This window comes from Scyliorhinus canicula, unplaced genomic scaffold (genome assembly GCF_902713615.1).
Source record: "Scyliorhinus canicula unplaced genomic scaffold, sScyCan1.1, whole genome shotgun sequence".
Taxonomy (NCBI): Eukaryota; Metazoa; Chordata; class Chondrichthyes; order Carcharhiniformes; family Scyliorhinidae; genus Scyliorhinus; species Scyliorhinus canicula.
The window spans coordinates 1-137536 of NW_024055500.1; the positions used below are offsets into that span (position 1 = coordinate 1).

The window sequence follows — 137536 nt, forward strand, 5'->3', positions numbered from 1 at the left end:
ACCTGGATTGAACTATATCAGATCCTGAAGGGTCTTGACAGGGTGGATGTGGAGAGGACTGTTTCCTCTTGTTGGAGAATCGACAAATAGGGCATCACTGTTGCAAAATAAGGAGTCACCATTTCAGATGGAGATGAGGATTTTCATTCTCTTGAGGGTTGCAGGACTTTGGAAATCACGTCCTTAAAAGGCAGTGGAAGCAGTCCTTCAATATTTTTAAGGCAGAGCTGGATACATTCTTCATGAGCAAGGGAAAGGTTATCATGGGTAGGCAGGAATGCTGAGCAGGTTCGAGGGGCCGAGTGGCCTGTTCCTAGTTTGTATGTAAATGGTACAGGAGATATGAGGTGATATGAGATATATGTTTTTACACAGCGAGCGGCAATGACAGTGATACTTGCTGCCCATGAGGGAGTTTGAAAATAGATACATGAATCATTTGATTTCAAAAGGAACTGGATAGACATCTGAGGGAAATAAACCTGCGAGGATACAGGGATAGAGCTAGAGAATGGGACTGACTGGATTGCTCCAGAGAGCAAGCATGGATTCAATGGGCCGAATGACATTCTCTGTGTCATCATATCTCTGACTCTCTTGTATAATCTAGTTTTGTAATTTAACCCTGGCGGGTTCAGATATCACTCAGGTAAATCTGTGCTGCACTCCCTCCGAGGCCATTCTATCCTTCCTCAGGTTTGTTGTCCAGAACTGAACACAGTTCTCCAGGTTTGGTCTAACCAGGGTTTGTGAATCTCGGGGCTTTTCCAGTCACACTGAGACCTGAAATCTTCCCTCACAGACAGAACAGACAAACCTTTTACCTTCCACACCCAGATGCTGCTGAAATTCAGGTTCTGATGAACCGAGTGACTCTGTCAGATTGCGATGTGATGTTTGGTTTGTGTTTCCCGTCTGTTAAACCTCCTCTTCCAGTATCCTGTAAATTTACAGAAACCTCACTGTCAGTTTAGGATAGAAATTCACAACATTCTCTCCTCGCCAACTTTGATTAAATGTATTCCTGGAGGTTTGATCACATGACCTGCTCCCATCCTCCAGCCTTTAATCGGCCAACACATCCATCCTTGTGACACACTGCCTTCCTCGGCCAATTGGGAAGCAAAGTGACTGATTATCTTTCAGGACAGTGATTGACTGTCAGCCAATCAACCTTTATCCCATCTTCAATATTTTTATATCCACTGAAGAGAAATGTTCAAAGAAAATTACATTAAAATCTTTACTGTCCTAATGATTTCCCAGACACGAATCTCACCAAGACAGAAGGTTAAATTTGAATTAATTTAAAGTCTACTGAAGACCCTGAAACCATTGTTGGTTGTTGCAAAGACCCATCTGGTTCACTCATGTCCTTCAGTGAGGAAATCTTCCATCCTTACCTGGTCTGGCCGAATATCCAAAGGCCAAAGACGTGCAGGTTAGGTGGATTCAAATGAAATGAAATTAAATGAAAATGAATAAAAAATTGGCCATGACAAATTGCCCTTAGTGACCAAAAACGGTTCGGAGGGGTTATTGTGTTACGGGAGATAGGGTGGAAGTGAGGGCTTAAATGGGTTGGCGCAGACTCGATGGGCCGAATGGCCTCCTTCTGCACTATGTGTTCTATGCACATGTGACTCTAAATGCACAGTCAGCTTGTTGACTCTTAAAATGCTCTCTGCAGATGCACTCAGTTCAAGGGCAATTAGAGCTGGGCAGTGAATGCTGGCCCAGCCAGCGACACCCACATCCCGTGAATGAATAGAAAAGAAAATCTGCCATCCTTACCTGGTCCTGACCGACACGATTCCAAACCACAGCAATGTGGTTGACTCTTTAAATGCCCTCGAAGATGGCCGAGCCAGCCACTCGGTTTAAGGGAAATTAGGGATGGGCAATAAATGTTGGCCCAGCCAGTGACTCCCACAATGATAAATAAAATCCTGGAGACTCCAGTCAGTCAATCTGGGAGAAGTTGGCAACCGGTCCAGGCTCACAGCGCATGCGCCATGTGGCACCTTGTCCTCTGTAAAGATGGCGGCCGGTAACCCGGGCCTGTTACCGCTCAGCTCTCACGCTGTTCGATGCTGTTTAAGACGGGACCGTTAACATTTTACTCGGGAGTTGAAGCCTCCACAGGGTATTTATGAAGCCTCCCGGCTCACTCCGCAGCTTCTATTGCTCCCTGGCCACCCACCGGCTCCAATCCTGAAAGTTGCTCGATTGTTTCTATCCCGCTCCTCGCACCGTCAGCGACAACCTGAACTGCATGTGTGCCGGACACAGCCCAAACGGTGCATGCCCCATTCACAGCCGGACTCTGCGCATGTGCGCGGAGCTTCTGTAATGTGGATAGAGCACATTCTCGGCCACAATTCATGTTGGGTACTAATTCCACCATTGAAATAGATATCGTTGATAGAAATTATTTTTGCCAACCGATTACAATTGGTACCGTTGGACCAAGGGAACAAATGTATTAAATAAATTAATACAGCAACTAAAGAGCACAGGCCCTTCCACCAGAGTCTGTCCTGGGTGTGATTGACAACAGACCAAACACGGACAGTGATTTGTTAACGGGTTGGGGTCTGAGCAGGTTCAGGTGAACAGTGATTTTTGTCTTCCTGGACAGAACAGTTAAACTGCCCCTCGTCCATAACAATGTGCTGCAATTGGATCAAATTGTCTGGGCTTTTAAAGTTGGAGTGTTAACCAGTGGGAAAACTGAGGAAATCCCTTTGCACACTGTGAAGTGTGTGAGTGATCTCCCTCTGAACTGCACATTAGATTAATCAATCACTAACTCATATTTATTCTTATCCAGTGGAAACATCTTCCACTTGTCTATCATATCAAACCTGTTCATAGTCTTACAGGATCAGGTCATCCTTCATTCCCTTTTCCAGAGAAAATATTACGCCGTATCCAATCTTTCTTACTGGATGTAACCTGCCAGTCCAAGCATAATTCAAATATCTTTTCCTGCATCTTCTCCAGTCCTTCTAGATCCTATTTTCCAATATGGAGACTTTAACTAATCTGAGCAGCAATCTCACCAGTTGTCCCCAAATGCCTGTATGTTGCAGTATTTTAGTCATTTTACTGTCAGCTGAATTTAAGATGGGACAGAATAAGATCCAATGAGCCCGTTTGTAACACTGTAGAACATCTACAAACCTGCCTCTTCCCCCGTACTGCTAACAGTTGACTTTTTCACTCTTAACCTGTCAGCTATGTCATTAAGAATAATGTGTCAGAGAAAGACTGGATTTCAGCTTGGTGACACCAGGCCAGACTAAATTTTAGTTCATAGAATGGTTGAGCTAATTTCTCCATATCATAAGATGCCACTGATGATTCCTGAACTGTCAAACCTAATTTATATTTACCCTCTGTTCAGTCTGAAAAGTGTTGATTCTGCTGTTACTGCCACTGATAATCACACACAGAACTGAACCATCTTCAATCTGACAATTGGGGTTTATTTCGATTCCCTGTAACTGAGCTGGGCTAGTGTTTAATATCTTGTTGTTTGTGAAATAAATCAGCTTTGTCTCAAACACACTGTGTCAAGTCCTTGATTTCTCTTGGGGGAAAGGAAATTAATTGATGGCCAGTGGCACCAGGCCATGCCCGTCAGTCTTTTTAAGACAGAGATATATTGGTTCTTGATTAATAAGAGGCTCAGGTGTTATGGGGAGAAGGCAGGAGAATGGTGATGAGAAACATAATAGCCATGATCGAATGGCAGAGCAAACTCGATGGGCCGAATGGCCGAATTCTGCTTCTCTATCTCTTTTTTAAGTGAGAAGATCTCAAAGAAACGTATAAAATTCTAACTGGAATGAACAGAGTAGATTCATAAAGAATGTTCCCAATGGTGGGAAGTCCAGAACTAGGGGGTCATAGCTTGGGATATGGGTAAAACTTTAAGACTGAGGTGAGGAAGAAATGTTTTCACCCAGAGAGTGAAGAGCCTGTGGAATTCATTACCACAGAAAGTCATTGAGGACAAACATTGTACAATTTGAAAGGAGTTCGATACAGCTCTTGGGGCTAAAGGGATTAAAGGATATGTATGACTCTGTAGCACAATGGATAGTGTGTTGGACTTCTACTTAATGGCAAGTAAGGGATTCAAAGGTTGTGGGTTCAAATCTCACCAGAGTCAACTGTTAGCGTGGCACAATGGTTACCACTGTTGTCTCACAGTGCCAGGGACTCAGACTCAGGTTCAATTTCAACCTTGGGTGGCTGTCGGTGTGGAGATTACACCTTCTCCCCATGTCTACGTGGGGACGCAGACATGGGGAGAAAGTGCAGAATCCGCACAGACAGTGACCCAAGCCTGGAATCGATAAGAATGGGTGATAAATGCTGGCACAGCCTGCGACGCCAATGTCCAATGAATAAAAAAAAAGTTTCATTAATTGTCACTCAATTAAGGATCACTACTTATTTAATCATGTTACAAACTAATTAATACACTAATTTTTAATTAAACATTTGGTTAATACAAGATACACTGGTTCTTTTCTGAGTAGTACTATAATCCATACGCTTCACCCCGCTGTCTGTGTCTATGTATTTACATTGTATATTTATTGTATGTCCTATGTATTTTCATGTATGGAGCAATCTGTCTGGAAATGTAGAACAATATTTTTCACTGTACCTCGATACACGTGACAATTAATCAAATCCAATAAAAGAGACAGTTTCTTACTAGTCTTCAGATTGAACAATGAGCCTTCTTAAAAATTATTCATTAATGGGAGGTGGGTGTCACTGGCTGGACCAGCATTTACTGCTCATTCCAATGCCCTTGACCTGCGTGTCTTGTGAGGCTATTTAAGGAGACTTACAAATCAACCACAACATTGCTGTGGATCTGGAGTCACGTGCAGGACAGGCCACAAAAGGAGAGCAGATTTCATAAAGGACATTAGTGAACCAGACGGGTTTTTACAACGATCAACAATGTCAACATTAGACTTTGAATTTGAGACTTTTAGAACATAGAACATAGAACAGTACAGCACAGAACAGGCCCTTCGGCCCACGATGTTGTGCCGAGCAATGATCACCCTACTCAAACCCACGTATCCACCCTATACCCGTAACCCAACAACCCCCCCCTTAACCTTACTTTTTATTTAGGACACTACGGGCAACTTAGCATGGTCAATCCACCTAACCCGCACATCTTTGGACTGTGGGAGGAAACCGGAGCACCCGGAGGAAACCCACGCACACACGGGGAGGACATGCAGGCTCCGCACAGACAGTGACCCAGCCGGGAATCGAACCTGGGACCCTGGAGCTGTGAAGCATTTTATGCTAACCACCATGCTACCGTGCTGCCCCTGTCATAGGCAGATTTGATCCTAGATCCCTAGAGCATTAACCTGGGTCTCTGGATTACTAGCCCATTAACAATGCCATTACACCTCTGCCCAGCCCACATAGTCTTGGCAGAATATGATGTCTTGTAACTTCTCAAAATTATAAAGTAATTTATTTTTTCAAACTAATTCTGATAGCTCTGCAGTTTCTGGAAACATTTTGGTTGGAAGTGTTACTTTTTAAAATAAAGAACTAGTCTTTACAAGATAACTACCTCACACACCAATTCATGTATGATAATCTATGTTCACTACTGAATAATCATGAATTTAATTATTGCTTTTTGCTGTGAAATCAATGTGGTTAATACAGAAAAGGTACAGAAGGTGAAATGGCTGCAGGAAGCTGCATGTTAGAGGTATAAAAGGGCTTCCTTGACCGTGTTACTAATGACAGGGAATACACTATGAAAATAACAATTTCAAAACTAAATGTAATTACACATACGTACTTACAGCTTCCACATTACAACAGTGAATACGTTTCAATTCAAAAGTACTCCATTGGCTTTAAAACACTTTAGGAGGTTCAGTGGTCGAGAGGTTTTATAGAAATGTACATTTATTCCAATTGTCCGCATATATTACACTCGGTGTCCTCACCAGAATCATTGATAAAGATTGAGTCTTAATTTTGTGTAATATCCACGTCATTGACACCATTTTGAATACTCTGTGAAAATCCACACACACCATATGCACAATTATTTGTTGTAAAACACAGCGAGTTTTTGTGATTTGGAATGCACTGTCGATAAATGGTGCTGGAATCTCATTGGAATGCAATTTCCAAAAGGGAATTTGATGCATTCTGAAAAAGAAAATAAAATAGCCGAACTCTGGGATTAAATGGGTCGCTGTACAAAGTGCTGGCATAGGAAAAATGGGCCAAATAGACTCCTCTGTGCTCGAACAGCCTTGTGTACATGTAAAGGGAGTGGTAACAACCTGGAACCTATCGCCTATGAGGGTGGGAGATGCAGAGATGATGGAATAATTTCAATAGGAAATTGGACAGGCATTGAGAGAAATAAACTCACAGGGATTTGGGGATAGAACGGGGCAATGGACAGACTGGCTTCCTCCATAGGGAGCCGACACGGTCCCAAAGGGCTGAATGGCCCCATTCCTCACCCTCCAGATGCTGTGATCTCAGGAGTGAAATTTAGTTGCTCCAGTCACTCCAACTAATTGGAGTCCCTCATCTCTGGTACCATTCTCGTAAATGTTCTCGACACCGTCTCTGAGAACTTCACATCTTTCCCAAAGTGTGGGGCAATTATATATAGGGTTCCATTCTAGAGAGATAGAATTGAAAAGCACGGAGGAAATGTTCAGCTTGTTTAGAACCGGGGTTAGACTACACTGGGAACACTGTCAACATTGGTGATCTCCATTTCGATAAAGGAAATAGAGGCACTGGATAAGGTGCAACAAAGATTCATAATATACAGAACTGAGAGCATTTAACACCCAGGAAAGGCTGGGGCTGCTTTTTTCTGGAAAGGAGAAGACTGATGGGTGACCTGGAGGAAGTCTTTCAGATTATGAAGGAATTCAATAATCCAATAGGAATTTCAGCAGAAACCTCTTTACCAGCGAGTGGTGAGAATGTGCAACTCACTCCCACAGCGAGTGGTTGAGGTGAACAGCATTAATCCATTGAACGTAAAGCTAGATACATACATGAGAGAGAAAGGAATAGAGGGAGATGCTGATGGGGGGGAGGGGGTATGGGGGTGGGGGGGATATAGAGGGGTGGGTGGAGGGTCATGTGGAGCATAAATAGTGACACACACCATGGCTAACCTCAGCCAGTGTGGGAATTTAACCTGTGCTGTTGGTGTCACTCAGCACAAACCAGCCATGCAGCCAACTGAGCGAACCGATCCCTGTGTAAATCTGTAATAATTCCATAAATATTAGTGAGTGCCTGTCACCCACCATACTATGTAATGTAGTTTCCCAGTGCACCTCAGACAACTTCCCCTCATACCCTGATAGTTTTCTTCTGTGAGAAGCACCAAGACAAATTAAACAAAAGATCCATGTAACCACCATAGTCCATCTTCATGGCAATGTGGCATGATTTGGGGGATTTCAAAACAGAAATGGTAATGAAATATCTTCTAACCTGAACAGCATGGTAGCATAGTGGTTAGCACAGCTGCTTCTCAGCTCCAGGGTACCAGGTTCGATTCCCGGTTTGGGTCACTGTCTGTGTGGAGTCTGCACGATCTCCCCGAGTGTGCGTGGGTTTTCCTCCTGGTGCTCCAGTTTCCTCCCACAGTCCAATGATGTGCGGGTTAGGTGGATTGGCCATGCTAAATTGCCCTTAGTGTCCAAAAAAGATTAAGTGGGGTTACTGGGATAGGGTGGAGGTGCGGGCTTGGTTGGGATGCTCTTTCCAAGGGCCGGTGCAGACTCGATGGGCTGAATGGACTTCTTCAGCACTGTAAATTCCATGATCTATGAACCTCCAAACTCCCTTTCACTCTTTGATCCATGTGAAATGTGCAACCAGATATTTGCAAGAAGGCTCAGAGAGAATCAGCCCACTGGGGGAGAAGCCATGAGACCGGCCAGTCCAGCAGAAAGAAACCCTCTGACCATCCCCATTGACCAACAGAATGAACAAAATGCAGTCCTGGATGTAATTGAGAACAGAAACAATAACAGCAGAATCCAATCCCTGGATCAGTTGTGAACTTGTTGGTGTCTCAGGAAGTGCGATGAATCCCTTTGCACATTGACAGCAGGTGAATGGCCTCTCCCCAGTGTGAATTCCCTGGTGTGACTGCAGACGGCATAACCGAGTGAATTGTGTAAATAGATGTAAACGGGTGTGAGATAATCAGGATTATGGAGACATGGCTGCAGGATGACCAGGGATGGGAACTGAATATCTTCAGTATTTAGGAAGGACAGACAAAAAGGAAAAGGCAGTGGAGTGGCAGTGCTGGTTAAAGAGGAAATTAATGCAATAGTGAGGAAGGATATTAGCTCCGATAATGTGGAGTCTGTATGGGTAGAGCTGAGAAACACCAAGGGGCAAAAAACATTAGTGGGCATCGTATAAAGACCCCCAAACTGCAGTGGTGATGTTGGGAATGGCACAAAACAGGAAATTAGGCCGATTATATAAGTTTCTGTCGGTATGTGAAGAGAAAAAGATCGGTGAAGACAAATGTAGGTTCCTTTCAGTCAGAAACAGGGGAATGTATAATAGGGGACAAAGAAATGGGTGAGCAAATAAATACATACTTTGCTTCTGGCTTCACAAATTAGATGCTAGAAATGTTGGGGAACGCAGGATTTAGTGAGAGGAAGGAACTGAAGGAGATCAATATTCGAGAAATTGTGTTGGGGAAATTGATGGGATTGGAGGCTGATAAATCCCCAGGGCCTGATAATCTGTATCCCAAAGTACTTAAGGAAGTGGTTCTAGAAATAATGGATGCATTGGTGGTCATCTTCCAGGATTCTATAGACTCTGGAACAATTCCTGAACATTGGAGGGTGGCTTATGTAACTCCACTATTTAAATAGGGACCTCGAGACAAAACAGGGAATTATAGACCAGAAAGCCTGACATCGGCAGTGGGGCAAATTTTAGAATCCATTATCAAAGATTTTAAAGAAAAGCACTTAGAAACCAGTGGCAGGATCGGACAGAATCAGCATGCATTTATTAAGGGGAAATCATGCTTGACAAATCTACTGGAATTCTTCAAGGGTGTAACTGGTAGAGTTGACGAGGGAGAGCCAGTGGATGTGGTATATTTGGACTTTCAGATGGCTTTCGACTTATTCCTGCATAAGATATTAGTGTGCAAAATGAAAGCACATGGAATTAGGGGTCGTCTCTTGAGATGGATAAAAAACTGACTGGCAGACAGGAAACAAAGAGGAGGAATTAATGGATCTTTTCAAATTGGCAGGCAGTGGCTAGTGGGGTACCGCTGGGATCAGTGCCTGGGCCCAGATATTCACAAGATATATAAATGATTTTTCTTTTCAAATTTAAAGTACTCAATTCTATTTTTGCAATGAAGTGGTAATTTAGCATGGCCAGTTCCCCTCCACTGCACATCTTTGGGGTTATGGGGGTGAGACCCATGCAAAGTCGAGAACTTGACTGCACACAGACAGTGACCCAGGCATGACTGAACCCTGATCCTCAGCACCATGAGGCAGCTGCGCCACTTATATATTAACAACTTAGATGAGGGAACAAAATGCAATATCTCCAAATTTACAGATCACACAAGTTGCTTGGGAGGGTGAGCCGTGAGGAGGATGCAGAGATCCTTCAGTGTGATTTGGACAAGTTGAGTGAGTGGGCAAATGAATGGCAGATGCAGTATAATTTGGAGAAATGCGAGGTTATCCACATTGGTACCAAAAATGAGAAGGCAGACTATTATCTGAACGGCCATAGATTAGGAGAGGTGGGGAATGTGCAACGAGACCTGGGTATCCTTGTACACCAGTCACTGAAGGTAAGCATGCAGCTACAGCAGGCGGTAAAGAAGGCAAATGGTATGCTAGCCTTCATTGCGAGCGGATTCGAGTACAGGAGCAGGAATATCTTGCTATTATTACACAGGGCCGTGGCGAGGCCATATCTGGAATATTGTGTGCAATTTTGGTCTCCTTATCTGAGGAAGGATGTTCTTGCTCTAGAGGGAGTGCAGCGAGCGTTTACCAGACTGATTCCTGGGATGGTGGGACTGACGTATGAGAGATTGAATCAGTTAGGTTTGTATTCGCTGGAGTTCAGAAGAATGAGGGGGATCTCATAGAAACCTATAATATTCGAACAGGACTTAACAAGGTAGATGCAGGAAAGATTTTCCCGATGGTGGGAGTGTACAGAACCAGAGGTCGCAATCTGAGGATACGGGGGAGACCATTTAGACAGAGATGAGGAGAAATTTCTTCAACCAGAGAGTGGTGAGCCCGTGGAATTTGTTACCACAGGGAAACTTTAAGGCCAATACATTATTTGTTTGCAAGAAGCAGTTAGATATCGCACTGAAGGCGAAGGGGGTCAAAGGATGTAGAGGGAAAAGCGGAATTAAGCTATTGAGTTGGATGATAAGCCATGATCATAATGAATGGCAGAGCAGGTGCGAAGGGCCAAATGGCCTCTTCCTGCTCTCCCTTTTCATGTTTCTATATAATCCCTTCCCACACTAAGAGCAGATGAATTGCCTCTCTCCAGTGTGAACTCGCCGGTGTTTCTGAAGGTTGGACGAATTACTGAATCCCTTCCCACACTGAGAGCAGGTGAATGGCCTCTCCCCAGTGTGAATTCGCTGATGTTTCCGCAGGGTGGATAAATCACTGAATCCTTTCCCACACTGAGAGCAGGTGAATGGCCTCTCCCCAGTGTGAATTCGCTTATGTCTCTTCATGGTGGATGAACTAACAAATCCCTTCCCACACTGAGAGCAGGTGAACGGCCTCTCCCCAGTGTGAACTCGCTGATGGTTCCGAAGGTTGGACGAGTTATTGAATCCCTTCCCACACTGAGAGCACGTGAATGGCCTCTCCCCAGTGTGAATTCGCTGGTGTGTCTGCAGACTGGATAAATGTGTAAATCCATTCCCACACTGAGAGCAGATGAATGGCCTCTCCCCAGTGTGAATTCGCTGGTGTGTCTGCAGGGTGGATAAATCACTGAATCCCTTCTCACAGAGGGAGCAGGTGAATGGCCTCTCCCCAGTGTGAACTTGCTGATGTCTCCGTAGGTTGGATGAAGAACTGAATCCCGTCCCACACTGGGAGCAGGTGAATGGCTTCTCCCCAGTGTGAACTCGCTGGTGTGTATGCAGACTGGATAACTGAGTGAATTCCTTCCTACACTGAGAGCAGGTGAATGGTCTCTCCCCAGTGTGAACTCGCTGGTGTGACTGCAGGTTAAAGAAGTGAGTGAATCCTTTCCCACACTGAGAGCAGGTGAATGGCCTCTGCCCAGTGTGACTGCGGCGATGAATCTCCAGCACAGATGGGGCTCTAAATCCCTTCCCACAGTCAGCACATTTCCACGGTTTCTCCATGTTTTGGGTCTCCTCGTGTCTCTCCAGATTGGACAATCAGTTGAAGCCTTGTCTACACACAGAACATGTGCACTGTCTCTCCTCAGTGTGAATGGTGTGATGTTTTTTCAGGCCGTGTGTCTGGTTGAAGCTCTTTTCACAGTGAGTTCACTGGAACTCTCTCACTCGGATGTGTTGTGTGGGTCTCGGTGCTTTTCCAGTCACATTGATATTTCAAATCTTTTGACGCCGAAAGATCGGACAAACATTTCTCCTTCTCGTCGATGATGTTCAGAGCCCGTTGTTTTCAGATCAGAAGGAATCGAGTGAGTTTGTCACATCGAGACGTGATGTTTGAGATTTCTGTCTATAATTCCTCCTCTTCTAATATCCTTTAAAAACAATTTATGAAAGTCATCACTGTTATTACAGGATAGGAATTCAGAATAGACAATTCTACTTCCTATGGAATATAATTTCCTCTCTCCTTTTCCAAAATCTGTAAATCTCCATCCGATACAATCTCCCTCCATTCTCACTCTGCTGTATCTAATATTCACCCTCCCAATTCTCCTGAAGGTGCTGGTTCATGTTGATTGACAGATCCAAGCTCAGCTCACTGCTTCCTGACCAGGACGCAGAGATTATAATAGGATCAAGAGTTGGCCATTCGGCCCACCGAGTCTGCTCAGCCATTCAATGAGATCCTTGGCCGATCTACCTCAGCACCATTTTCCCACACGATTCCCATATCCCTCGATATCTTCAACATCTAGAAACCTGTCAATATTTGTCTTGAACATACCTAATGGCTGAGGCTCCATATTCCTCTGGGGAATTCCAAAGCTTCACCACATCCTCGAGTGAAGAAATCCCTCCTCATCTCAGCTTTCACTCTATTTTCCTACATGTTCTCCATAACCCTTAACTCCATTGTCAATAAAATATCTGTCTAACTTGTGGTTCAATATATTCAATGACCCCCCAGATACAACTGGTCCCTGTGGAAGAGAAATCCAGCACAACCCTCTGAGGGAAGAGATAGCTGGAAATCTATAACATAGCTACAGTCTTATGGTACATGGCGAGAAATAATTATGAATTTTATTACGGAACTGTAATTAATATATCTAATCTGTACCAGATAAGAACATGAGACGGATACCTGTCCATTTACTGTCCCTGAAATGTAGCCCTCTCCTGGGATACCCACACCTTTCATTGTAAACATTAGGAAAGAGTTTTTTAAAATATATTTGGAGTAACCAACTTTTTATTCCAATTAAGGTGCAAAATTAGCTTGTTCAAATCACCTACCCTGCACATCTTTGGGTTGTGAAAGTGAGACACACGCAGAGACGGGGAGAATGTGTAAACTCCACATGGATAGTGACCCGGGGCCAGGATCGAATCAGGATTCTCAGCGCCATTAGGCAGCAGTGCTAACCACAGCACTACCATGGCCCCAGAGACCACCCTTTCAGTAAGAAAAATAATTGCATCCACCTGTTAACGGGGTGGGAGGCAGAGGTTGGAAACACTTTGTGGAGCCACGAAATTTCATTTAATTTTGTTTCCCAATTAAATGGAAATTTAACGTGATTCGAGATTGGGCTCAAATCATCAGAGGACTCTGGTCACGATTCTCCGACCCCCTGCCGGGCCGGAGAATCGGCAGGGGACTGCGCGTATTGCGCCACGCCACCTCAACGCCATTCTCCCACCCATAAAAAAAATCGGGCAGGCGCGCATGGTGCTGGGCCGCACGGAGAATCGCCGCAAACGGCCATAGCGGCGATTCTCCGGCGGTGCCGCGATTCTCCAGCCCGAATGGACCGACCGGCCGACTGAAAAGATCCTAGTCCCGCCGGCGCTGTTCTAACATGCTCTGGGCCCGGCTGGACCTCGGGGTTGAACGGTCCGGGGGCGGCCTGTGGGGGATGGGCCACTTCAGCGCTGTGCTGGCCCCCCCAGGACCCGGGAATCGGGTCTCGGAACCTGCGCCGGAGTAAAGTACTCCTGTTTTGGCGCCGGCACTCTGACGCCGGACCAGAGAATCGCGGCCCTGGTCTGTGGGGAGGAAGGAAACCCAGGGAGGTGGACAGGGAGTATTCACAAACACCCACTGGAGGCCCCAAATCCCAATGAGACCCATTGATTTTATTGTCAGTCTGCAGACAGAAGCTGGAGAACTGAACCCAGGCAGAGGAGAGGGAGGGAGAAAACTGGGAGTGGAGGAAAGAAATGGTGCAGATGGTGAGATGGGTTTGGATTTCAGCCCAGGGAGGAGGGAGAGTGTGTGGGACGGGGATTTACAGCTTTGGGGGAACAAGAGAGGGAAAAATGTTCCAGAGAAACTAGAATTGTCTGTTCAGAATTTCTATCCTGGACTGAGTGCTGACTATTGTTTTTTTTATTAAATATAGATTACAAAATTGTATTTTGTCCTAATTAAGGGGTAATTTTATCCATCACATCTTTTTGGATTGTGGGTTTTAAACCCATACTGACAAGGGGAGAATGTGCAAAGTCCATATGGACAGAGACCCGGGATCAAACCCGGGTTCTCGGCTAAACACTGAGCCACCGTGCCTGCCCCTAATGACTTTTATAAACTCCTCTTACAGGATATTACAAGGGGAGGATTTACAGATGGAAACTCAAATCAAACTTCACAGCAAAATTTAACAGAGTCACTCCATTCATCAGGACCTGAATATCATTGGCCTGTGAATGTAGACGAAGAAATGTTTGTCTGCTCTGTCTGTAAGAAAAGATTTTCAAGATCAGTGTGACTAGGACTGCTGCCTCACGGTGCCGAGGTCCCAGGTTCGATCTCGGCCCTGGGTCACTGTCCGTGTGGAGTTTGCACATTCTCCCGTGTTTGCATGGGTTTCAGCCCCACAACCCAAAGATGTGCAGGGTAGGTGGATTGGACATGCTAAATTGCCCCTTAATTGGAAACAAAATGGATACTCTAAATTTATTTTTTAAAAAGATCAGCGTTACTGAAAAAAGACCCGATACACACACACTTGAGTTCAACTGATCGTCAAACTTGGAGAGGGACAAGGACACCAGCAGCATGCTGTAACCATGGAAATGTGGGGACTGTGGGAAGGGATTCAGGTCTCCATGTGAGTTGGAAATTCATCATCACCGTCACACCCGCGACAGACCATTCGCCTGTTCTGAGTGTGGGAAGGGATTCACTCAGTTATCCTAGTGAGGATTTACCAGGATGTGGGAGCCGAGCTGGTGAGGAAGCGAGCGGCCTTTAATAAGGTTCAGGCTGCTCTATCGAAGAAAGGAGTTCCATTCGGGGTGGTTTACCCAGCAAAGCTATGAGTTGCAGATGAGTCCAAAGACTTTGATTTTGAGACTCCAGAGGAGGCGACTGCCTTCATTGAGGGGCTCATTGGTCTGGGAGTATGATTCTCACTTCGGGTGTTTTGGTTTCGAAATTTGCGGGAGGCCCCGGGTTCAAATCCCGGACAAGCCCTTTGATAATGTTTTCTGTTGGCCAAGCAACATGTTTTAAGGGGTAGTAACTGTAGCACAGTGGGTAACACTGTTGCTTCACAGCTCCAGGATCCCAAGTGTGATTCCTGGCTTGGGTCACTGTCTGTGTGGAGTCTGCATGTTCTCCCTGTGTCTATGTGGGTTTCCTCCGGGTGCTCTGGTTTAATGCTGTTAAGTCATTTGGACATTCTGAATTCTCCCTCTGTGTACCCAAACAGGCACCGGAATGTGGCGACCAGGGGCTTTTCACAGGAACTTCATTGCAGTGTTAATGTTTTTTTAAAATATGAATTTAGAGTGCCCAATTCATTTTTTCCGATTGAGGGGCAATTTAGCGTGGCCAATCGACCTACCCTGGACATCTTTGGGTTGTGGAGCCGAAACCAAGGCAAACACGGGGAGAATGTGCAAACTCCACACAGACAGTGACCCGAACCTGGGATCCCGGCGCCTGAGGCAGCAGTGTAACCACGGTGGTCAGTGGGTGGTTGGCGGGTACATTGGTGGTGCTGGTGAATGGCTATGCCCCTAACTAGGACAATGTGGCATTTGTAAAAAGAATTGTTCCCCCATACATGGATACACATCAACTAATTCTTGGAGGAGATTTCAACTGTTTTCTGGATCTTAAATGAACTGGTCCAAGCCCATTCAACCGCTACAAAAACAGGAAAAGGGAATGAAACCGGACAGACCTCCCGGCAGCGACCCAGGCACCGGAAACGACAATGGCAAACCCAGCAAAAGATAAAGAAAAGCTGTTCAATAGCAGATTGTAAAAGGATTATGGGACACAGATTTAAGATTGTGAGCAAGATCTACAGGGGAGATATGAGGAAGAAAATTTACAGTGTGGTAATGATTTGAACTCAATGCTTTCACACAAAGGTCGATAATCTCCAGGTCCTGATCACCAGAAAAGTGCTGTCAGAATTTGATGTGAGGATTGGTTGTGAGTTTCCTGTCCCTTTCTAAGTCCCTGTGAAAGAAGTTTACAAAGGCATCACTGTCAGTCCAGAAATAAAATTCAGGAAAGATAAACATTTCTCCTGGTTTGAGTTTGCTGTGTGTAAATCCTCACCGACTAATCCCCTATAAAAGGAGTTTCCAAAATCAATTAGTCAGTTCAGTATAGAAATTCACAATGGCCTCTCTTCCTGCTCCCTGGTCCAGGATCACCGCTCATACCGCCTCGCCCCCCCGCCCCGCTGCACACTGACCCTCGTCATCAGCAGTCCCCTGATTTGAGGGTGATGTTGACTCAGGGTTGTGAGTTTCTGCCCTGGGTCTTCATGTGGCTGAACAGGGCCACAGAGCTTTGGACACATCGGGCAGGATGGACAATGAGACAGTGAAATCCGGAGAGCTGGATTGGCTTCCTTTTCTTTCCATCTCTGCCACCGCTTTGCATCATCAATAAGACATTGGGACTGAAAGACTAATCCAGTTTGATGGACAAGTTGTCTCCATTCAGAACAATGGGGAACAAGCTCCTCCCACTCATTGAAACATCGGCCCCGACAAAGATGATAAACGCGCATGCGCCCTGATGCACATCCAATAAAGATGGCGGCCGTTAACCCGAGCCGAAGATGAGGAGCTGCAGCTCTGCTCCGTACAAACTGGGTCCCATAAACATTTCAGAGTTTTGCGATTGCAAAAACTTTAACCAACGTTTCCGCCCGCCCCCGCGATCTCTCGCTCCCTCCGTATTGTTAAACGCCTCATACCGATTTCCGATCTGAAAAACACATCCTTCTACATCGCCATTACACACACTGCGCATGCTTCAATCACAGCGGTGCCCCGCCCCTCATTCACTCCGATTGGTTGGAGGACCAGCCGGTCCCGTTCTGCCCTCCAGTACCGCCCCTCCTCTTCCTATTGGTCCGGAGCTGCCATCAATCACCCGGGCATTGTGAGGCAGATTTCAGGCTGACTCGCTGATTGTTCAATACATTTTTTTTGGTAAATGTTTTTTGTTGGGTTTTTGAACAAAGTATATTTACCGTTATGTACACAGGATAAGAAACATATATATATATAAACACACACACACATGTATAGAAGAGAAGGACACACCCCAACATACCAAAGAAAAGAAAATAGTGAATAATTTTTAACAATACAATAAAAAATAAAATAGAATAACTGGTAGGGTATTGTGCACCAGCTCAACAGCAGCAACTCTGTACACCTGGCAAAATTATTTACAACACATAAGTAAGCGACTGTTTGCGGGCGGGCGGGGGGGGGGGGGGGAGGGGAGTGGGGAGAGATTGGGGAGGTAAATATACATTCGGGTGCCGGAGAAACAATTGCAGTGAGCAATACTTGAATGGGTTTGGTGTTGGTGTTGTTGCTTGCTTCTCCCGGATGGATCTCACTGCCGTCTTGCGCTCACCTCTGCTTCTGCCGTTGCTCCTGTATTTCGTCTTTATTCTCCTCGTTCCCTACTCCTGGAGATACCATGTTCGTTAATGTAACCCGCGCCTTCCTTCCGGCTCTCATTTCCCTGCCTCCCTCCCACCTCCCTGGATTGTTCAATACATAGAGATACAATTATAGAATTTATAGTGCAGAAGGAGGCCATTCGGCCCATCGAGTCTGCACCGGCTCTTGGAAAGAGCATCCTACTTAAGACCACACCTCCACCCCATCCCTGTAACATAGCAATCCCATCTAACATAAGAGCAATTTAGCATGGCCACATCTGACCTGCACATCTTTGGACTGTGGGAGGAAACCGGAGCACCCGGAGGAAACCCACGCAGACACGGTGGGAACAGGCAGACTCCGCACAGGCAGTCACACTTTTGTTGTGGTTTCTAGCTGATTTTGGTCTTTTATTTTGACTGGACCACATGCTTGGGGAAAGCAAGAGAGGAAAGAAGGTTTGATAGAAACTAAAATGATCTGTTGTGAATTTCTACCCTGTTCTTCTGGTGATCATTTTTGTAAACTTCTTTTTCAGGCATTAGAACGGGAGGATTGGCAGCTGGGCAACTCGAACCAAATATAATATCAAGATCTGACAGTCACTCAATTCATTAGCATCTAAATATCACAAACTGTCAATGTGTTTGTCTGTTCTGACTGTGGGAAGAGATTTCAAACATCAGTGTGATTGGAAACGCCCCAAGACCCACACACATCTGAGTGAGAGTGTTCCAGTGAACTGACTGTGGAAAGAGCTTTAACCAGTTACACAGCCTGAAAAATCATCTTGTTTCCTCTTGTGGGAGAGTCTAGGGCCAGAGGTATAATCTCAGAGGAAGCGGTTCAAATTTAGGACAGAGATGAGAAGACATTTCTTCCATCAGAGGGTAGTGAATCTGTGGAATTCTTCAGCTGTGAAATCATTCTGCCTCTCGAGTTTACCATAAAAAGGCAAAGGTAAAGGTGTCTTAACTCGGATGGGCCGCTTGGTGGCGCAGTGGCTCTTTCACTGAGGGGCCTTGAGTTCAGACACATCCCAGACAGGCCTGGTGAGAAATATCTGTCTGGGAGAGGGGAGACAACTGTATAATCGGGGAAATGGAGCGGTGCCGATGGACCTTAGAGAAAGGAGTTCAGATTAGTCTTATTTTCTTCATTTTTCATTCAATATTTATTAAAATTTCGGAGAAAATATTACACAAAAGTTTATTTTGATGTTTACAAAAGGGAATTTAACGATTGAGGGTCACAGTGAGAACAGAACACATGCCCTCTGAGCTGCCAAATGTATGTACAACTGTAACAGACACAAGAGAGAACAGGAGCTCAACATAAAGGGAAGGTAACTGTTGTAAATAAGGTACGAGATAAGTTACTTATTTAGACATGACATTGAAAGAAATTACTAGCTACAATTGCAATACAGCCAAAATTATCGCGTACATTTCAAACTGAAAAGCAGAAATACTGTCCATGATTGTCTCAGTTACAGATGCAGAATAATAAACTGAGAGAATTTTACTGTTCGAGTCACCAAGAGGAGATATTGTATTTCTGTCACACACAGATCATAATAAACAGCTGAGGGAAATCTACAGCGTCCGAACGTCAACCCATCACTTGATCTGTAAAAGAGAGAGAAAATGATGAAGCAGATGTTTATGATCTGTGATATTGATGTTAGAGTTTTTAATCAATCAAACATTTAGAGATGTTTTAAACGGCCTTCTGTCAGTTTGAAGTGTGAGTGGATTGAATCTTCTCACCTTCACCAGAGTGACTGCAGCGCTGTAGGAAATGCTCAGGAAGAACAGGGTGATGAATGTGGAAGCGGTTGTCCAGATGTTGCCGTTATCATCCTCATTTTCTTCAGTCCAGGTGTTGTCTGTGGTATCTACGAGGATCGAGCCAAATATAATTAGTTTGTTTATTAATCCAGGATATGTTTTTTAATATTCTCGTTTCATTTTCTCCCGCTGCTAATTTAACATATTTGTCATTGCATATCTACTGTTGAGTTCATGACACTCGGAAATCGATTTCTGTAACTTTTTTCTTCCAATTAAGGGGCAATTTAACATGGCCAATCCACCTACCCTGCACATCTTTGGGTTGTCGGCGTGAGACCCACGGGTCCCTGGGAAAGTCCACTGGGACACAGACCCAGGAGCGGGATCAACCCCAGGTCCATGGTGGCGTGAGGCAGCAGTGCTAACCACTATGCCACCGTGCCGCCCTTGCCTGACGTTTGTGTTTGTTCTTTAGCTTTTGTGTCTGTGTGGATGCGAAATTCGTATTTCTTTACTCTTCTTTTGTGTGTCCCGATGTCTTTATAAGTGTCATTGTGTGTGTTCATGTGTCAATGAGTATTGATCTGTGTATTTGTGTGTCAGCGCCTGTGTGAACTTTGTTTATCTTCTGTTAATGTGTACATATGAGTGTTTTATTGTGTGTGTTTGTGTGTTGAAGTCTATGTTTATATATTAATGCCTGTGTCAATATAAGTTCATACTTCCCTGTCCAGTAATGAAAGTGTTAATGTGTCTTTATACGTTCAACATGCATGTCAGTGTCTTAATGTTTGTGTCTGGATAAGTGCGTTTGTGTGTGTGTGTGTTTGTTGATGCGTGTATTTCTTCATAGAATCATCATTAAATATAATCCCTACTGTGCCGGACGAGGCCATTCGGCCCATTGTGTCTGCACCGACCCTCCGAAAGAGCACTCTGCCTGGACGCATGCCCCTGCCCTTTGCCGAGAACCCCGTAATCCCAACTAACGTTGTGGGCACTAAGGGGTAATATCGCCTGGCCAATCCACCGAACCTGCACATCTTTGGACTGTGGGAGGAAACTAGAGCAGGCGGAGGAAACAGAAACAGACCCGGCAGAACGTGGGAACTCCACACAGACAATCACCCAAGGCTGGAATTGAACCCGGGATTATGGCGCTGTGCGGCAGAGGTGCTAGTTATGCGTTGATGTTTGATATAACTATCTATTGATGTGTGTTGATGACTCTATGTGTATTCATATGTGTTCGTGTTAGCGTGTGTACGAGTCAGCTAATATGTATCTACGTGTGTCCGTTAGTGTGGATTATTGTCTCTGTTTGAATGGAAATATTTCTGTCATCGTGAAATTCTGCTAATTTACATGTTATTGGTTACATTTCTGTTTCATATTCTTCTGTCAGCCTGCTTGTCTGGTTGTATATATCTGTGTATCTGTGTGGACATGTGGTTGTATATGTCTGTGTACATGCGTGTACCCACTTGTGTGTGTGGAATTGTGTTTGTATGTGTGGATGTGCACGTGAGTCTGTGTGTTTCTAAACATGTGCTTTTTGTGTTTATGTGCATGCTTGTGAATTTTTGTGCACATTTGCGTGTGTTTTTGTGTCAAAATATGTGTGGTCCGTTGTGCCTGGGTGTATGTTTGTGCATGTGTTTCTATGTGTGTGTCCATGTGTGTGTTTGTGTCTACTTGTGAGCGTGTGTGTGTTTCTGGGTCTGTGTGCATGTGTGTGTAGTGTCTGTGTCTGTTTATCTGTCTGTGTATTTGTATCAGCTGCCTGTAGCTTTGCCAGTTGTGGGTATTATTGATACCGATGTAGAATATGTTGTACTTTCTGCATATAAATGTGTTTTCCGTGAGTTGCAAGCTGACATCAGGTGACCTAATGCAAAAAAACAAGGAGGCTCCTCGGGAGAGAACAGTGAAAACCCAGAGAGAATTCAATCACCAGTCTGGATTTGGATTATGGGGAATCGGTCTTAGCATACGGATAAGAGGAACAAGGGTGCTAAAAAAATTATGTTGCATAAATAGATATTTTAAGAACATCTTTATAATGTTTCAGCCTGTAAACTACATGGCGTCTTGTAATGTCAGTAACTGAGTTCTTAGTCCAGACAACCGTTTACTTCCAAACTCCCTGCTTGGGGACTGGGAAGATATTGAGTTAATAATCTCCCTCTCTCTGGTCAGCTCAGCAAATTGCCTTTGGGTTCTCCCTGTTGGAGGTGGAGATACAGAGAGTTCACTCATCACCTTCCTTCTCTTTTGGTTGGGAAAGTGGAGGTAAAATGTGTTGGTATTGCCCCTTTGCTCTCTTTGTTGGGGAAGTGGGGAGGCAGTGGATTAAATAATGTCCTTCCACTCATTGTTGGAAGCGGGTGTCCAGTGGATTAACTAATGTACACCCCCCCCCCCTCATTGTTGGAAGCGGGTGTCCAGTGGATTAACTAATGTACACCACCCCCCCCCTCATTGTTGGAAGCGGATGTACAGTGGATTAACTCAGCCCACCACCGTCTCTTTGTTGGGGAAGTGGGGGCACAATGTGTTAACTAAAGCTCCTCCCCTCGCTTTGCTGGGGAAGTGGGGGCACAGTGTGTTAACTAATGCTCCTCCCCTCGCTTTGCTGGGGAAGTGGGGGTACAGTGTGTTAAGTAATGCCCCAACTCCTCTCTTTGTTGGGGACGTGGGGAGACAATGGATTAACTAATGCCCCTCTCTTTGTTGGTGAAGTGGGGGTACAGTGTATTAACTAAAGCTCCTCCCACTCTCTATGTTGGGGAAGTGGGGGTACAGTGAATTAACTAAAGACCCTCTCTCTATTGGGGAAGTGGGGGTACAGTGGATTAACTAATACCCCTCCCCTCCCTCTATTGGGGAAGTGGGGGTACAGTGGATTAACGAATGCCCTTCCCCCTCTCTCTGTGTGGGAGGTGGGTGGGTGGGTGGGGAGACAGTGGAATAACTAATACCCCTCCCGCTCTCTCTGTTGGGGAGGTGGGGGTACAGTGGATTAACAATTTCACTTTCCCCTCTCTTTGACTGGAGATTGTTGGTCCATGTTTCTGTGTGACCCTCAAATCAGTTCCCAGTGGGTCTCATGCAGCAACTTAAAGCTGACATTAATTTTAAAGGGATGGACAATGAGAGAAGCAGGAACACCGAGATCTAAATGTGATGGGTTTGTTTGTCTGAAATGGGAAATTGTCCGATTTCTCCTCATCTGGAGGAAAGTCAATGAAGATATTTTGCTGAATCCTGGAATGAATGAGTTTTACTCTGTCTCTAACCCAGGGTGTTTCTGAGCTGAGAGCTCTGGTTGTATCAGACTTGGGGCTGAGACCTGTAGAAATCCGGGTCTCATTGACCAGGGACTGGTTTAAAATCGCTGGATTTTAAAGCAGACCAAGACAGGCCAGCAGCACGGTTCAATTCCCGTACCAGCCTCCCCGAACAGGTGCCGGAATGTGGCGCTGAGGGGCTTTTCACAATAACTTGACTGAAGCCTACTTGTGACAATAAGTGATTTTCATTTCATTTTCAGATCTAACATCAGTAAAGTGGAAATACCATTAATCAAGCGGCTGTATGTTTAAATCACAATTAGAGGAAACGTTTTTATTATTTTTATTTTAGTTCGAAATATAACCAATCGATTCTCATTGACATGAATTAACGGTGTCCATCAGAGCGAGGGAAATGTTCACAAAACTGGGTTTACCGCTGGATTTATCAACCGTTCTGTTGATGATCTTCAAGGGGATGGCTTCATGTCCCACCACACAGGAGTAAGAAGCGCCGCTGGCCCACTCCTCCGCTGCAATGGATAACAGGCTGTACATGAAGAAGGAGCTATTGCCGTTCTCCGCCATCACCTCGGTGTTCTTGTAGTTGCCGGGATTCACCGGCTTGTCATTGACGGTCCACTTGACGAAGATCTCTCGGGGGGAGAAACCTCTCACTAAGCAGCTGAGGGAGACGAATCTCTGAGCGGAGACGTCTTCAGCCGAGGGCAGGAGGACAGAGACGGACGGTTCCCGCGGATTGGGATCTGCAGAAAATGTACAATAAATGTCAATAAAATGGGGAATTCCGGAGACAATGGAACCGCGGGTTAGATGTGAGAGAAATGTGTTTTGTGTTGGATTTTAAAGGTTTCCATTTTCCACTTTGGGATCTGTACGGTTTCCCAGCTCGGAGCAGAGGTGGGCACAATCCTTTTCCCTGAGGATTTACGGATTATGGATTCGAAAGTTTCAGAAAGTGTACAGCAGGGAAACAGGCCATTCGGCCCAACTGTTCTGTGCTGGTGTATAAACTCCACACCAGGCTCCTCCCACCTTACCCCAAGAAGATTGGACAACTGCCAATGTAACACCCTTATTCAAAAGGGGAGGGAGTCAAAAACAGGTAGCTATAGGCCAGGGACCTTAACATCTGTCAGTGGAAAACGGTTCGAGCCCATTATAATGGATCCAATAGCTGAGCATTTAGAAATACTCAATATAATCAGAGTCAGCACGGCTTCGGGAAGGGTAAATCATGCCTGACAAATTTAGTGCCCTTATTTGAGGTGATGACGAGAAGGCGAGAGAGGGAGGGGGAGGGGGTGGGGCAATAGATGTAAAATACATGAATTTCAAAACGGTGTTTGATAAATGAATGTACTATTCCCATGTTTGCAGATGACAAAAAATAGGTAGAAAGGCAAGTGGTGAGGATTACAGGAAATCCACAGAGGGACAGAGAATGTGAGGTTAGACACTTTGGTAGGAGGAAGAACATAAAGAATTATTATTTAGATGGAGAAAGACTGAAGAAAGCTGAAGTAACGGGGGAATTGGGGGCCCTCGTGCAGAAACCACAAAAAGTAAGTTCTGCAGGTAATATGGAGACAAATTGCATGCTGATCTTTATTTTAAAAGGAGTAGAATATAACAATGGGGAAGCCTAGCTAAAACTGGGGAATTAGTTAGACAACACCTGATATACTTTGAATAGCTTTGGTGCCCTTATCTAAGGAAGACAGATTGGTTTTGAAGGCAGTCCAGAGAAGGATCACAAGGTTGATCCCGAGTATGGAGGGATTTTCTTACAGGGAGAGGTTAAGTAGGCTGGGCTGTACTTATTGGAGTTTAGAAGAATGAAGGCGACCTCAGATTCTGGGTCGGTCAGTACGTTCAAGGTTGAGGGACACATATTTTAAATCAGTAAAACCGTCAAGAGATATGGGGATAAGGTGGGAAAGAGGAGTTGAAGGTTATCACATCAGATCAGGCTTGAACTCACTGAAGGCTGGACCGGTGTTGATGGGCCCAATGGGTTACATCTGCTCCTATGTCTTGCGGTCTATGGTCTCGCTTGATCTACACCCAATATCACTGGATTTAATTCATTGTTCATTCATCTACATATCAATTTCCCCCTGAAACTCTAAACGCCCAGAGTATTTAGTTAGTGGAATTACCAATCAGAATGGACCATAAATACACTGAATGCTAAATACTGACCGCTGCACTGACACTGGAAATAGACACAATGGCTCAATTATTGCTTCAGTCTCACCGCTCACCTATTTTTTTGTGAATTGAAATTCTTAAAGGAGTTGGCAGGTCCTGATGGCTCGCCACACAGTCAAACACAGCCCCACTCAGCCAGGCTTGTGTCGAGATGTTTAATTTGCTGAGCACGCTCTCAGTATCTGCCCCAGGCTTGTCGGCGATCTCTGATTTCAGCGGCTTCTTCGCTTCACTCCAGGACACGTTGACTCCATAAGGAGCATTCGAAATGACACAGGTTAAGGTTACAGTCGCCTCCAGTAAGACCTGTTCTATTGGTGGTGGCACTATTGTTACTGAGGCATCAGTGCAAATGGAAGGATCTGTGAATGAAAAAAGTGAAAATCAACCCAAGTTTGATCTTCAGAATCAGGTCAGCAGGATTCAGCCTGAACTCTAAATGGGAATAAATCAACTTCGAAACATCAACCTCGAAATAATCAACTTCGAAGCATCAACCTTTAAAGATCTCCTTTAATCTTCGATACGCATTGGAAAACCAGTTTGGTTTCTGAAAACTATTCTCATTGTGAAATACAGTCAGCCCCGATGCCATTCTAACGAATAGCATTGCAGCATTCCCAATACAAATATTCCAGTCCTGATCTCAGGGACGAAGTACTGGAGGCTGATCCATAAATAGGTTGGATGAACTTTCCAACACTTCCCCCGGAGCTGTTATCAGTTAAGGGTTCCAGACACCCACTGACTCTCAAATATAATCAGCTGTCTGAGGATAAAGCTGATATCAAGTCCACCAGGGGCTGGTTTAGCACAGGGCTAAATAGCTGACTTTTAAAGTAGACCAAGTAAGGCCAGCAGCGCGGGTTCAATTCCCATACCAGCCTCCCCGAACAGGCGCCGGAATGTGGCGACGAGGGGTTTTTCACAGTAACTTCATTTGAAGCCTACTTGTGACTATAAGCGATTTTCATTTCATTGATTCACCTCACTCACTAAATTACTTCAAATTATAGGAATACATTTATTTCTATATTCATAAAATCGTGAATGGTCAGCAATCCTAATGCAGCTCTTCCATCAGAATGAAACACAAACTAATGGCAGTAAATTAGAAGTTATTCTGTGTTTTGCACTAACTTCAGTAAATTCCTGATTTGGATTAACATCAGAGTGCAGGATGATTTATTGTTTCCTCTGTTTGTGTCTCTTACCAGACGCGGTGATGTTGTGACTTTGGGTGACCTCTTGATGAGTGACCTGGCAGGTATAGACCGCTTTGCTGAACCATTCCCCAGCGGAGACTGCCAGCCGACTGCTCGCCGAGAAGTTCCCGTTAACTTCACAGGCGGGGGAGGTGACAATTCCTGAACCCATGGGTTGTCCATTCTTCAGCCACTTCACCGTGATTGAATTTGGCTGGAAATCGTAAATTGAACAGACGATCGTTGCAAATTTCTGTCTTGTGATTTCTTCACTGGAACTCACGGTGAGGAGAACATTTGGAGCATAAATTCTGGGACCTTCAAGAAACACAATAAGATATTTCTTGCAGAAAAAATTGATGAAAAAAATAAGTTCATATGCTTTAAAACATGTTTGTGGTCAATAGACACATAGCTGGATTTTCCAGGGATCAGAAATATGCAGAGTATTAAAATTAGTTATATCCAAGATCCTATACAAGGTTTCTGATTCTCACAGATTCCACAACACTTACATGTCATTCCAATGCTCTTGTCTGAGCCGCTGTGTCGAACCTCACAGCTGATTTTGCTGCATGCCCCCTCTGACTCGGTGATGGTTAACTGGCTGCTCAGGGTGTAGGTTCCCTTCTTGTTTCTCACTGAAGGGTATTTCTTAACTCCAGTGATGATCGGCTGCCCATCTTTCTTCCAGGTAAGGCTGGTGATTTCTGGGGAGTAGTCCATCGCCAAACAGCCAAAGGTGACGGAGCTGTCGGTGTTGTGTTGCTGACAGGAGGAGACCAGGCTGTAGAGAGTGGGCGGAGACGGTGTCGCTGGGAGAGAATGGCCCATTCAACAAGTTAGACTCTGGGATTGTATTTATTCAGTAACCAAACATTTCTAAATTTGACGAGAACTATGTGTTTATTCCAACATTTTCCTAATAAATGCTACATCCACATTTCAGCTTTTATTAGTTCTATCATTTGAGAACCAACACCTGTTTGCGCCTCATTAGAAACTTACATCTTTCTGCGTCTCTATCACCTGCCATAAAACAACATTTTGATGTAATCTGAATGATGTAATTTGCATTGGATTGAAAGCGAAGAGCGGATGATTTTCCCCATTATGTCAGCCATCATGTAAAACAAAATGTAATGTCCCATAGTCTGCCCTCTCCTTTTGAGAGCTGACTGGTGGTGATTTAACCTGAGGGTCACCACACCTCAGGCCATGGGCAAGGTTGAGAATGGGAGTCTTTATGAATAACCTCAGCCGGTGCAGCAATTGAACCCGCGCTGCTGGGATTGATCTTCATTACGAACCAGCCGCCCAGCTGACTGAGCTGTGTACGTCACAATCCAGCCAACTGAGCTGTGTACGTCTAAGTCCAGCTAAATGAGCTGTGTACGTCACAGTCCAGCTGACTGAGCTGTGTACGTCACAATCCAGCTGACTGAGTTGTGTACGTCACAATCCAGTTGACTGCGCTGTGTACGTCACAATCCAGTTAACTGAGCTGTGTACGTCAAAGTCCAGCTAAATTAGCTGTGTACGTCACAGTCCAGCTGACTGAGTTGTGTACGTCACAATCCAGTTGACTGCGCTGTGTACGTCACAATCCAGCTAACTGAGCTGTGTACGTCACAATCCATCTAACTGAGCTGTGTACGTCACAATCCAGGTAACTGAGCTGTGTACGTCACAATCCAGCTAACTGAGCTGTGTACGTCACAATCATTCTAACTGAGCTGTATACGTCACAATCATTCTAACTGAGCTGTATACGTCACAATCCAGCTAACTGAGCTGTGTACATCACAATCCAGCTAACTGAGCTGTGTACGTCACAATCCAGCTAACTGAGCTGTGTACGTCACAATCCAGCTCACTGAGCTGTGTACGTCACAATCCAGCTAACTGAATGCAGATTTGTATAATTACAATAAAACTCTGTAGTTGCAACATTCTCTAATTTTAGGATCATGCACATTAACAGCAGGAGTCGGCCATTCGGTCTGTCGAGTCTCCTCCCCCATCCCCCTGCCTGTGTTGATTGGGCAGTTAATTTCACATTCCGCCTGTCACTGAGACCGGGCTGTCTGCACCCCCCCCCCCTCCCTCCCCCCGCCCCGCGCTCCCTGTGCGTCCCCCATCTCTCTGCGGTTCCCGCTGGATTTCTGTACCTTTCTCCTGGTCCCTTCACTTTCTTTTAGCTCTCTGCTCTTTTTCACGGCGCTCTGCGCTTTCTTCCGCATCTCTGCACTTTTTCTCGACTCTGCATTGTCTTCCTGCTCTTTGTGTTTTGCCCATGTGTGCTGCACTTTTCCCAATTCTTTGTGCTTTTCCCGGTTCCTGGCAGTTCCCACCAGCACGGTTCGCTTTACCCCGATTCTTATCGCTCATGACCAACTGCATGGATTTTCTTCCTGCTCTCTGCTCCTTCCCCCTGTTCTCTTTACCTTCCCCAGCTCTCTGAACCTTCCCTCGGCTTTCTGCCCCTTCCCCCCGGCTCTCTGCCCCTTCCCCCGGCTCTCGGCTCCTTCCCCCGGCTCTCGGCTCCTTCCCCCGGCTCTCTGCTCCATCCCCCGCCTCTCTGCGCCTTCCCCCGGCTCTCTGCCCCTTCCCCCGGCTTTCTGCACTTTCCTCCGCCTCCCGACAATCCCGTGTCATGCAGCCACATTCGCGCCACTCGTCATCAGTTTCGCTCCAGTTCTCTATTCCTCCCCCGTTGCAGACGCTCCCTTGCCCATTTCCTGAGCATCAGTGAGAGAGGGTGAGTGAGTAACTGAGTGAGGGTAGGAGAGTGAGTGTGGGTGAGTGAGTAACTGAGTGAGGGTAGGAGAGTGAGTGTGGGTGAGTGAGTAACTGAGTGAGGGTAGGAGAGTGAGTGTGGGTGAGTGAGTAACTGAGTGAGGGTCGGAGGGTGAGTACGGGTGAGTGAGGAACTGAGTGAGGGTAGGAGAGTGAGTGTGGGTGAGTGAGTAACTGAGTGAGGGTAGGAGCGTGAGTGTGGGTGAGTGAGTAACTGAGTGAGGGTAAGAGGGTGAGTGCGATGAATGAGTAACTGAGTGACGGTAGGAGAGTGAGTGCGGGTGAGTGAGTAAATGAGTGAGGGTAGCAGGGTGAGTGTGGGTGAGTGAGTAACTGAATGAAGGTAGGAGAGTGAGTGCGGGTGAGTGAGTAACTGAGTGAGGGTAAGAGGGTGAGTGCGATGAGTGAGTAACTGAGTGATGGTAGGAGAGTGAGTGTATGTGAGTGAGTAACTGAGTGAGGATAGGAGAGTGAGGGTGTGTGAGTGACTAACTGAGTGAGGGTAGGAGAGTGAGTACGGGTGAGTGAGTAACTGAGTGAGGGTAGAAGAGTGAGTGTGGGTGAGTGAATCACTGAGTGAGGGTAGGAGAGTCAGTACGGGTGAGTGAGTAACTGAGTGAGGGTAGGAGCGTGAGTGTGGGTGAGTGAGTAACTGAGTGAGGGTAAGAGGGTGAGTGCGATGAGTGAGTAACTGAGTGACGGTAGGAGAGTGAGTGCGGGTGAGTGAGTAAATGAGTGAGGGTAGGAGGGTGAGTGTGGGTGAGTGAGTAACTGAATGAGGGTAGGAGAGTGAGTGTGGGTGAGTGAGTAACTGAGTGAGGGTTGGAGAGTGAGTGCGGGTGAGTAACTGAGTGAGGGTAGGAGAGTGAGTGCGGGTGAGTGAGTAACTGAGTGACAGTAGGAGAGTGAGTGTATGTGAGTGAGTAACTGAGTGAGGGTAGGAGAGTGAGTAACTGAGTGAGGGTAGGAGAGTGAGTGTGGGCCAGTGAGTAACTGAGTGAGGGTAGGAGAGTGAGTGCAGGTGAGTGATTAACTGAGTGAGGGTAGGAGAGTGAGTGCGGGTGAGTGAGTAACTGAGTGAGGGTAGGAGAGTGAGTGCGGGTGAGTGAGTAACTGAGTGAGGGTAGGAGAGTGAGTGCGGGTGAGTGGATAACTGAGTGAGGGTAGGAGAGTGAGTGTGGGTGAGTGAGTAACTGAGTGAGGGTAAGAGAGTGAGTGCGGGTGAGTGGATAACTGAGTGAGGGTAGGAGAGTGAGTGTGGGTGAGTGAGTAACTGATTGAGGGTAGGAGAGTGAGTGTGGGTGAGTGAGTAACTGAGTGAGGGTAAGAGGCTGAGTGTGATGAGTGAGTAACTGAGTGACGGTAGGAGAGTGAGTGTATGTGAGTGAGTAACTGTGAGGGTAGGAGAGTGAGTGCGGGTGAGTGAGTAACTGAGTGAAGGTAGGAGAGTGAGTGCGGGTGAGTGAGTAACTTAGTGAGGGTAGGAGAATGAGTGCGGGTGAGTGAGTACCTGAGTGAGGGTTGGAGTTTGGATGAGTGGGAGAGAATGGGTGGTTGCTGGAGTGAGGGTAAATGGGCTGAGGGTATGTCACTGAGCGTGGATGGGTCTGTATGGTTGAGGGGCAGTGAGTGAGAGGTGGTGAATAAGCGAGGCTGGCTGAGGAGGCTGTGAGGGTGAGTTTGTGAGTGAAGGTGTGCCGTGAACGTGAGATCAAAGGTGATTGAGTGAGGGTGGGTGAGGGAGGGTGATTGAGTGAGGGTGATTGAGTGGGGGTGATTGAGTGACAGTGATTGAGTGAGGGTGATTGGGTGAGGGTGATTGAGTGGGGGTGATTGAGTGAGGGTGACTGAGTGAGGGGGAATGAGTGAGGGTGAGTGAGCCAGGAGTGTACCTGACAGTTAGCGGGTGAGTGAGGGTGTGTGAGTGAATGAGAGTGGGTGCATGAGTGAGTGAACATTAGATAATGAGGGTAATTGAATGAGGTTGGGTGAGTGAGTTAATGAGGGTGAGTGTGAGGGTAAGTGAGTGTGAGGAAGTGAGGGTGAGTGAGTGAAGGTAAGTGAATGAGTGTGGCTGAGGGTGTGAGGGTGAGTGAGAGTGGGTGAAAGAGGGTGGGTGCATGAGTGTGTGTGAGGGTGGCTGATGGAGGCTGTATGAGGGAACATGGGTGAGGGTGTGTGAATGAGGATGGGTGAGATTGTGAGTGAAGACGCTTGGGGAATGGTGGGTGAGAGACGCCTTGTGAGTGAGGCTGTGTGAGTGAGGGTAGTAAGTCAGGGTGGGTGAATGCGAGTGAATGGGCGAGTGATGGTGTGTGGGGTTGAATTAGGGTAGTTTACTGAGGGTGGCTGAGTGAGTGAGAGAGTGAGTGAGGTGAGTGATTGAGGGTGTCAGTGAGGTTGAGTGCATGAGAGTGGGAGAGGGTGAGTGGGTGAGTTAGTGTGTTAGTGAGGGTGGGTGACTGAGTGAGGGTAAGTTACTGAATTAAGGTAATCGAGGGTGGGTGGGTGAGTGAACGAGGGTGAGTACGTGAGGGCAGTGTGAATGAGGGTGAGTGAACATGGGTGGATGAGGGTAAGTAAATGAGGGTGAGTGTGTGAAGGTGTGTGACTGAGCGTGAGTAAGTGAGGGTGGGTGGGTGTGGGTGAGTGTGGGTGAGCGTGTGAAGGTGTGTGACTGAGCATGCATAAGTGAGGGTAGGTGGGTGAGTGAGTGAGGGTGAGTGAGTGAGGATGGGTGGGTGAGTGAGTGAGGGTGAGTGAGTGAGGATGGGTGGGTGAGTGAGTGAGAGTGAGTGAGTGAGGATGGGTGATTGATTGAGCTGAGAGACTGAAGGAGGATGAGTGAGGGTGGGCGAGTGAGGTGGAGTGAGGGTGGGTGCGTGTGCGGGTTACTGAATAAAGGTGAGTGAGGGTTGGTAGGTGAGTGAATGAGGCTGAGAGAGTGAGGATGGGTGAATGAATAAGGTTGGGCGAGCGAGGAAGTGTGAGTGAGGGTGTGTGAGTGAGTGAGGATGAATGAGGGTGGGTGATGAGGGTAGTGTGAAGGTGTATGGCTGAGGGTGAATGAGGTGAATGAGTGAGGGTGGGTGAGTGAGGTTCTTTGACTGAGGGTTAGTGAGAATGCGTGAGGGTGGGCATGTGAGGCTGAGTGAGTGAGGGTGGGTGAGTGAATCAGTGTGAGTGACTAAGGTGGAGTGAGGGTGTGTGAATGAGTGCGGGTGAATGAGGGGGAGCAATTTAGGTTGGGCTAGCAAATGTGAGAAAGTGATGCTGAGTGAGGGTGTTATAGTGAATGAGGCTGTTTGAGTGAGTGAGGTTGTGAGTGTGAGGGGAGCGAGTGAGTGAGGGTGTGTGAGTGAGTGAGGGTGTGTGAGTAAGTGTGTTAGGGTGGGTGAATCAGGGTGTGTGAGTGAGGGTGTGTGTTTGAGGGAGTCTGAGTGAAGGTCAGTGAGGGTGGGTGACTGAGGGTGGGTGAGTGAGGGTGTGTGAGTGAGAGTGTGTGTGAGGGTGTGTGAGTGAGGGTAAGTGAGGGAGAGTAGGTGAGTGAGGGAGATGCGGGGAGTGTCGTGAGTGTGTGTGAGTGAGTGTGTGTGAGGGTGTGTGTATCAGGGTGTGTGAGTGAGTGTGTGTGACGGTGTGTGTGAGGGTTTGTGTATGAGAGCTTGTGTGTGTGTGCGAGGGTGTGTGTGTGTGAGGGTGTGTGTGAGGGTGTTTGTGTGAGGGTGTGTGTGGGTGTGTATGTGAGGGTGTCTGTGTGTGTGTCAGGGTGTGTGTGAGGGGGTGTGTGTGAGGGGGTGTGTGAGGGAGTGAGTGTGAGTGAGTGAATGTGTGTGAGTGAGTGTGTGTGAGTGAGTGACTGTGAGGGTGTTTGTGTGAGGGTGCGTAAGTGAGGGTGTATGGGTGAGGATGTGTGAGTGAGGGTGGGAATGTGAGGCTGGGTGAGTGAGGGTGGGTGAGTGAATCAGTGTGAGTGACTAAGGTGGAGTGAGGGTGTGTGAATGAGTGCGGGTGAATGAGGGGGAGCAATTTAGGTTGGGCTAGCAAATGTGAGAAAGTGATGTTGAGTGAGGGTGTTATAGTGAGTGAGGCTGTTTGAGTGAGTGAGGTTGTGAGTGTGAGGGGAGTGAGTGAGTGAGGGTGTGTGAGTGAGTGAGGGTGTGTGAGTGAGTGTGTTAGGGTGGGTGAATCAGGTTGTGTGAGTGAGGGTGTGTGTTTGAGGGAGTGTCTGTGAGGGTGTTTGTGTGAGGGTGCGTAAGTGAGGGTGTGTGGGTGAGGATGTGTGAGTGAGTGTATGTAATTGAGTGTGTGTGAGTGAGTGTGTGTGAGTGAGTGTGTGTGAAGGAGTGCGTCTCAGGATGTGTGAGTGAGGGTGTGTGAGTGAGGCTGTGTGAGTGAGGACGTGTGAGTGAGGACGTGTGAGTGAGGCTGTGTGAGTGAGGGTGTGTGAGTGAGGGTGTGTGAGTGAGTGTGTGTGAGTGAGTGTGTGAGAGTGAGTGTGTGTGAGTGTGTGTGTGTGTGAGGGTGTGTGAGTGAGGGTGGGTGAGTTAGTGAGGGTGTGTGAGTGAGGCTGTGTGAGTGAGTGTGTGTGAGGGTGTTTGTGTGAGGGTGCGTAAGTGAGGGTGTGTGGGTGAGGATGTGTGAGTGAGGGTATGTGATTGAGTGTGTGTGATTGAGTGTGTGTGAGTGAGTGTGTGTGAGGGTGTGTGTGAGGGTGTGTGAGTGAGGCTGTGTGCGTGAGGACGTGTGAGTGAGGGTGGATGAGTGAGGGTGGGTGAGTTAGTGAGGGTGTGTGAGTGAGGCTGTGTGAGTGAGTGTGTGAGGGTGTGTGTATGAGGGTGTGTGAGTGAGTGTGTGTGAGTGAGTGTGTGTGAGTGAGTGTGTGTGAGGGGGGTGTGAGTGTGTGTAAGTGAGGCTGTGTGAGTGAGGCTGTGTGAGTGAGGGTGTGTGAGTGAGTGTGTGTGAGTGAGTGTGTGAGTGAGGCTGTGTGAGGGTGTGTGTGAGGGTGTGTGAGTGAGGCTGTGTGCGTGAGGACGTGTGAGTGAGGGTGGATGAGTGAGGGTGGATGAGTGAGGGTGGGTGAGTTAGTGAGGGTGTGTGCGTGAGGCTGTGTGAGTGAGTGTGTGAGGGTGTGTGTATGAGGGTGTGTGAGTGAGGGTGTGTGAGTGATGCTGTGAGAGTGAGGCTGTGTGAGTGAGGGTGTGTGAGTGAGGCTGTGTGAGTGAGTGTGTGAGGGTGTGTGTATGAGGGTGTGTGAGTGAGTGTGTGTGAGTGAGTGTGTGTGAGTGAGTGTGTGTGAGTGAGTGTGAGTGAGTGTGTGTGAGGGGGTGTGTGAGTGTGTGTGAGTGAGGCTGTGTGAGTGAGGCTGTGTGAGTGAGGGTGTGTGAGTGAGTGTGTGTGAGTGAGTGTGTGTGAGTGAGGCTGTGTGAGGGTGTGTGTGAGGGTGTGTGAGTGAGGCTGTGTGCGTGAGGACGTGTGAGTGAGGGTGGATGAGGGAAGGTGGGTGAGTTAGTGAGGGTGTGTGCGTGAGGCTGTGTGAGTGAGTGTGTGAGGGTGTGTGTATGAGGGTGTGTGAGTAAGGGTGTGTGAGTGAGGCTGTGAGAGTGAGGCTGTGTGAGTGAGTGTGTGTGAGGGTGTGTGTATGAGGGTGTGTGAGTGAGGGTGTGTGAGTGAGGGTGTGTGAGTGAGTGTGTGGGAGTGAGTGTGTGTGAGTGAGTGTGAGTGAGTGTGTGTGAGTGAGTGTGTGTGAGTGAGGATGTGTGAGTGAGTGTTTGTGATTGAGTGTGTGTGAGTGAGTGTGTGTGAGTGAGTGTGTGTGAGGGTGTGTGTGTGAGGGTGTGTGTGAGGGTGTGTGAGTGAGGCTGTGTGAGTGATGGTGGATGAGTGAGGGTGGGTGAGTTAGTGAGGGTGTGTGAGTGAGGCTGTGTGAGTGAGTGTGTGAGGGTGTGTGAGTGAGTGTGTGTGAGTGAGTGTGTGTGAGTGAGTGTGTGTGAGTGAGTTTGTGTGAGTGAGTGTGTGTGAGGTTGTGTGTGTGATGGTGTGTGAGTGAGGCTGTGTGCGTGAGGATGTGTGAGTGAGGCAGTGTGAGTGAGGCTGTGTGACTGAGGCTGTGTGAGTGAGGCTATGTGAGGGAGTGAGGCTGTGTGAGTGAGGCTGTGTGAGTGAGGCTGTGTGAGTGAGGCTGTGTGAGTGAGGCTGTGTGTGTGAGGCTGTGTGAGTGAGGGTGTGTGAGTGAGGGTGTGTGAGTGAGGCTGTGTGAGTGAGGGTGTGTGAGTGAGTGTGTGTGAGTGAGTGTGTGAGTGAGTGTGTGTGAGTGAGTGTGTGTGAGTGAGGATGTGAGTGAGTGTGATTGAGTGTGTGTGAGTGTGGGTGTGTGAGTGAGTGTGTGTGAGTGAGTGTGTGTGAGTCAGGGTGTGTGAGTGAGGATGTGTGAGTGAGTGTGAGTGAGTGTGTGTGAGTGAGTGTGTGTGAGTGAGTGTGTGTGAGGGTGTGTGTGTGAGGGTGTGTGAGTGAGGCTGTGTGAGTGAGTGTGTGTGAGTGAGGATGTGTGAGTGAGTGTGTGTGAGTGAGGGTGTGTGTATGAGGGTGTGTGAGTGAGGATGTGTGAGTGAGTGTGAGTGAGTGTGTGTGACTGAGTGTGTGTGAGTGAATGTGTGTGAGTGAATGTGTGTGAGTGAGGGTGTGTGACTGAGTGTGTGTGAGTGAGTGTGTGTGTGAGTGTGTGTGAGTGAGTGTGTGTGACTGAATGTGTGTGAGTCAGTGTGTGTGAGGGTGTTTGTGTGAGGGTGTGTGAGTGATGGTGGGTGAGTTAGTGAGGGTGGGTGAGTTAGTAAGCGTGGGTGAGTGAGGGTGGGTGAGTGAGTGTGTGTGAGTGAGTGTGAGTGAGGGTGTGTGAGTGAGGCTGTGTGAGTGAGGATGTGTGAATGAGGCTGTGTGTGTGAGGGTGTGTGTGAGGGTGTGTGAGTGATGGTGGGTGAGTTAGTGAGGGTGGGTGAGTTAGTAAGCGTGGGTGAGTGAGGGTGGGTGAGTGAGTGTGTGTGAGTGAGTGTGAGTGAGGGTGTGTGAGTGAGGCTGTGTGAGTGAGGATGTGTGAGTGAGGCTGTGTGAGTGAGGATGTGTGAGTGAGGATGTGTGAGTGAGGGTGGATGAGTGAGGGTGTGAGAGTGAGGATGTGTGAGTGAGGATGTGTGAGTGAGGGTGGATGAGTGAGGCTGTGTGAGTGAGGCTGTGTGAGTGAGGATGTGTGAGTGAGGATGTGTGAGTGAGGATGTGTGAGTGAGGCTGTGTGAGTGAGGATGTGTGAGTGAGGATGTGTGAGTGATGGTGGATGAGTGAGGGTGTGAGAGTTAGTGAGGGTGGGTGTGTGAGAGTGGGTGAGGGAGGGTGGGTGAGGGAGAGTAGATGAGTGAGGGAGATTCAGGAATTGGTGAGTTTGTGTGAGTGAGGATGTGAGTGAGGGTGGATGAGTGATGGTGGTTGAGTGAGTGTGTTGGAGTGAGTCAAAGGGCAGCACGGGGGCGCAGTGGTTAGCACAGCTGCCTCACAGCGTCGAGGTTCCAGGTTCAATCCGCCTCTGGTTCACTGTCTGTGTGGAGTTAACACGTTCTCCCCGTGTTTGCGTGGGTTTCATCCCCACAACCCAAAGATGTGCAGGGTAGGTGGATTGGCTAGGCTAAATTGCCCCTTGATTGGAAAAAATGAATTGGGTACTCTAAATTTATTTTAAAAAGGAGTGAGTGAGGATGTGTGCGTGAGGGTGTAGTAGTGAGGGTGAGTGAGTGAGTGAGGGTGAGTGGCCGTGATGATCATTCCCAGGTTCTCCAAGTCCATTAGGACGATGTTTCTCTGGATGACGTTCCGCTCAGGCTCAGCTTCCTGTTGTCTCTTGTCCACAGCCAAGCTGGGGGCTCTTCCATTCGGGTCCACCACCCCCGCCTCCTCCTCTTCCTCTCCATCCATCCTGTCCTGATTCTCCACATTGATCAGCTTTCAGTAACACGGGCTGTGTACAGTCAGACAGCAGTGTAGATCACTGGGCAGCTGCTTTAATACTTTCAGTAACACCGGCTGTGTACAGTCAGACAGCAGTGTCGATCACTGGGCAGCTGCTTTAATACTTTCAGTAACACCGGCTGTGTACAGTCAGACAGCAGTGTAGATCACTGGGCAGCTGCTTTAATACTTTCAGTAATACTGGATGTGTACAGTCAGACAGCAGTGTAGATCACTGGGCACCTGCTTTAATGTCGGTGTGATTTTAATTTTGTACAAAACAATTCGGAACTGGAACAATGAACATTCCTGCAACTTAATAGATTTTCATGTTGAAAATGGCAATTTCAGGCCGTAAAATTATTGTCATATTATGTCAGAGTGTTTTCTTCATTCTTGTGATGCAGACGTCTCTGGCTGGACCAGCATTTATTTCCCATCCCTCAGTGTCCTTGCGAAGGTGGTGGTGAGCTTCATTCTTCAACCACTGCAGTCCATGTGGTGTTTGGGAGGCAGCTCCAGAATTTTGAATCATGGATAGTGAAGGAACAATGTGATATCTTGAGGTCACGATGGTGAGAGGCTGGATGGAGAAATTCCAGTTGGTGATGTTCCCATGTGTCTGCTGTCCTTGTACAGATGGCAGCTGTTGTGAGTTTTGAAGGTGCTGCCTCAGGAGCCATGACGAGTTTCTGCAGAGCATGTTGTAGGTGTTACACACTGCTGCCAGTGTCCCTCAGTGGTGGAGGGAGGGAGTGGTGGTCGATGGTGTGCCAATTAAGCGGGCTACTTTTGTATCATTGGAGCTACATTCATCCAGGCAAGTGGAGAGTATTCCATCACACTCTTGAATCGTGCCTTGCAGATGGTGATATGGAGATGCCGGCGTTGGACTGGGGTGAGCACAGTAAGAAGTCTCACTCAGGTGACTCACCTGATGAAGGAGCTGCGCTCCGAAAGCTAGAGATTCCAAACAAACCTGTTGGACTTTAACCTGGTGTTGCAGATAGTGGACAGGCTTTGGGGCGTCAGGAGGTGTTTTTGTTGCAGAATTCCGAGTCTCTGACCTGTTATCACAGCCACACAGTGTATATGGCGAGTCCAGTTCAGTTTCTGGTCAATGGTCAGCAGGGGATTCAGCGATGGTAATTCCATTGAATGGTATTGGGGTGATCGTTCGATCTTCGCTTGTTTGAGATGCCCATTGCGTGCACTTGTCTGGTGCGAATGTTCCTTTCCCCTTGTAAGTCCAAGCCTGGATATAGTCCAGATCTTGCTGCATTTAGCAATGGACTGCTTCAGTAACTGCGGAGATCGTGCAATGATCAGCTAAAATCCCCACTTCTGACTTTTGGAAGGTCATTGCTGAAGCAGCTAAAGATGGCGGGGCCAACACTGAGGAACCCCTGCAGTGATGTCCTGGAACTGAGATGATCGACCTCCAGAAACCAAAACCATCTTCCGTTCGGTATGACTCAAACCAGCGGGGAATTTCCCCCCGATTCCCATAAACGTCAGTTTTGCTCGGGGTCCTTGATGCAACACTGGTTCAAATGTTGCCTTGATGTCACGAACAGTCACACTCAGCTGTCTGTGTGTTCTTGCATGTGTGTATCCCTATGTGCGTGTTCCTAGGTGTTCCTGTGTGTGTGTGTGTGTGTGTGTGTGCGTTCCTGTGTTTGTATGTGTCCCTCTGTATCCCTGTGTGCGTGGTCCTGTGTGTCTGTAAGCGTGTGTGTCTGTTTCTGTTTGTGTGTTGCTGTGTGTGTGATGAGTGTGTGTGCTCCTGAGTGTGTGTATATGTGTGTGTGTTTCCTTGCGTGTGAGTGTGTTGCTGTTTTGTGCGTCTGAGTGTAAGTGTGTGTGAACATATGTGTGTGTTCCTGTGTGTGTGAGAGAGAGAGAGATAGGCAGAGTACGTGTATGGATGTGAGATAGGTTTAGAGGGAGAATAAAAGAATGTGCAAGTGATAGTTTCTGTGTGAGTGTGTGTGAGGGGAAGTGTGTGTGTGAGATTTTATGTGTGGGTGAGAGAGGCAATGTGTGTGAGAGTGTGTGTAAATGGCAGATTGTGTGCGTGAGTTCGAGATAGTGTGTGTATGATGAGTGTGTGTGAGAGATTAGACAGCGTGTGAGTGTGTACCTCAGACAGTGAGAGAGAGACCACGTGTGTCAGAGAGAGACAGAATGTGGGGGCACGTTTGTGTGTTTCTGAGAACGTGTGATCGAGTATGCCAAAGAACATGTCTGAGTTTGAGTGAAAGAAAGTGTATTCACGAGGTATGTATGTACCAGTGTGTGTGTGTGTGTGTGAGAGAGAGAGAGAAATAAGTGCTTGTGTGAGTATGTGTGTGAGAGTGTGCATGTGCGAAAGAGAGAGATTGTGTGAGAGACACGTGACACAGTGTGCCTGAGAGGGAGCAGGTGAGAGAATGTATGTGTGACAGGGTGCGTGTGTGTGTCTGTGGAAGTGTGTGTGAGAGAAAGGGAGAGAGATCGTATGTTTGAGATTGTGTGTGTGAAATAAGGAATGATTCTGTTTGAAGAGCGATTATGGATGTGGGACTGTGTGTGGGAGAGAGAGATCTGTGTGTCTGAGATAGTGTCTGTTGCAGAATTCCGAATGAAAGAATGTGCGTATGAGAGAGTATGAGAGAGTGCACCTCCTGATGCCTGAAATAGAGAGATAGATTGTTTGTCAGAGAGAGAGAATGAGACAGTGTCCATGAGAGAGAGAGAGGGCATGTGCCAGGGTGCACGTGTGAGAGTGCGCGAGAGCGAGGGAGTGAGAGAGTAATAATGTGGTGGCGAGTTTGTATGCGTCTGAGATATTGTATATGTATATAAGAGGGAATGTGTGTGAGAGAGAGCCTGAAAGAAAAAAATGCTACGTGTGAAGAGTGATTATGCTTGTATGTGAGGGAGAGAGACGGTCTGTGTGTTTGAGAGTGGGTGTGAGAGTGAGGCAAGGTGTGTCAGAGATTTGGTGAAAGAGAGTACATGTGAGATAGAGCGTGTGTGAGTGAGAGAGCGTGTGAGTGAGAGCGCGTGAGTGAGAGATCATCACAGTGTGTCTGAGAGTGAGATTGTGAGTGTGTGATTGCGTGTGAGGCACAGTGTGTATGTTTGAAAGAAATATTGTGATTATGTGTGTGAGAGAATGAGTTTGTGTGAGGATGTGAGAGAATGTGTGTGTGAGCGACCGAGAGTATGCATGTGTTTGTGATGATGTATGGGTGCACCAAAACCTGCAAGTTCCCCTCCAGGACACTCACCATCCTGATTTGGGAACACGCCGCCAATCCTTCACTGTCGCCGAGTCAAAATTCTGGACCTCCCTCCCTGACAATATTGCAGATAGACCTCCGCCACATAGACTGCAGCTATTCAAGGATGCTTCACATCAAAACTTTCCCAAGGACCCTTAGGCATATATAATAAAATCTAGCCTTGCCAGCGCCTCCAGAATCCTAGGATAGGATTAAAAATAAAATGCAAAGGGATTTATCCGCTGCACTGGCCCATTAAATAGATCAAGGACTGCCATAGCACGGAATGTAGCCCAATAAATCGCTCTCTGCATTGCCGAATTGAAAATTCCCAAGACCAATATATCACTGCTTAAAAATCAACCAAATCTCCTTTTCCAGCCTGTCTGGCGTTGCCGAATTATTTCTGACTGTCACAATCTGGGTTTGGAATCCCCTTTCTGAGTCGCCTAGTCAAACATCAAGTACAATTTCCACATTCCACACAGATACAAGTTTTATTGAAGGACTTGATCAAATTGTACTCCCTGAAATACTGGAAAATGAAGCAGAAGATTTACAACCAATCAGGAAGATTCCTTGTCTCAGCACAGTGACCGCACGCACAGAAACTGAACAGACAGAAATTACAACAATCGAGTTCCAGCAGATAGATCTGTTCAATCTGTCAATTTCATGAAACTGTTTGATTCTAATTTATCAATGGCCAACTTCCGACAACAATAATTTAGTGACTTATTTGAAATTAAACTGACATTAATTTCAAAACTGCATTCGGTTTTTAACTATTTCTCTCTGTCTCAAAACTCGATAATTGGGCAAAAAGTAGTTTTGCTGAAAATTAGCAGATTAAATATTACAGATTCAGGGTAGATTAATGACGGAACAGAGACTCAGTGACAGGGCAATAATTAAACAAACCAGGAAATATTCACATTACCCACTGATATGATCTAAAATCACAATTAAATGTAATCAGAAAAAGAATCAGGGCAAAAGAATGTAATCAGAAAAAGAATTTAGCTGCACACAGCAGTATAAATAACTGTATGGTTTCCTAAATTAATTTCAGATATTATTAAAATTCTCTAAAACATTTGAGATATTGTACGCCAGGAAACAACTCAATTGTAGGAGATCATATATGTTGAATTAATTATCATTGATATTGTATTGTAAGTTATTGTTAATTGTCAGCTAATTCTTTATTCGATTATCTGTACTATAATAATAAATATAATAAAAATAGCATTCAATAATCCCCAATTTGTTTTTACCCAGAGCTTTATGAAATAATTGGGATTTAATTAAAACAACCTGACAATCAAACAATGTTGAACAGTAAACTCCAAATTACTCGATGTAATCATCTTAACATTTAATTGGCTATATTCACATTTTATTTTTTTTACTCCAATTGCTCTATTCGACCTACAAATGTGTAAAATATGCGCCTTTCTGAACACATTGATAAATCATAAACTCCATCTATTCTCAGAAAGTCATGAACAGCTCAGTAATATTTATTCAAATCATTTGCAAAACTCACCCATTATGAGCAAGTGGAGTCGACAATTTATTGTTGAATTTAGCATTTAATAAAATTTAAGCTTAAAGCCGAGATATAATCATTCCTTCTTTCCAATCATCTGTTCTTCCTATAATTCTATCGTGTGTCGAGCACAGCCGTGGGAGACAGAATGTCATTATAAATGCAGAGGTACTGTTAACCTTTTGTAAATAAATAAATCGGTTTGACATTCAAGCTTTTACTTTTCAATCTAATGCCATATGCAATCTGAACTTTCCTATAATACAAATAAAATCATGGGAACAATTCCTTGATTGGCAGCGACTTCCACATCTCAGAAAACTGTTTCAGGTTAGATTAATGATAATTACCTCGCTATCCAACTACGCATTACAGTGAAGATATAATATAGTTGCAGCGGCACAGAAATAATAGAATAACTGGAACTACAAAGTATTTCCAGCCTAGAAACCTGTCCGGTCATGCAAACCTCGTGCAGAACACAGCAGGATTGTGAAAGGTGATTAATGATGAATTATATTAATATATAATAACCTTTGGTTAATATAGAGTTGCATCACCGCAGTGCAATGGTTTGAATTATCTAAATGTTACTATGTTCTGTATGGGCGTTTCAGTCATTATTTCGTTTAATCTGGAAGATTCAATTAAAATTATAAAATGCATCAACATATCTTTATTAGATTATTTTCTTAAGCCTGGCTGTTTTCTCCCGACAATCGCCCTTCAAGCATTTTCAAACGCCGAGACTTGCATTCAACCAGAAAACGTGTAACCGCTCAGTGTCACGGAGTTTAAACAATGCAGAAACAATGCAGAAACGCTGAACCGTTTGACAGATCTGAATCGTTTAAAGTCACCCAGATACACAATCTCCTCAACAGAACACAACACTAAATCACATCAATGAAAGACTGAAACCCGTTTATGGAGAAGCAGCTCAATTCTACATCGAACAGGATCAAACTTAATATTGCAAGAAAATATCAATATCCAGCAAACCAGCTCGCAACCAAATGTATAAATTATTAAACTAAACAGAAATGTGGAATAACAGCAATAGCATTGCGAGGTGCTCGAATATTAACAACAAATAAATATTGAAACGTAACCATTTTTTTCATACTGAGCCATTTCTCAAACACATTTAAATGCTCTTAATGTTTGCAGTTCATGGTAAAATCTGCAACCATCAGATGCAATTAAACTTTGCACAAACGGCAAACTGATTGCAGCAACAACATGTGCTCGGAAAGGATTGTCGTAAAACGTGGCTTAGTTTAATCTGCAATTTTCACTTTTTTTCAAGATGCAGAAACAGCCTTCCTGTTCTCTGCCTACCATCCTGAGACAAACAGTTTCAAACACGTAGACTCTTTGCATTCAATCACAAACCGTGTAACCGCTCAGTGTCACCGAGTTGAAACACACCAAACCGTTTCACAAACTTTCCTGCACAAAGTCACCCAAAAACATTCCTCAGCAGGAAAACACCAAATCACATCACTGAAGGAATGAAACATCATAGAGAAGCAGCTCAATTCTACAAACACTTCCAAAAGAATCACCTGTAACATTGCAAGAAAATTTCAATTTAGAATGCACCAAACCCTCATGTCATCAAATGAATGAACAGGTAAACTAAACAGAAAACTTGAATAATATCATCAGCACTTTCAGTATGAAGAACATGTTCAATAAGATAATACAGAAACTTTAGCGCATTTTGTCAATGTTGGGTTCGATCTCATACACTTGTGCGGAAGACGGTACAAACTGCAGTCATTAGATAGAACCGAGATTAAACATCATAAAAACAGACGTTTTGTATTTAAAGTAACCCAGCCACACAGTATCCTCAGCAAATAAACATCAGATCACAGCAAACAGGGACTGAATCCCTCAGCAGCATCTTTCTGTCAAGAAACCTCGGGATTCTATATCCCCCTTTCAGCAGAATCAAATGAAACATTGCAACAACATCGCAGTACATGATCCACCAAAACACATTTCAGTGAACGAATGGATTTTGAAAATGCAGAAAAATATAAAACAAATACTCAAGTAAAACAGTTGGTAAATGACGGAATGGTTCTTACCTGCAGTCACCGTCACCATGGTGCCTTGTCCCCAGTAGTCGAAGGCGTCACAGTGTCACATTCCCTGGGCTGCTCCATACAATAACCGCACCTGCACAAAATAGACAGAAATCCACCATTATTTTAAATATTCACAAACCAACGGCAAAGAAAATTCACGATTAATTTTCAGGAAATTATATTAATATTTGTGGATACCGTTCTCACTTCATAAATGACCGAATGTTTTATATTTCACAGACATGGAAATGTTATTGAAAACACCAATTGTGACTAAATAACGACAACCAATTTTCCACATTAATTATTGTCATTTTGTCAGTGCTGGAGATAAATAATACTTCACTGTGAATAAAGTTGGATTGTAAAAACGAGCACCGAGCCAGCCTCAGTTAATTAGTGCTGAGGGGCTTTTTGTATTAACAGTAACTGCTGTGCCCCAGGTATCACAATGAGACACAGCGTGTCAAATACTGCGGCAGACTGTTAACTGTAAAATACAGAGATTTAATTTCACTGTTCACCCAGAAAACTAACTGTCTCTTCCAAGAGCGAATGGGTGAGTTATTTCAGCTTGTCCTGGTAATTACATTTATAAAGAGGATCAGAACACTTTTAAACCCTCTGTGCAGAATTCGCGTGTCGGTCAACAAAGATAAAGTGGAAGATTTTTATACCTTTTTGCAAACTACTATTACTTCCAAACTTTGTTTTATTTAAAGTTCATTGACATTGACAATCCTGCTGTGGCGCTGATCACCAATTTGAACAAACTATTTCACTGAGGTTTTTGTATGAGGATGTCGCTGTGCACAGCACTGTGACCCACTGCTGTAGTCACAGTGACAGACACCCGCACAAAAACTGCACTCACTCTCTGTTCAGTCCTGCCGCTCAATATTCACTTCAAATACACGTTTACTTCTGATCTAATTTACAATTTAGGCAGCAGTTTACAAAACACAATGTACAACGCTCTGCTCAAATTATAGACATAATAAAACAAGTATCCTGTTCAGGTCAGTGATTGCTGAAACTGAGACATTACATATAAACACAGTCACATTGATATCAGTAGGTTCGTTAGGTTTTACTGCGAACATTTGTCTGTCTCAGTTGTGTCAGACGCGGTTCGTGGTCCGGTTCTGACCACTGACATTAATATTAGATTTGAATCAAGTACTGACCTTCAGGTTAAGGTGGAAGTTGCTGAATTCTCTCTCGAGCTGTTCTTGTGCGGGTCCAGCCCTGGTTCCTCTCGCTGTGGGTCTCTTGCACAGTAATAGATGGCGGTGTCTTCGGTCTTCAGGTTCGTCATGGCCAAAGAGAAGATGTTGTTCGAGGTGTCTTTGGACGGAGTAAATCGGCCCTGAATCCCTGGCGCGTAGTGTATGGTGTTGGATGAATCATAGTAGTGAACCAGCCACTCCAGCCCCTGTCCGGGAACCTGGCGGATCCAACCCATCCAGTAGCTCCCAAGATTGAAGCCGCTGGTTTTACAGGTCAGTCTCAGGGAGCCTCCGGGACGCCCGGTCTCTGTCTCTGGCTGAGTCAACACAACATCCGACTGGACACCTGTAAATATATATCAAAAAGCCCGAGGATTAATGCTGGTGAAATGATTGGTGACTCTGGAACATTCCAGAGAGAGACTAACACTGAGACAGTAACAGTGAGAGACTTGGACAATAAAAACTACTCACGGGATAAGAAAGTCAGCAACAAACTGAGAGAAATGGCCCACCTCATCCTTCTGGTCATTTGGGGGAAATGGTTGTGTCAGGAACTCAGTGAACAAACCAGCTCCCGGACTGTTGGATTCGGGTCCCAGTGAGCGGCATTTAAATACCCGGCAGAAGGGGGCGGCTTTCCAGGCGCCGCCTGTTGATTCCCTGGTGGAGGCGGCGCCTGGATCCACGTCCCACCTTCCACCACCGCCCCCCCCCCCCACCTCCCCTCCCCCTCCCCCCCCTCCCCTCCCCGAACAGAATTGACCCAGAGATTTACTATAGGTTATTATTAAAATAGGCATTTTTCTGTATCGGGATATTTGTTTGTCTGACTGGATTCATTGTAATGTCTCTCATCATCCTATTGGTGAATTTATATTTTCGCATCTGTTAATTAAACTTAATTCCATTGTCCTTTATTTCTGTACTCCAACATAAGTGGATGATCACAAACAGATGAAATTATATTAACAGGGAATAAGACGTCTGTTATGTACAGACCGCCTAACAGTGGTCAGGACCAGGGGCGCAACATGTACCGGGAAATAGAAATAGAAATAGAAAAGGCATGTCAGAAAGGCAAGGTCACAGTGATCATGGGGGACTTCAATATGCAGGTGGATTGGGTAAATAATGTAGCCAGTGGATCCAAAGAAAAGGAATTCATGGAATGCTTACAAGATGGCTTTTTGGAACAGCTTGTCATGGAGCCCACAAGGGAGCAGGCTATTCTGGACCTAGTGCTATGTAATGAACCAGACTTTATTAAAGATCTTAAAGTAAGGGAACACTTAGGAAGCAGCGATCATAATATGGTTGAGTTCAGTCTGCAGTTTGAAAGAGAGAAGGCAAAATCGGATGTAATGGTGTTACAGTTAAATAAAGGTAATTACGAGGGCATGAGAGAGGAACTGGTGAAAATCAACTGGAAGCAGACCCTAGCAGGGAAGACAGTAGAGCAAAAATGGCAGGAGTTTGTATGCATAATTGAGGACACTGTACAGAGGTTCATCCCCAAGAAAAGAAAGATTATCCAGGGAGGGATTAGACAGCCATGGCTGACAAAGGAGGTCAGGAAATGTATCAAAGAAAAAGAGAGATCCTATAAAGTGGCCAAAAGCACCGGGAAATCAGAAGATTGGGAAGGCTACAAAAACAAACAGAGGTTAACAAAGAGACAAATAAGGAAGGAGAGGATCAAATATGAAGGCAGGCTAGCCAGTAATATAAGAAATGATAGTAAAAGTTTCTTTCAATACATAAGAAACAAACGTCAGGCCAAAGTAGACATTGGGCCAATTCAAACTGATTCTGGAAGGCTAGTGATGGGAGATGAGGAAATGGCTGGAGAACTTAATAAGTACTTTGCGTCTGTCTTCACAGTGGAAGACGTTAGTAATATCCCAAAAATTATAAAGGGTCAGGGGGCTGAGTTGAGTATGGTTGCCATTACAAAAGAGATGGTGCTAAAAAAGCTAAAAGGTCTTAAAATTGACAAATCTCCTGGCCCCGATGGGCTACATCCTAGAGTTCTGAGGGAGGTGGCTGAAGAAATAGCGGAAGCGTTGGTTGAGATCTTTCAAAAATCACTGGAGTCAGGGAAAGTCCCGGACGATTGGAAGATCGCTGTTGTAACCCCCTTGTTCAAGAAAGGATCAAGACAAAAGATGGAAAATTATAGGCCAATTAGCCTAACCTCGGTTGTTGGTAAAATTCTAGAATCGATCGTTAAGGATGAGATTTCTAATTTCTTGGAAGAGCAGGGTTGGATTAGAACAAGTCAACATGGATTTAGTAAGGGGAGGTCGTGCCTGACGAACCTGTTAGAATTCTTTGAGGAGGTGACAAGTAGGTTAGACCAGGGAAACCCAGTGGATGTGGTCTATCTGGATTTCCAAAAGGCCTTTGATAAGGTGCCACACAGGAGGCTGCTGAGTAAGGTGAGGGCCCATGGTGTTCGAGGTGAGCTACTGGCATGGGTTGAGGATTGGCTGTCTGACAGAAGGCAGAGAGTTGGGATAAAAGGTTCTTTTTCGGAATGGCAGCCGGTGACCAGCGGTGTCCCACAGGGTTCAGTGTTGGGGCCGCAGCTGTTCACCATATATATTAATGATCTGGATGAAGGGACTGGGGGCATTCTAGCGAAGTTTGCTGATGATACGAAGTTAGGTGGTCAGGCAGGTAGTGCTGAGGAAGTGGGGAGGCTGCAGAAGGATCTAGACAGTTTGGGAGAGTGGTGCAGGAAATGGCTGATGCATTTCAACGTGAGAAAATGTGAGGTCTTGCACTTTGGAAAAAAGAATCCAAGCATAGACTACTTTCTAAACGGTGAGAAAATTCATAATGCCAAAGTACAAAGGGATCTGGGAGTGCTAGTCGAGGATTCCCTAAAGGTAAACATGCAGGTTGAATCCGTGATTAAGAAAGCGAATGCTATGTTGTCATTTATCTCAAGAGGGTTGGAATATAAAAGCAGCGATGTGCTACTGAGCCTTTATAAGGCTCTGGTTAGGCCCATTTGGAGTACTGTGTCCAGTTTTGGGCCCCACATCTCAGGAAGGACATACTGGCACTGGAGCGTGTCCAGCGGAGATTCACACGGATGATCCCTGGAATGGCGGGTCTAGCATATGAGGAACGGCTGGCGTTCCTGGGATTGTATTCATTGGAGTTCAGAAGGTTAAGGGGAGATCTAATAGAAACTTACAAGATAATACATGGCTTAGAAAGGATGGACGCAAAGAAACTGTTTCCGTTAGGCGAGGAGACGAGGGCCCGTGGGCACAGCCTTAGAATTAGAGGGGGTAAATTCAAAACAGAAATGCGGAGACATTTCTTCAGCCAGAGAGTGGTGGGCCTGTGGAATTCATTGCCGCAGAGTGCAGTGGAGGCCGGGACGCTAAATGGCTTCAAGGCAGAGATAGATAAATTCTTGATGTCGCGAGGAATTAAGGGCTATGGGGAGAATGCTGGGAGGTGGAGTTGAAATGCCCATCAGCCATGATTGAATGGCGGAGTGGACTCGATGGGCCGAATGGCCTTACTTCCACTCCTATGTCTTATGGTCTTATGGTCTTATGGTCTAATTTGCAACAACTCTGGGTCTCTATCCAATTAAAACAATAACTTATAATTTATCAGAAGAATTGTTCTCGAATTCTGTAACTAAATACGGGCAATGCATAAAGTGATTCGATTTAAATGGTGCACAACTATCATTAAACAATGTAGGTCTGGGGACAAGAAGAAACTCTAACATTACACAATGTCTCTCTTTACATTTCTCGAACTGCCCCTGAGCCTCAGACAGTCCTGTGAACATTAGTGGTAAAATAAGCCGCTTGCCTGATAATTCAGCAGTGAGTTGACAGAGAAACATAAAATTCACACCAGCTTTTCACAGAGAAGTTAATGAATCAGAACGGACACGGCGATCAGCAAAGTTATCATTCAGCATCTAAATCATTGCAGCTAATTTTACTGACCACAGGCTGTCTAACATTAACTGGTGTTGGGAACACAGGATATTAGGACTTTGCGGCAGATTATACAATATCACAGGAATAAATGTTTTATCTTCCACTGAAGCAGGTCATGAACTGATCATTTCTCCACTTATTGGCAGCAATGAGGGACTGTTAAATAATGGAATTCAGCACAAATTAAACTGTACAGAACACGGTGCTAATCAGGTATAAGAGACGCCCCCGTTTAAATGAGGTCAACAACTCGGAGAATATTCCAGGAATTCCGCCGGGTTTTGAACACTTTTATGATTTTTTAAAAATTTCAACTTATATTTTTTGCAATTCCCCTCATCTTATTGGGCTTGTGGATTGGGCCCATCAACACCACTCACTCTCACTTCATTAGGTTCTTCACAAACGGACTTTCATAACTAGAGTGACCTTTACTCGGAACTTATATAAATTAAATAGCACGAGTCAATTTACTATTTTCCGATCATGTTTAATCTAAGTGTGAACAGAACATTCACTGAATATATTTATTTAGATGGAACACCATTTAAAACGTTTAGTTCATGTGCGACTGAAACATTTATTGTTTGAATGGATAAATCCCATTTAATCCATTCATATTCAGGTTAATCTGCCCCACACAGTATTTGGCAGCAATCCAGCCGCCTGCAGTCAGGGAGGTTCGAATGTTCAATGTTGTTTACAGGAAGCATCTGGATTTTTTTCAGAGATCTGTTGGCTCAGTACTTCAAACTCGTAACATTGTCAATTAGAACTATTTATAAACCAATCTACCCAGCAACAGTACTGGAGATCATTTTATGTTTTAAATTGTGAACCTATTTGTACTGTTCCCATCTCTATGGAAAGGATTTGTAGCCCCTCTTAGCAGCAATGTCCCGCTGGAGGATATCTCCCACATCTCATAACATTGTGATGACTGATAGAAATACAATCAGACTATCAGACAGAGGGTCCATTTGTAACAGACCAACATGTATATTCATGTTTTCCCCCTATATACTTTCATGGATTGTGGGACTCAATACAAGACCCTGCCCCGAATTACTCTTGAACTGAGCGGTTTGCTTTGCCAGTTCAGAATGAACGGAAGAGTCAGAAATGTTGCTGTCCGACTGGAGCCTGATGTAGGTGAAGCCAGGGAGGGATGACAGATTTCCTTCATTGGTGAAACAGAGCGGATTTCATGTAATATGTATTCCAAATTTATTAAGTGGAATCAAATCCCCCCCCCGCCGACTATGGTGGGATTTGTACCCGGGCATTTTTATTGCTGGCCCAATAACATTAATACTGCATCACCATCCACCCAAAATATAAAGGGGTCACTGATTTGATGTCGAGATGAGTGTTAGTTGGATGCCTGAATATTGTGATTGAGGAATCAGTGAATGGGGTTGATGGATGGATGGATAAATGGCCCTGAAAGATGCTGTTCTACATTCTCAGTTTTGCTCTTGATTGGATTGGATTGGATTGGATTGGATTTGTTTATTGTCACGTGTACCGAGGTACAGTGAAAAGTATTTTTCTGCAAGCAGCTCAACAGATCATTCAGTACATTGGAAGAAAGGGAATTGAACAGAATTCAAGAAAGTACATGAGAATACATAATAGGGCTACACAATATATACAATGTAACTACATAAGCATTGGCATCGGATGAAGCAGACAGGGTGTAGTATTAATGAGGACAGTCCATAAAAGGGTCGTTTAGGAGTCTGGTGACAGTGGGGAAGAAGCTGTTTTTGAGACTGTTCGTCCGTGTTCTCAGACTTCTGAATCTCCTGCCCGATGGAAGAAGTTGGAAAAGTGAGTAAGCCGGGTGGGAGGGATCCTTGATTATGCTGCCTGCTTTCCCCCGGCAGCGGGAGGTGTAGATGGAATCGATGGATGGGAGGCAGGTTCGTGTGATGGACTGGGCGGTATTCACGACTCTCTGAAGTTCCTTGCGGTCCTGGGCCGAGCAGTTGCCATACCAGGCTGTGATGCAGCCCGAGAGGATGCTCTCTATAGTGCATCTGTAAAAGTTGGTAAGGGTTAATGTGGACATGCCAAATTTCCTTAGTTTCCTGAGGAAGTAAAGGCGCTGTTGTGCTTTCTTGGTGATAGCGTCGACATGAGTGGACCAGGATAGATTTTTGGTGATGTGCACCCCTAGGAATTTGAAGCTGCTCACCATCTCTACCTCAGCTCCGTTGATGCTGACAGGGGTGTGTACAGTACTATGCTTCCTGAAGTCGATGACCAGCTCTTTAGTTTTGCTGGCATTAAGGGAGAGATTGTTGTCATTGCACCACTCCACTAGGTTCTCTATCTCCCTCCTGTATTCATACTCGTCGTTGTTCGAGATCCGGCCCACTATGGTCGTATCGTCAGCAAACTTGTAGATGGAGTTGGAACCAAGTTTTGCCATGCAGTCGTGTGTGTACAGGGAGTAGAGTAGGGGGCTAAGTACGCAGCCTTGCGGGGCACCGGTGTTGAGGACTATTGTGGAGGAGGTGTTGGTGTTCATTCTTACTGACTGTGGTCTGTTGGTCAGAAAGTCAAGGATCCAGTTGCAGAGTGGAGAGCCAAGTCCTAAGTTTTGGAGCTTTAATATGAGCTTGGCTGGGATTATGGTGTTGAAGGCGGAGCTGTAGTCAATAAATAGCAGTCTGATGTAGGAGTCCTTGTTTTCGAGATGCTCTAGGGATGAGTGTAAGGCCAGGGAAATGGCATCTGATGTGGACCGGTTGCGACGGTATGCGAATTGAAGTGGGTCAAGGCATTCCGGGAGTATGGAGGTGATGCGCTTCATGATCAGCCTCTCAAAGCACTTCATTACAACTGACGTCAGGGCCACCGGGCGGTAGTCATTGAGGCACGTTGCCTGGTTCTTCTTTGGTACCGGTATGATGGTGGTCTTCTTGAAGCAGGTGGGGACCTCGGAGTGGAGTAGGGATAGGTTAAAGATGTCTGTGAAAACCTCTGCCAGCTGGTCCACGCAGGTTCTGAGTGCACGACCAGGGAGCCCGTCCGGGTCCATCGCCTTCCGTGGGTTCACTTTCAGGAAGGCCGATCTGACTTCGGAAACTGTAATGGTGGGTATGGGTGAATTATGGGTTGCTGGGGCACTCGATAGCGGGTTATTGGTTACCTGCTCAAACCGAGCATAGAATGCGTTAAGTTCATCGGGGAGGGGTGCACTGCTGCCAGAGATACTGCTCGGCTTCGCTTTGTAGCCCGTTATGTTGCTTAGTCCTTGCCACAACCGCCGAGAGTCTGTCTGTGACTCTAGCTTAGTTTGATATTCTCTCTTGGCATCTCGGATGGCTTTGCGGAGGTCGTACCTGGATTTCTTGTATAGGACAGGGTCGTCTGCCTTGAACGCTTCAGCTCTGTCCTTCAGTAGGGAGTCAATCTCGCGGTTGAGCCATGGTTTCCGGTTGGGGAACGTACGTACTGCTTTCTTTGGCACGCAGTCGTCCACACATTTGCTGATGAAGTCTGTCATGGTGGTGACATACTCATTTAAGTTAGTCGCTGAGTTATTAAATATGGACCAGTCCACTGTCTCCAAGCAGTCACGTAAGAGCTCTTCTGTCTCCTCAGACCAGCACTGCACAACCTTCTTAGCTGGATTCTCCCGCTTGAGTTTCTGCTTGTAAGCCGGGAGAAGGAGCACAGTCTTATGGTCTGATTTCCCAAAGTGCGGTCGGGGGATGGAACGGTAGGCGCCCTTGATTTTTGAGTAGCAGTGGTCAAGAGTGTTGTCGCCCCGGGTGGTACAGGCGATGTGCTGGTGGAATTTTGGCAGTACACTCTTGAGGTTGGCTTTGTTGAAGTCTCCGGCCACAATGAACAGGGCCTCCGGGTGTTCTGTTTCATGGTTGTTTATGACTGTGTACAGTTCATCCAGCGCCTTCCTCACTTCTGCCTGGGGTGGGATGTAGACCGCTGTGATAACGGCTGAAGTGAACTCACGTGGAAGATAGTATGGGCGGCACGTTACGGTCAGGTATTCCAGGTCTGGGGAGCAGTAGGTTGCCAGGGTCACCACATCCAAGCACCAGGAGGAGTTGATGAGGAGGCAAACCCCTCCACCCTTCGCTTTGCCGGAAGATGCCGTGCGGTCCGCCCGGTGAATAGAGAAGCCTTCAGGTTGTATGGCACAGTCCGGTGAGGCGGGGGTGAGCCATGTCTCTGTGAAACAGAGCACGCAGCAGTCTCTTACTTCCCTCTGAGAGGTAAGTCTGGCGTTAAATTCACAAATTACACAAATTAAAGTTGGTCCTTTATAATTTGTATCGCCTGATACATTCGGTGGCTGAAGCCTTTCTGGGTGAATTTCCTCCCCAGACTATCGGGAACTGACGAACTGGACGTCACTAAGAGGAAACTGGAGATATTCCTGCGGTGCTGGTGATTCTTCTCTGCTGATGGTGAATCGTCATCTCAAAGACAGAAAGCGGGAACGTGATTACATTGTGGAGGACGGTTGTAATATTTGGAGCATGAGGTCATTTCATGTACAACAAGTCACTCAAGATGTCCCTACCCAAATTAATGAAGACACCAGACTAAAAACATATTAATGTGAAAACAGAAATACTGTGAAACTCAGTGGACAGCTGTAAATGTTGAATTACTTTCCAAAGCAGTGTAATAACAAATTGGGAAGTAAAGATTCATTAACCGGCACTTTAAAAATCATCTCACACTCTAGTCTGGCGATTCTGTGTGACGATGAGGTGATTACTGACCAATGCAGCGCAGAGGCTGCTGGGTAGCTGCACATTATCCTCGGTGTGGTTTAATTCTATTTCACATTGAATTCCGGTGTAGATGCGACTTCCTGGTGACAGAATGGTCAATGCTATCTCAATTAAATTTAATCTCAATAAATTATGTCAAACACACAAAAAAGGAATTAGGAGCAGAAATAGGCAATTTCATGCCTGCTCCTTCATGCCTCCTTCGAGCCTGCTCCGCCATTCAATCATCATGGCTGATCTCTTCGTGGTCTCAAATCCACCTCCCTTAAATGAATTGTATTTACATTTTGTAAAAGAAAGTGCGGATCATAATTGGTGAATGGAACTTTTTATGTTGTGTTGATGATAATTGAATAATATCATTATTTAACTTTGTGACTTGTGACAATTGGTGATATTCGCCACGGAATTGCTAAATAATGACCATTTCCAGCAAAATAGAATCTAACCATCGCTCCTTGACATTCACTGATATTGTCATCGCTGAATTCCCCAAGATCAACACACTGGGGTTACCATTGACCAGAAACTGTACTGGACTGACCATATAAATGCTGAGGCTACAAGATCCGATCAGCGTTCAGGAAGCCTGCGGCGAGCAACTCACCTCCTGACTCCCAAAGCCTGTTCACCATCTACAAAGCATAAGCCAGGAGTGTAATTGAATACTCTCCCGTTGCCTTGCTGGGTGCAGCTCCAACAAAATTCAAGAAGCTCGACACCATCCAGGCCAAAGAAGCTTTATTGTCACCCCATGGGCAAACACTCATTCCATCCACCTCCGGCGAATAATGGCAATAATGTACCATCCATAAGATGCACTGCAGGAACGAGCAAATCTCCTTTCGAAACACCTTCTGAACCCAGGACCATATCCTTCTAGAAGGAAAAGGCAGCTGATACATGGTAAGATCACCACCTGGAAAGTCCCCTCCAAATCATTCGCTATCCTAACTTGGAAATATATCACCGAATCTTCGCTGTCGCTGGTTCAAAAGTCTAGAACTCCCTCCCTAACAACATCGTCGATGTACCTACACCAGAGTGACTGCAGAGGTTCAAACAAGCAGTTCACTGCCTCTTTGTGAAAGGCAATTAGCGATGGACAATAAATCATGGCCTAGCCCTCGATGCCCACACTGTATAACTTCATTTAAAACAGGACTTTGTGGAACGATGGCAATTGGTGAATCTAATCGTTTATATTCATAAATTAATGAAAATTGGTGAATCTAATTGCTATGTTTCTGAACATTTATGGCCTGCGCCTTCTTTGCTGGAAGGTATAAGCCATCCCACAGGAGATTCATGATGTAAAATCATAACCAATATCGGAAAACAAAATGGACAGATGAGACTGCAGCAACTATTGACATATCTCACTCACAGCATCACTGGGAAGGCCTTTGCTGGCTTCACACTTTACACTTAACACTTCATCTGCTTGCAGGCGGAATGTTGCTGGAAGAAAGGTGCTGTGTTTGTGTCGCAAGATTTGCTCTGGGCATGATCTGCTCTTTCTGCCACATGTTTTCATTGAATTTACAGTGCAGAAGGAGGCCATTCAGCCCATAGAGTCTGCACCGGCTCTTGGAAAGAGCACCCTATCCCCATAACCCAGTAACCCCACCCAACACTAAGGGCAATTTTGGACACTAAGGGCAATTTTCAGTGGCCAATCCACCTAACCTGCACATCTTTGGACTATGGGAGGAAACCGGAGCACCCGGAGGAAACCCACGCATACATGGGAAGGATGTGCAGACTCCGCACATGTCTACCTCTTCACCTTACTTTCATCAATTTCAATAAACATTCGACACTGTCGGTGGGCTGGTGTGAACCACCAGGACCAGTGGATTTAGCAGCTTTGAAATAGACACAAACCGAGAAAACGACAACCCAGATCGACAATTGGGCGCTTCATGTGCAACATTTGTGGAAATATTTGCTGTGTATCTATTGAAATAGAAGGATGCCGTGGCCGTTGTGAGATTTGTACGCAATATGTGTTTCACACAAACACAGCCACACACACACAGTCCCTCACACACACATTATCTGTTTTACACGCACACACACATTGCCCCTTTAACATTTATGTCCCTTGTTAACTTCCTGGGAAGCTTCAGACACAATGGCCCCAACCATTTTGCAGGTGGTATAATCAATCAATAAACTCTCCCCAACACTATGGTTGTGAGATGAATGTTACATTTCCCATGGACTCCATACAACGCCCAGGTAAACATTCCTCTATTTAACAAAGATGAACAAAAGTGCATGACCAGGAATTGAGCCGCTTTGCTCTGGTGCTGATCTCAATGTGGGAGAATCAGCCACCGACACCTGAAATTAGTTACACCTTAAATTTTGGCACCTCCTGTAGAAGGCGATGTGATATTACATTTGTGCAAATGGATTATGGATACATCAACATCATGGATTATACCTGACAACAACATTTTCACAGCAACTGCAATTGCAAAGTTTGGCCAGCAGATGGAATTTAAATCCAGATGCCTTGCATTACACGAAGCAGGCATTGCCTCAATAATTACTGCACTGATCGCTGTCTGTATTTTTGTTAGACTAGACTCTGTCTTTGTTTATAATACAGGACACTCTGTTTCAATTAATACTGCACCAGTACTTGTCAATGTTTATATCACACAATCAATGCGATCCTATTTTCAATATACAGGATCTGTCTCTGCAGTTTTGCCACATCCAGTCCTGAATAGTAATGAATAACTAAACAAAAGGCCAGAATACGAGCCTCAATAAAATTCCCCTCTTCAATGATGCGGGAGCCCAGCACGTCAGTGCAAAAAACAGGACTGAAAGTTTCTGCCAGAGGTGCCGAGAGGATGGTCCATCGCGGCCTCCTCCGGTGGTCTGCATCATCATGGATGTCAGTCTTCAGCAAATTTGATTCACTCCACACGATATCAAGAAACGGCTGACGGCGCTGCTAATGCATTATCCCTGGCAACATTCTAGCAGCAATACTGAAGATGTATGGCCTGGAACTGGCTGCGCCGCAGACAAGTTGCTCCAGTGCAGGTATAGCACTGACATGTACCCAACAATGTGTAACATTGCCAAACATGACCCGTCCACAAAAGGCAGGAAAAATCCAACCGGCCAATTATTAGCCCACCGGTCCGCATTTGATCATCAGCAACTTCATGAAAAGTGTCAAGGAGAATCCTGTCACGTATAGTGTCCTAGCATAGTGCCTCCGACCCTAGCTTCACCCTTCATCATAAGGTCAGAAGTGGGGATGTTCGTTGATGATTACCCAATGTTCTGCACCATATTCGATTCCTCAAGTACTGAAGCAGTCTGTCTTCATTTACAGTAAGACTTGGACAACATTCAGGCTTGGGCTGACATGTGTCAGGCAATGACCACCCCAAAAATAGAGATGCTAACCAACTCCCCTTGATTTTAAATGACACTACCTTGATTGAATCCCCCACCATCATTAGCATTGATGAAAAACTGAACTGGAAGAACAATTTCAATAATGTGGCTACAAGAGCAGGTCAGTGGCTGGAGATTTTACGGTGAGTTACTCACCTCCTGAGTTCCCAACCCCTACTCATCATCTAGAAGGCAGAAGTCAGGAGTTTAACTGAATATTCTCCATTTGTCTGAAGTGCGCTCCTCAAGCAACACTCGAGAATCTCAACGCCACCCAGGACAAAGCGGCCGACTCGAGGAAAACCCCATCCACCAGCTGAAACATTCACTCCCTGCATCACGGGTGTACAATTCTAGCAGCGTGAGCGATATATGAGGATGTACTGCAGCAACTGCCTCCTTCTATACCACCTTCCAAACCCACGAACTCAGGCATTTAAAAGGACCAGGCCCGACAGACGCATTGTAACAGCAAAACCTGCAAGTTCCCCGCCAAGCCTCACACCATCTTCATAGATTTCATGGAATTTACTGTGCAGAAGATGGGACCTATATCTCTTTACTGTCACTGGTCAAAATCCTGGAACTCCCTTCCTATCAGCTCTGTGGGTGGACCTGCTCAGAATGGAATGCAATGGTTCAATAAGCGGGTTCAACACCACATTCCCAAGTGCAATTAGGAATTGGCATCAAATGCTGACGTTACTGGTGACACCAAGATGCCATTAAATCATTTTAAACATATCTCTCAGCTTACTTTCACCTGACCCCCGCCTCTGTTTACATTACACTCGCCGTGTCTCTGTCACATTACAGCAGGTCCTGTCTCAGTTTCCCTGCACTCGGCTGAATATCAGTTGTTAATATACAGGCCCACGCCCTGTTTATGTTACAAATCATTAATAATAACTGCACTGAATCATGTCTCGGTTAGTCTGACACGAAACACGTCACAATGGTTACAGCATCAGAACGTTTATCTGTGCATCGTAAACTGGAACAACATTCTGTTTGCATCACGTAGTTCGGTCTCAGCTGTTAATAGTTATCAAAAAGACAAGAACTCAGTTTATATTGCACTAGACCCAGTTTCTGATTATGTTATCGGCGGCACGGTGGCACAGTGGGTAGCACTGCTGCTTCATAGCTCCAGGGTTCAATTCTTGACGATCCGTGTGGAGTTTGCACTTTCTCCCTGTGTCTGAGTGGCTTTCCTCCGGATGCTCCTGTTTCCCTCCCATAATCCAAAAATATGCAGGTTAGGTTTATTGGCCATTCTAAATTGTCCCTTAGTGTCCAGGGATGCGCAGGTCATGTTGCAAGGGCAGGGGATTGGGGAAGGTGTTCTTTCAGAGGTCGGGGCAGATGCTATGGGCCGAGTGGCCTTCTGCCCTGTAGGGATTCTATATTTGATCCTGAATCTGCCTATTTTTCTCCGAGACCTGCTCACTTTTATTAATGCACCAGATGATGCCTCTGTTTTGAATTGTGGGCGCATTATTCCACATGTCTTTGAGATGGAAAGATAATATAATAAATACTTATTTTGGACAAGAAATCAGTATATGGCAACAATCTGCAACGGACGGAAGTGTATACTGTGTATGCTATGCAACATTTGATATTCATTTTCAGTGCAGTCAGCAGAATTAGATTTCAGATATAAATTCTTCTTTGCCGGTGCCCAAGACCAATTCCTACCCCAGAGAGTTGGATGTGTAGGAGGATGCAGAGTTTTGTGTTCCCATGTCCTTGTTGCCCTTGTGATTCTCGGAGGTCTCGGGTATGGAAGGTGCTGTTGAAGATGGGGCTGGTTTAGCACTGGGCTAAATAGCTGGCTTTTAAAGCAGACCAAGGCATGCCAGCAGCATTGTTCAATTCCCGTACCAGCCTCTCTGAACATGCGCCGGAATGTGGCGACTAGGAGCTTTTCACAATAACTTAATTGAAGCCTACTTGTGACAATAAGCGATTTTCATCTCATTTCATTTCATTGCAAGAAATTTTGGCGAGTTTCTGCAGTGCATCCCGTCGATGTTACACAATGCAGCTACTGTGTGTCTGGTGCCAAGAGAATGAATGTGGCTGTACCACTAGGTTCTGTCTCAGTTATTTATCTAATGGTCCTTTGTTAATGTTACACAATTACAACTATTCCATTCCTTGCTTCTATTGCACTAGGCCCAGGCAATAGGAGTTAAGTAGTACAATTTGAAGTGGGTGCAAGAAGATCAGAGAGATCTGCGGTTGTGTGTTGATGCATCTAGGATGCTGACAAGACAGATTATGACGTTTATCTGGACATAGATCTGCATTGCTCGCTAAAGAATTTTACATTTTCACTGTTCCCTCAGTCTTTTTTAATCTTCACAATTCCACATCAGCCACTTTCCATATTATTGTGCATGGTCTACCGCAGCAATTACTGAGGCCGGCTCCAATGTAATATGAACAGAGATATGGCCCAGTGCAGAACTGAGGCTGTATCTAATGTAATACAAACAGAGACAGGTTTAAATTAATAGAAACAGTGTCAGGTTCTAGGTTAATTTAAAGAGAGACAATCAGGGTCCATAAGATATTGGAGCAGAATTAGGCCATTCGACACATCGAGACTGCTCCGCCATTAAATTATGGCCAATATGTTCCTAATCCCCATTCTTCTGCCTTCTCCCAATAACTCCTGAACGCCTTATTGATCAAGACATGTCCTCTAATTGGTGGCCTAGTTTAATATGAACAAACAGAAATAGGTCCTTATTTAATATAAACTAATATAAATGGTACAGGGTTGTAGAACAAAAACGGAGACGGGCTCACGGCCTGGTGCAATACAGAGGCAGGGCCTACTGTCCCTTCAAACACTCGCAGGACTGGTGCATCACAGGTTGGAGACAAAGAGAAACTCCCTTACACTGTCCCCATCAAACATTCTCAGAGCAGCTGCAGATTGTTTAGATATAGAATTAAATTCCCTCTACATAACTCGCTCAAACACATTAAAGGCCGAGAAACCAAGAGTTCGATACCAGGCAAAACCTCTTCTGCACTCTTCCTTCAGAGATCTCCCAGACAGATTGACAGTGAGGTTAGTTACTGGGTAAAGAAATCTCTGCATTTTCCCATCAAACCCACCCAGGTCAGGTACAGCACAGTTCAGATACGGAGTAAATCTCCATGTGCACAGTCATATCAAACACTCACAGGGCAGGTTCAGTGCAGGTTACATGCAAGTAAACTTGCTCTGCACTCTTCAGTCAAATGCTCCAAGGTCTCGGCAGCTGGATTAAGTGCAACGAAAGATTCTTCGGCCCTGCCACATCAGATCCTCAACCACCATGTGCAGCCTAGATCAGATATAGAAGAAACTTGTCTCTACAGTTCTCATTAAACACTCCAAGATCATTGAATGCTCCAACCTCATTTTAGCGTAAAACTCCCTCGACGGATTCCAATACATTGGATTCGATGCATTTAGTTGGAAGCCAACGGGGTGAGTTCGGGCTGAGAGGGCTGGTTTAGCTCAGTGGGCTAGACAGCTGGTTTGTGATGCAGAACATGGCCAGCAGCGCGGGTTCAATTCCCGTTCCAGCTCACCTGAACAGGCGCCGGAATGTGGCGACTCGGGGCTTTTCACAGTAAAATTGTTATTAGTGTTGGCCACATGTCGATTAAAGACAATGACCCTTCGTGGAGAGACATGAGATAGAACCAGAGAAAGACACAAAGAGAGATAGGATACAGGACATTTCTACTAACACACTTGGCATGCCCTTATATTTAGAGATTAGAGGGAATATTTCCTAATTATGAACATGGATATCATCATGACATTTTTCTCATATAACTGATGAATAAAAAAATGTCGAAAAACAAACACTACTGGAATTCGTTGATCTATTTGCATCATTGGCTCTATTTCTGTGCGGTGTTGGTGGGGAAACATTTGTTTTGCTTTTCTCAGTCTGCAATCTAATCTAGATCTTCTATTTCTGTGTCTATTTACATAAACACCTCACTGGTCACAATGAAGTGTTCATGTCAGCAAAATGAGATAAACACAGTCACTTATTGATTAGTTTTAACTCAAAATAGCGGGTTATTTTAAGAATATTGACAGTAGGTTAAAATGAATAGAAACTTCCATTAGAACAGATGTTACTTAACTGAAATAAAAAATACAATAAATTAAGTATTCATTCTGAAAGTTCTGATGCCTCAATTAATAAAGCATCTTTAACCAGCTACTTTCCCACTGAATGTTAATTTGATTGAAATATTAACCGATTTAAAGTAGATAGATTAAAACATCAAGCAGAGGAGTGATCTATAGTCACATCAATCTCAGATCTTTCAACATATTACAACCAGCATTTTAAAAATGTTAACATTTGGAAAGAGCTTGCTTTTGTAAAACACTTTATGCGACCTTAGGTCATACCAATGCCCTTAAAACTCACTGATATATTTTTGCTGAATTTAGTCGCTGCTCTGATGTTGGAAACAGAGCAGGGAATTTGCGCACAGCAAACTCCCACAAATGGAGATGGGATAAGTGACCAGCTCATTTGTGATTTTAGATGAAGAACGGACATTGGTCCAAGATACTGGGGAAAGCAGTTCTGCCCTTTAGAATTATATCAGTGAGGTAATCCACCTGAAATGTGAATCTGTTCCTCTCTCTGTTGATGCTCACTGTCCTGCTGAGCAGCCTTTTTTGTTGTTTTTGTTTTAGATTTCCAGAATCTGCAGCACTTTGCACAGTTTTGGATTTATTCTCGCCATATGGCCATCAGTGACAAAGTCAGCATTAACTGTCCATCCTGAGAAGCCGAATGTGAACCACTTTTTGATAAGGTGCACTTCGAGCAATTTTATTCGCATTTGACTTACTGTAGCAGCTTCCCTTCAACTGACTTGCTTGCTCGGCAGTATCAGAGATAGCCACATCATTGTTGAAATAGAGACACATATAGGCCAGACAGAGTAAGGAGGGAAGCTTTCTTCTCCTGAAGGATGCTGGTGAACCTGCTGGGCTTTGCGAACTTTCAATAGCTTCGAAAGTATTATAAATGACGCAACAATTACTGGCTGATTGATTAAGTCATTCAATTGAAAGTCTCTAAAGCTGCCATAAAACCATAAGATTTGGAGCAGAACTTGGCCATTCGGCCCATATAATATGATCTACCATTCAATGAAATCGTTGCAAATCTGGTAAAATCCTCAACTCCACATTTCCACTTTATCCCCATTACCCTTGATTCCCTTACTGATTAACAATATCTGTCTCAGCCTTGAACATATTTATTGACCAGGCGAACTCTCTCCGGCAAATGATTCTATAGAAGCACTACATTCTGAGAGAAGAAATTCCTCTTCATCCTCGTCTGAAATGAGTGGCACCTTACTCTGAGATTGTGCCCTTTGGTCCTAGACTCTCCCAAAAGAGGGAACAATCTCCAGTTTATACACTGTCAAGCCCCCTGAGAATACTATATATCTCAGTAACTTCGCCTCTGATTCTTCTAAACTCCAATTCGTGTAGGCCTAACCCACTTAAGCTCTCCCCATTTCAGTCTCTGTGGTCACAGTAAGAAGTCTTACAACACCAGGTTAAACTCCCTCCTCAGGTGGAAGCATTGCTCCGAGAGCTAGTGTTTGAAACAAACCTGTTGGACTTTAACCTGGTGTTGTAAGACTTCTTACTGTGCTCACCCCAGTCCAACGCCAGCATCTCCACATCATTGCCACAGTCTCCGTGCTGCAATTGGTCAGCGTGTTTGGCTGTTTACCGCAAGGTCTGCGTTTCAAGGCCGGATTCTTCTTTATTTGCTGACAGGTAGAGTAACGATGGGCCGAGGAGACTCTTTCTGTGCTGTGAAATGCTCCCTACCTTTGAAAATAGCTCCACATTCGGGATTTACCTAAAGAACCTTCTCTGGACTGCCTCTAAAATATCAATCCTTATATAAGACCAAAACTGTTCACAACATTACAATATGCCCTGGTGGATTTGTACTCCTGTGACTGGAGTATTAGTTCAGCCCCCCAGACTATCCGTTTGTAATAATATTGCGAGACTATCGAGAAGACTGTAATATCACCGCATCGAAAAGATGGAACAATTGAACATTAAACACTCCTGCATTGGATCACAGTCTGGGTCATGTGCTCAGGTATCTGTTGTGGGAGGTGAAAGTGATTCCACTGAGGCAATCATCATGGTTTGCATTTTGACATTCTGAAATATTGCTCAGTGAATCTAAAGTTCAAACTATGGGTCCAGTCTTACATGGGTCAATTTAATTTTCAGAGGCTGGTCTTTTACTAGACTTGGGTCTTATTCTGACGGGATGGCAATGGTGATAGGGAATTCCACTGGCTCCATATCAGTTATTCCAAAAATAGCACACCAGTCTCCGTTTATATTACACTGAACGATGTCCTGTTGCCTGTCTCGATATTATAAATTATATTCTATATATGCTTGTTTGTACGAGTACAATCATTGTTGATTTGGAGATTATATTAATTCTTGTTAATACCTATAAGCAGTTCTGTGAAATGTGTATTTGCTCTGCTATCATGTGGGTAATATTGAGTTTAATATTTTACCAACATCCCAGTAATGAACTAGGCTTGAGGGACAGGTCTACACGTGAACACCGGTGCACTGCAATTTCCAAACGTTAATGGAAATCTCTGTTTTGTTCAAAATGATGAATTTACTCTTGTGTTACACTCTATACATTGGAAAGTTGTTTTCATGGTGAGGATTATTTTCCTGCCTCGTTTTATATTCAATGAGCATCTAATATACTGGCAGTGTTAGACAGAACAGTGCTCTCACAGAATCACCAGATTGACACTCACAGGGTAAATATCCACCCAATCATAGAACTCTCATCTGGTTAAGTAGAGCAAGTGAATTCTCTGCAAATTGGCCGTTCGTGCATGTGTGCATATAAAATATTGTTCTTGAGTTTTGCAACTGTAATTGATCAAGACGGAATGTTATCTTCAGAATTAATTGTTTAACTTTGCGATGTCTTCATGCGTCTCAGTCCTAAGCTCTGGTATTCATTCCCTACTCCTCTTTACCTCAATTCCCTTAATAAAATCATCCCATATAACCTGCCTCGTCGATCAAGTTTTTAATCATCTGACCTAATAAGCCTTTACACATATATTAATCCAGACCCTGCAGCAGGAATGACTGCAATAGACCCTACCTCAGTTTATAACATTCCAGACCCTGAATCAATAATCACTGCTCTCTATCCTATATAATTTAAGGGTAATCAACCCTTGTATCAGTAATTTCTGCAGTAGAACCTGTCTCGGTTTATGCTAATTGAGACCTTGCATCAGTAATCACTGCACTAGATCCAATCTCAGTAGCACTGTTGCCTCACAGCGCCAGAGTCCCAGTCAGTGCAGAGTCTGCACGTTCTCCCCGTGTCTGCGTGGGTTTCCATCGGGTGCTCCGGTTTCCCACCACAAGTCCCGAAAGATGTGCAGTTCTGTAATTTGGACATTCTGGATTCTCAGTCTGTGTACCCAAATAGGCGCCGGAATGTGGCGATTGGGATCTTTTCACAGTGACTTCATTGCAGTGTTAATGTCAGCTTACTTGTGACAAAAGTATTATTCGATTAGTTTAGGTTAATCTCCACCCCATATGAGTGATAATCGTTTTAGACCTTGGCATGAAGTCATGGAGAGTTAGAGGTTTACAATACAGAAATATGCCGTTCACCCACCATATCTGCGATGGCAATCAGTTACCTATCTATTCTGAGATTGTCCATAGATTGTCTTCCTACCATAAAACTATAAGACACAGGAGCAGAATTCGACGATTAGGCCAAATCGAGCATGCTCCACATTCAATCACGACTGTTATGTTTTTAAAAGCCTATCTCCTGCCTTCTCGCCATAACCCTTGATCCCCTTATTAATCAAGAAACTATCTATCTCTGTTAGCCTGGTTAGAAAGAGGGAAAGATCCTTCGGCACTGCCACATCAAATCCTGTTCAGCTCAGGTTAGACACCGGGTAAATGTTTCTCCACAGTTCTCATTAAACACTGCAAGGTAATTGAATGCTCCAACCGCATTTTAGAGTAAAACCCCCTCTATGTATTCCAATTAATTGGATTCGATCCATTTAGTTGGAAGCCAATGGGGTGAGATTGCACTGAGAGATTATATTCGGCACATGTTGGCTTCATGTTGTCGATTAAAGGCAATGACCCATCGTGGAGAGACATGAGACAGAACCAGTTAGGAAAAAGGGACATATATCAGATACAGGAGAACTGGAAAACTCTGCGAACACATTTCGCATGTCATTATATTTCGAGATTAGAGGGACACTTTCTTAATTGTGAACATGATTATCATGATGACATTTTTCTCATATAACTGATGAAGAAACAAATGTCAAAAACAATCATTACTGGAATCCGTTGATCTATTTGCGTCTTTGCCTCTATTTCTGTGCTGTGTCGGTGGGGAAATAGTTGTTGTGCTTTTGTCAGCCCACAACCTAATCTGAGACTTCTATTTCTGTGTTTATTTACATAAACACCTCACTGGTCGCAATGAAATGTTCATGCTAGCAAAACGAGATAAACATAGTCATTTATTGATTAGGTTCAACTCAAAATAGCGGTTAATTTTAAGAATATTGACAGTTGGTTGAAACGTATAGAAACATCCATTAGAACAGATGTTACTTAATTGAAATAAAAAATACATTTAAATTAAGTATTAATTCTGGAAGTTCTGATGCCTCAATTAATAAATCATCTTTAACCAGGCTGTTATTCCACTGAATATTAATTTAATTGAAACATTAACCGATTTGAAGGAGATAAATTAAAACATCCGGCAGAAGAGTGACCCATAGTCACGTTAATCTCAGATCTTTCAACATATTACAACCTGCATTTTAAAATGTAAACATTTGGAAAGAGCTTGTTTTTGTAAAACGCTCTACCCGACCTCAGGCCATTCCAACGCCCTTAAAACTCACTGATGTATTTTTACTGAATTTAGTTACTGCTCTAATGTTGGAAACAGAGCAGAGAATTTGTGCACAGCAAGCTCCCACAAACTGAGATGTGATAAGTGACCAGCTAATCTGTGATTTATGTTCAGGAACGGACATTGGTCGAGGATACTGGGAAAAGCAGATCGACTCTTTATCATTATGTCATTGAGGTAATCCACCTGAAATGTGAATCTGTTCCTCTCTCTGCTGATGCTCACTGACCTGCTGAGCAGCCTTTTTTTGTTTTTGTTTTAGATTTCCGGAATCTGCAGCATTTTGCACAGATTTTAACATTTATTCTCGGAATATGACCCTCACTGGCAAAGTCAGCATTAACTGTCCATCCTGAGAATCCGGATGTGAACCACCATTTAGATAAGGTGCACTTCGGACAGTTGAATTTACATCTGACTTTCTGTGGCAGCAGACCTTGAACTGATTGGCTTGCTCGGCAATATCAGAGATAATTAAGCATCAACCACATCACTGCTGAACTAGTCACATAGAGGAAAGATAGGGTAAGGAGGGAAGAGTTCTTCTCCTGAAGGACATTGGTGAACCTGCTGGGCTTTGGGAAATTTTAAGAGCTTCATGAGTATTATGAATGACGCGACAATTTTCTTTCTGATTTATTAATTCATTCAATTGAAAGTACCCCAGCTGTCAAAAAAACAGGGGCAGGTTTAGCTCACTGGGCTAAATGGCTGGCTTTTAGAGCAGAGCAAGCAGGCCAGCAGCACAGTTCGATTCCCGTATGAGCCTCCCCGGACAGGTGCCGGAATGTGGCGACTCGGGGCTTTTCACAGTAACTTCATTGAAGCCTATTCATGACAATAAGCGATTTTCATTTTCAAACCATAAGATGTAGGAGCAGAAGGTGGCCATTCGGCCCATGGAATATGATCTGCCATTGAATGAGATCGTGCCTGATCTGATAAAATCCTCAACTCCACTTTTCCGCCTTATCCCCATAACCCTTGATTCCCTTACTGATGAAAAGTCTGTCTGTCTCAGTCTTGGACATATTTATTGACCCGGCCTCTCCAATTCTCTGCACCATAGAAACACTCACCTCTCAGAGAAGAAATTCCGCTTCATCCTCGTCTGAAATGAGCGACACCTTACTCTGAGATGGTGCCCTACGGTCCCAGACTCTCCCACAAGCAGAAACAACCTCGAGCATCCACACTATCAAGCTCCTTGAAAATATTACATATCTCAGTACGTTCGCCTCTCATTCTTCAAAACCCCAATGCGTGTAGGTCTTCCCTACTTAAACTCTGCTCATGTCAGTCTCTGTGGTGCAGTTGGTCAACGCTTTACGCTGTAAACTGAAAGGTCTGTGCTTCAAGACTATCCAGGGCCGGGTTCTTCTCTATTTGATGATAGGGACAGTAACGATGGGCCGAAGAACCTCTTAATCCCAGCTACCTATGAAAATCCATCCATACCCGAGATTAACCTAATGATCCTTCTCTACACTGCCTCCAAAATATCTACCCTTTGGTAAGGAGTCCCAAGCTGATCACATCATTGCAATATGCCCTGGTGGAATTTGTACTCGAGTCTCTGAAGTAATAGTTCAGGCCTCCAGATTACCAGTCCAGTAATAATATTTCGAAGCAGCCCAAAGACTGTATCTCTGTAGTACTGTATTTCAAGTATCATCACATCTAAAAGATGGAGAAATTGAAACATAAAATACCCCTGCATTGGATCACATCTGGATCATGGGCTGAGGTATCTGTTGTGAGAACTGATATTGATTCCACTGAGACAAGACTGTTAACCTATCATGGCTTCATGTCGACATTACATTCTGAAATGTTGCTCCGTGTATCTAAAGTTCTAATTCTGGGTCCAGCCTTACATTGGTCAATTTAATTTTCAGAGGGTAATCTTTTCTTAGACTTGTGTCTTATTATAAATTTCAAGTACCCAATTAATTTTTTCCAAATCACGGGGCAATTTAGCGCAGCCTATCCACCTACGCTGCACATATTTGGGTTTTGGGGGTGAAACCCACGCAGAGACAGGAGAATGTGCAAACTCCACGCGGAGAGGGACTGAGAGCCGGGATCGAACCTGGTACCTCGGCCTCGTGAGACAGCAGTGCTAACCACTGCACCATCGTGCTGCCCCCGTCTTCTGTCGAATTCGAACACGATGGTATTGGTGAATGGGAATTCCTCTGGCTCCATATAAAATGTCAGTAATTCAGTAATTTCAACAAAGCCAACCTCAAGAGTGTACTGCCAAAATTCCACCAGCACATCTCCTTAAAGATGTTGTTATCTCTGGGTTGTTACCCGTACCACGTGCTAGCGAAGTGAGAAATAAGGAGAGAGAGGAGTTGAACACGTGGCTACAGGGATGGTGCAGGGGGGAGCGTTTTGGTTTCCTGGATAATTGGGGCTCATTCTGGGGTAGGTGGGACCTCTACAAACAGGATGGTCTTCACCTGAACCAGAGGGGTACCAATATCCTGGGGGGGGCGGGGGGGGGGGGGGGAGATTTGCTAGTGCTCTTCGGGGGGGGGGGGTTTAAACTAATTCAGCAGGGGGATGGGAACCTAAATTGTAGCCCCAGTGTACAGGATGTTGAGAGTAGTGAGGTCAGGGATAGGGTTAAAAGTTCGAAAGAGGGCACCGGCAAGCAGGACTCTGGTTTGAGGTGTGTCTACTTCAACGCCAGGAGCATCCGGAATAAGGTGGGTGAGCTTGCAGCATGGGTTGGTACCTGGGATCTCGATGTTGTGGCGATTTCGGAGACATGGGTAAAGCAGGGACAGGAATGGTTGTTGCAGGTTCCAGGATTTAGATGTTTCTGTAAGAACAGAGAAGATGGTAAAAGAGGGGGGGGGGGGGTGTGGCATTGTTAATCAAGGAAAGTATTACGGCGGTAGAAAGGATGCTTGAGGACTCGTCTACTGAGGCAGTATGGGCCGAGGTTAGGAACAGTAGAGGAGAGGTCACCCTGTTGGGAGTTGTCTATAGACCTCCGAATAGTTCCAGAGATGTAGAGGAAAGGATTGCAAAGATGATTCTTGACAGGAGCGAGAGTAACAGGGTAGTTGTTATGGGGGACTTTAACTTTCCAAATATTGACTAGAAATACTATAGTTCGAGTACTATAGATGGGTCAGTTTTTGTGCAGTGTGTGCAGGAGGGTTTTCTGACACAGTATGTAGGCAGGCCAACAAGGGGCGAGGCCACATTGGATTTGGTACTGGGTAATGAACCCGGCCAGGTGTTAGATTTAGATGTAGGTGAGCACTTTGGTGATAGTGATCACAACTCGGTTATGTTTACTTTAGCAATGGGCAGGGATAGGTATATACCGCAAGGCAAGAATTATAGCTGGGGGAAAGGCAATTATGATGCTATTCGGCAAGATTTAGGATGTATAGGATGGGGAAGGAAACTGCAGGGGATGGGTACAATCGAAATGTGGAGCTTTTTCAAGGAACAGCTACTGCGTGTCCTTGATGAGTATGTACCTGTCAGGCAGGGAGGAAGTTGTCGAGCAAGGGAACCGTGGTTTACTAAGGAAGTTGAAGCACTTGTCAAGAGGAAGAAGAAGGCTTATGTTAGGATGAGACATGAAGGCTCAGTTAGGGCACTTGAGAGTTACAAGTTAGCCAGGAAGGACCTAATGGGAGAGTTAAGAAGAGCGAGGAGAGGACACGAAAAGTCGTTGGTGGATAGGATCAAGGAAAACCCTAAGGCTTTCTATAGGTATATCAGGAACAAAAGAATGACGAGAGTAAGATTAGGGCCAATCAAGGATAGTAGTGGAAAGTTGTGTGTGAAATCAGAGGAGATAGGGAAAGCATTAAATGGATATTTTTCGTCAGTGTTTACACTGGAGAAAGAAAATGTTGTCGAGGAGAACACTCTGGTTCAGTCGACCAGGCTATATGGAATTGAGGTTCAAAAGGAGGAGGTGTTAGCAATTTTAGAAAATGTCAAAATAGATAAGTCCCTGGGCCAGATGGGATTTATCCTAGGATTCTCTGGGAAGCCAGGGGGGAGATTGCAGAGCCTTTGTCCTTGATCTTTATGTCGTCTTTGTCGACAGGAATAGTGCCGGAGGACTGGAGGATAGCAAATGTTGTCCCCTTGTTCAAGAAGGGGAGTAGAGACAACCCTGGTAATTATAGACCTGTGAGCCTTACTTCGGTTGTGGGTAAAATGTTGGAAAAGGTTATAAGAGATAGGGTTTATAATCATCTTGAAAAGAACAAGCTGATTAGCGATACTCAACACGGTTTTGTGAAGGGTAGGTCATGCCTCACAAACCTTATTGAGTTTTTTGAGAAGGTGACCATACAGGTGGATCAGGGTAACGCTGTTGATGTGGTGTATATGGATTTCAGTAAGGCGTTTGATAAGGTTCCCCACGGTACGCTATTGCAGAAAATAAGGAAGTATGGAATTGAAGATGATTTAGCGGTTTGGATCAGTAATTGGCTAGCTGAAAGAAGACAGAGGGTGGTGGTTGATGGCAAATGTTCATCCTGGAGTTCAGTTACTAGTGGTGTACCGCAAGGATCTGTTTTGGGGCCACTGCTGTTTGTCATTTTTATAAATGACCTGGAAGAGGGTGTAGAAGGATGGGTTAGTAAATTTGCAGATGACACGAAGGTCGGTGGAGTTGTGGATAGTGCTGAAGGATGTTATAGGATACAGAGGGACATAGATAAGCTGCAGAGCTGGGCTGAGAGGTGGCAGATGGAGTTTAATGCGGAAAAGTGTGAGGTGGTTCACTTTGGAAGGAGTAACAGGAATGCAGAGTACTGGGCTAATGGCAAGATTCTTGGTAGTGTAGATGAACAGAGAGATTTCGGCATCCAGGTACATAAATCCCTGAAATTTGCCACCCAGGTTAATAGGGCTGTTAAGAAGGCATATGGTGTGCTAGCCTTTATAAGCAAGGGGATTGAGTTTCGGAACCACAAGGTAATGCTGCAGCTGTACATAACTCTGGTGCGGCCGCACCTGGAGTACTGCGTGCAGTTCTGGTCACCACATTATAGGAAGGATGTGGAAGCTTTGGAAAGGGTTCAGAGGAGATTTACTAGGATGTTGCCTGATATGGAGGGAAGGTCTTACGAGGAAAGGCTCAGGGACTTGAGGTTGTTTTCGTTAGAGAGGAGAAGGCTGAGAGGTGACTTAATAGAGACATATAAGATAGTCAGAGGGTTAGATAGGGTGGACAGTGAGAGTCTTTTTCCTCGGATGGTGATGACCAACACGAGGGGACATAGCTTTAAATTGAGGGGTGATAGATATAGGACAGATATCAGAGGCAGTTTCTTTATTCAGAGAGTAGTAGGGGTGTGGAACGCCCTGCCTGCAACAGTAGTAGACTCGCCAACTTTAAGGGCAATTAAGTGGTCACTGGATAGACATATGGATGACAATGGAATAGTGTAGGTCAGATAGGCTTCAGATGGTTTCACAGGTCGGCGCAACATCGAGGGCCGAAGGGCCCGGACTGCACTGTAGTGTTCTATGTTCTATGTTCTATGTTCTATGTTCTATGTTCTATGTTCCTGTCCCACCAGGGGCGACAACACTCTTGACCACTGCTACTCAAAAATCAAGGGCGCCTACCGTTCCATCCCCCGACCGCACTTTGGGAAATCAGACCATAAGACTGTGCTCCTTCTCCCGGCTTACAAGCAGAAACTCAAGCGGGAGAATCCAACTAAGAAGATTGTGCAGTGCTGGTCCGAGGAGACAGAAGAGTTCTTATGTGACTGCTTATTGACAGTGGACTGGTCCATATTTAAGAACTCAGCGACTAACTTAAATGAGTATGTCACCACCGTCACAGACTTCATCAGCAAATGTGTGGACGACTGCGTGCCAAAGAATACAATACGTATGTTCCCCAACCGGAAACCATGGCTCAACTGCGAGATTGACTCCCTACTGAAGGACAGATCTGAGGCATTCAAGGCAGACGACACTGTCCTATACAAGAAATCCAGTTACGACCTCCGCAAAGCCATCCGAGATGCCAAGAGAGAATATCAAACTAAGCTAGAGTCACAGACAGAATATCGGCGGTTGTGGCAAGGACTAAACAACATAACGGGCTACAAAGCGAAGCCGAGCAGTATCTCTGGCAGCAGCGCACCCCTCCCCGATGAACTTAATGCATTCTATGCTCGGTTTCAGCAGGTAACCAACAACCCGCTATCGAGTGCCCCAGCAACCCATAATTCACCCATACCCACCATCACAGTTTGCGAAGTCAGTTCGACCTTCCTGAAAGTGAACCCACGGAAGGCGACGGGCCCGGACGGGCTCCCTGGTCGGGCACTCAGAGCCTGCGCATACCAGCTGGCAGAGGTATTCACAGACATCTGTAACCTATCCCTACTCCACTCTGAGGTCCCCACCTGCTTCTGGAAGACCACCATCATACCGGTACCAAAGAAGAACCAGGCAACATGCCTCAATGACTACCGCCCGGTGGCCCTGACGTCAGTTGTAATGAAGTGCTTTGAGAGGCTGATCATGAAACGCATCACCTCCATACACCCGGAACGCCTTGACCCACTTCAATTCACATACCGTCGTAACTGGTCCACATCAGACGGAATTTCCCAGGCCCTACACTCATCCCTAGAGCATCACGAAAACAAGGACTCTGACATCAGATTCCTATTTATTCACTACATCTCCGCCTTCAACACCATAATCCCAGCCAAGCTCATATCAAAGCTCCAAAACCTAGGACTTGGCTCTCCACTCTGAAACTGGAACCTTGACCTTCTGACCAACAGACCACAATCAGTAAGAATGAACACCAACTGCTCCTCCACAATAGTCCTCAATACCAGTGCCCCGCAAGGCTGCATACTTAGCCCCCTACTCTACTCCCTGTACACACACGACTGCGTGGCAAATCTTGGTTCCAACTCCATCTGCAAGTTTGCTGACGAGACGACCATAGTGGGCCGGATCTCGATTAACGACGAGTCCGAATACAGGAGGGAGATAGAGAACCTAGTGGAGTGGCGTAACGACAACAATCTCTCCCTCAATGCCAGCAAAACTAAAGAGCTGGTCATCGACTTCAGGAAGCAAAGTACTGTACACACCCCTGTCAGCATCAACGGGGCCGAGGTGGAGATGGTTAGCAGTTTCAAATTCCTAGGGGCGCACATCACCAAAAATCTGTCCTGTTCCACTCATGTCGACGCTATCACCAAGAAAGCACAACAGCGCCTATACTTCCTCAGGAAACTAAGGAAATTCGGCATGTCCACATTAAACATAGAACATAGAACAGTACAGCACAGAACAGGCCCTTCGGCCCTCAATGTTGTGCCGAGCCATGATCACCCTACTCAAACCCACGTATCTACCCTATACCATTAACCCAACAACCCCCCCCCCCCCCCCCCCCCCCCCTAACCTTACTTTTATTAGGACACTACGGGCAATTTAGCATGGCCAATCCACCTAACCCGCACATCTTTGGACTGTGGGAGGAAACCGGAGCACCCGGAGGAAACCCACGCACACAGGGGGAGGACGTGCAGACTCCACACAGACAGTGACCCAGCCGGGAATCGAACCTGGGACCCTGGAGCTGTGAAGCATTTATGCTAACCACCATGCTACCCTGCTGCCCTTTTTTTTTTTTCTCCAGCCCCTACACCCCTCCCTATCCCTGTAACTTCCTCCAGCCCTCAAGTCCCTCCATATCTCTGTAACCTCCTGGAGCCCCTACACCCCTCCCTATCTCTGTAACCTCCTAAAGCCCCTAAATCCCTCCCTATTTCTGTAACCTCCTGCAGCCCCTACACCCCTCCCTATCTCTGTAACCTCCTCCACCTTACCTTACAGCTGCTTAACCTTACAGGCTTAAACCTTACCAACCTTTACAGATGCACTATAGAAAGCATCCTATCGGGCTGCATCACAGCCTGGTATGGCAACTGCTCGGCCCAGGACCGCAAGGAACTTCAGAGAGTCGTGAATACCGCCCAGTCCATCACACGAACCTGCCTCCTATCCATGGACTCCATCTACACCTCCCGCTGCCGGGGGAAAGCGGGCAGCATAATCAAGGATCCCTCCCACCCGGCTTACTCACTTTTACAACTTCTTCCATCGGGCAGGTGATACAGAAGTCTGAGAACACGCACGAACAGACTCAAAAACAGCTTCTTCCCCACTGTCACCAGACTCCTAAATGACCCTCTTATTGACTGACCTCATTAACACTACACCCTGTATGCTTCATCCGATGCCAATGCTTATGTAATTACATTGTATACCTTGTGTTGCCCTATTATGTATTCTCATGTATTTTCTTGTATTTTGTTTAATTCCCTTTTCTTCCATGTACTGAATGATCTGTTAAGCTGCTTGGAGAAAAATACTTTTCACTGTACCTCGGTACACGTGACAATAAACAAATTCAAATCCAAATCCAAATAGCATCTGAACACAAGCAAGACAGAAAAATATTTATAACTGGGCCTTCCCACTGCATTAGCTGCACGGTCAGAGCGGTTGGAAGCTGGGATTGTTTTCCTTATACCGAGCAGTTTCTGGGAGGCGTGTAAAAATGGTCACAATTATGAAGGGTTTTGTTTGATTAATTAGGAAGAAACTTGATTCACTGGCAGGAGAGTCAGAAATCAGCAGACACGAATTCATGAAATATGAAATCCCCCCTCTGATTATAAACCTATCAAATTGTAACAGGACTAGACAGGGCAGACGCAGAAAGGATGGTCCCGATGGTGGGGGAAGCTAGAATCAGGGCTCACTGCCTAAGGATACGGGGTAAAATATTTAGGACTGAGATGAGGGGCAATATCTTCACCCTGGGAGTCGAGAGCCTGTGGAATTCTCTACCACAGAACGAAGTTAAGTCGAAAGTATTGTATGTTTTGAAGAAGGAGTTAGATATAGCTCTTGGGGATCAAAGTTCTGAAGGGACCAAATGATATGGATGAAAGTGGTAACAGGTTACTGAGGTGCCAAGATCAGAATGAACAGTGGAGCAGGCTCGAAGGGCAGAATGATTACTCCTGCTCTATTTTCTATGTCACTGTATTACATCAGATCTGTTACTCCTCATGTTGAATGAGACCCTGTCTTTCTCTCTATTAAAGTAACCCCTGTCCCTGTCTATACTACACTGTACTGTTTGTGCTGCACTCAATTAATAATACACTAGAGCGTGCATGGGATTATATTACATTAAGTTCCGCCTCTTCTATATTCCACAGGAATTTGTATCTTTACATCTCACCAGGGCCTGCCTCTGTTGATATTACACCGGACCATGTTCCTGTTGTCTCTCGATTTATATTAACCAATAACCTGATGCACTGGCAGGGTTAGACAGAACCGTGTTCTCACAGTATCGTCACGATGGTAATGGTGGGTACCCAAAGGAGAAATGTCCACCCAATCATACAACAATCATCTGGTTAAGAAGAGCAACTAAAATCGCTGCACAAACGTATTGGTCGTTCGTGTAGGTGTGTATATGAAACATTTTTCTTAATTTTTGCAAGTTCAATCGATCAAGACGTATTGTTATCTTCAGAATTATTTGGTTCACTTTGCATGCCTTCATATGCCTCGGTCCTAAGGTCTGGTATTCATTCCCTACTCCTCTTTACCTCAATTCCCTTATTTTAATCATCCCATAACATGCCTCGTCAACCACGTTTTTGATAATCTGCCTGAATAACTCTTTACACATGTTTAATCCAGACCCTGACCAGGAATGACTGCAATAGACCCTGCTCAGTTTATAATATTCTAGACCCTGTATCAACAATCACTGCTTTAGATCCTATGTCATTTAAGCTTAATCAATCTTTGTATCAGTAATCGCTGCACTAGAACCTGTCTTGGTTTATGGAAATCTGTACCCTGTATCAGTAATCACTGCACGAGATTCAATCCCAATTTAGGTTAATTTAGGTTAGGTATTAGTGATTATTGTTTTTACACTGTCATAGAGTCATGGAGTCTGAGAGTTGTACAGGAAATAAAGATGCCCTTCCACCGATCAGCTCTGCGATGGCAATCAAGCACCTATCTATTCTAAGATCGTCCATATATGGTCTTCCTCCCATAAAATCATAAAACATGGGAGCAGAACCCGGCCTTTCAGTCCATCCAGTCTGCTCCGCATTCAATCATGACTGTTATGTTTCTAATCCCCATTCTCCTGCCTTCTCCCCATAATCCCTGGTCCCCTTATTAATCAAGAGCCTGTCTATCTTTATCTTAAAGACACTCAATGATTTGGTCTCCACAGCCTGCTGCGGGACTGAGTTCCACAGATTCAAGACCCTCTGGCTGAATAAATTCCTCCTCTTCTCAATTTTGAAGGATCGTCTCTTAATCTGAGGCTGTGCCCTCGGGTTCCAGTTTCACCTACTAGGCCTCTCGCTATTCTGTAAGTTTCAATGAGACCCCATCCCCACCCCCCCCCCCCCCGCCCCGCGCCACAACACCCCCCCCCCTCCTCACAGCACCCCATCCTTCTAAACTCTATCCAGCACAGACCCAGAGTCCTCAAGCGCTCCTCATATGACAAGTTCGTCATTCCGAGGAACAGTCTTGTGAATCTCCTCTGGAGCTTCTCCAAGGCCAGTACATCGTTTCTTAGATAAAGGGACCAAAACTGCTCACAATATTCCAAATGGGGTCTGACCGGAGCGTTATCGAGCCTCAACAGTTACATCCCTGCTCTTGTAATCTCGCCCTCGCAACACGAATTGCATTTGCCTTCCTAGCTGCCAACTGAACCTGCATGTTAACCTGAAGAGAATATTCAACTAGAACTCCTAAGTGCATTTGAGCTTCTGATTTCCTAAGCCCTGCCCCATGTAGAAAATACCCTTTGTTTCCTCCAAAGGGCAGAACCTCTCACTTTTCTACATTGTATTCCATCTGCCACTTCTTTGCCCACTCGCATAGCCTGACCAGGTCATTTTGCATCCTCTCTGCTTCCTCAGCACAACTTGTACCTCTACGTATCTTTGCATCGTCTGAAAACGTAGAAACAGTGCCCTCAGTTCAAAAGTAATAATAAATTTTTTTAGTAGCTTTTACATTATATCAGCTTTTAAAAGTTTTCGTATCCTTTGGCATCCCATTAATCTTCGCCATATTGTATGCTTATTCCTTTGCTTTTATGCTGTTCTTGACTTCCCTTGTTACCATGGATGCCCTGTCCTCATTCAACAACCACAGGTTTATCCTGGGTAGGATGGATGGTGGGTTCCAGAGTTGGCAGACGGCAGGCATCTGAAGGATGGGAGATCTGCTCATAGACGGAAGCTTTCCCAGTTTGAAGGCGCTAGAGGACAAATGTAATCTGCCGCCAGGAAACGCCTTCAAATATCTGCAAGCACGAGCCTTCCTGAAAAAACATGTAGTGGCCTTTCCGACGCTGCCGCTACTGAGGATGCAGGACACAGTGGTCTCCGGCACCTGGGTGGGGGAGGGGAACGTGTCGGATATCTACGAGGAACTACAGGAGGCGGAGGAAACCCCGGTGGAGCAGCTGAAGGGCAAGTGGGAGGACGAGTTGGTGAGGAGTTGGAAGCGGGTCTGTGGGCAAAGGTTCTGGGCAGGGTTAATTCCTCCTCATCATGTGCCAGGCTCAGTCTAATTCAATTTAATGTGGTCCGCCGGGCACACATGACAGCAGCGAGAATGAGCACGTTTTTTGGGGTAGAAGACAGTTGTATGAGGTGCAAGGGCAGCTCTGCAAACCATGTCCACCCACATGTTTTGGGCATGCCCGGAGCTTAGAGAGTTCTGGCAAGGGTTCACGAGGGCAAAGTCCAAGGTGCTTAACACACGGGTGGTTGAGAGGTGGCAAATAGAGTTCAATGCAGAAAAGTGTGAGGTGATTAATTTTGGAAGGAATAACAGGAAGACAGGGTAGTGTGCTAATGAGAAGAATCTTGGTAGTGTGGATGAGCAGAGAGATCTCGGTGTCCATGTATATAGATCCCTGAAAGTTGCCACACATGTTGAGAGGGTTGTTAAGAAGGCGTACGGTGTGTTAGCTTTTATTGGTAGAGGGATTGAGTTTCGGAGCCATGAGGTCATGTTGCAGCTGTACGAAACTGGTGCGGCCGCATTTGGAGTATTGCGTGCAATTCTGGTCGCCGCATTATAGGAAGGATGTGGAAGCATTGGAAAAGGTGCAGAGGAGATTTACCAAGATGTTGCCTGGTATGGAGGGAAGTTCTTAATTGACTTAATTGAGGCATTCAAGATGATCAGATGATTAGATAGGCTGGACAGTGAGAGCCATTTTCCTCGGATGGTGATGTCTAGCACGAGGGGACATAGCTTTTAATTGAGAGGAGATAGATATAGGACAGATGCCAGAGGTAGGTTCTTTACTCAGAGAGTAGTAAGGTCGTGGAATGCCCTGCCTGCAACAGTAGTGGACTCGCCAACACTTAGGGCATTCAAATGGTAATTGGATAGACATATGGACGATAAGAGAATAGTGTAGATGGGATTTAGAGTGGTTTAACAGGTCGGCGCGACATCGAGGGCCGATCGCCTGTACTGCGCTGTAATGTTCTATGTTCAAAGAGTGGTGAGCCTGTGGAATTCATGACCACAGGAAATAGTCGATCCTAAAACATTGAATATATTCAAGAGGCAGCTGGATATAGCGCTTGGGGAGAATGGGATCAAAGGCTATGGGAAGAAAGCAGGATTAGGCTATTGAGTTGGATGATCAGCCATGATCGTGATAAATGGCGGAGCAGGCTCGAAGGGCCAAAAGGCCTCCTCCTGCTCCTAACTTCTATGTATCTATGTGTTTAATCCTCTTCCCTGTTTACTACATTGTCAATTTGGGAGACAAATGCAACTTTTCAATTGATATCCTGTGAACCCGAGTCCCGAATCCTGTCTATTAATATATAACAGAAAAAGCAGTGCTGCTAATATTACCCACTGGAGAATAACACTCTGTACCCCACCCAATCTGAAACAATTGTTAACATCTACACTGTATTCTGTCCCTTAGTCGCTGTTCTACACATTCTGCTACTGCCCCTTTCATCACCTGAGCATCCGTTTTGCTCACTTTTCAAATATGACACAGACATTAAGACATTGGTCCCAGACCTTACCATTCCCTGCGTCCCACCAGAATTCCAGGGACAGCTTTAGTAACGCTCTGCTTCTCTAAGCTATTCCGTCAATTTCTCGCAGGTCAGGTACAGGACGGGGTCGTATACAGAGCAAACCATCCTGCACACTGAACCAGCAAACACTCTCAGGCCATATGCGTCACAGATTTGGATAAAGAAGAAAACTTCCTAAAACCTGTCCCTTTATATACTCCCAGGGCCTCAACAGTAAACATTAAGTTACTGAATGAATTTCCCTGAACAATCTCCCCTCAGATACTCGAAGGACAGGTGCAGTACAGAGGAAAGCCCCCTCCACAACATCCGCCATCTAACATGTGAAGGACAGGTAAAGCACATGTGAGGAACAGAGTAAAGCTTCCTCTTTGCCCTACCATCAGATACTTGCAGAGCAGGAAAAACGCAGGGTATGTGGAGAGTAAAGTTCCCCATACTCCGTCCCATTAATTGGTGTATAAAACAAAGGAATTATTTGTGCAGGAGTTTGGTGTGAAAATGTCCACGCACACGGACAAACACGCAGAAAAAACGCACATCTGTCTTAATGTATATAATCTCAACCGTGTAACGGTGAACATCCACACTCGGCCCGACATTGATTAACATTAATCTTGGGCCGACCCTGCAATCGACCCTGTCTCGCTTTGTACGAATGTATACCCTGAATCAGTAATCACTGCATTAGACCTTATCTCAGTTTTCGTTAATCTAGACCCTGCATCAATAATTACGGCACTAGAATCGGTCTCACTTTATATTAATCTCGACGCTCTATCAGCAATTAGTGCTCTAGAACCCTGTCTAAATTTACATAATTGAAGACCCCCTCCCCTCAGAAATCACTACACTCGGCCTTGTCTCAGTTGAGATTAATGTAGACCCTGTACCAGGAATTATTGTACTAGACCCTGTTTCAGTTTATATCTAATTTAGGCTTTGTTGCATTACATAGAACCATAGAAGTATAGAAGCATAGACAATAGGTGAAGGAGTAGGCCGTTCGGCCCCTTGAACCTGCTCTTCCATTCATTCTGATCGTGGCTGATCATCCAACTCAGTGAACTGTCGTCGCTTTCCCTCCATATCCTATGATCCCGATAGCCACACGAACTATATATATAATTCCTTCCAGTAAACATACAATGTTTTGGCCTCAACTGTTTTGTGTGGTAGAGAATTCCACAGGTTCACCGCTCTAGGTCAATAAATTTCACCTCATCTATATCCTTAGACTGTGACCCTCATTCTGGACTCCCCCCATTAATCATTGCTGCACACCCTGTCCCGGTCATTATGAATATTTACCCTGTAACAGTAACCCCGGCATTAGAACCCTGCCCCAGTTATTATGAATCCCGGTCTTTTCAAAGAATCATAGAATCCCGACAGTGCAGAAGGAGGCCAGTCGGCCCATCGAGTCTGCACCCGCCCTCCAAAACGCCACCCCACTGAGGACCACTCCTCCACCCTTTCTTCATAACCCCACCTGACCTTTGCCCACTCAGGGGAAATCTTTTAGAATGGCCAATCTACCTAACCTGCGCATCTTTGGACTGTGGGAGGAAATTCTCGGCTTGCACTGCACCACACTGTCGCCACTTGTATTAATCACGGCCCTGTTTTAGTAATCTCGGGATACCGCCGGCTCTGTTTATTTAATGCCAGTTTCTGTACCTGTAAATGATGCGCTTCCCTCTGTTTTAGTTATTACTGTGCGAGATAATACCAATATTTATCGTGATGTGGAGATGCCGGCGTTGGACTGGGTGGAGCTCAGGAAAAAGTCCTACAACACCAGGTTACAGTCCAACAGGTTTGCTTCAAACAGTAGCTTTCGGAGCACTGCTCCTTCCTCAGGTGAATGAAGACGTATGTTCCAGAAACATATATACAGACAAATTCAAAATATGCAAGACAATGCTTAGAATGCGAGCATATGTAGGTAATTACGTTTTTACAGATCCAGAGATAGGGGTGACCCCAGGTTAAAGAGGTGTGAATTGTCTCAAGCCAGGACAGTTGGTCGGATTTCGCAAGCCCAGGCCAGATGGTGGGGGAAAATGTAATGCAACATGAATCCCAGGACCCGCTCATGTGTGCGGAACTTGGCTATAAGTTTCTGCTCGGCGATTCTGCATTACCGCGCATCCTGAAGGCTGACTTGGAGAATGCTTACCCAGAGATCAGAGGCTGAAGTATTCCCCAACTGGAAGGGAACATTCCTGCCCGGGAACACCCCCCCCCCCCCCCCCCCCCCACCACCAACTGGCCTGGGCTTGCGAAATCCGACCAACTGTCCTGGCTTGAGACAATTCACACCTCATAAGCTGGGGTTACCCCTATCTCTGGATCTGTAAAGACTTAACTCCCTGCAAATGCTCGCATTCTAAGCATTGTCTTGCACCTTTGAATTTGTCTATATATATATGTATGTTTCTGGAACATACCACTTCATTCACCTGAGGAAGGAGCAGTGCTCCGAAAGCTAGTGTTTGAAGCAAACCTGTTGCACTTTAACCTGGTGTTGTAAGACTTCTTATAATATTAATCGTGCAATGGGTTACATCTCATTTATTACTACACTCCTCCATATCTCTGTTTAAAATAAAATAGGTCCTTTCTCAGTTCTCTCTAAATTGGATCCTCTCACTGTTTATATCTTTCGATATTATTCCAGTTATTAACTCATGCTTCTGTGGCCTGTATAATTTACTCTAGTTGAGTTTTTACTTGTAGTTAGACGATGTATTTATTTTTATTTTACTGCACATTGTGTTTCGTAGTATTACATTAATCCCTGCTTCAGTTATCACTGTACTTAACCGTATAACAAGTATTATTACCCTGGGTCTTGTCTCTAGAATGATTGAACAGGACGATGTTTCGTTTTATCTTTCCCTCAGCATTGTACCTGTGGAGAGAATGCTATCGACAGTTAAACATTTAAATAAGTAAGGCCATGTTTTAATACATACTACAATACATCCTTTTTCAGTTATGACTGCACGAGACTGTGTTTACTGCTTTAGCAAATAGTTGCCGTCTAATTCACAAATGCACTGAGCAACATCTCTCTCTACTGCAATTGACTCTTTTAAATCATTGCATTAGACCTTATATCTGTTAATATTACATTATGTGCGGATTAATTAATTGATGCATGAATCCATGCTGCTATACATGTTAGAAGTCGCCATTTCGGAGCAGTTGTTCAACTGAACCAAGTCTCCATTTATATTATGTTAAGCCTACTCTCTGATATTATTTTGTTAGACTCTGTTTCATTCACGGCTGAAGTCTTGCCCCACAGAATAATGCAACAGATTTATTTTCATTGATTACCGTACAATCAATATCCCGGGGGTTGTCATTGACAAGAAACTGAACTGGACAAACCAGACGAATTCTGTGGCTGCCAGAGCAGTTCAAAGTGTAGAAATCCTGTGGCGCGTAACTCACATCCTGATTGCCCACAGCCTGTCCATCATCTGCTGGGCAAAAGTCTGAAGTGTAATGGAATACTCTCCACTTGTCTGGAGTGCAGCTTCAACAAATCTCAAGAAGCTTTGCACCATCCAGGACAAATCAGTCGCTTGATTGTTGCCATCTGCAAGATTTACTGTTGGAACTAATAAATGTTTCATATTCAGCACCTACTAGACCCACGGCGCCAACCATCAACAAGGACAAGACCAGCAGATACTTTGGAACACCACCAACTGGAGATTCCTCTCCAAGTCACTCAACACTTTGACTTGGATATATGTCGCCATTTCTTCACCGTGGCTGGGTGAAAATACTGGATATCTCTCGCTAATACTGTATGGGCGTAACTGCATATCAGGGACTGCAGCGATTCAAGGTGGCAGCTCACCACCACCTTCTGAATGCCAACTTTGAATGGGCCATAATTGCTGACCCAATCAGTGGCGCCATATCGCGCAATTGAATGAAAAAAATAAAGGTTGTCTTAAAGATAGACAGATAGATAGATAGATAGATAGATAGGTAGTTCGATAGATAGATAGATGGATGGATAGATAGATAGGTAGGTAGGTCGATAGATAGATAGGTAGATAGATAGATAGATAGATGGATGGATAGATAGATAGATAGATAGATAGATGGATGGATGGATGGATGGATGGATAGAGAGATAGAGAGATAGATAGATAGATAGATAGATAGATAGGTAGGTAGGTAGGTAGATAGATAGATAGATAGACAGACAGACGGACAGACGGACAGACGGAGAGACGGAGAGACGGAGAGACGGATAGACGGATAGACGGATAGACGGATAGACGGATAGACGGATAGACGGATAGATAGATAGATAGATAGATAGATAGATAGATAGATAGATAGATAGATAGATAGATAGATAGATAGATAGATAGATAGATAGATAGATAGATAGATAGATAGATAGATAGATAGATAGATGAAAGAAAGAAAGGAAAGAAGGAAAGATGCAATTTCATTTAGAATATACTAAATGCTTTTTATTCGTTCATGGGATGTGGATGTCGCTGTCTGATCCTGCAGTTCTCACCCATCCCTGAGGGCATTTCAGAGTCAACCACATTGCTGTGGAGTCATCTGGAGTCATATGTAGGTCAGACGAGTTAAGGGCGACAGATATCCTTCCCTGAAGGACATCAGTGAACCAGATGCGGTTTGATTACACAGAACAATGGTTTCATGGTCATCATTAGACTTTTAATTACAGATCTTTTTTGTTTCAAATTTCACCACCTGCCATGGTGCAAACCCGGGTCCCCAGAGCTTGACTCTGGGTCTCTGGATTACTAGTCCAGCGACAATACCACTGCGCCACTGCCTTCTGCGTGGAAAGGGGCACTCACTTGTGTTTGGAAGAATACATTTTGTCGTCTCAATAACTATAAGCTGTTATGGATGTTCGTCGCAAAGGCAAATACATCCTTAAAACTCCTGCCGATCTGTTCTCATCTCTTTGCTTCAGACTTCACCTAGATTAATTAATGTCTCTATTCTCTCTCAGACTTAATTCACTTACAAAAGCATAATGAGTAACTATTTGGTGTTGTGTGATTGGTCTGGTAATGGGTGTGTAATATTTTGCTGTAAGGTTGAAGCAAATCTTGTGACATTCACGTCATCACCAGGCTGAGGAACAGAAACACAGGAGCCATATTGAACTTCACATTGCACAACAGTCACACACTCCATTGTGTTGGATATGACTAATTCAGACTTGTGTTCATCTGTGGCATTTACCCACTGTTCCGGCGCCTGTTCCGGGGAGGCTGGTACGTGAATCGAACCGTGGTACTGGCCTGCTTTAAAAGCCAGCGATTTAGCAAAGTGAGCTAAACCAGCCCCTATGTGACTGTATGTGTGTGTGTATGTGTGTGTTTATGTGTGTGTGTATGTGTATGTGTATATGTATGTGTGTGTGTGTATGTGTGTGTGGATGTGTGTGTGTCTGTATGTGGCTAGGTGTGTCTATGTATGCGCCTGGATGTCTATATGGGCCGGTTAATCTGGAACACATCATTATTCAGTGTTTGCAAAATGGCGTTGCCAATAATTGCAATTATGTTTCAGCACAGGACGACATTTTATTGAGATTACCTTCCACATCCTATGCTGCACTCAACATGTACTTGTAATGTATTGTCTTGTGTGATCTAGACAGTAATATCAAGCTGTCCATTCCATTGAAAAGGCAAATATATCTTTCAAATTACTTACATATCAGTTCACCTCGCTTTCTCTGTCTCTGGCTGCACCTAAATCAGTTGTTCCCGCTTCTCTCTCTCAGACTGAACTCATTAACTCACTCACACAGCAGCCGAGTCTGGAACCTAGTGTTTAAATGGCACCTCGTGTTTAAATCTTTTTTACTGAAGGCACTTCTGAAAAAACTAAAGACCAAAACGTCATCAGAGGCAAATTCTGTGCCAGAAGGGCAACAGTTCATTCATTTAACCGCTCTCCCCCCCCACCCCTCTCTCTCTCCCCCCACCCCTCTCTCTCTCCCCCCACCCCTCTCTCCCTCCCCACCCCTCTCTCTCTCGCTCCCTCTCTCTCTCTCTCGCTCTCAGACATCAAGTGACTTCAAACTTTCTGCTTTAGTTCCACCTCTGTTAACAGATTGTTGCTTTAATTTCCCTTCATCTCTCCAGATTATTATTTATATTATGACCAGTGAAGATCATCTGTGCATCTCCCGATCGGTTACTGTGTTTTTAAACAAATAATATAACTTTTACAAGGGAATGGGAATGGAGGTGAATGTAATGCTGAGGCCGGCAGCAATCTGTGTGGGTGTTCTTGATGCTGTCACAGTGAGTTCACCCTCACAGGCAGGAAGACTGTTCACGGTGATAACATGAAACTGACGCCTGCTGTTTCATTCTCAGGTAACACAACTTCCTGTTTCTCTGCTGCCGGTTCCAAACCGCACATCTCACTTCTGAACAGAAAATAAATCCAGGGACCACAATCTGGTGAGAACATCTGTTAATGCGGCTTATCGCTGCCAACAGAGTCAGGGCAAAGTCACACAGATCACATTGTGGTGACATTTACAAATGAACCTGTTGTGATATGTTTAAAGCTTCCATTCCAGGACATAACTGGATGGTCAGTGGATCAGTGACTTAGTTTCCCCGGTTCTCTGAAGCCAGGAAATGATATCTTGCTCCATTTCACTATTTTTCATTCTCCCTCTCGCTGTGTAATTTGTCTTTACTGTTTCACAGATTTTATCTCTCAACCCCATGTCTCCCTTTCTCATTCCTTCGCTCAGTTTCACTCCCTCTCTGTGTATCTTTCTCCGTCTTTATATGTGTCTATTTAATTAAACTGCTAAAACAAAACCATCAAGGTTTGAATCGAGTAATTAGAGAGACTATTACAACTGGCAGGAGGGTCTGGAACCAGAGGACACAGATTTACTATATTGAACAGGAGGATTGTTTTTACACAGCCAGTTGTTATAAACTGGAACACACATCTGGAGAGTATGATGGAATCAGATTTAACAGCAACTGTGGAAAATAATGGATAAATATTTGAAGGTATTAAGATTTGAAGGATGAGAGGGAATGGGACCAGTTGGATGGTTCATCTCTAATCATTGTCCCAGCACCTTTTCTGTATCTACCTCTGTCCTTTATTGAGGCCGAATAAAATACAATCATTACACAGCTTTGCTCTTGTGCTAATCCTGTCTTTAGGCAGAACCTGGGTGTGTGTAGAAAATTGCCACGAATCTTTCAGAGGTTTGTCCACTACTTTGGACAAAGTAACAGTGAATAGCACTTGTTTCGAAAAAGAACAATTATCGATAACTTTTGTGGCACTAATTCTTCCTGTGATGAGACGTTGGCTTTTAGTCTTTGTGTCCCAATCTGATTATTTAAACATAAGTGACCAGAAGCTGGGACGGTACGCTGGTGCAATGGTTAGCACTGCTACCTATGGCGCTGGGAAACCGAGTTCGATCAGGGCCCTGGGTCACTATCCGTGTGGAATTTGCACCTTCTCTCCGTGACTGCGTGGTTTTCACCCCCACAACCCAAAGCTGTGAAGGGTCGGTGGATTGGCCATGCTCAATTGCCCCTTAATTGAAAATATAAATAAATGGCTAGTCTAAATTTATAAAAATAAATATAGCGTTCATAAGATGCCGGAACCGTGTGTGTAAATGGAGAACTGTTCGTAACAACAATATGGTCTGCCATAATTGTCCTCCCATTGGCTATAAACGTTCCTAGGTGGAGTCAATCACACGCACCTCACTCAATGAAGTTTCCAATCCGCTTTTCCCACACACATCCCTGTCACTCAGCATGATAATGAAGCCTGGGCTAGGGCCCGGAGCATCATAGCTTTCTGATAGTTTCACTTCCTCTTAAAATCAGCTGCTCATGGGATCCCCTGCCTCCCTTCACCGAAGATTATCACCAGTCTCTGTTATTGATTCACTGGAGCCGGACTCTGTGATTATTATTATACCTGACCCCAGTCTGACCCCGGGCCCGGCAGTCTCTATTATTGATACACTGGAGCCGGTCTCTGTGTGATTATTATTATACATGACCACAGTCTGACCCCGGGCCCGGCAGTCTCTGTTATTGATGCACTGGAGCCGGTCTCTGTGATTATTATACCAGACCCCAGTCTGACCCCGGGCCCCGGAGTCTCTGTTATTGATACACTGGAGCCGGTCTCTGTGATTATTATTATACCTGACCCCAGTCTGACCCCCCGGCCCGGCAGTCTCTGTTATTGATACACTGGAGTCTGTCCCTGTGATTATTATTATACCAGACCCCAGTCTGACCCCGGGCCCGGCAGTCTCTGTTATTGATACACTGGAGCCGGTCCCCACTGTGATTATTATTATGCCAGACCCCAGTCTGACCCCGGGCCCGGCAGTCTCTGTTAGTGATACACTGGAGCGGGTCTCTATGATTATTATTATACCTGACCCCAGTCTGACCCCGGGTCCGGCAGTCTCTGTTATTGATACACTGGAGCCGGTCTCTGTGATTATTATTATACCGGACCCCAGTCTGACCCCGGGCCCGGCAGTCTCTGTTATTGATACACTGTAGCCGGTCTCTGTGATTATCATTATACTGACCCTGGTCTGACCCCGGGCCCGGCAGTCTCTGTTAGTGATACACTGGAGCCGGTCCCTGTGATTATCATTATACTGACCCCAGTCTGACCCCGGGCCCGGCAGTCTCTGTTACTGATACACTGGAGCCGGTCTCTGTGATTATTATTATACCAGACCCCAGTCTGACCCCGGGCCCGGCAGTCTCTGTTATTGATACACTGGAGCCGGTCTCTGTGTGATTATTATTATACCAGACCCCAGTCTGACGCCGGACCCGGCAGTCTCTGTTATTGATACACTGGAGCCGGTCTCTGTGTGATTATTATTATACCAGACCCCAGTCTGACCCCGGGCCCGGCAGTCTCTGTCATTGATACACTGGAGCCGGTCTCTGTGTGATTATTATACCAGACCCCAGTCTGACCCCGGGCCCGGCAGCCTCTGTTATTGATACACTGGAGCCGGTCTCTGTGATTATTATTATACCAGACCCCAGTCTGACCCCGGGCCCGGCAGTCTCTGTTACTGATACACTGGAGCCGGTCTCTGTGTGATTATTATTATACCAGACCCCAGTCTGACCCCGGGCCCGGCAGCCTCTGTTATTGATACACTGGAGCCGGTCTCTGTGATTATTATTATACCAGACCCCAGTCTGACCCCGGGCCCGGCAGTCTCTGTTACTGATACACTGGAGCCGGTCCCTGTGATTATTATTATACCAGACCCCAGTCTGACCCCGGACCCGGCAGTCTCTGTTATTGATACACTGGAGCCGGTCTCTGTGTGATTATTATTATACCAGACCCCAGTCTGACCCCGGACCCGGCAGTCTCTGTTATTGATACACTGGAGCCGGTCTCTGTGTGATTATTATTATACCAGACCCCAGTCTGACCCCGGGCCCGGCAGTCTCTGTTATTGATACACTGGAATGACTGACCCGAGTGTATTTTCTGTCTCCAGTCTGACCCGCAGCTCGGCTGTCCGTAATATTAATACACTCGAGCCGGACTCTGATTCGTACCAGGCCTGAGTGTGGCCCAGGGCCGGGAAGTTGTGACGTGCTTCGCATATCCACGTTGGATGAAGTTACCTCCTTATCTAGAATTTGCAAACATGACTCAGGAAGCCATCCCCCGCTCTATGGAGAGATGCCCGGAGTTGCAATATCTTTCATTTTTCTCCCTCCCTCTGAATGTCCGAAAATAATGGATAAAATAACAGGAAAAATTATCGATAAAAGAAGAGAAATGCTTACATCGCAATATCACCTTCGTTCTGTAGTGGGGTGTCCGAACTGTGGTTTGGACCCACAACCTTCTGACTCAGGAGTCAAAGTGGTACCAGTAGTGGATTAGGTCCCTGCCTAGCTCCCATTAGAGTAGCACAAATGTCACATAGTACAGCTGCTAGAAATCCAAAACAGAAACGGAAGATGTTGGAAATACTGAACAGGTCATCTCTAGATTCTGTTTCCTTTGCTCACATTCTTTATGCTCCCGGAGAATGATATCTAGTGGCGGAGAAATGTTGGCGCTGGTTAACAACCGGCGTTGAGTTCCCCCAACTTCTTCCATGGTCAAACAAATCCAAGAGTGGGAATCGAACGCAGACTCAATGGGCCGAATGGCCTCCTTCTGCCCTGTGAATTCTATGACGCCTGTGAGGTTGAACGCAGGCACCGTGTTGAAGCAGGCTCCGTGTCACAATGGTTAGCACAGGGACGCCAAAGAGCCAGGGCTCCTAACGATTCCGAATTTCGCAACTGTGTGGGGTTTGCACGCTCTCCCTGTGGCTGCGTTGGTTTCCTCCGGGTGCTCCGGTTTCCCTTGACAATCCAATGGTCGACAAGTTAGGTGAAATGGCGATTCTAAAATTTACCTTTTTGCCTCCGGAGATGTGCAGTTTCGATTGGATTAAGGGAAAGTGCCAAGGTAGGTTCCTCTTTTGCAGGGTCGATGAAGACTCGATGAGCCGAATGGCCTCCTTCTGCACTGCAGGAATCCTATGAAATTCAGAAGCAGGTGTCTTCCCAAATGTGCCACTCAGGAGAGTAATATCGTAACCCAGAAACAGATTTGCAGGTGAAAATCGATGACCATCCTTCTGATTAAGTGCCATCGCCAGGAAAAGTTAACTTTATTTCTCTCCTCAGATCATGCCTAGACTGAAGGGAAATTCCAGCAGATTCTGATCTTACCTATCATTCCACTGGACGATGTCTGTGTAATAACATAAACGCCATCCCAATCATAAGGCGTTATCCCGCATTCGACAAAGCATTTGCTATTATATAAACAGCCACGGGAGCACATGCGCACGTGCATACACACCCACACATACACACACACACAGCCACACACACGCACATTATGTATCAGACAAAATTTCGATTTGCGTGCGCCAAACACTGACAGTGTTTTCATGAAACTGGGCCCAGTGATGTGTTCCGTAATGCACTGGAGACTGATTTCGTGAAAATTACCTCAAACACTGTATTTGTTACACTCTTAGTAAGCCATGGTTTTGCTATTTCTATTTGATCTTGTAAAATAAATGTGGACACAAAGATGCGGCCTCTGTAATTGTTGCATTAATAGCCTTGCTGCCATTCAAATTTTAGTGCAATCCTCTGTTAATATTTCTGGAAACATTGTTCCTGTCAGTTCTGAATGAAACATCTTTCTGGTATTGCTAATTTGAACTCTGTTTCTGTTAGTGTTCCACCATTATATTTTTCGCTTAAGGTTGCACTAAGTACTTCTCCCAGTATGGATACAGAAATAAATGCTTCATCCGTCCTGTCTCTTATTCTCAACGAGCCATATCTGTTCATGTTCCTACCATGTCCGTGTTATCACGATGCAGCAGGTATCTCAGTTTATATTCGACCAGGTACTTTATTTGTTTTTACTGTAGTATTTTTAATTAATTGATGGGGTGGGAACGTGATATGCTGTCATATAATCACAAACACAATCTAGGATGATATAAACAAAAATAAGGTCTAGTTTAAAGTGAGCAGATTACAGTAATAATGATACAACCTGTGTTTCAGTTGAGATCACCAGTAACTGTTTCGCTGCCATCTACTGGACAAACTTTTCTTATACTTTCTTATACTTCTTTTATACTTTCATGCGATGCCGGTCTCACCTGCAATCTCATGATTGTTTTGGCTCTCCAGAATATTTCAGAGGGTAGTTAAGTGTCAACCAATCGACTGTGAGCGTCGCGTCACATAGAGACAATACGAGGTGAGGATCGAATGTTTCAGCTTTGCTTTGATGGCCGTATTTTGCACAAAAAGTAGCGTTTTACTTCCCACAGTCTGATGTAGTGGACTCTGAACACATGTCCTCAGATAATTAGATTGGACCTCTGAATTACTGGCCGTATAACATTACCACAGTCGCCTATTTAAGTATCAGCATCGAATATATTAACATTTCCAAAAAATGCCATTTGTGTATTTGGTGTCGCAGTGAAGGAGAAAATTATCCAATACCACTCTTTTCCTTATGGTCCAGCATTTTGTTTCAAATAATAATTCAATTCAATTTTATTTTGAAAATATCTATTGAGGCTATATCTCCCCCAATCGCAAGCAGTCCATTCCAGATCATAGCCACTCCTGCGTTAAAACGTGTTTCCTTATGTATCCATGCTTCCTTTTCCCAATTACCTCCAATATGTCCCCCTTGGTGCAAGGTTCTTCCAGCAATAGGAACAGTTCCTCCCTCTCTATTATGTCTAGATGACTCATGATTCTGAAAAACTCTATCAGCTCACCTCTCAAACTTCTCCAAAAGGAAAATCCTCATAATCTCTCCAACCTACCTTCATAACTGAAGTTTCTCATCTCTGGAAATAATCTCAGCAATATTCCTTGCATCTCCCTTAATGGCTTCACATCCTTTCCTCGTTGCTGTGCCCATAATTGGAAATCTTTCTGCTGCACCAAGGTCTGGTACATTAATGTGTAAGAGGAAGAGTAGGATTGTGCTCCCGATCACTGTGAACTTCACGTCCTTTAAGTCCGAAAAATAGCTCTTCAAAAAGTCCTAGTTGTTTCCTGGCTCTTAGTCGATTTCTTATCCATATTTCTACTGTCTATTCAATGCAACGAGCTCCAGATCAAAGCAGCATTTGACGGAGTATGGCTTCAAGGAGTCCTAGATGAAATGTGAATCAGTGGTAAGATTCTTCACTTGATGGGGTCATAACTGGCACAAAGGTAGATCGTTGTGGTGATTGGACGTCAAACATTTCAGCTCCAGGACATCACTACACGAGTTCCTCAAGGTAGCGTCCTCGGCACAACCATCTTCAGCTGCTTCATCAATGACCTCCCTTCCAACATAAGGTCAGAAATGGGGATGTTAGCGGATGACTGCACAATTTTCAGCACAATTCGCGACTCCTGAGATAATTAAGCAGACAATGTCCAAATGCAGCAAGGCCTGGACAATATCCAGGCTTGGGCTGACAAGTGACAAGTTATGCTCGCTCCACAGAGGTTCCAGCCAATGACTATCTCCTACAACTGAGGATCTAACCATCGTCCTTTGACATTAAATGGCATTACTATCACTCAATCTCCCATAATCAACATCCTGGGGGTTACCATTGATCAGAAACTGAGCTGGATTAGCCACATTAATACCGTATTTACCAGGGCAGGTCAAAGGTTAGGGACGTTGTCCAGCACGGTAGCACAGTGGTTAACACCATTGCTTCACAGCTCCAGGGTCCCACGTTCGATTCCCAGCTTGGGTCACTGTCTGTGCGGAGTCTGCACACTTTCCCCGTGTTTGCGTGGGTTTCCTCCGCATGCTCCGGTTTCCTCCCATAGTCCAAAGACGTGCAGGTTAGGTGGATTGGCCATGCTAAATTGCCCTTAGTGTCCAAAAAAGGTGAGGTGGGGTTACTGGATTATGGGGATAGGATGGATTTGTGGTCTTAAGTAGGGAGCAGGTATGGGCCGAATGGCCTCCGTCTGCACTGTAAATTACACTGTAAATTACATTGTATATCTTGTGTTGCCCTATTATGTATTGTCATGTATTTTCTTGAATTCTGTTTAATTCCCTTTTCTTCCCATGTACTGAATGATCTGTTGAGCTGCTTGCAGAAAAATACTTTTCACTGTACCTCGGTACACGTGACAATAAACAAATTCAATCCAATCTAATCCAAAATTCTATGATCTATCCCAATTTTAGGGGCAGCACGGTAGCATTGTGGATAGCACAATTACTTCACAGCTCCAGGGTCCCAGGTTCGATTCCCGGCTGGGTCACTGTCTGTGTGGAGTCTGCACATCCTCCCCGAGTGTGCGTGGATTTCCTCCGGGTGCTCCGGTTTCCTCCCACAGTCCAAAGATGTGCAAGTTAGGTGGATTGGCCATGATAAATTGCCCTTAGTGTTGGGTGGGGTTGCTGAGTTGTGGGGTTGGGGTGGAGGTGTTGACCTTGGGTAAGGGGTGGGGTGCTCTTTCCAGGAGCTCGTGCAGACTCGATGGGCCGAATGACCTCCATCTGCACTGTAAATTCTATGATACTCCGGCGACCAACTCACCTTCTCACCCCTCAAAGCCTGTTCACCATCTGCAAGGCACGAGAATCACAAACATGTGTTGGACACCAAGTAAAAGGGATTCCAAGTTAAGAACGGTGCTGGGAGAAGCGATGATGTGATTAAATGTTTTAATGGCAGAGGACAATGAGGAAGAGGGGGTGGATTTCCCAAGAGGGGTGGAACGGGCTAGGGGGATGAGGGGGGGGGGGGCAATGGTGGGAAACCATATCAATGGAAGCAATGAAAATAAGTTGATGGAAATAAACATGTGTTGAAGGGTGAGGAGGGATTTCGCAGTCTGACGTTGCTGAGCCTACTCTAAAATCCGCAAGGCTGTACCGTGCCTATTCGGAGGATGGGGCTGTTCCTCGGCGTTGTGCTGAGCTTCATGGGAACATTGCAGCAGGCCAAGATCGGACATGTGGACATGAGAGCAGGACAGTGAGTTGAAATAGCAAGGGACAGGAGAGTCTGCCACCAGCTTGTCGATGGAGCGAAGGTGTTTTGCAAAGTGGTCACCCAGTCGGCATTTAGTCTCTCCAATGCAGAGTAGATGGCATTGGGATCAGCAAATGCAACAGGCCAGTTTGAAGGATATCTTATAGTAATGTGAACTCAAAAGGACAGACACAAACGATACTGTAACTGACTTAGAGGAAATGCCAGAGACTTAACTGAACCAGCTTTGGGAAAGAAAAACGGTGTTCCTGATGGAGAAACAGGAAAAGCCAGTGTGGGAATCCAGGCTCAATGTTGATTTGCAATTACCCCTCCTTTCTTATACATGAACGGTATTTAAGCTGCAGCATGTTACACACCAAAACACAAAGAGGTCAAATATTTTTTAAAAACATAATTGTCAATTCTTAAACTCAACTCAAGCCTTGAATTACGAAACAAATATTGAATAAAGTCGGTTGCTTTTTTCTGTAGGATTCAAGAATGCTGCATTAATAATAGAATAGAGCATTCCGCCGTTAGAGATTTGCTGAACAAATGCTTCAGTTCAATATAGGTTCTTCTTCTGGCTTGTAAGTTTAGACATCTGTTTTAAAGAAACAGACGTGTTCTTGTAAGAAGTGACATGGCCTCTCAGCCGAACCATGCGAAGCTGCAACAATGCAGTTGAGTTGAAGGTTACACAGGTCCGTTGGAGTGTGCGCTGCCAGCTGTTTCTGTGGTTTAGTGGTTATCACATTCGCTTTACACGCGAATGGTCCCCGGTTCGAAACCGGGCAGAAACATCTGTTGTTTCCAGTTTAGTCTGTTGCTAAATATTACCTCAATCTCGTAACTGATCTTCATCATCGAGGAATAGCAAAAGCCAATAACTGCTGTGGGCCAGTGGCGCAATGGATAACGCGTCTGACTACGAATCAGGAGATTCCAGGTTCGACTCCTGGCTGGCTCGCAGTTACTACTTTTGGCGGCCCCTTTAGTTCAGTGGGTTGGACAGCTGGTTCCCGATGCAGAGCAAAGTGAGCAGGGCTTCATCAATTCTCGATTCAGCTGTGGTTACTTATGAAAGCCCCGCCCTCTCAATTTAACTGCAAGCAAAATATAACTTATCTCCAGTTCAGCAAAGTTCAATATCTGATCCTTTGATAAGTTGAGACATCAGTTTTAAAGAAACGGCTTTTTCCAATAAGTTACATGGCCTCTGTAGAGAGAGATGGCAAGTGTCGTTTCGAGCCTGGGTGACTCTTTGTCGAAGAGTAGACGGCGGGATTCATTCACATTGGGTTTGCTTTGAGAAGCTGAGCTCAAACTGCATGGAACCAATACGTTCCCGAGAAGCTTGTCTATGTGTGGGCATTTTAATGACTAATTCTGGTGGACTCAGACAGCTCTTTGTCCCTTTCATTTTATCAGTTCAACAACTTCAGACTGTGAACTCTCACTTCCCCCTCCACCACATGTTTCTTCCATCAACTTATCATCCCTTCCATTGGTATGTTTTACCCTCAGCATTGCCCCCCCCCCCCCAGCCCATACCATCCAACTTCAGCAATCTGATCCCTGTTTGTAATTGACCTCTGACGCACTGCTTACCTTTGTTCTGCCATTAACACATTCTGACCGCTTGATGCGCCATCAGCACCTTTCATAGCCTTGATTAGCCTCATTTACATTCCCATTTTCGTCATTTCCCACCGATTGCCAGCCCTCTATCGAGACCCAATACAGCACTCCACCACCCCCACCCCCACCCCCACCCCCACCCACAATCGTCTGAATCTCCAGTTCCAGTTCTCCAGCGTTGACAAAGAGTCCACTTGACTGGAAACGACAGCTGCCATTTCGCTCCCCAGAGGCTGTCAGACCTGCTGAGATTATCCAGTATTTTCTGTTTTTGTTTCCGTTTGAAGCATCCGCAGTAAGTTGCATTTGTCATATATTTAGACATGTTTGAGATGGTGATTATATATGTTCATTGGTAAATCGCTGAAACTCTGTTGTGGATGAAGTAGCTGCTAATATCCGAGGTGTGCCAAGATATGAAAATTCTTCACCTCTCATTGCCTCCCGAAAATTCAGTGCTTGGGCCTTAATGTTCAATTCAGTGCAGTGGCTCGTGTGAGACGAAATTTCATGGTCCTGGAACACACGAGATTCCGGCAACATTCAGGAAGTAGAATTATTTTGTGCCCAATAATTGTGCAAACTTTTCTCACACGAAATGCTAAATGCTCGATGCTTCTGCCCGGTTTCGAACCGGAGACCTTTCGCGTGTGAGGCGAATGTGATAACCACTACACTACAGAAACCGCTGGCAATCAATGGACGTGCGGAATGTACAACCTCACTGTGTTGCTGCAGATTCTGATGGTCTGTTTGAGAGGCCAGGTACCTTGTTGCAAGCGACAGCTGTGTCTGAAATTAACAGATGTCTCAACATATAAAGCCGTGAGATGTAGAAATTATATCGAAATTAACATAAGTTATATTTTGCTGAATGTTGGTCTTAAATTTGTGCTCTTTGGTCTCGAGGTCTGGTTCTCGTTTAAGGATTTTCAATCAATGCCTATGGGAGTGGTCGTGGGTTTAAATCCAGGACAGGCTCTTTACTCCAGGTCAGAGATTACGAATTGTTTGCGATGCTGACGGCGGGGTTGATTTACATTGGCCCACTCTGAAAAAGATTTCTCAGGACTCGGAATGTTTACGTCGTTTCTCTCCCCACAGATGATGCTCGAGAGAGAGAGAGACAGTGTCTGAGCTGGAGTGCGTTTGGATAAAATTGATGCTCCAGATCTGTGTTAACCACAGGGACGTGACCCATCTAATCCACAGAGCCAAAGTGGAGAATTGAACTGACTGGGGAGCTGGATCTTAACGCTGACCTCCCGGACCTCGGCGTCGTGAAATGTTACAAAGAAGCTCAACAGCCACTCGAGGAACAGCAGCGCATCTTTCCACTGGGCTCAATACAGCTTTCACACTCAGTGTGTGTTCAGTAGTTTCACACTGTAAATGCTGCACCCATTTTGTGTGTCCTTCCATCGCAGATTTGGGATTCAATCTTGTTTCCACTTGTTCTTTGTGTCCGGGCGGTAGTTGTTGATCAATATGCCATCGATAGCTCCTCCAGACATATCTTTTGTTTCTTTGTTTCCTCCATTGCGCTAACAGAGAGCTGGCACAGACACGGCGGCCTGAAGGGCCTCATACTGTGGTGTCATCATTCTCTGATTCGATGCTAACCTAACTCTGTGGCCAGGGTCCCAAGGCCTCTTCTCATTTAATCTCTCCAGACTTGCCCCCCATTAGAGCCTTTTCCTGTTGTTCTGTTTCCTCCCTCCGGTAATTCACTTGGTTAAGACGTACAACATTTCTAACCTGTCCCGATTTTAATGAAAGGTGATGGTGAAGGACGAACTTTGTTGTCCTGTCGACAAATGCCGCCTGACTCCCTGAGATGTTGCAGTACTTTTGGCGTTCTCCGCAGATGTTAGATTGATTTTCGATGGCAATGACAGTATGCTTCGGCTCTTTTTGCGGGGCTCGTTGGTCGAGGGGTATGATTCTCGCTTTGGGTGTGTCGCTGTCGGAATTTGCGAGAGGTCTCGGGTTCAAATCCCGGACGAGCCCTTCGGTGAGATTTTCCCGTTGGTCAAACCGCATGTTTTCTTCATTTCTTTGCGGCGTGGACGGCGGGATTCATTCACATTGGGTTTGCTTTGAGAAGCTGAGCTCAAGCTGCATGGAACCAATACGTTCCCGAGAAGCTTGTCTATGTGTGGGCATTCACATTTCTATTGACTAATTCTGGTGGACTCAGACAGCTCTTTGTCCCTTTCATTTTATCAGTTCAACAACTTCAGACTGTGAACTCTCACTTCCCCCTCCACCACTTGTTTTTTCCATCAACTTATCATCCCTTCCATTGATATGTTTTACCCTCAGCATTGCCCCCCTCCCCCCAGCCCATACCATCCTACTTCAGCAATCTGATTCCTGTTTGTAATTGTTCTCTGACGCACTGCTTACCTTTGTTCTGCCATTAACACATTCTGAGCGTTTGATGCGCCATCAGCACCTTTCATAGCCTTGATTAGCCTCATTTACATTCCCTTTTTCTTCCCGAGACATTTCCGTCATTTCCCACCTATTGCTGCCCTCTATCGAGACCCAATACAGCACTCCACCACCCCCACCCACACCCCTCACCCACAATCGTCTGAATCTCCAGTTCCAGTTCTCCAGCTTTGACAAAGAGTCCACTTGACTGGAAACGACAGCTGCCATTTCGCTCCCCAGAGGCTGTCAGACCTGCTGAGATTATCCAGTATTTTCTGTTTTTGTTTCCGTTTGAAGCATCCGCAGTAAGTTGCATTTGTCACACATTTAGACATGTTTGAGATGGTGATTAAATATGTTCATTTGTAAATCGGTGAAACTCTGTTGTGGATGAACTAGCTGCTAATATCCGAGCTGTGCCAAGATATGGAAATTCTTCACCTCTCATTGCCTGCCGAAAATTCAGTGCTTGGGCCTTAATGTTCAATTCAGTTTAGTGGCTCATGTGAGACGAAATTTCATAGTCCTGGAACACACGAGATTCCGGCAACATTCAGGAAGTAGAATTATTTTGTGCCCAATAATTGTGCAAACTTTTCTCACACGAAATGCTAAATGTTCGATGTTTCTGCCCGGTTTCGAACCGGGGACCTTTCGCGTGTGAGGCGAATGTGATAACCACTACACTACAGAAACCGCTGGCAAGCAAAGGACGTGCGGAATGTACAACCTCACTGTGTTGCTGCAGATTCTGATGGTCTGTTTGAGAGGCCAGGTCCCTTGTTGCAAGCGACAGCTGTTTCTTAAATTAACAGATGTCTCAACATATAAAGCCGTGAGATGTAGAAATTATATCGAAATTAACATAAGTTATATTTTGCTGAATGTCGGTCTCAAATTTGTGCTCTTTGGTCTCGAGGTCTGGTTCTCGTTTAAGGATTTTCAAGCAATGCCTATGGGAGTGGTCGTGGGTTTAAATCCAGGACAGGCTCTTTACTCCAGGTCAGGGATTACGAATTGTTTGCGATGCTGACGGCAGGGTTGATTTACATTGGCCCACTCTGAAAAAGATTTCTCAGGACTCGGAATGTTTACGTCGTTTCTCTCCCCACAGATGATGCTCAAGAGAGAGAGAGAGAGAGAGACAGTGTCTGAGCTGGAGTGCGTTTGGATAAAATTGATGCTCCAGATCTGTGTTAACCACAGGGACGTGACCCATCTAATCCACAGAGCCAAAGTGGAGAATTAAACTGACTGGAGAGCTGGGTCTTAACGCTGACCTCCCGGACCTCGGCGTCGTGAAATGTTACAAAGAAGCTCAACAGCCACTCGAGGAACAGCAGCGCATCTTTCCACTGTGCTCAATACAGCTTTCACACTCAGTGTGTATTCAGTAGTTTCACACTGTAAATGCTGCACCCATTTTGTGTGTCGTTCCATCGCAGATTTGGATTTCAATCTTGTTTCCACTTGTTCTTTGTGTCCGGGCGGTAGTTGTTGATCAATCTGCCATCGATAGCTCCTCCAGACATATATTTTGTTTCATTGTTTCTTCCATTGCGCTGACAGAGAGCTGGCACAGACACGGCGGCCGGAATGGCCTCATACTGTGGTGTCATTATTCTCTGATTTGATGCTAACCTAACTCTGTGGCCAGGGTCCCAAGGCGTCTTCTCATTTAATCTCTCCTGACTTGCCCCCTATTAGATCCCTTTCCTGTTGTTCTGTTTCCTCCCTCCGGTAATTCACTTGGTTAAGACGTACCACATTTCTAACCTGTCCCGGTTTTAATGAAAGGTGACGGTGAAAGACGAACTTTGCTGTCCTGTCGACAAATGCCGCCTGACTCCCTGAGATGTTGCAGTACTTTTGGCCTTCTCCGCAGATGTTAGATTGATTTTCGATGGCAATGACAGTATGCTTTGACTCTTTTTGCGGGGCTCGTTGGTCTAGGGGTATGATTCTCGCTTTGGGTGTGTCGCTGTTGGAATTTGCGAGAGGTCCCGGGTTCAAATCCCGGACGAGCCCTTCGATGAGGTTTTCGTTGGTCAAACCGCATGTTTCCTTCATTTCTTTGCGGCGGAGACGGCGGGATTCATTCACATTGGGTTTGCTTTGAGAAGCTGAGCTCAAACTGCAGGGAACCAAGGCGTTCCCGAGAAGCTTGTCTATGTGTGGGCATTCACATTTCTATTGACTAATTCTGGTGGACTCAGGCAGCTCTTTGTCCCTTTCATTTTATCAGTTCAACAACTTCAGACTGTGAACTCTCACTTCCCCCTCCACCACATGTTTTTTCCATCAACTTATCATCCCTTCCATTGATATGTTTTACCCTAAGCATTGCCCACCTCCCCCCAGCCCATACCATCCTACTTCAGCAATCAGATCCCTGTTTGTAATTGTTCTCTGACACACTGCTTACCTTTGTTCTGCCATTAACACATTCTGACCGCTTGATGCGCCATCAGCACCTTTCATAGCCTTGATTAGGCTCATTTACATTCCCTTTTTCTTTCTGCCCGAGACATTTTCGTAATTTCCCACCTATTGCTAGCCCTCTATTGAGGCCCAATACAGCACTCCACCACCCCCACCCCCACCCCCACCCACAATCGTCTGAATCTCCAGTTCCAGTTCTCCAGCTTTGACAAAGTGTCCACTTGACTGGAAACGACAGCTGCCATTTCGCTCCCCAGAGGCTGTCAGACCTGCTGAGATTGTCCAGTATTTTCTGTTTTTGTTTCCGTTTGAAGCATCCGCAGTAAGTTGCATTTGTCATACATTTAGACATGTTTGAGATGGTGATTAAATGTGTTCATTTGTAAAACGCTGAAATTCTGTTGTGTAGTGATTATCACATTCGCTTAACACGCGAAAAATCCCTGGTACGAAACCAGGCAGAAACATCGCGTGCTTCTCATTTTGTGTGACGAATGTTTGCACAAAATATCTTTCCTCCTCAATCTCGCACGTTTGAGGAACATGAGATTTGGTCTCTCATGAGATATTAAAATTCCTGCAATAAAGTCAGAAATACGGAATATTGAAGACGCCAGGGGATGGAAAGCCTTCCCTATTTTGCCACGATTCGGATATCAGCAGTTTGTTCATCCACCACAGAATGTATTGGGTTTACAGATGCAGATGAACATATTTAATCACCATTTCAAACATTTCCAAATGTACGATAAAAGCAACTTACTGCGCATGCGTCAATGGTGAACAAAAACAGAAAACACAGGACAGTCTCATCAGGTCTGACAGCCTCTGTGGAGAGAGATGGCAAGTGTCGTTTCGAGTTTGGGTGACTCTTTGTCGAAGCTGGACAACTGGATCTTTGGTCAGGTGTCGACTGGCGGAGTGTGTGGGGAAGTGGGGGGTGGGTGGGGGGAGAGGGGAGCGTGAAGCATTGGGCCTCGACAGACGGCCAGCCATGGGTGGAGAATAACAAAAATGTGTTGGTCGAAAGAAAAAGGGAATATAAATGTTTCTAATCAGTGTTAAGAACTGTGCTGACAGAGGCGATTAGAAGATTAGAATGTGTTAATGGCAGATGAAAATGAAAAACAAGGGGCTGATTTCCCAAGAGGGATGCGATTGGCTAGGGGAAGGGGAAGGGGGAGACAATGGGAGAGGAAGCCATATCAATGGAAGCAATGAAATAAGTTGATGGAAATAAACATGTGGTGAAGTGGGAAGAGTGATTTCACGGTGCGAAGTTGTTGAGCCTACTGTAAAATCCGCAAGGCTGTACCGTGCCTATTCGGAGGATGGGGTGCTCTTCCTCGGCGTTGTGCTGACTACATGGGAACATTGCAGCAGGCCAAGATCGGACATGTGGACATGAGAGCAGGGCAGTGAGTTCAAATAGCAAGCGACAGGAGAGTCTGCCACCAGTTTGTCGATGGAGCGAAGGTGTTTTGCAAAGTGGTCACCGAGTCAGCATTTAGTCTCTGCAATGCAGAGTAGATGGCATTGGGATCAGCAAATGCAACAGGCCAGATTGAAGGATGTCTTATAGTAATGTGTACTCAAAAGGACAGACACAAACGATACTGTAACTGACTTAGAGGAAATGCCAGAGACTTAACTGAACCAGCTTTGGGAAATAAAAAACGGTTTTCCTGATGGAGAAACAGGAAAAGCCAGTGTGGGAATCCAGGCTCAATGTTGATTTCGAATTACCCCTCCTTTCTTATACATGAACGGTATTTAGGCTGCAGCATTTTACACACCAAAACACAAAGAGGTCAAATATAAGAAACACATAATTGTCAATTCTTAAACTCAACTCAAGCATTGAATAACGAAACAAATATTGTGCAAAGTCGGTTGCTTTTTTCTGTAGGATTTCAGAATGCTGCATTAATAATAGAAGAGAGCATTTCGCCGTTAGAGATTTGCTGAACAAAATCCCGATGCAGAGCAAATTGAGCAGGGCATCATCAATTCTCGTTCCAGCTGTGGTTACTTATGAAAGCCCTGCCCTCTCAATTTAACTTCAAGCAAAACATAACTTATCTCCAGTTCAGCAAAGTTCAATATCTGATCCTTTGATAAATTGAGACATCAGTTTTAAAGAAACGGCTCCTTCCAATAAGTTACATGGCCTCTCAGCGGAACCATGAGAAGCTGCAACAATACATTGAGGTTCAACATTGCACAGGGCCACTGATTGTGATACTCTCAGCGGTTTCTGTAGTGTACTGGTTATCACATTCGTCTAACACGCGAAAGGTCCCCGGTTCGAAACCGGGCAGAAACATCGCGTGCTTCTCATTTTGTGTGACGAATGTTTGCACAAAATACCTTTCTTCCTCAGTCTCGCACGTTCGAGGAACATGAGATTTGGTCTCTCATGAGATATTAAAATTCCTGCAACAAAGTCAGAATTACGGAATATTCAAGACGCCAGGGGAAGAAAACACTTCCCTATTTTGCCACGATTCGGATGTTAGCAGTTTGTTCATCCACCACAGAATCTTTTGGGTTTACAGATGCAGATGAACATATTTAATCACCATTTCAAAATGTCTAAATTTACGATAAAAGCAACTTACTGCTTATGCGTCAATGGGAAAGAAAAACAGAAAACACAGGACAGACTCTTCAGGTCTGACAGCCTCTGTGGAGAGAGATGGCAAGTGTCGTTTCTAGTCTGGGTGACTCTTTGTCGAAGCTGGACAACTGGATCTTTGGTCAGGTGTAGACTGGCGGAGTGTGTGGGGAAGTGTGGGGTGGGTGGGGGGAGAGTGGAGCGTGAAGCATTGGGCCTCGACAGACGGCCAGCCATGGGTGGAGAATAACAAAAATGTGTTGGGTCGAAAGAAAAAGGGAATATAAATGTTTCTAATCAGTGTTAAGAACTGTGCTGACAGAGGCGATTAGAAGATTAGAATGTGTTAATGGCAGATGAAAATGAGGAACAAGGGGCGGATTTCCCAAGAGGGATGCGATTGGCTAGGGGAATGGGGAGGGGGAAACAATGGGAGAGGAAGACATATCAATGGAAGCAATGAAAATAAGTTGATGGAAATAAACATGTGGTGAAGTGGGAAGAGTGATTTCACGGTGCGAAGTTGTTGAGCCTACTGTAAAATCCGCAAGGCTGTACCGTGCCTATTCGGAGGATGGGGTGCGGTTCCTCGGCGTTGTGCTGAGCTACATGGGAACATTGCAGCAGGCCAAGATCGGACATGTGGACATGAGAGCAGGACAGTGAGTTCAAATAGCAAGCGACAGGAGAGTCTGCCACCAGTTTGTCGATGGAGCGAAGGTGTTTTGCAAAGTGGTCACCCAGTCAGCATTTAGTCTCTCCAATGCAGAGTAGATGGCATTGGGATCAGCAAATGCAACAGGCCAGATTGAAGGATGTCTTATAGTAATGTGTACTCAAAAGGACAGACACAAACGATACTGTAACTGACTTAGAGGAAATGCCAGAGACTTAACTGAACCAGCTTTGGGAAAGAAAAAACGGTTTTCCTGATGGAGAAACGGGAAAAGCCAGTGTGGGAATCCAGGCTCAATGTTGATTTAGAATTACCCCGCCTTTCTTCTACATGAACGGTATTTAGGCTGCAGCATTTTACACACCAAAACACAATGAGGTCAAATATAAGAAACACATAATTGTCAATTCTTAAACTCAACTCAAGCATTTCATAACGAAACAAATATTGTGTAAAGTCGGTAGCTTTTTTCTGTAGGATTTCAGAATGCTGCATTAATAATAGAAGAGAGCATTTCGCCGTTAGAGATTTGCTGAACAAATGCTTCAGTTCAATATAGGTTCTTCTACTGGCTTGTAAGTTTAGACATCTGTTTTAAAGAAATAGACGTGTTCTTGTGAGAAGTGACGTGGCCTCTCAGCCGAACCATGCGAAGCTGCAACAAGGCAGTTGAGTTGAAGGTGACACAGGTCCTTTGGAATCTGCGATGCCAGCTGTTTCTGTAGTGTATTGGTTATCACATTCGCTTTACACGCGAATGGTCCCCGGTTCGAAACCGGGCAGAAGCATCTGGTGTTTCCAGTTTAGTCTATCGCTAAATATTACCTCAATCTCGTAACTGGTCTTCATCATCGAGGAATAGCAAAAGCCTATAACTGCTGTGGGCCAGTGGCACAATGGATAACGCGTCTGACTCCGAATCAGGAGATTCCAGCTTCGACTCCTGGCTGGCTGGCAGTTCTTAGTTTTGGCGTCACCTTTAGTTCAGTGGGTTGGACAGCTGGTTCCCGATGCAGAGCAAAGTGAGCAGGGCATCATCAATTCTCGTTTCAGCTGTGGTTCCTTATGAAAGCCCTGCCCTCTCAATTTAACTTCAAGCAAAACATAACTTATCTCCAGTTCCGCAAAGTTCAATATCTGATCCTTTGATAATTTGAGACATCAGTTTGAAAGAAACGGCTTCTTCCAATACGTTACATGGCCTCTCAGCGGAACCGTTAGAAGCTGCAACAGTACATTGAGGTTCAACATTGCACAGGGCCACTGATTGCAATGTTCCCAGCAGTTTCTGTAGTGTAGTGGTCATCACATTTGCTTAACACGCAAAAAGTCCCCGGTTCGAAACCGGGCAGAAACATCGCGTGCTTCTCATTTTGCGTGACGAATGTTTGCACAAAATACCTTTCTTCCTCAATCTCGCACGTTCGAGGAACATGAGATTTGGTCTCGCATGAGATATTAAAATTCCTGCAACAAAGTCAGAAATACGGAATATTCAAGACGCCAGGGGAAGAAAAGCCTTTCCTATTTTGCCACGATTCGGATATTAGCTGTTTGTTCATCCACCACAGAATCTTTTGGGTTTACAGATGCAGATGAACATTTTTAATCACCATTTCAAACATGTCTAAATGTACGATAAAAGCAACTTACTGCTTATGCGTCAATGGGAAAGAAAAACAGAAAACACAGGACAGACTCTTCAGGTCTGACAGCCTCTGTGGAGAGAGATGGCAAGTGTCGTTTCGAGTCTGGGTGACTCTTTGTCGAAGCTGGACAACTGGATCTTTGGTCAGGTGTAGACTGGCGGAGTGTGTGGGGGAAGTGGGGGTGGGGGGGGGGGGGGGGGAGAGGGGAGCGTGAAGCATTGGACCTCGACAGACGGCCAGCCATGGGTGGAGAATAACAAAAATGCGTTGGGTCGAAAGAAAAAGGGAATGTAAATGCTTCTAATCAGTGTTAAGAACTGTGCTGACAGAGGCGATTAGAAGATTAGAATGTGTTAATGGCAGATGAAAATGAGGAACAAGGGGCGGATTTTACAAGAGGGATGCGATTGGCTCGGGGAATGGGGAGGGGGAGACAATGGGAGAGGAAGACATATCAATGGAAGCAATGAAAATAAGTTGATGGAAATAAACATGTGGTGAAGTGGGAAGAGTGATTTCACGGTGCGAAGTTATTGATCATACTGTAAAATCCGCAAGGCTGCACCGTGCCTATTCGGAGGATGGGGTGCTGTTCCTCGGCGTTGTGCTGAGCTACATGGGAACATTGCAGCAGGCCAAGATCGGACATGTGGACATGAGAGCAGGACAGTGAGTTGAAATAGCAAGCGACAGGAGAGTCTGCCACCAGTTTGTCGATGGAGCGAAGGTGTTTTGCAAAGCGGTCACCCAGTCAGCATTTAGTCTCTCCAATGCAGAGAATATGGCATTGGGATCAGCAAATGCAACAGGCCAGATTGAAGGATGTCTTATACAGTAGTAATGTGTACTCAAAAGGACAGGCACAAACGATACTGTAACTGACTTAGAGGAAATGCCAGAGACTTAACTGAACCAAATTTTGGAAAGCAAAAACGGTCTTCCTGATGGGGAAACAGGAAATGCCAGTGTGGGAATCCAGGCTCAATGTTGATTTCGAATTACCCCTCCTTTCTTATACATGAACGGTATTTAGGCTGCAGCATTTTACACACCAAAACACAAAGAGGTCAAATATAAGAAACACATAATTGTCAATTCTTAAACTCAACTCAAGCATTGAATAACGAAACAAATATTGTGTAAAGTCGGTTTCTTTTTTCTGTAGGATTTCAGAATGCTGCATTAATAATAGAAGAGAGCATTTCGCCGTTAGAGATTTGCTGAACAAATTCTTCAGTTCAATATAGGTTCTTCTTCTGGCTTGTAAGTTTAGACATCTGTTTTAAAGACATAGACGTGTTCTTGTAAGAAGTGACATGGCCTCTCAGCCGAACCATGCGAAGCTGCAACAAGGCAGGTGAGTTGAAGTTGACACAGGTCCGTTGGAGTCTGCGCTGCCAGCTGTTTCTGTAGTGTAGTGGTTATCACATTCGCTTCACACGCGAATGGTCGCCTGTTCGAAGCCGGGCAGAAACATCTGGTGTTTCCAGTCTGTCGCTAAATATTACCTCAATCTCGTAACTGGTCTTCGAGGAATCATCGAGGAATTGCAAAATTCTGCAACTGCCGTGGGCCAGTGGCGCAATGGATAACGCGTCTAACTACGAATCAGGCGATTCTAGGTTCGACTCCTGGCTGGCTCGCATTTCCTTGTTTTTTGAAAGGTGATGGTGAAAGACGAACTTTTGTTGTCCTGTCGACAAATACCGCCTGACTCCCTGAGTTGTTGCAGTACTTTTGGCGTTCTCCGCAGATGTTAGATTGATTTTCCATGGCAATGACATTATGGTTTGGCTCATTTCGCGGGGCTCGTTGGTCTCGGGGTATGATTCTCGCTTTGGGTGTGTCGCTGTCGGAATTTGCGAGAGATCCCGGACGAGCCCTTCGATGAGGTTTTCCGTTGGTCAAGCAACATGTTTTCTTCATTTCTTTGCGGCGTAGACGGCGGGATTCATTCACATTGGGTTTGCTTTGAGAAGCTGAGCTCAAACTGCATGGAACCAATACGTTCCCGAGAAGCTTGTCTATGTGTGGGCATTCACATTTCTATTGACTAATTCTGGTGGACTCACACAGCTCTTTGTCCCTTTCATTTTATCAGTTCAACAACTTCAGACTGTGAACTCTCACTTCCCCCTCCACCACATGTTTTTTCCATCAACTTATCATCCCTTCCATTGATATGTTTTACCCTCAGCATTGCCCCCTATCCCCAGCCCATACCATCCTACTTCAGCAATCTGATCCCTGTTTGTAATTGTTCTCTGACGCACTGCTTACCTTTGTTCTGCCATTAACACATTCTGACCGCTTGATGCGCCATCAGCACCTTTCATAGCCTTGATTAGCCTCATTTACATTCCCTTTTCCTTTCTGCCCGAGACATTTTCGTCATTTCCCACCTATTGCTAGCCCTCGATCGGGGCCCAATACAGCACGACACCACCCCCACCCCCACCACCCCCACCCCCACCCCCCACCCACAATCGTCTGAATCTCCAATTCCAGTTCTCCAGCGTTGACAAAGAGTCCACTTGACTGGAAACGACAGCTGCCATTTCGCTCCCCAGAGGCTGTCAGACCGGCTGAGATTATCCAGTATTTTCTGTTTTTGTTTCCGTTTGAAGCATCCGCAGTAAGTTGCATTTGTCATACATTTAGACATGTTTGAGATGGTGATTAAATATGTTCATTGGTAAATCGCTGAAACTCTGTGGTGTAGTGATTATCACATTCGCCTAACACGCGAAAGGTTCCCGGTACGAAACCGGGCAGAAACATCGCGTGCTTCTCATTTTGTGTGACGAATGTTTGCACAAAATACCTTTCCTCCTCAATCTCGCACGTTCGAGGAACATGAGATTTGGTCTCTCATGAGATATTAAAATTCCTGCAATAAAGTCAGAAATACGGAATATTCAAGACGCCAGGGGATGAAAAGCCTTCCCTATTTTGCCACGATTCGGATATCAGCAGTTTGTTCATCCACCACAGAATGTATTGGGTTTACAGATGCAGATGAACATATTTAATCACCATTTCAAACATTTCTAAATGTACGATAAAAGCAAATTACTGCGCATGGGTCAATGGGAAAGAAAAACAGAAAACACAGGACAGTCTCAGCAGGTCTGACAGCCTCTGTGGAGAGAGATGGCAAGTGTCCTTTCGAGTCTGGGTGACTCTTTGTCGAAGCTGGACAACTGGATCTTTGGTCAGGTGTAGACTGGCGGAGTGTGTGGGGGACCTGTTGGGGGGGGGGACGTGTTGGGGGGGGGACGTGTTGGAGTGGGGACGTGTTGGGGGGGGGGGCGTGAAGCATTGGGCCTCGACAGACGGCCAGCGATGGGTGGGGAATAACAAAAATGTGTTGTGTCGAAAGAAAAAAGGAAGTTAAATGTTTCTAATCAGTGTTAAGAACTGTGCTGACAGAGGCGATTAGAAGATTAGAATGTGTTAACGGCAAATGACAATGAGGAACAAGGGGCGGAATTCCCAAGAGGGATGCGATTGGCTAGGGGAATGGGGAGGGGGAGACAATGGGAGCGGAAGATATATCAATGGAAGCAATGAAAATAATTTGATGGAAAGAAACATGTGGTGAATTGGGAAGAGTGATTTCACGGTGCGAAGTTGTTGAGCCTACTGTACAATCCGCAAGGCTGTGCCGAGCCTATTCGGAGGATGGGGGCTGTTCCTCGGCGTTGTGCTGAGCTACATGGGAACATTGCAGCAGGCCAAGATCGGACATGTGGACATGAGAACAGGACAGTGAGTTCAAATAACAAGCGACAGGAGAGTCTGCCGCCAGCTTGTCGATGGAGCGAAGGTGTTTTGCAAAGTGGTCACCCTGTCAGCATTTAGTCTCTCCAGTGCAGAGTAGATGGCATTAGGATCAGCAAATGCAACAGGCCAGATTGAAGGATGTCTTATAGTAATGTGAACTCAAAAGGACAGACACAAACGATACTGTAACTGACTTAGAGGAATTGCCAGAGACTTAACTGAACCAGCTTTGGGAAAGAAAAAACGGTTTTCCTGATGGAGAAACAGGAAAAGCCAGTGTGGGAAATCAGGCTCAATGTTGATTTCGAATTACCCCTCCTTTCTTATACATGAACGGTATTTAGGCTGCAGCATTTTACACACCAAAACACAAAGAGGTCAAATATAAGAAACACATAATTGTCAATTCTTAAACTCAACTCAAGCATTGAATAACGAAACAAATATTGTGTAAAGTCGGTTGCTTTTTTCTGTAGGATTTCAGAATGCTGCATTAATAATAGAAGAGAGCATTTCGCCGTTAGAGATTTGCTGAACAAATTCTTCATTTCAATATAGGTTCTTCTACTGGCTTGTAAGTTTAGACATCTGTTTTAAATAAATCGACGTGTTCTTGTAAGAAGTGACATGGCCTCTCAGCCGAACCATGCGAAGCTGCAACAAGGCAGTTGAGTTGAAGGTGACACAGGTCCGTTGGAATCTGTGCTGCCAGCTGTTTCTGTAGTGTAGTGGTTACCACATTCGCTTTATACGCGAATGGTCCCCGGTTCGAAACCGGGCAGAGACATCTGGTGTTTCCAGTTTAGTCTATCGCTCAATATTACCTCAATCTCGTAACTGGTCTTCATCATCGAGGAATAGCAAAAGTCTATAACTGCTGTGGGCCAGTGGCGCAATGGATAACGCGTTTGACTACGAATCAGGAGATTCCAGGTTCGACTCCTGGCTGGCTCGAAATTCCTAGTTTTGGCGTCCCCTTTAGTTCAGTGGGCTGGACAGCTGGTTCCCGATGCAGAGCAAAGTCAGCAGGGCATCATCAATTCTCGTTTCAGCTGTGGTTACTTATGAAAGCCCTGCCCTCTCTATTTAACTTCAAGCAAAACATAACTTATCTCCAGTTCAGCAAAGTTCAATATCTGATCCTTTGATAAGTTGAGACATCGGTTTTAAAGAAACGGCTTCTTCCAATAAGTTACATGGCCTCTCAGCAGAACTGTTAGAAGCTGCAACAGTACATTGCGGTTCAACATTGCAGAGGGCCGCTGATTGCGATGCTCCCAGCAGTTTCTATGGTGTAGTGGTTATCACATTCGCCTTACACGCGAAAGGTCCCCGGTTCGAAACCGGGCAGAAACATCGCGTGCTTCTCATTTTGTGTGACGAATGTTTGCACAATATACCTTTCTTCCTCAATCTCGCACGTTCGAGGAACATGAGATTTGGTCTCTCATGAGATATTAAAATTCCTGCAACAAAGGCAGAAATACGGAATATGCAAGACGCAAGGGGAAGAAAAGCCTTCCCTATTTTGCCACGATTCGGATATTAGCAGTTTGTTCATCCACCACAGAATCTTTTGGGTTTACAGATGCAGATGAACATATTTAATCACCATTTCAAACATGTCTAAATGTACGATAAAAGCAACTTACTGCTTATGCGTCAATGGGAAAGAAAAACAGAAAACACAGGACAGTCTCATCAGGTCTGACAGCCTCTGTGGAGAGAGATGGCAAGTGTCGTTTCGAGTCTGGGTGACTCTTTGTCGAAGCTGCACAACTGGATCTTTGGTCAGGTGCAGACTGTCGGAGTGCGTGGGGGGTGGGTGGGGGTAGAGGGGAGCGTGAAGCATTGGGCCTCGACAGACGGCCAGCCATGGGTGGAGAATAACAAAAATGTGTTTGGTCGAAAGAAAAAGGGAATATAAATGTTTCTAATCAGTGTTAAGAACTGTGCTGACAGAGGCGATTAGAAGATTAGAATGTGTTAATGGCAGATGAAAATGAGGAACAAGGGGCTGATTTCCCAAGAGGGATGCGATTGGCTAGGGGAAGGGGAAGGGGGAGACAATGGGAGAGGAAGACATATCAATGGTAGCAATGAAAATAAGTTGATGGAAATAAACATGTGGTGAAGTGGGAAGAGTGATTTCACGGAGCGAAGTTGTTGAGCGTACTGTAAAATCCGCAAGGCTGTACCCTGTCTATTCGGAGGATGGGGTGCTGTTCCTCGGCGTTGTGCTGAGCTACATGGGAACATTGCAGCAGGCCAAGATCGGACATGTGGACATGAGAACAGGACAGTGAGTTCAAATAGCAAGCGACAGGAGAGTCTGCCGCCAGCTTGTCGATTGAGCGAAGGTGTTTTGCAAAGTGGTCACCCAATCGGCATTTAGTCTCTCCAATGCAGAGAAGATGGCATTGGGATCAGCAAATGCAACAGGCCAGATTGAAGGATGTCTTATAGTAATGTGAACTCAAAAGGACAGACACAAACGATACTGTAACTGACTTAGAGGAATTGCCAGAGACTTAACTGAACCAGCTTTGGGAAAGAAAAAACGGTTTTCCTGATGGAGAAACAGGAAAAGCCAGTGTGGGAAATCAGGCTCAATGTTGATTTCGAATTACCCCTCCTTTCTTATACATGAACGGTATTTAGGCTGCAGCATTTTACACAGCAAAACACAAAGAGGTCAAATATAAGAAACACATAATTGTCAATTCTTAAACTCAACTCAAGCATTGAATAACGAAACAAATATTGTGTAAAGTCGGTTGCTTTTTTCTGTAGGATTTCAGAATGCTGCATTAATAATAGAATAGAGCATTTCGCCGTTAGAGATTTGCTGAACAAATTCTTCATTTCAATATAGGTTCTTCTACTGGCTTGTAAGTTTAGACATGTGTTTTAAAGAAATCGACGTGTTCTTGTAAGAATTGACATGGCCTCTCAGCCGATCCATGCGAAGCTGCAACAAGGCAGGTGAGTTGAAGGCGACACAGGTCCGCTGGAGTCTGCGCTGCCAGCTGTTTCTGTAGTGTAGCGGTTATCACATTCGCTTTATGCGCGAATGGTCCCCGGTTCGAAACCGGGCAGAAACATTTGGTGTTTCCAGTTTAGTCTATCGCTAAATATTACCTCGATCTCGTAACTGGTCTTCATCATCGAGGAATAGCAAAAGCCTCAAACTGCAGTGGGCCAGTGGCGCAATGGATAACTAGTCTGACTACGAATTAGGAGATTCCAGGTTCGACTCCTGGCTGGCTCGCAGTTCCTAGTTTTGGAGTCCCCTTTAGTTCAGTGGGTTGGACAGCTGGTTCTTGATGCAGAGCAAAGTGAGCAGGGCTTCATCAATTCTCGTTTCAGCTGTGGTTGCTTATGAAAGCCCCGCCGTCTCAATTTAACTTCAAGCAAAACATAACTTATCTCCAGTTCAGCAAAGTTCAATATCTGATCCTTTGATAAGTTGAGACATCAGTTTTAAAGAAACGGCTTCTTCCAATAAGTTACATGGCCTCTCAGCGGAACCATTAGAAGCTGCAACAATACATTGAGGTCCAACATTGCACAGGGCCACTGATTCCGATAATCCCAGCAGTTTCTGTAGTGTAGTGGTCATCACATTTGCCTAACACGCGAAAGGTCCCCTGTTCGAAACCGGGCAGACACATCGCGTGCTTCTCATTTTGTGTGACGAATGTTTGCACAAAATACCTTTCTTCCTCAATCACGCACGTTCGAGGAACATGAGATTTGGTCTCTCATGAGATATTAAAATTCCTGCAACAAAGTCAGAAATACGGAATATTCAAGACGCCAGGGGAAGAAAAGCCTTTCCTATTTTGCCACGATTCGGATATTAGCCGTTTGTTCATCCACCACAGAATCTTTTGGGTTTACAGATGCAGATGAACATATTTAATCACCATTTCAAACATGTCTAAATGTACGATAAAAGCAACTTACTGCGTATGCGTCAATGGGAAAGAAAAACAGAAAACACAGGACAGTCTCAGCAGGTCTGACAGCCTCTGTGGAGAGAGATGGCAAGTGTCGTTTCGAGTCTGGGTGACTCTTTGTCGAAGCTGGACAACTGGACCTTTGTTCAGGTGCAGACTGGCGGAGTGTGTGGGGGAAGTGGAGGGGAGCGTGAAGCATTGGGCCTCGACAGACGGCCAGCGATGGGTGGAGAAGAAGAAAAATGTGTTGGGTCGAAAGAAAAATGGAATGTAAATGTTTCTAATCAGTGTTAAGAACGGTGCTGACAGAGGCGATTAGAAGATTAGAATGTGTTAATGGCAGATGACAAGAGGAACAAGGGGCGGATTTCACAAGAGGGATGCGATTGGCTAGGGGAATGGGGAGGGGGAGACAATGGGAGAGGAAGACATATCAATGGAAGCAATGAAAATAAGTTGATGGAAATAAACATGTGGTGAAGTGGGAAGAGTGATTTCACGGTGCGCAGTTGTTGAGCCTACTGCAAAATCCGCAAGGCTGTACCGTGCCTATTCGGAGGATGGGGGCTGTTCCTCGGCGTTGTGCTGAGCTACATGGGAACATTGCAGCAGGCCAAGATCGGACATGTGGACATGAGAGCAGGACAGTGAGTTGAAATAGCAAGCGACAGGAGAGTCTGCCGCCAGCTTGTCGAAGGAGCGAAGGTGTTTTGCAAAGCGGTCACCCAGTCGGTATTTAGTCTCTCCAATGCAGAGTAGATGGCGTTGGGATCAGCAAATGCAACAGGCCAGATTGAAGGATGTCTGAAAGTAATGTGTACTCAAAAGGACAGACACAAACGATACTGTAACTGACTTAGAGGAAATGCCAGAGACTTAACTGAATCAGCTTTGGGAAAGAAAAAACGGCCTTCCTGATGGAGAAACAGGAAAAGCCAGTGTGGGAATCCAGGCTCAGTGCGGAATTGCTGTCAGGCCTCCTTTCTTGTACATGAACGATATTTAGACTGCAGCATGTGACACACCATCCGGTATGGAACTTTTGCTCTTTTGAATGAATCCCGCCATCTGCGCCGCAAAGAAATGAAGAAAACATTCACCAACGGTAAACCTCATCAAGGGATTTGAACCCGGGACCTCTCGCAAATTCCGATAGTGAGACACCCAAAGCGAAAATCTTACCCCTAGACCAACGAGGTAACATCCGAAGCATGCTGATATTGCCATCAAAAGTCGATCTAACATCTGCGGTGAAAATACTGCAACAACTCAGGGAGTCAGGCAGCATTTATAGAATTTACAGTGCGGAAGGAGGCCACTCGGCCCATCGTGTCTGCACTGGCTCTTGGAAAGAGCGCCTTGCCCGAGGTCAACATCTCCACCCTATCCCCATCACCCAGTAACCACACCCAACACGAAGGGCAATTTTGGACACTTAGGGCAATTTATCATGGCCAATCCACCTAACCAGCACATCATTGGACTGTGGGAGGAAACCGGAGCACCCGGAGAAAACACAAGCACACACGGGGAGGATGTGCAGACTCCGCACAGACAGTGACCCAAGCCGGAATCGAACCTGGGACCCTGGAGCTGTGAAGCAATTGTGCTATCCACAGTGCTATCGTGATGCCTCTTTATCGACAGGACAACAAAGCTCGTCTTTCACCGTCACCTTTCATTAAAACCGTGACCGGTTAGAAATGTGGTACGTCTTAACCAAGTGAACTCCCGGAGGGGGGAAAAAGAACAACAGGAAAGGGCTCTGATAGGGGGCAAGTCAGGGGCGATTAAATGGGAAAAGGCCTTGGCTTCCCTGGTCACGGAGTGAGGTTCGCATCGAATCTGAGAATAACTACACCACAGAAAGAGGCCATTCGGGCCGCCGCATCTGTGCCAGCTCTCTGTTAGCGCAATGGAAGTGAACAAAGAAAACAAAGATGTTTCTGGAGGAGCAATCGATGGCAGATTGATCAACAACTGCCGCCCGGACACAAAGAACAAGTGGAAACAAGATTCAAACCCAAAGCTGCGATGTAAGGACACGCAGAATGGGTGCAGCATTTACAGTGTGAAACTGCTGAACACACACTGAGTGTGAAAGCTGTATTGAGCCCAGTGGAAAGATGCGCTGCTGTTCCTCGAGTGTCTGTTGAGCTTCTTTGGAACATTTCACGACGCCGAGGTCCGGGAGGTCAGCGTTAAGATCCAGCTCTCCAGTCCGTTCAATTCTCCACTTTGGCTCTGTGGATTAGATGGGTCACGTCCCTGTGGTTAACACAGATCTAGAGCATCAATTCTACCCAAACGCACTCCAGCTCAGACACTATCTCACTGAACAAATTTCCACTCCGACATCAACTCACCAAAGACTCTGGTAGTTAGGTGCTCGCTAACCAGCAATTTGGTTCCATTCAACCTGGATCTAATATGAAGCAAAATCCTGCCTATGCTGGACATATAAAATAAAAACAGAAACTGCTGAATAAACTCGATCTTCATCTGTGGGGAGAGAAACAACATAAACATCCCGAGTCCTGAGAAATCTTTTTCAGAGTGGGCCAATGTAAATCATCCCCGCCGTCAGCATCGCAAACAATTCGTAATCTCTGACCTGGAGTAAAGGGCTTGTCCTTAATTGACACCCACGACCGCTCCCATGGGCATTGATTGAAAATCGCGAGGGATTCTCGCTGCTAGACGAAGGAGCACAAATTTAAGACCGAGCATAAGCAAAATATAACTTATGTTAAGTTCGACATCTCATGGTCTTATATGTTGAGACATCTGTTTTTTTTTTAAACAAAAAGCTGTTGTCTTGTAATAAGTGACCAGGTCTCTCAGCCTCGCCATTAGAATCTGTAGCAACATGCTGAGGTGGTTCATTGCGCAGGCCTGTTGTTTGTCAGTAGTTTCTGTAGTGTAGTGGTTATCACATTCGCCTCACACGCGAAAGGTCCCCAGTCCGGAACAGGGCTGAAACATCAAACGTTTCTCTGACGAACGTCTGCACAAAATACTTCTGTTCCTCAATATTGCCCCAATCTCGGATGTGAGAGGAAAGTGAGACATCGGCTGACATGAGCCACTAAAATTAATTCAACGTTAATGAAATGAAATGAAAATCGCTTATTGTCACGAGTAGGCTTCAATGAAGTTACTGTGAAAAGCCCCTAGTCGCCACATTCCGGCCCCTGTCTGGGGAGGCTGGTACAGGAATCGAACCGTGCTGCTATCCTTTTTTAAAAACCAGCGATTTAGCCTTGTGAGCTAAACCAGCCCCTGATTAAGTCGCACGTACTGAATTTTCGACAGGCAATGAGAAGAAAAGAATCTTCCTATATTGGCTCAGTTCGGATATTAGCAGCAGGTTCATCCACAACAGAATTTCATCGATTTACAGATGCAGATGAACATATTTAATCACCATCTCAAACATGTCTAAATGTACGACAAATCCAACTTACTGCGGATGCTTCAATCAGAAACAAACACAGAAAATACAGGACAATCTCAGCAGGTCTGACAGCCTGTGTGGAGAGAGATGGCAGCTCCCGTTTCCAGTCAAGTTGACTTTGTCAAAGCTGGAGAACTGGAAATGGAGTCAGATTCAGAATATTGTGGATGGGGCGGGGGCATCGTGCCCTAACCGAAGCACACTGTCATTGGCATCGAACGCCAATCTAACATCTGCGGAGAAAGCGGAAAATACTGGAACAACTCAGGGAGTCAGGCGGCATTTGTCGACAGGACAATAAAGCTCAGGAAGAGTCCAGCAGAGGGAGATTGATGAAAGTGAGACTGTCTGTGTGACTGTAATGCATAAAGTGCCCAGCAGAGGGTGATTGCTAAAATTGAGACTCTGGTTGTGTGCGTGTGTGTAATACATGAAGGGTCCAGCAGAGGGAGATTGCTGAAAGTGAGACTGTGTGTGTGTAATGCATTCACCTGAGGAAGGAGCAGTGCTCCGAAAGCTCCTTTTTGAAACAAACCTGTTGGACTTTAACTTGGTGTTGTAAGACTTCTTACTGTGCTCACCCGAGTCCAACGCCGACATCTCCACATCGTGTGTAATGCATAAAGGTTCCAGCAGATGGAGTGAGACTGTGGTTGTGTGTGTGTATGGTGATGCAGAGTGAGTCCAGCAGAGGGAGATTGCTGAAAGTTAGACTGTGTGTGTGTGTATGTGTGTGTAATGCATAAACGGTCCAGCAGATGGAGATTGCTAATAGTGAGACTGTGTGTGTGTGTATGTGTGATGCAGAGAGAGTCCAGCACAGGGAGATTGCTGAAAGTGAGATTGTGTGTGTGTGTGTGCAATACCTAAAGGGTCCAGCAGATGGAGATTGCTAAAAGTGAGACTGTGGTTATGTGTGTGTGTGTGTGTGTGTGTAATGCATAAAGGATCCAGCAGATGGAGATTGCTTAACATGAGACTGTGGTTGTGTGCGTGTGTATGCAGTGATAATAATAAAATATGTGTGTGTTTGATTGAGTTTGGCTGCCCTCTTGCAAATCTCGCCCTTTCACTGCATTCTGTCTTCAATGACAACAGAAACGTAATGGCCACAGCCTACGTCTGCACAGTATGGATTCTGTAAACAGTTTTCCATAGCAAAGAGAATCCTCTAAAATAAAGGAGACATTCTTATTTATGCCACCAGGTGGCAGGATAGTCTGCTGAATGCTCAGCCCCTTCTCTTGCGGTATCACTGCACACTGTCACACTTATACCTCTCTCACTATGTCCGGGTCTGCATCGATCTGCTCAGTCTCATTTTAATTTCAGAAGACACCATGGCAAACCAGTCTCAGGTGTTGGGTTCAGTTGTTTTTTTTCAATGACTCTTGCTCCCTCCACTGCCTCCTCTCTTGTTAGATATGCCCAGAGGAATCTAAACAAGCTTCGCTCTAAAGTTCCTGGTTAGGTGGCAGTTTAATAACTGCGCTTCCTCTCTTGTCCTGCTCCTCACTATAAAGAGGAGAGTCAAGTTCTACATCAGTGTTCTAACTCTTGCAAATACGCCTTGCAGATGGATCTCCCGATAGGATTCATCGCCTTCGTTCTGACAGCAATCGTCTCCGGTGAGTTACTGTTCAGATTCACATTGATCAGCCCCAAGAAATGCTTCTATCTTTAATCTTGTTCTTCAGAGAAAAATATTACTAGTGGTTCAGTTTGGTTAATTATTCTCATTGATTAAATTCCAAGAAATCCTGTTATAATTCTATATTTAATGTTGATTGTCCTAGGAAAATGCAAAGCAATGTTCCTAGTGGTTGAGTGTCTTTAATCAGTGGAACTTCATAAGTAGTCCTTTTTTTTCATAGAATTTACAGTGCAGAAGGAGGCCACTCGGCCCATCGAGTCTGCAGCGGCTCTTGGAAAGAGCACCCTACCCAAGGTCCACACCTCCACCCTATCCCCGTAACCCAGTAACCCCACCCAACACTGAAGGCAATTTTGGACACAAATGGGAATTTATCATGGCCAATCCACCTAACCTGCACATCTTTGGGCTGTGGGAGGAAACCGGAGCACCCGGAGGAAACCCACGCACACACAGGGAGGATGTGCAGACTCCGTACAGACAGTGACCCAAGCCGGGAATCGAACCTGGGACCCTGGAGCTGTGAAGCAATTGTGCTATCCACAATGCTACCGTGCTGTCCATTTGTAAGTTTACTGGTGAAGAAAGTAAAAGCTAGGCATCATAGATCTAAACGGCTCAACAAGGCTCCCTCAATAGGACCTTCCAAACCCAGGACCACTACCAGCTGGAAGGTCGGGGGTTGCAGATGGTCAAGGAACGCTATCACCTCAAATTCCACCCCCAATCCGCACACTACACCCATATGAAACTATAATCACCTTTCTTCTGGAGTTACTGGGTCAAAGTTCAGGTGAACAGCAAAGATGTGAATGTTAGGTGTATTGACCATGTTACAAAACTGTTCAGTCCTGTCCAACGATGTGCAGGTTTGGTGGATTAGCCATGTTAAATTCCCCCTCAGTGTGAGGGATATGCAGGTCAGATGATGTTACGGAGATAGAGTCGGAAATGGATAGGAGTAGAGTGCACATTTGGTAAATCGGGGGTAACACGATGGGCTCAATGGTCTCCTTCTCCCCTGCTGGCATTCCAAAATAAATACTGGCCCAGATGATGTCGCTTGCAACCCAGGACAGATTAAATCGCAAAGTCGTTATCTGGTATTTTATTTCCACGAGGAATAGTGATAATGTGGGACTTTATCACATGCAGTGCCTAGGGTGAGTAGTGGCTAAGATTTTCAGGCGTGGGCGAAAATAATAGACGGCTGTTCTGAAAGATTGGGAATAGGCTATGTTGGGGGAGGGGTTGATGAACGCCAGTATCAGCCCAATAGGTCAAATGGCCTGTTTCTGGGTTAATAAATTCAATGTGATTGCATCAAGTGTTATTCATCCCCCCTCAACCCCCCACATGGCGGGTATTATTTCATGTTGCAGATGTTGCCGTGGTGAGCCAGCAGGTCACCCAATCTCCGCCCACGCTGCTGGCGATGGAAGGCTCCTCCGTCACCATGAACTGCAGCACCAACATCTTGCTGAGTTTCGCACAGTGGTACCGATATCGTCGAGGGGGGAATCCACGACTGCTGGCCACCTCCAAGGGCAGCACGGTGCCAACAGAGAGAATAGGGGCTACCCTCCATCGAGCCCAGAAACGCAGCAGTCTGGCCATCCGAGATATCACGGGGACGGATACAGCCAGCTACATCTGTGTAGTCATAAGCACCGTGTTGCCACCTGAGGGAGAGTCAATACAAAAACTCTGAAAGAATAGAGCAAGGCGGCCACCCAGCATCAACATGAGAAAGCAAGGCAGCTTATCCTCTCTGACTATCACACAAAAAGGGAAAATGTAGCGAATGGGCCAGTTACTGTCTGTAGAGGATTGAACATCTGTTAGTTCCATTAATTACCATGTCCATACCATTGGAACTGGCCGAGGTCTACTCCCTACACCCAGTCAATATTATTTTGGTAATAAAATGGCTGTAATGAGGAATAACTTTTCCATCACAAACTCCACTTCCATTAGTTATGCCATACTTGGAGTATAGTGTTCAATTCTGGTCGCCACACTACCAGAAGGATGTGGAGGCTTTAGAGAGGGTGCAGAAGAGATTTACCAGGATGTTGCCTGGTATGGAGGGCATTAGCTATGAGGAGCGGTTGGAATAAACTCGGTTTGTTCTCACTGGAAAGACGGAGTTTGAGGGGCGACCTGATAGAGGTCTACAAAATTATGAGGGGCATAGACCGAGTGGATAGTCAGAGGCTTTTCCCCAGGGTAGAGGGGTCAATTACTACGGGGCATAGGTTTAAGGTGCGAGGGGCAAGGTGTAGAGGAGATGTACGAGGGAAGTTTATTTACACAGAGGGTAGTGGGTGCCTGGAACTCGCTGCCGGAGGAGGTGGTGGAAGCAGGGACGATAGTGACGTTTAAGGGGAACGTTGAGAAATAGATGAATAGGATGGGAATAGAGGGATACGGACCAGGAAAGTGTAGAAGATTTTAGTTTAGTCGGACAGCATGGTCGGCACAGGCTTGGAGGGCTGAAGGGCCTGTTCCTGTGTTGAGCCTTTCTTTGTTCTTTTTATTCATTTCCTTATCTTTCTTTCTATTTTGCTACCAGATTTCCAAGTCTATTATGTCCGAATTTGCAGATGATACAGCGTTGGGTGGGTTGGTAAACTGTGCAGAGGATGCATAGATTCTCCAGCGGGAGTTGGACAGGCTCAGTGAGTGGGTGTATGAATGGCAGATGCAGTATATTGTGGATGCATGTGTGGTTACAAATAGGAAGGCAGATTATTGCATGAATGTGTGTAAATTGAGAGAGGGAGCGACTCATCAAGACCTTATTGACCACATCGCTGAAAGTAGGCACAGGGGTACAACAGGCAGTAAAGAAGGCAAATGGTACGTAGGCCTTCATAACCAGAGGATTGGAGTATAGGTGTAGATGTGTTTTACTGCAATTTTATTGGGCACTAGTGAGGCTGAACTTGCCCGTTTTGATGTCCTTATGTGAGGAAGGATGTTCTTGCTAAGGAGGGAACGAAGGTTGACCACGCAAATTCCTGGGATGGAGGGACTCTCATATGAGGAGAGACTGCGTCATTATGGATTAGATTCCTTTGCATTTAGAGGGGATTAGGCTGGGTAGATTCAGAAAGAGTGTTCGCGATGATGGACGAGTCCTGGACTCGGGGTCAAACTTTGAGGACTGAAGTGAGGAGAACTGTCTCCTCCCAGAGAACATAGAAAATACAGCACAGAACAGGCCCTTCGGCCCACGATGTTGTGTCTTAGATTAAGAACAAATTAATCTACACTCCATTATTCTACCCTAATCCATGTACCTATCCAAAAGCCGCTTGAAGGTCCCTAATGTTTCCGACTCAACTACTTCCACAGGCAGTGCATTCCATGCCCCCACTACTCTCTGGGTAAAGAACCTACCTCTGACATCCCCTCTATATCTTCCACCATTCACCTTAAATTTATGTCCCCTTGTAATGGTTTGTTCCTCCCGGGGAAAAAGTCTCTGACTGTCTACTCTATCTATTCCCCTGGTCATCTTAAAAACCTCTATCAAGTCGCCCCTCATCCTTCTCCGTTCTAATGAGAAAAGGCCTAGCACCCTCAACCTTTCCTCGTAAGACCTACTCTCCATTCCAGGCAACGTCCAGAGTGGTGAATCTGTGGAATTCGCGACGAAAGAAAGTAGTTGAGGCCAAAATGTGTAATTTCAAGAAGGGATTAGATACAGTTCTTGGGGCTAAAGGAGTAGGGATGTGTTATTGCAATTGAATAGGCATTGGTGAGGCCACACCTGGGCTACTGTGTCCCCTTTAGATATCCTTATCTGAGGAAGGATGTTCTTGCTATGGAGGGAGGGGAGGTTGACCAGGCTGATTCCTGGGATGGCGGGACTGTTGTATGAGGAGAGACTAAGTCATTATGCTGGGCATTGCCCCGCTGTCTCTCCCCCCTCCTCCCCCTTCCAGAAAGTCTGATCTAAAGAGGGTGTGGAACCTCCACTCAATTGTCTCCTTCTCTGTCCTGCAGGCACCCTGACTGAATCAGCAGCCATTGACCAGCCAGAGGTGGAGCTGAGTGTCCAGCAGGGAGGCAGCGTCACCATCACCTGCTCCTACACAGGGGTGCGGAGAGCTTGCCTGTTTTGGTACCGGGACCCCCTCTCCCTGGGGGGGAGCCTCCAGTACATTCTCATCCGCTGCACAGACGGATTCAGTGACAGTGCCGGCTACTCCAGGCGCCGCTTCACCTCGTCCCTGACCAAAACCTACAGAGTCGTCAGTCTCACAGTCTCCCAGGTGTCGGCCGCGGACTCCGGGAAGTACTTTTGTGTCTTAAGCACACAGTGGTGCATTCAGGGAAACAGACTGTACATAAACTGAAGGTGCTTCTCCCAGACAGCGAGAACTCTGGACAACATGTGTAATCTCAATGCCCAGTGTCAGTGTGTGGGCCTGTTGTAATGGTCCAGCGTGGACACGGGGATAGACAGGCAGACAGACAGGCAGATAGATTCACAGACACTTAGAGAGAGTCACAGACACTTAGAGAGTCACAGACACTGAGTGAGATTCACAGACACTGAGAGAGTCATAGGCACTGAGAGATTCTGAGGCATTTAGAGAGATTCACAGACATTTAGAGAGATTCACAGACACTTAGAGAGAATCACAGACACTTAGAGAGATTCACAGGCACTGAGAGAGTCACAGGCACTGAGAGAGAGTCACAGACACAGAGAGATTCAGAGACATTTTGAGAGATTCACAGACACTTCGAGTGATTCACAAACACTGAGAGAGATTCACAGACATTTAGAGAGATTCGGACACTTGGAGAGATTCACAGACACTGAGAGAGATTCACAGACACTGAGAGATTCAGACACTTAGAAAGATTAACATACACCCAGAGAGAGAGTCACAGACACTTAGAGAGAGTCACAGACACTGAGAGAGAGTCACAGACACTTAGAGAGAGTCACAGACACTGAGAGAGAGTCACAGACACTGAGAGAGAGTCACAGACACTGAGAGAGAGTCACAGACACATAGAGAGATTCAGAGACACAGAGAGATTCAGAGACACTTAGAGAGATTCAAACATTTAGAGAGATTCACAGACACTTAGAGAGAATCACAGACACCACGCACACACGGGGAGGACGTGCAGACTCCGCACAGACAGTGACCCAGCCGGACCCTGGAGCTGTGAAGCATTTATGCTAACCACCATGCTACCGTGCTGCCCTTAGATACATAGACACTTAGAGAGATTCACAGACACTTAGAGAGATTCACATACACTGAGAGAGAGTCACAGACACTTAGAGAGAGTCACAGACACTTAGAGAGATTCACAGACACTGAGAGAGAGTCACAGACACTTAGAGAGAGTCACAGACACTGAGAGAGAGTCACAGGCACTGAGAGAGTCACAGACACATAGAGAGAGTCACAGACACTGAGAGAGAGTCACAGACACATAGAGAGAGTCACAGACACTGAGAGAGAGTCACAGACACTTAGAGAGAGTCACAGACACGTAGAGAGTCACAGACACTGAGAGAGAGTCACAGACACTGAGAGAGAGTCACAGACACATAGAGAGAGTCACAGACACTGAGAGAGAGTCACAGACACATAGAGAGAGTCACAGACACTGAGAGAGAGTCACAGACACATAGAGAGAGTTACAGACACTGAGAGAGAGTCACAGACACTGAGAGAGAGTCACAGACACTGAGAGAGAGTCACAGACACATAGAGAGAGTTACAGACACTGAGAGAGAGTCACAGACACTGAGAGAGAGAGTCACAGACACTGAGAGAGAGTCACAAACACTTAGAGAGAGTCACAGACACTTAGAGAGAGACACAGGCACTGAGAGAGAGTCACAGACACTTAGAGAGAGACACAGGCACTGAGAGAGAGTCACAGACGCCAAGAGATTCAGAGACATTTAGAGAGATTCGGGCACTTAGAGAGATTCACAGACACTGAGAGAGAGTCACAGACACTGAGAGAGATTCAGACACTTAGAGAGATTCACAGACACTGAGAGATTCACAGACACTGAGAGAGAGTCACAGACACTTAGAGAGAGTCACAGACACTGAGAGAGAGTCACAGACACTGAGAGAGAGTCACAGACACATAGAGAGAGTCACAGACACTTAGAGAGATTCAGACACATAGAGAGAGTCACAGACACTGAGAGAGAGTCACGGACACATAGAGAGAGTCACAGACACTTAGAGAGATTCAGACACATAGAGAGAGTCACAGACACTGAGAGAGAGTCACAGACACATAGAGAGAGTCACAGACACTGAGAGAGATACAGACACTTAGAGAGATTCACAGACACTGAGAGAGAGTCACAGACACTTAGAGAGAGTCACAGACACTGAGAGAGAGTCACAGACACTGAGAGAGTGTAACAGACACATAGAGAGATTCACAGACACTTAGAGAGATTCACAGACACTGAGAGAGATTCACAGACACTGAGAGAGAGTCACAGACACTGAGAGAGATTCAGACACTTAGAGAGATTCACAGACACTGAGAGAGAGTCACAGACACTTAGAGAGAGTCACAGACACAGAGAGATTCAGACACTTAGAGAGATTCACAGACACTGAGAGAGAGTCACAGACACATAGAGAGAGTCACAGACACAGAGAGATTCACACACACTGAGAGAGAGTCACAGACACAGAGAAATTCAGACACTTAGAAAGATTCACAGACACACTGACCGATGCGTTAACACACTAAACAGATATATGGTCACTACACAGATGGATATGTAGACACACCAACTGATGGATTATCAACCGAAGGAGATTTGGAGGGGATTTGTGGAGAAGTCCTTTTGTCCCATGGGGTACAGGGAGATTGGAAGCCACTGAATGAATGGCTGACAGAGGAGGAATCCTCAGCACATTTAAGAAGCATTTCAAACGCCATAGCAGATAAGGTTAAGGGGAAATGCTGGAAACAGGAATTCAGAGCGGATGGGTGTTTGATGATCCCTAACCATAGTTTGTGTCACAACATCTGACGAAGGAGCAGTGCACCGAAAGCTTGCGATTTCACATCAACCTGTTGGACTTTAACCTTGGGAGACTTCTCTGTCTGCAGCCTGAAACCCCCCCTTGCAGTGTCGGGTGGAGAGCGGTAGATGGCGCCTTCGCCCGTGGATTTGTGGCGCCTCCACCCGCCCAATCCATCGCGCGGTGGATTAACACCAGCAATGTGTGGGTGTCGATATGGTGATTATTTTCTTTATGAATTTAGAGTACCCGATTCATTTTTTCCAATTAAGGGGCAATTTAGCGTGGCCAATACACCAACTCTGCACATCTTTGGGTTGTGGGGGCGAAACCCACACAGACACGGGGAGAATGTGCAAACTCCACACGGTCAGCGACCCATAGCCGGGATCGAACTTGGGACCTCAGCGCCGTGAGGCTGCAGTGCTAACCCACTGAGACACCGTGCTGCCTCTGATGTGGTCATTATCACCAATGAGAATGCGCTGGATTTGGTTAATAGAGACTTGGTTGACACTGACTCTGCATTGATGAGGATGTGGTCGAGTGTTGACAGTGTCTCCCAGTTCAGGCAGCCAATAGTGTGTGTCTTGTCAAACCCGCCCTCTCTGTACAAACCCTTGCAAGTGGAGGATGAGGATCCATCAATCTGCCCAGCGCTCTGTTCAGTGAGTGTCTGGAGGGAGGCATAGAGGGGTGTGTGCCTCAACACAGGCTCTAGGAGTATGGAGTCAGTTCTAACTCTCAGTGTCTTTCTTCCCTTCTTAACCTGTGAGTAAATGGATATTTTCAGAGAATTTGCCACCTGTCCGTTTTGCATTAACCGATCCTTGAGGAGTTACACAAACTGGATTCACCTCACTTTAATGTTTGCTTCTTCACTATTACAGGTATCCAGGCGGAAGTGGTGTTGACCCAGCCTGAGGCAGAGACGGGGATCGCAGGGACCACCCTGACCCTGTCCTGTAAGACCAGCGGGTTTGACCTTGGGGACTACTACATGTACTGGTACCGACACATTCCCGGGAAGGGTCTGGAATGGTTAGCTCGTTACTATTCTGAAAATGACAAGAATTACAATCCAGCCATTGATGGACGAGTTACTGCTTCCAAGGACCTTTCAAACAACATATTCTCCCTCTCTATCAGGGCATCAAGAGTAATAGACAAAGCTACTTATTACTGTGCACATTGGCACAGTGAGACAGGTTACTTCCAGCCCTGTGCAAAAACCCACAATGAGGAAATGTGGTCATTTCCCGCAGTATCTGACAGCAATCACTCCACCATCCATATCATTTCATAGAAACAAATCGACCAGCTGGAGTTGACGGTTCAGTTTCAAAGAACAAAGAAGAATTACAGCACAGGAACAGGCCCTTCGGCCCTCCAAGCCTGCACTGATCCAGATCCTCTATCTAAAACTGTCGCCTATTTTCTAAGGATTTGTATCCCTCTGCTCCCCGCCCATTCATGTATCTGTCTAGATACATCTTAAATGAAGCTATCGTGCCCGCCTCTAGCACCTCCGCCAGCGATGCATTCCAGCCGCCCACCACCCTCTGCGTAAGGAACTTTCCATGCATATCTCCCTTAACCTTTTCCCCTCTCACCTTGAACTCGTGATCCCGAGTCATTGAATCCCCCACTCTGGGAAAAAGCTTCTTGCTATCCACCTTGTCTATACCGCTCATGATTTTGTAGACCTCAATGAGACCTCAACCTCCGTCTTTCTAATGAAAATAATCCTAATCTACTCAACCTCTCTTCATAGCTAGCGCCCCCCATACCAGGCAACATCCTGGAGAACTTCCTCTGCACCCTCTCCAAAGCATCCACATCCTTCTGGTAATGTGGCGACCAGAACTGCACGCAGTATTCCAAATGTGGCCTAACCAAAGTCCTATACAACTGTAACATGACCTGCCGACTCTTGTACTCAATTCCCCTTCCGATGCAGGAAAGCAGGCTGTATGCCTTCTTGACCACTCTATCGTTTGTATTTTTCGCTCTATTTCGATGCAACTTTTGCCTCCCCACCCTAATAACGACCAGCTGTGGGGAAGATGTGCTCAGCTTTGGGGAGCCAATAAACAAAGTATAGTCATTTAAAAAAAACAAATTAGGGACAGAGGGATTTGTGGACAAATCATTCACCCAGAGGGTTGGGAACCTGGAACTCTGCCTTGAAGGCTGGGCTTTGAGGTTGCATGGACATTTGAAACATCGTAGTGTATAAGGCTATCCAGTGTTGGGAAATAGGATTAGAATAGAGAGTGTTTGATGGTCCCCAATCACAGCTATTCCCATGGCAGCTATCTGCTCAATCAAGAAGATGCTCAACAGGAACGTAGAAAGGCACACGAGGCAAACCATTCAGAACCATCGCCACTGCCATCTAGAATGACAAGGGCAGTAGATACCTGGGAACAGCACCATCTAGAGGTTCCCCTCCCAGTCACTCACCAGGGGGACTAATAATATTCCCCAGACTCTCCACATAACTGCAAAATACAAGGTTTGTTGGCACAGTTGGGATACGGAATTCCCGTGCTAAATGGATGGTGGAGCAGATTCAGCAATAACTTGCATTGAATATTAAATATACGGTTGAATAGGTCAATGTTGTTGCCGGAGTGGGGTCTAATGCCCATCGAAGTTTACTTGTGTATCTCTGACAGATACAAACAGTAATTTTGATCTGACTGTAATTTTAACACCAAGTCGCATTAAAACATTCGACTAACACAGACCTGCACCAGTCACTAAAGGAGATTTAAGTTCCTGCTGGTATTGTTAACTGGAACATTAGGAATGTGCTTCAAATCGCTTCATTGAACAATGGGTTATTGCTGACTTTATGTAACAGAGACTTTGCTGGGGCTCGCTCAGTACTGATGAGGATGTGGTCGTGTGTTGACAGTGTCTCCCTGTTCAGGCAGCCAATAGTGTGTGTCTTGCCAAACCCGCCCTCTCTGTACAAACCCTTGCGAGGGGAGGATGAGGAGCCATCAATCTGCCCAGCGCTCTGTTCAGTGAGTGACTGGAGGGAGGGATAGAGGGGTGTCTGCCTCAACACAGGCTCTAGGAGTATGGAGTCAGTTCTATCTCTCAGCGTGTTTCTATGCGTCTTATCCTGTGAGTTGATGGATATTTTCAGAATTTGTAAAGTCTCTGTGTTCCATTAATCTCTCCTTAGCGATTTACAGAAACTGGATTTACCTCACTATATTATGTGCCTTATCCATTTTACAGGTGTCAAGGCGGAAGTGGTGCTGACCCAGCCAGAGGGAGAGAAGGGGGTCGCAGGCCAATCACTGACCCTGTCCTGTAGAACCAGCGGGTTTGACCTTGGGAGCTACTACATGTACTGGTACCGACAGATTCCCGGGAAGGGCCCGGAATGGTTAGCTCGTTACTATTCTGAAAGTAACAATAATTTCAACCCGGAGCTTGGTGGACGAGTTACTGCTTCCAAGGACCTTTCAAACAACATATTCTCTCTCTCTATTGGGAAACTGGCAATAGCAGACAGAGCTACTTATTACTGTGCTCAGAGACACAGTGGAATGTATCACACCCAGCCCTGTGCAAAAACCCTGAATGAGGAAATGAGGTCATTCAATCTGATCATCAAACAGCAATCACTCCACCGCTGATATAATTTGTAGAAGCAAATTTCCGTGTTGGAGTTGAATCTTCTGACTCTTTATAACGTTTGCCTCCCCGCTCAAATAGTGACCAGCTGTGTCGAAGTTGTGTCCCATTCTGGGGAGCCCAGAAATATTGTAAAGTGATAGAACAAAATTAAAATCGCAATCGGCAAATTAAAGACACATGTGCTTACCGAGCAACCTGTAGGTGGATCTGCATTGTTACCAGCTAGGCTTGGACCACGTGTTGGAGAAGGGTATTCAAATCAGCGCCTAGTTTCATTTGATTGATTGATTGATTTGATTTATTGTCACATGTACCGAAGTGCAGTGAAAAGTATTTTTCTGTGGCCGAGGGATCGTACACAGTCCGTACATAGTAGACAAAGTGAAGAATCCACAGAGTACATTGACTAATGGTACATCGACGAACAGTGATTGGTTACAGTGCGGAACAAGGGGCCAAACAAAGCAAATACTTGAGCAAGAGCAGCATAGGGCGCCGTGGATAGTGTTCTTACAGGGAACAGATCAGTCCGAGGGGGAGTCGTTGAGGAGTCTTGTAGCTGTGGGGAAGAAGCTGTTCCGATGTCTGGATGTGCGGATCTTCAGACTTGCATTTTTCTCTGCATTTTGGTCAATGCCCACCCGATAGGCTGAATGGTCTCTTTCTGAACCGTAACCGCACAGACAGTGACAAGCCGGGAATCGAACCTGGGACCCTGGAGTGTGTGAGTCCACACTGTGCTCCCGTGCTGCCCTTACAGGCCACATAGTTGAAGGGGTTGGCAATAGGCCAATCAGAGATGTGCACATCCCATTAATGTACATGCGTTTGTTTCTCAAAGTTGAATATAAAGCCCTATGTTATCACAGTGCTGTAGAGTAAGTTGATTCCATTAGGGACACACATTCTTGCTCTTATTATAGATGCGCTGGTACAAATGTGACTGCAGAGCTCGGAGTGTATCCGTCCCATTAAACGGTGAATAAAGTGGCCCATTCCTTCATACAGGAGAACTGATGGCGGTGTTGTAGATTGTGAAAGAGAGGGTAGATGCTGGGGAGCACCGTCCACATGTGGGGACGATCTAAACAGAGGTGTGGTTATTCAACATTGTAAAGAACCAATGCAGAGAGTGTTCCTGGAGGAACTTCCTTGCACAAAGAGTAGCGAGAACGTGGTAGGGTCTCTATGTGAAATGTATTATGGCTGATTATTTGGATGCATTCGTGGGGATGTCAGATGAACACATGAAATCACCACAGTGATATTGGAGGCCATTCAGCCAATCAAAGCTATACCGACCCTCTGGAAGAGCACCCTGGCCCCAGGTCCCCTCAACCGCCGTATCCCTGTAGCTGCAAATATCCTTTGTGGACATTTAGCTTGACCACTCCCCCTGCACAACGTTGGACTGTTGGAAACCCTCACAGGCACTGGGAGAACGTGCAAACTCCACATAGACAGTCACCTGTCATGATATGCAGACATGCAGATAATGATATACACACAGGCACAGACAGGCAGCTAATGGACACACAGAACAGGACATGACCAATGAGCAGGCAGGACATTCAGGGGTGGTATCTCACTATAAAAGGCACGAGGCACTCACACTCCGCCTCTTCCTACTGATGAACATCCACAGAGTGAGTCAGGGTGTATGTACAGTATCACACCTCACGCACGTGGCTAAGAGCTAGTCTCGTTCAATCAGAGAGTAACCACACTAAGGTTAGCAGAGAGTCGAACTCATAGGGAACTGTGCTACTGTTTCAATAAATCAGATTGAACTAACTTCAAGATCTGGAGTATTTTTTCGTTAAAGCTGCATCCAGTTGCAGCCCGTGTTATCCCAGAGTACATAACATGACATCACCCAAGGTCGGTATCGAACCCTGGCCCCTGGCTCTGTGAGGCAGCATTGCTAACCACTGAGCCACCGTGACGCCTGGGAGGAATGTGAAAAATAAAATGACACAGATATGGGATAAAGTAGGGAATGTGACGAGGCTCATGTGGTGCATTTACAACAACATAATAAATAAGAACTGCAATTACTCATTCGTCATTTCGAGGTTGCAATGTTATTTAATAAGATTGTGGATGACCATCTGCAGCAAATCCACCATCGTGAACTCTCTCCTATCTGAACTGCAAACTGACCTGCGGTTCAAATGCACCCAAAGACTGAGCAGACACCGTTCTCTGGTGCAGAACATTATAAATCTCCATCTTCGCAGCCTCTTAGCGTCCTCTCCTCGTCACATCTTGTATTCCAGTCTGGCGTTGTGACATATGCAAAACTAGATACATTATTGCGTTGCATCTTAGTGCATATCGTTGGTATAGATTGTAAATGGTCCCATCAAAGATCCTTGAAGCATTCCGAGTATTGGAACCTGCCAATTTTAAAATGCCGCATGTAAGGTGGGGCGATGGTATTGTTAGTGAACTAGTAAAGCCACTAACTGGGATAGAAGCAAATTACTGCCGATGCTGTCATCTGAAACAAAACAGAAAATGCTGGAAACTCTCAGCAGGTCATCATAGAATTTATATTCGGCCCATCGATTCTATGCCTGCCCTTGGAAAGAGCATCCCACTCAAGCACACCTCTCCGCCACCCGATCCCCTTCACCCAGTAACCCCAATTAACTTTTTTGTCGACACTAAGGAAAATTTAGCACGGCCAATCCACCTAGCCCGCACATGTTTGGAGGAAACCGGAGCACCCGGAGGAAACCCACGCACACACGGGGAGAACGTGCAGACTCCGCACAGACAGTGACCCAGCCGGGAATCGAACCTGTGGACCCTGGAGCTGTGAAGCAACTAGAACATAGATCAGAACAGGCCCTTCGGCCCTCGATGTTGTGCCGAGCAATGATCACCCTACTCAAACCCACGTATCCATCCTATACCCGTAACCCAACAACCCCACCCCCCCCCTAACCTTACTTTTTAGGACACTACGAGCAATTTAGCATGGCCAATCCACCTAACCTGCACATCTTTGGACTGTGGGAGGAAACCGGAGCACCCGGAGGAAACCCACGCACACACAGGGAGGACGTGCAGACTCTGCACAGACAGTGACCCAGCCGGGAACCGAACCTGGGACCCTGGAGCTGTGAAGCATTTATGCTAACCACCATGCTACCGTGCTGCCCGACAGCCTCTCTGGAGAGAGAACAGAGCTAAAGTTTGAGGTCTGGGTGACTCTTTGTCCAGGGTCTCTGCAGATCAGGGTTCGAAACCAGGTGTTTTTGATACTGTAATTTAAGCTCTGATTATGGGCATTAACCCATTACCCAACCCTCTATCTGTGCAAACATAATCATTTATTTTGCCTATGGCACTCATATGTTGCTTCTTATCAAACAGATATTTGTAAATCCAATTATATGACATCGACTGGCTTCCCATGGTCTATCCTGCTGTTTGTATCATAAAACAAAGTTCATAACTTCATCCAATGGTGAATTTGATGCCCACAGGGTCTGGTTTAGCACGGTGGGCTAAGACAGCTGGCTTGGAATGCAGAATAAGACCAGCAGCGCAGGTTCAATTCCCATTCCAACCTCCCCAAACAGGCGCCGGAATGTAGCAACTGGGGACTTTTCGCAGTAACCTCCTTCAAGCCTACTTCTGACAATAAATGATTATTATTATTAATTCCTTTCGTATCCCGGCCTTGGATCGTGTGGAGTTTGCACATTCTCCCCGTGTCTGCGTGGGTTTCGCCCCCACAACCCAAAGATGTGCAGGTTAGGTGAATTGGCCATGCTAAATTGCCCCTTAATTGGAAAAAATAATTGGGTACTCTAAATTTTAAAAAAAATTAATTTCTTTCGTAAAACCATATTGATATTCATGGACCCTGCTCTCATTTTCCAATCGCATTCTAAATATTGCCTTACTAACAGATTCTAGCAACTTCACGCCTACTACTTAATAATCCTTACTATTTTCTCAAGTAGGCTAACATGAACACTGCAATGAACATACTGTGAAAAGCCCTTAATCATCACATTCCGGCGCCTGTTTGGGTACACAGAGAGAGAACTCAGAACGTCCAATTGGCCGAACAAACATATAATTCGGGACTTCTGGGAAGAAACCTGAGCACCCGGAGCAAACCAACGCAGACACGGGGGAGAACGTGCAGACTCCGTGCAGAGTTACCCAAGCCGCGAATCGACCCTGGAGCTGTGAAGCAATAGTGATGCTAATCCAACTGACCAGTACTTAACTGTTTTCCCTCTCTGCCTTCTTTCTTCAAGAGCAACCTCATTAAATGCACGAGGAAATGAAATACAAATAGAACGTTATGTTGGTCACGTTACAGCCCTTGGCACTGACTTCAGCAGCTTTAGATTGTGATCTTTCTCCTCGATCTGAAACCTTTTTTTAGAACACCACATTCACGTATCGCCTCAATGCAACCGTCCTTCCCTCACCAAGCCATTTGTCTTTTGTTCTTAAATGTTCACATTGCCTGCTCCCACAGCTAAAATTTAATATCTACAACATTCTCCCTCTCTTCAGTTCTGACGAAGACCCTGAAGAACTCGAATCGATAGCTCTAATTTATCTCCTTCCAGATGCTCCCTTACCTGCTGAGTTTTTGTCGGAATCTTCTATTCTTGTTTCAAATTGGAGCCTCCGCAGTAGTTTTTTCACATTAAATCGTTATGTTGATGGTTCAGATGAAGAACGCGCCGCACAGTGGTTAGCATTGCTGCCTACGGCGCTGAGGACCCGGGTTCGAATCCCGGCTCTGGGTCACTGTCCGTGTGGAGTTTGCACATTCTCCCCGTGTCTGCGTGGGTTTCGCCCCCACAACCCAAAGATGTGCAGGTTAGGTAAATTGGCAATGCTAAATTGCCCCCTAATTGGAAAGAATAATTGGGTACTCTAAATTAAAAAACAAAACAAACAAAAAAGATGAAGAACGCTCCTTTGTCTCATAAGAAACACTACGGACAATTTAGCCTGAGTGCTCTGTACATTGTGCGCAAAATACAAGATATAAAAGTGAACGTGTGTCTCTGTCACTGTGTTGACTGTAGATAGAATCACAGAATAATACAATGCAGGGGAGGCCATTCGGCCCATCGAGTCTGCACCAACGCATGAAACACCCCTGACCTGCCTACCTAATGCCATTTGTCAGCCCTTGACCCATCGCCTTGGATCTAGTGACGTGCCAAGTGCGCATCCAGGTATTTCTGATGAATGTAGAACCCGCCTCTGCCACCCTCCCAGGCAGTGCATTCCACACCGTCACCACCCTCTGGGTAAACTTTCCTCAAATCCCCCTTGAACCTCCTCTGCCCCTCACCTTGAACTCGTGTCCCCTCGTAGCTGAACCTTCAACTAAGGAGAACAGTTGCATCCTATGCACCCTGTCCATGCCCCTCATAACCTTGTGCACCTCGATCAGGTCGCCTCTCAGCCTTCTCTGCTCCACCGACAACAACTGGGTTATATAGCACCTCAACTGGAGGTTATGTGTAAATTGCTTGTGACGCGTCTGTACCGGAAGTATGTATCAAACCGAGGCAAAGGGAACTCTGAATAGAAAATAGGACAGGAAGCAGCAGCTCTTGCATTCAGAATTTCTATATCCCCGGTGTTTCCAATGTGAAGACAAATAACAACCTCTGCATCAGTACACCACATTATATTTAGAAAGAGAACTTTATCCATTTTGTCATCTTTCAGCCTTAGATGTGTGTGAAGACATTATAATAATCTTTGTTGTCACAAGTAGGCTTACATTAACACTGCAATGAAGTTACCGTGAAACGCTCCATGTCTTTGCAACCTCTGGGGTCCGCTGGCAAGTTTTCTCCTTTCCCCTGACACGCTCCATAAACATCAGCTGATCCAAACTCCAGAACTTCGCCCCCACCAGGTAGGACTAATCCAGGACTGGACATGGCGGTGTAGTGGTCACTGCACTGGATCAGTGACCCTAAAACCTGGACTCTGTACACATGGGATCGAATCACACCATGGCTAGTTGGTGGAATTGAAATGCAAGGAATAAACCTGGTGTTGTAAATTATTCTTCGCAATATTGTCTGAGAAAGTGTTGGATTGATTTCCATTAAGGATAGTTGCCAACCTTACCTGCTCTGAATCAACACCTCTGGTCTGCCGTCTGGATTGATCTAACCTGGTCACATACCCATGAGGGAATAAGTTAAAACCACCATTGGCTTCAGGTTAAATGTCCAAATCAGAAGCCGGTCCTTCAATGGTTGTTATTCTCACTATCTATGTCAGCTCCTCCAAACTGCGTGACAGGTTTTGTGTTCTTGCTTCAGCTCTGCCCATTTGCAAGTGTCCCACCTCATTTGAACTCCACGATTCGAGTGGGGGGGGGGGGGGGGGGGCTTTGAAACACCCTTATCCTGAGCTGGGGAATTAATAACCTCAGACCACCATCCCCTGCCTATCGACCTCCATCGCTTTAATAAGCCTCATGATAGGCAGCACAAGGGCAGCACGGTGGCCTAGTGGTTAGCACAACCACCTCACGGCGCTGAGGTCCCAGGTTCGATCCCGGCTCTGGGTCACTGTCCGTGTGGAGTTTGCATATTCTCCCCGTGTCTGCGTGGGTTTCGCCCCCACAACCCAAAAATGTGCAGAGTAGGTGGATTGGCCACAGTAAATTGCCCCTTAATTGGAAACAATAGTTGGGTAATCTAAATTTAAAAAAAAAAAATGATAGGCAGCACAGTGACGCAGTGGTTAGTATTGCTGCCTATGGCGCTGAGGACCTTGGGTTCGAATCCCGGCCCTGGGTCACTGTCCGTGTGGAGTCTACACGCTCTCCCCGTGTCTGCATGGATTTCACGCCCCCAACCCGAAGATGCGCAGGGTGGGCGTATTGGCGACGCTAAAATTGCCCCCTAATTGGAAAAAATAATTGGGTACTCTAAATGTGGAAAAAAATCGGGCAGCACGGTGGAGCAGTGGGTTCGCCCTGCAACCTCATGGCGTCGAGGTCCCAGGTTCGATCCCGGCTCTGGGTCACTGTCCGTGTGGAGTTTGCACATTCTCCCCATGTTTGTGTGGGTTTCGCCCCCACAACCCAAAGATGTGCAGGGTAGGTGGATTGGCCTTGCTAAATTGCCCCTTAATTGGAAAAAAATAATGGGGTACTCTCAATTTATATTTTAAAATATAATTCTCATGACAACTTATCCATTTGACCCTGCTTCCAGATCACCTGTCCTCACAGTTGACCCTGTACCAAATGTCCCTCCAGCCTAAGCTCATGTGAAGTCCCAAGGCGGTTTTTAACTAGGGGAGAGGTGGGTGGAGGAATGGAATTGATGTTTGCAGCTGCCGGAGAGATCACATGAGCCTTTCCACAGCAGCAGCATCTGGAGAGTTTTTGTGCTGGTGTGTATCACTGTGTGGACTTGGGACGCACAGTAGTTCAATCCGCCTTACCCCCTGTACAATAACCTCCCAGCCCCCCAGGACAGCGCAAACCTCTGTCCAGACCCCAGTGCTGTTCACCAAGGTTACCCCAACATTTACCCCGGACCCTTAACCCCTCACATTCCGTCCATTTCAGCTGGGGATTCGCTGCTTGTGTCCACAACCTGGGAGAGACGCAGAGTTAAGACGTGTTGCAGTTATTCCCCTGTCTGACCCATCCAGGAACAAGGGGTACCCAGCACAGAGGGAGAGGGGTAACTTGAGACACCAATGGATCTTGTTATGGGATTAAACCGTGTGTGGGATATGGAACTGCTGACAAGCTCATCTTTGGCAATGGAACCAGAGTCATTGTGGAACCCTGTAAGTATCCAATTCTGTAATATAATCCCTCAGTATGTTATTTCACCTCCATGCCTTGATTTAGACAGAAAGCCGCATTGATATTGTAATTATTTCAGTTGTATGTGCTGGATGAGTAGCTTGCAGCGGGACTCGGGATCAGACATGACAGGAATAGATGAGAGGGTTGCGATTTTGAACACAAAATTATTTTAAACATTCCCTGGGGTTAATCATGAAACCACATGTGTGGAGCAGCGGGAGATATTTCACTGACCCGGGAGTGCAGCACAGTTAATAAACAGCACTATAGATAGAATAGGTTCACCAACCACAGCCACTTCGATTATTTCATTTCAACTATAATCCAGCCTGTTCAGAAACACTTCCCTGCAGGACCCAATACACAACAGTACTGAAATCTGAAAACAGTTATATTGCCAGAGTCTCCTCCACATTGTACACTTGCTAATTCAGCCGCTTAGCACAAACTGGCATTGTTAAATTGTCTTACATTTCTCTAAATTCTTAAAGTCTTATTTCTCTAAAGTTAAATATAAACATTTGTCATAGAACATACAGTGCAGAAGGGGGCCATTTGGCCCATCAAGACTGCTCCTACCCACTTCAGCCCTCACTTCCACCCTATCCCCGTAACCCAATAACCCCTCCTAATCTTTTTGGTCACAAAGGGCAATTTGTCATGGCCAATCCACCCAATCTGCACGTGCTAGCCATCACCATC

General features: G+C 45.6%; 1 protein-coding gene, 1 long non-coding RNA gene, 13 other non-coding genes and 2 gene segments (V, D, J or C); 13 read left to right on the forward strand and 4 right to left on the reverse strand.

Moving 5' to 3' along the window:
* The first annotated feature begins 4089 nt into the window (after positions 1-4089).
* On the forward strand, positions 4090-4180 carry trnar-ucu. The gene is given in 2 exon segments: positions 4090-4126; positions 4145-4180. It is a non-coding gene; the product is annotated as a tRNA-Arg (tRNA).
* An 18641-nt stretch (positions 4181-22821) lies between these two features.
* LOC119960460 lies at positions 22822-45402 on the reverse strand. The segment is given in 7 exon segments: positions 22822-23269; positions 24791-25099; positions 25952-26260; positions 26458-26757; positions 43654-43694; positions 44901-45228; positions 45357-45402. Coding segments are annotated over 7 exon segments (1725 nt in total).
* A 49287-nt stretch (positions 45403-94689) lies between these two features.
* Positions 94690-94762, forward strand: trnav-uac. The gene has a single exon. It is a non-coding gene; the product is annotated as a tRNA-Val (tRNA).
* Positions 94763-94856: 94 nt separating this feature from the next.
* Positions 94857-94929, forward strand: trnar-acg. The gene has a single exon. It is a non-coding gene; the product is annotated as a tRNA-Arg (tRNA).
* A 1284-nt stretch (positions 94930-96213) lies between these two features.
* trnav-cac lies at positions 96214-96286 on the reverse strand. The gene has a single exon. It is a non-coding gene; the product is annotated as a tRNA-Val (tRNA).
* Positions 96287-98662: 2376 nt separating this feature from the next.
* On the reverse strand, positions 98663-98735 carry trnav-cac. Its single transcript has one exon. It is a non-coding gene; the product is annotated as a tRNA-Val (tRNA).
* Positions 98736-99977: 1242 nt separating this feature from the next.
* On the forward strand, positions 99978-100067 carry trnap-ugg. Its single transcript is given in 2 exon segments — positions 99978-100013; positions 100032-100067. It is a non-coding gene; the product is annotated as a tRNA-Pro (tRNA).
* Positions 100068-102734: 2667 nt separating this feature from the next.
* On the forward strand, positions 102735-102807 carry trnav-aac. The gene has a single exon. It is a non-coding gene; the product is annotated as a tRNA-Val (tRNA).
* Positions 102808-104489: 1682 nt separating this feature from the next.
* On the forward strand, positions 104490-104562 carry trnav-uac. The gene has a single exon. It is a non-coding gene; the product is annotated as a tRNA-Val (tRNA).
* Positions 104563-105058: 496 nt separating this feature from the next.
* Positions 105059-105131, forward strand: trnav-aac. Its single transcript has one exon. It is a non-coding gene; the product is annotated as a tRNA-Val (tRNA).
* A 4792-nt stretch (positions 105132-109923) lies between these two features.
* Positions 109924-109996, forward strand: trnai-uau. The gene has a single exon. It is a non-coding gene; the product is annotated as a tRNA-Ile (tRNA).
* Positions 109997-110090: 94 nt separating this feature from the next.
* trnar-acg lies at positions 110091-110163 on the forward strand. The gene has a single exon. It is a non-coding gene; the product is annotated as a tRNA-Arg (tRNA).
* A 329-nt stretch (positions 110164-110492) lies between these two features.
* On the forward strand, positions 110493-110565 carry trnav-uac. The gene has a single exon. It is a non-coding gene; the product is annotated as a tRNA-Val (tRNA).
* Positions 110566-112240: 1675 nt separating this feature from the next.
* Positions 112241-112313, forward strand: trnai-uau. Its single transcript has one exon. It is a non-coding gene; the product is annotated as a tRNA-Ile (tRNA).
* Positions 112314-126053: 13740 nt separating this feature from the next.
* On the forward strand, positions 126054-126634 carry LOC119960456. The segment is given in 2 exon segments: positions 126054-126099; positions 126219-126634. Coding segments are annotated over 2 exon segments (462 nt in total).
* A 1786-nt stretch (positions 126635-128420) lies between these two features.
* The window catches only part of LOC119960437 (Ig heavy chain Mem5-like), a 57030-nt gene continuing 47914 nt past the window's right edge, over positions 128421-137536 (forward strand). The window contains exons 1-3 of the mRNA XM_038788161.1: positions 128421-128466; positions 128584-128916; positions 136714-136812. Of these exons, the coding sequence (XP_038644089.1) occupies positions 128421-128466; positions 128584-128916; positions 136714-136812 (478 nt within the window). The remainder of the gene's footprint in view (positions 128467-128583; positions 128917-136713; positions 136813-137536) is intronic.
* LOC119960454 lies at positions 129269-134497 on the reverse strand. The gene is made up of 2 exons (XR_005459411.1): positions 134333-134497; positions 129269-131387 (listed from the first exon to the last, which is right to left on the reverse strand). It is a non-coding gene; the product is annotated as an uncharacterized LOC119960454 (long non-coding RNA).